This window comes from Anopheles merus, chromosome 3R, assembly GCF_017562075.2.
Source record: "Anopheles merus strain MAF chromosome 3R, AmerM5.1, whole genome shotgun sequence".
NCBI lineage: Eukaryota > Metazoa > Arthropoda > Insecta > Diptera > Culicidae > Anopheles > Anopheles merus.
The window spans coordinates 30,721,021-30,863,168 of NC_054084.1; the positions used below are offsets into that span (position 1 = coordinate 30,721,021).

A 142,148-nucleotide genomic window follows, 5' to 3' on the forward strand; every position below is an offset into this window, starting at 1 on the left:
TTTAGCATAATAAAATGTCAACAGAATGATAACATAAAGAACAAATGCTTCTCTACATGTTTTTTTTCTATTTTACCTCTACACGACACATTTTAATGAGCCTTATCTTTTAAAAGGGTGAGTTAAACAACAATTTATATACCTTTGGTTGTGTGTAATAGGTTATAGCCTCTCTTTTTTTTTGCTGAAATGCTTAAATAGAAGTATGCATATAAAACGTGTTCGGTGTGCAGATGTACTCCTTTCCATCCTATCAACATGGCTAGATGTGCGCTTGTTGCTTCGTATCAGACAATCAACCATTTGCTACCGGTTGCACTATCACTACATCATACGATTACAACTAGTACTATTTGAATGTGTGTTACAATGTAGGTAAACACTCGAACAGAACGCTCTGCAACGATGCCTCAACATCATCATGATCATCATCACCACGGTTGTTAGGGTTGTTCGATTTCCGTTCGGCTGATTGCGAGCTTTCAACGAACAGTTAGTTATGTGTGCTTGTTGTTGTTTGTTTGTTTGTTTGTTTTGTTTTTACTTTCCATTTCTCAAATTGACAAACAGGACATCTATATCACAGTTATCACTAAACGTAGTAAACGAAATCGCATCACGCCCGCCAGCATTCCCCTTTTGCTCTTATTACTGCGCTCAGCGTTTTAATCAGGGGTAGGTTGGAACAATGGAGATTTTTTTGTAATAAAATGCATTTTCCTACAACTACTGCAATGCAGATCGCTTTATGTTTGCTATAATTTAGGTTTCTACAAACACGTTTGATTTCGTTTTGTCTACCGATGGGAATATGCTAATTGTGAATAATGTTATATGTTTGCAAATAAAAATAAAAACACCTCCCAAACATGTTTCTACTAGTTCTCTGTATCGCTAGAGCATATGCGTATTTGTTCTGTGACTGTGAATATATGGTGAATTAAAATTCGAATTCATTCTACAGGTGTACCGGTGCGTTTAAAAATTGTGTTTTGAAGTTGATCGCCTGTTAAGTGGATCTGGATCACTACTCCATTGACCTTTAATCGATTGAATTCGATCAAAGAGTATGTAACATTACTAAGTTTCTTATCATGGGAGGTGCCTTGCTTGCTTGCCATCTACGCCTGGCTCCTTTCGACGATATCTTACACAGTTAATATTTAAATGCTTTCCCAATGCTACGCATTTGTATGGTGTGCTTTTTTTATTCTCTCTCTCTCTCTCTCTCTCTCTCTCTCTCTCTCTCTCTTACTCTCTCTCGTGCGCATTCTCCAGATGTTTGAGGAATATAAAACCGATAAAAAATATACGAAATTTATTGCTTTTGTACATGTATTCTGTACCATTTTTCTTGTCGTGTTTGTTGTTTAATCTCGCAATCTACTTAACTCTAGAAGATTAGTATCATGTGGTGTGTTGTAACATATCAATGCCAATCGATTTTTTATACATTGTTTAGCACTTAATTGTAAGTTCATTTGGGTGTGTTTTGTTTTTCGAAGTTTGGTTTGCTTCCATCGCAGCCGTTGCACAATTTATTGTGCCATTATGATCGTAAATATATGCCTATAATTACGCATCGCTCGACGTGAAAGGGATGGAATAAACATAAACAAAATGTACACAAAAATACAGTCAAAACAAGCACATGCAATGAAACAAATGTACGAATGTCAGCTGCAACTAAATGACCATTTTAATCTTCTCAGCCGTAGGTTTAATTCGTGACATTGCTCCAGCCTACACCAACAGCGGGAAACAATTAGAAGCCTCTACCCTGTTGGCACCAACCATGAACGCACTGTGTGCACATTAAGCCCCAAACTCATCCATTTAATCCCTAAACTCCAATTGTTGTTCGAAAGCACAAATCCAACCACCAGCGCAGGGAACCAGGCCAGGGATCGTGCACGCTCTCTGCGCTAATTCTAATCTAATCCAATATTTACGCCGGTCATTAGGAGGTTATGGTTATTGAAATGATTGTTGCTCCCGCCGGCAGCCGGAAACGTCGGGAGACGGAAATCTCCTAATGAAATCATTCCGGTTGTGGTCGGGTCCCCGAGCCACATGGCCGCCGAATGGTGGGTCAGTCAGGTAGTACTAGGGGTAATATTTTTCCGCTTGATTAAACTTCCATTAAAAGCTGCACAAGCGTAAGCAAACGAGCAACAAATGAACGTTCGGGCGCGCCGGGTCCGGTTCAACAGTGTGCTTTTGGGGCGGTGCAAAAAAGGGGACAGGCCAGAGCCGCGCTTTTTCGTTGCGGACTAAACAAATATTCGACCCATACAATTCAACATTTTCCGAAGCCCGATGGGAAAGAAAAATAAAGAGAAAAACAACCATTTCTATGAACCGTTTGATTAATGATTATGATTCAACGGTGTTTTGGGCAGAGGCTTTGAAAGCTAAACATAATGTATTTACGCGCGTTCTTCTACGATCGGCGTACCGTTCTGGGGCTAGCCTAAAAAACCTATCGCTTCAATCAATTTGATACACGGCGCGCGCGTTCGGTGGTAAATGGGTAAGCGCTCACATAATTAGCGATGAATAAAAGGGGATTTTGTTCTCATTCTCGGAACCCACACACACACACACACACACACACACACACACACACAGTTTCTCGCTTGCCTTCGATCGGAATCGATTATCGGTGCGGTTTTTCCCCGTGCAGTAATTATTACTGCCTTAATTCTGCCTCCACATGCGAGAACGGTGTGGGAAAAATAGGCGTGGGGTACCAAAAACTCAGGGCATGTGGACAACCCGCTAGATTGGCATAATTACGGCAATAGATGGAAGTGCTCGTAGTGTGATTGTTGTAGATTATCGGCTCAGTTTTATTGTAGCGCGATGTTGAATAATAAAGCATCATTTAATTATGCAAATAATATGCATGCTCAAGCACACAATGCTCATACATTACTGCCACAAACTGTGCAGAAGGGTGAGATGAGGAGTTGCAAACTATTCAGCGAACTGTCATAGGAAAAGTTTTAGTTTTGATGGTACAAAAAAGGGTATGAAACAATTTTCATCATGTTCATAATTTTTACACACCGTTCAGTGGGGATGTAAATGTTGTGCTAAAAGTTTACAGCATCCAATAAATCTCATGGGGGATGTTTTTTTTTGCTGATGTGCTGGTACAATGTCCATCCCATGTAATCTGGTTCGTGGAAAACTGTTCTCTATTTAGGAGAGCGAACTTCACCATAAATGAGTGGACGATAAAATTGGTTTAGTGTGAAGAGGAGAAGAAGAAGCAGAAGGCTGTCAGTATCGTCAGGAATTGCATGTTTCGTTGTGCAGGGTTTACCCGTCCTTTTTGCGATGTTAGCTACACTATTTGTCGTTCATTTTGAAAAGCATTTTGACAAATTTTCCACATTTATACTATCCCAAAGCATTACCATTTAATTTTATTTTCAATTTAATCTTCATCGGCAAGCTTTCTACAGAGCAGAACGTAAAAATATAGGCTACCAGTTTGGCTATGCATTAAATCCAAACCATCATTTTTTGGTATCAAAAACAATGCAATGAAGTAGTAAAAAAAATACAAAAATAATTGAATATGAGTTTGTGGATTTAAAAGATTGTTGGCACGATATCAATCTCGAGTAGATTAGCCAAACGAATGTGCTTCAAAACAATGAGCTGTCAAGCTGGAAGCTCGAATAATGTTCAAATGTAGCTCCAGATGGCGCTGTCGAGAGCGATAAGGACGAAAAGAGATAAGACAAAGAGAGACAACCTCTTATTAGCTGATCATAAATAGAACCAATAAGAGTAAAAGATCTTCTAAATTTACTAAGCGGGGTCAGGCAAGGTCTGATTAGCTGATGAAGAATAGGCGCTATCGAAGGCGGGCAGTAGCTTAAGTATAGTGAAAAAGAACAGATGAATTTTTAAACTGATGTCCGATTATGTATGAACGCAAACGACAGTTGTAGAAAAGTCTAGATAAAGCTACTCAAATTTGTTACCAGTCGTTACCAATTTTTCAATTTCCCAGCCACCTAAAACATATTGATTGTATAGTTATGCTGCGCACTGTACGGAAATATTCCTCTCCGGACGAATTCAGTTGGGACGAAAACGGAGACGGAATGAAATACAAACAAACAATTTGTGAGTAAACATTCGGCTACTCATGATTCATCAACTAAAGCAGTTTATGGCTAAAACAATCATGACTAATGGTGCATAATTGTTACCTACAAATGACTTGAAAAAAATGTAATGATAATAAATAAGATGCAGAAGATCTTAATCTTATCGGTAATAAAACTGAGGCTTTTTATTCATATTGCACAGATGAAGCAATAGTTTTGAGCAATATAAAAATGAAATGAAATAGTTTTGAGCAATACAAAAATCTTAAACGACAATTTAGGCAGCTCACTTCGCAAAATTGATGCAAGGAACCCTGTTTTTTTAATTTAATTTAATAAAAGCATTGAACTAATTATAAAATAACGTTAATTTTGTTTGCGCTCAGAGGTCAAAGCGAGGTCAAATATGCAAATAATATTAAAAAAATTTATTTAACAAGATCCAAAACTGCTCCAACGAGCATTCCATCATCACTATCATCAATCGCCCGTCTGAGCAAGAGAAAAATCTATACAAACCTAAAAAAAAAACACACACACACACATAGAGTTGAAACAAAAAAAGAGTTGAGAAACAAAAAAAAAAAATGGCATTATCGGGCAACTTACAAAAAATGAAGCCAAAAATAAAGTTCCCTTTCAGCACGTTAGTCTCACATGGCATTATTTCGCGCATTGCTCGCTCGCTGCCTGCTGACTACGGTAAAGTTTCCTTCGCAGTGAAAAAGTGTCTGTTTGTGTGTATGTTCGCTCCATTGGTGCTTTGGTGCCCCCAGTTGCGCTTCCGTTACAGTCCGATGCACCCTTTTTTTTATTGCCATGCAATGTATCGAGCAGTGCAGGATGCATCTGCACTTCGCCATCGCTGTCCATCGCATCTATTTTAGTCTCGCTGGCTTCTCTAGGCTGCAGCGTTTTTTGTGCAGCCTTTCACATCATCATTCTCTCACACATTCGTTCTATTTCTTTCTCACATACTAACATACACACACCCACACACTGGCTGTGGTTATCGTTAACCGAAAAACGGAGCCCGGAAGCGATATCCTACCGCGGGCGGCCGTTATCCATCCAGCTTCCTTCTCAGGCAAGCTTACTGACGAAACGCTTGCGAGTGAGCAACGATGCTCTACTTTCCCCGGCCATGCTGCGGGGCCGTACCAATACGAAATTTCAAGTTTTGCACGAACCCAGCCACGTCCGGGCAACGCTGTTCAACGCGCGCTCGATCCATCGATGACACTGTGATGCGGAGTGATCCATTCCGTTGATGTGAAATCCACGCCACGGGTACATTTCCTGCCATTTCTGCCTGGTTCAGGGTCGGTGGGTTTTCGATTCAGGAGGAGAGAGAAACGGCCCTTTTTATTGTTGTGCACTGCCGGAGGCGAGGGGGAGTTACGCGGTTGCGGTTACGCTCCCGGGAGGGCGATGATGCATTGTGCGGCTGGCTGATCGAACGGATCAGTCCACGACACACTCGGCCGCAGTGACGTCCGCATTCATAGGTAGTTGGGCCGAGAGACGCAGCACAGCAGGCCCATGTTTTTGTATAATGATCCACGCCGTCGTTTCGCCGGCCAGGGTCCGTTGATTTCGGTCGTCAGGGCAATGGTTCGCTCTGGAAAAAAAGCAAGTGGGTGAGGTGTTTGGGGAATGACGCAAGGGATGGCCATCGGTATCGAATAAAATGAGTCAATCGTGGCCCCGGCTACGAAGGCTTTCTGGGTACGCAGGAAAAGCACACAATGACAGTGTGTATGTGTGGTTGTTTAAAAGTGATGCACTGTTTGCGGTAGTGCATACTTTTAGGCGCCAACGAGAGTGCTCGTGCAGAAGGTGGCGAAATGACGCACCCTCTCAACAACGAGGATCAAAAACAATGAACATGCAGATGCTGTATTGGGGGGAAAGGGGTGGTTCCAAAGCTTCCCGCATGGTTTTGACATTTTCCCAAACGCTTGATGAATGTGTTCCAAATCAAGGCAAACAGAAACCACAAAAACCCAACGACCATTTCACATCTTTCAGTGTGACCATGTGATCGATCGCCCTCGACTGTACCTACCCAGGTAGTTTTCCTGCTGCGGCATAAACTCCTGCAGCTCCTGCAGTATTCGGGCGATCTCCTGCGAGTCCTTCGTAATGCTGCACAGCTCCTCCTGGTTGAAGTCGGGCGTAATTTGCTTGCAGAGCAGTATCTGGCTTATCACATTGCCCAGATTGGACGGGCCGGCCCGGTTCTCTGCGTGGGAGAAGATAAGCTTGGTTAGGCGCGACAGGGGCAACAGCATCACCGCACCATCGTTTCGAAGCGGGGGAAAGGATGTAGGCCAACGAACTTACCGTAATAGCCGGACATGTCCATCGGTATTACCTGCACCAGTCGGTGGCTTTTGATTAATTCTCTTAGAAATAGTTGAGCAAGGTAGAACAGCAGCACCAGGTGCGGGTTATCGGTCAGGATGCCCTCGGCGATGGCGCTATTGGGAGAGGCGGGGGGATGAGAAAAAAGGACGAAAAGAACACTGTCATGAAGCTTTGAAATGGTTATTGGGAGGGTATCGATTTTTATTCGCTTTTGTATGTGTAATAGTGATGGGACAGTGAAGTTTGGGTTGGAATCGGTTCCGACTAGTTCCGATTTTTTTTGTGGAATCGATAATCGTTCGTAGATCCGCAATCTGTTTCAGAATCGGTTTCGAAGTTGGCACCGGTATTGAAATCAATGCTGTAATCGGAATCAGCTCCGGAATCGAAATCGGCTCAGATATCTAAAACGGCTCAGGAACCGTTTTCAGAGTCGGCTCCGAAATCAAATTCAATTTCTGCATTTTCATGAGAATAGGCGTTTGACTCCTACGCAGCTACGATTGTATCGATAGCCGCCAAGAACCCAAATTTATTTGTAAACGATCCATTCTCATGAAATTTATGCGATTTATACAACTTCTCATTTCGAGTTTGGGGTTGATCGAAACTAACGGACCAATTCCGATTCCAGAGCCGATTCTGACTCCAGAATCGATTCTGGATGCGGATTCAACTCCGGAATTGGCTCCGGGAACGCAATCGATTCCAGAACTTGAATTGGCTCCGAAATTGATTCCGAAAACGGAATTAAAATTATCTCCGGAAGCTGAATCGGAGTCTGCTGACGAATCGACTCCGACATTGGAATGCAAAAATGGAATGAAACTGAAATTGATTCCGAACATGATATCGGAACCGGATAGTTCCAAGTCCGAGTTCCCACCACTAACTTATACGTCTGTGTAAAGGCTCCACTGTGATTCTATCACATTAAAGTGATCAATTATGTTGGCGGAAAAAAAGAGCTAGCGAGAGAGAGAAAAAACTATATCGATCAATTAATGAGCGCTGTCAGCATAGATGAAATTGAGGAAAACTCCCATCAACGAAGCAGTAAAATCGTAGTTTAAAACATTCTCATTTACAGCACACTGTTTTTTTTTTTGCTGTGCCGTGGGAGTGAGGATTGAACGCCAACCACCACGCTTGTTCTTCCTCCGCTACGCTACACTGACACAGTTTTCCGCTGGCAGTGCTCCAATTTTATCTCCACTGCAACGCGTAACCACCTAGCGACGTCCATTACTGTGGCCCTGTTTGTGGCTGCACTACATCACGTACATGATTATCATCGGCTGGGCTGTGGTAAAGCGCTCGAAACGCGCGGGTTAAAGATGAGACTGCACGGCCAACGTACGGCTCTGTCAAACCGTGGCGGTAGCAGCTGAATAGGGGAGGCGAACTTCCTTTAAGCATCCGGTTGGCATCGTAATTGGGTTACGGTCACATCAGCTTACAAAGCGTGCGATTAAAGGGCCAACCATTGCGAACAAACATGCGCCATTTACAGCAGGCACGGTGCATTGGATCGGTCGGTGGTGTCATAGGTCAGAAGCACCCCAAGGCACAGTGAGTTCATTATCGATTGGTCAAGTACATTCTAACGTAACGATCTTATGGTTAGAACAAGAGAGGAAGATCGTAACTTTTTGCAAGTAAATGAAACAAATAACAGGCCAACCAGTTTGAGCAGCTAATCGCATTGTACAACTTAGCCAATTAATTAATAAAATTAATATAGTCCTAGCTCTGCCCAAGACAGAGAGAGAGAGAGAGTGTGTGTACGAGAAGGTGGTCAAACACGATGATGATAATCATTTCAAGGGGCAGCTCGGTCACATCGTTTGCGTTAATGGTCCTGGGATTTGTCTGCTCGTTACGAACCGTGCGCTAACGTCCTTTTTTCCCCCGTTGCGTATGCTCGTGCGAAACGCAACCATGTTATGTTCTCACCAGAAAGCCCCCCAAATAAGAAGGAGCAACAACATCACCTTCAGCTATACTTTTGACATTTGTTTACTTGGCAACGTGTCTGTGTGTGTGTGTTCGGGCGTGTCTCGGGGTTGTGATAATGTCCAGTGTTTATTAGGCTGCTGGTGGTGGTGGTGGTGGTGCTGCTGCTGCTCTACGAAGCCCGGGCAAGGGCACGTAAAATCTTGGGAAGTCTCAGGAGTAAACCTTTTCCGAAACAAGGTTCTTTCACTTAGTGCATGTTCTTTAGCAAGGCAGACATGCTCTTTCCATTTCGAGAACGTCTTGAGTGGAATGAAGCAACGGGAGTAAAAGGCGGGGAAAGTGTTGTTTCTTGCAAAACGGGGTGAAAGTTTCTGTTTGTGTTAAGTCATGTTTGCTGATTACCGAGAAACATTTGCACACCCAACGGGCAACGGCTGGTATGGCGCGGAGCACTCATATTTTAAATTTGTTTTTGACAATCTAGCATTTAAACTCCTTATCTAATATAATTTATAAAAATTAAATATAAATATTTGTCAAATAAAATTTAAGTAAATAAAAAAACAATATTTGTAAAATGGCTTCAATATAAGTTAATTTCCATCTGAATCCAATCTAATTAAAATAAACTTTTATATTTGAAACATGTTATTCATTGTAAGCTTTGCAACGTGTGATTTGCCATCTCAATTATTAGCAGATCTGTTTAGTGTCTGAAAGGTTTGTTTGAACCGTAATGAATCACACATTTTCCCAGTATATAAATATAATGCGCTTAAAACCACATAATTAAGTGATTGCATTGATCAAAAAGAAACAAAAAACAAACTGATTGCTTAATGATAATAGATGCAATTAAACAACCACATTAATTGCACTGCACATTTGCAATTAGCGGGCAAAAAGCAATTTACTGCTTCATTAACTACCATCACCAACGTTCACGCATTTGATTCATTATTGTAAACAGATGATTATTTAGATGGTTTGCAAAACCATCCCATAACGTTGGCTGTTAGCGACACTTAACACAAACTAGTTAAAGCTGCTGCACCGACCGTTCAAATGCGCTTAATTTGCATACTGTAATTCATTTGTAAAATTCCACCCAATTGTGCTATACCGCTGCGTAGAAATGATCTTCCGTCCGCGTGCGGGTGGTACCACCCAGACAGTGCTTTAATTGAATACTCAATCTCGATAGCATCATGATTCCTCTTAGAGCAGGGAGAGGAGGAAAAAAACCGGCACTCTGAAAACGTTAATGAGCACAAGCGTGCCATTTTACCTGGTGCGACTGGGGCACGTTTTGCGCGTCAGCGACCATTCGTCTCCATGGGAGTAAGCGGCAGTAAAGTACCGTGCGTCTCCATCACGCAACGATATAGCACAGAGAGGAATTCCCTTTTGCTCACGCAGGGAGTAGCTGGCGGCAGCGGGAAACAAGCAAAAATCTTCAATCAAGAGCGCCGGCCGTATGCTGCCAGAGCCTATCAGCACCGTTCCGGTAATGATCGGACGCCACCGGGTGGTATGATAAAAGGGGCAAACAATATCATCGCTTGCCGGGTGATGCGGAACGCATCGTACGCTCGATAGCGGGTTCCAGCTCACCTATTTTCAACCTCCTCCAATGTTCAATCGATTTGTTTGCCGTAGCGAGCACATTGATTCTGTTGCCTTTTTTTTAATCTGCTCTTGCTTCAACTGCCAGGAATCGAAGAATCACAAACGCCAGAGATAGGAAAACAGTCTAACCAATCAATTTCCCATTCTCACCACGGTGCCCGCATGCTGCTAGGAGAAAGCAGTGTGCAGCCAGTCATGGGCGTAAATGAGATCGACTTTTCAGCATTCTTGAAAAAATAACATAAAGAAACTTTCCAAAATACGCTACCCCAAAAACGAACGAGCAGCATGTGATTTTTGGTTCCTCACCCTACCAGCTGTTTGAATTATACGCTTGGATGGCTTACGGTGCTGCCGATACGTATGTAAGCTGCCTTTTTTTCTTGGTTGGCAGAAGGGTTTTATTTTCAGCTCAAAATCACTCTCCACGGCAGACAGGAAGTGCATGGCAGCGACGCACGACCGATCACGTTTGATGAAGCATGTTTTGCTGGTGTTATTTTGAAAAAATTGATTAGAATTTCGCACCCGTCCCGCCTTGGCCCTGTGAGTGGGCGGAAACGCTTTGATTAGGTTAGCAAAAACACGCGTAACAGATCGAAGACAATCACGAAACCAATCCACCAGCTGGGTAAAGGGCAGAGCAGGCTCGTGGTAAAGCGAAGCAGTTTACATTCGCTCGTGCTGTGAATTTTTGAAACAAAATCATACTTATCTACCTTCCCCTTCGCCAAGTGTTTGCCGGTGGCTTGTTATCATTTCTCGCCTGCCTTTTTGTAGCGTTACTTTAAATCACCACCCATTCGCTGACGGGGCGAATTGATTTGATTACCTCCGTTACCTGGTGCCGACTTGTGGCTGTTTGTCAAAGTCGCACACAGGGCGGGCGCACATGGAACGGTAATTTATTGTCCTGCTTGCGAGTGTGCGAGCGTGCGTACGTCAGGTACGGTTTCGAAAAACAATTTACCGGTAAGCTTAAGAATTTACGAGGCATTAGCAGGATGCTTCCACGGCGTACAGGTATCGCACACAGATAAAACACACCGAAGACGTTCATAATTAATGTACTTCATTAAGCGTGGTACAGCGGGTGTGGCAGCGTTTTGGCAAGGCAGGGCGAGCACCGGGCGTGTATCATGTGTCGCCCGTATTGCATACTTTTAGGATGAGTGGCAAAAATGGCTGCTTGCCGTACCGTTATGAGGTAAGTTTTACTTTTTCTTTCGTACCTGAGTGCTGCGCGCACTTGCCAAAAGTACCCTCGTCATGTGCTATGGCTGCTTCGGAAACTAGGAGTAGATTTTACGAAAGCGTATCCTCCCCCTTGTCAAAAGGGGGGCTGTAAAATAGCTGATAAATTTCTAGACTATACATTCGCTCGTGCAAAAGTTTTGGGATGGAGCGGAAGGACCCGGTACGAAGGGATCGATCGTGATGGAGAATGGAAATTAATGTTTGTACCTTTCGGAGGATATTGGTGAAGTTTGTTTTCAAATCTTGGAGCGCAACTTACAACGCAATCATGCACAGATTGAGGTCCCCGTTTAGGAAGGATCTGCAGTGAAAAATCGTTCCACATGATGAAAATTACCCGCACTTTCTAATCAGTAAAGGAAAAACATTAATAATGATTAAACAAGTATGCTGCTAGCCATTTTAACCTTCTCGTATCAATATTACACTGCTTTTGTAAACTGAAAACTAAGCTGAAAGTTAATTAGTCGGCGGTAATTAAAGCTTGTTTGTCTCGTACGCGCAAACAAAGCCGACCGGCCTCGACCACACGACCGGCAGCACGTGTCACGTCAAAACCGGCAGCGATACACAATTATCGGGTTTGTCAAGACTAGCAGCAACCTGTCAGCAGCGACTGTCTCGTCATTAGTTTCGTCATCCGTTGCGGTTAGCGATGATGTGGCACGCGTGTGGTGGTTGATTACTTCGTGGCTTGTTCGCTTGTCAGCTCCAGCCACTGTTAACCGGGTGGCGGTGAATTACGATGAAATATGATAATGTTTGGTTGCTTTGGGGTGGTATTGTTAAGTTTAAATGGCAAACAATCCTTTACACAAGGATCGATAAATCGTTCATCAAAGACTGTTAGGAATGTTTGTAGTAAAAATGGTATATCTTTAGGCGTTTTTTGTTTTTACTTCGAATTGCATACTCTAAGGCTGTTGCGCTTTGCTCGGCATCAAAACAATAAAAAAACCTAATTAGAAGTTAAATGCTTAAATGGACGCCGTGAAGATAAAACTGCAAACAATATAGTTGATAAAATGTCTCAATAAAAATGATGAATGTTTGATAGCAAAGAGTAAACTAAATAAAAATACATCCAAATGTCCAACCATTTCCGCTTTAAAATAATGCAAACCCATAAACCCTTCGCGAACGGTTAGGGAACATTAGCACCTCACCTAGCCAAGGCATCCCTTTGTCGGATGATTTGTTGCAATCGGTGCAGCACGTAGAGCCGGCAGCTGAGCCCAGCTTTCTTGTTTCCGAGTGTCATCTGCAGTGAACGGTAGCGTCCCTTGTCGCCCATTCACTACTAGTGTCTCAATAAATCAAACTTTCCTAGCGTCCCTTTTTGCTGTTGTAGTTGTTGATATTGCTGGGAGCAATCGGCCGGAACAGGATTAAGAATACGCTTTTACAGTTGGGAGCACGAAGCAGCTGCATCGGTTCACTCGTGATCATTTTCATGCTTATGGTAGCATACAAAAAATAGATTGCACATTCCATGTAGCTCGGCTTGCGGACTGGTCGTCCGTGAAAAGTGTCCGTGCTAGTTTGCAGAGGAGGAAAACGTTGTTTTATCCATATTTTAATACAGCACACTTGCAGGGCACTGCCAAGTGGGGCTCTGTCCGTGAGAAAGCGTGTAAAATTTACTGCCCTGAGATCTTTGTGTATGATGGACTCAGTTTTAATACAAGACCTGGCTTGTATTCACTGTTTTGTGTAGACGAATATTGTAGTTGAAAAGTTTATCACAATCTACTGTCGCTATTGTGTACCGTTTGGACTGGGTGTGCGAATCAATTAAACTTCATAATGTCATAGTTAACGTTTGCACTACAGTCGTCGCAAAAGAAAATGCTTCAAATAGTGTCACTTTCCCGACACGATCTTAAGATTACGCTTCACTATCAAAGCCGTTTGATTCCGGCAAACCCCCAGTGGCTCTCGTGCTGATTTCCATCGCCCTTGCTGAGGGCCGAATGGTTGTGAAAGGAAGGCAGAAAGATTATCCGACGATTGTGCCGAAAGGCAAATCTGCTTTTGAATAGATTATCTTCTACCATGCCGAGGCAGTGGAACGTCCCGAACGTGCCGGAAGCTGGATTTTAAAAGCGATGGTATGATGTTAGTCACGTGAGGAATGTGACTATTCCTTTCAAAACTGATCTCATGAATGATTATTCACGCTCACAAAAGGAAACTGATTATAGCCTTAAGGCATTTTCGCTATTCTGTAGACTCTTACTGGTGTGTATGGATGTTAGAGGGTAAGCTGATAATGTAGGATTATGCTGCATTTTTAACAAAAACTAAAAATGCATGTCAAACTGTGGCAGTGCAATAATTTGTGCCATTTTTTCTAGAAAAAATAAGTTTCCTTAATTAACGTTTTAATCTTAGAATAATTGCAAAAGCGGTTGTGCAAAGGATTATGTGCTCCTTGTTTATTAAAATAACGACAGTGAGAACACTTTGTATTTCATTAAAAAAAACACTCTGAGCATACGAAAGCTGTTTCATACTTTCGCAAGAAGTGCCATCACTGCAGTCATGTCCAATTCCATTATCGTACCCACCCCGCTGTATGTTCTGAAAACGCACAGAATAGGACAATGCAGCGTATTCCATGGCTTCAGCACTGCCCAAAAGCTTAAGAGCAACGTGCAAAAACTCGTACCGACACAGTAGAGAGCACCGCCAAAGAAAAAAAAAACAAACACTCACACACTAAAAAGAAACCACCAACGCCGTACGTGACAGGATCGGGAAATGAAATAAATTGCATAAATTTTGAAACCCCGTTGTTTATTATTTTCTTTGCAAGCGCGGAACAGATTATGATGGTCCCGCTCGGTAGTAACCGGTGGGCCGGAGGAAACGGCAGACAGCCAGTCTGACAGAGTTCATTACTTTTGCGCTGCTTGCGAAAGTGTGTTGCTGCTGTTGCTGCTCCAGCAATCGTGAATCGTGTTTATTTTGCCTCTTTCTCTACTTTCTACCCGGTGGTTTATTCTTCTCATTCTGGGTGAGGATTTATTTAAAATCTGTCGGATAGCTTAGCGAATGAATTGCCCGCGAAGCCTTAGACGGTGGTTTAACGCCCCGGCTGACTGTCAATTGCATTGAAAGATTAACGCCACTTGCTGTCAAAGTTGATAAATTGCAACCAACAATGGGAACAGTGCTGCTCGCTCGACGTTTGTCGCCTAGAGATCGGCTCGAATAGAAAGGCTCGTTATGAGCTTGTCGGGGAAAGAGGTATGATTTTGTATTTCTTCAGCTTTCTCATAGATAATGAAAAAACTTTCATAATCGTCTTATTCTTATTCATGCTTCAAGGTTTATTTTAGAATTGTTTTTGTAGAGATTTGTTGCTCCTCGGTTTGAAGTTGAGTTAAATTGTCCGTCGATCAAGAAGTACCATACAAAATAGCTACCAAATTGCATACCCTCAGGCGGTTGGATTGAGCTCTACCAACGCTCTGGCTAAATGGCTAAAATACTGCATATATATTGCATATATTTAGGCGTCTTCACAGAACGTAAAAACGCTTCAAACGATGATTAAAAGTATACAGCAAAATATTACAATATGAAGTGACGGTATCGTCATACAGAAGTCTTGGTTTCCCATCTTACAGCCCCATAGCATGAAGTAGCTCGTTAGTGCGTTTTTTGTACAAAAAGCTCACTTTCTTTAACTGCAACGACTGGAAACAAGCAAAACAATACCGCTCTTCACCAAACAGGTCTATTGCTTTCGGGGTGTCTTACAAATGGTAGTCCGATTCTTAGACGGTGAGCCAACTTTACAAACACTTCACCGCCAACAGTAAGCTCCTTTCGGGCCGAAGTTCCTTAAGTACTGTTCCTTACAGCACAACCGGTCAGACTGCTCGGTGACACCCTCGGTTGGTCGCGTGCGCGCTCGCTCGCTGGGTAAATATTTAAACTGGCACAGGACAATTTCCAACCGGCCCATTCGAGAAAACAACTTCCGGCCGCTTTACACCCACCGGGAGAAAGGAGGCCTTGTTTGCATCTCGTTAGTTCGCTCGCTTGCTTGCGCTAACCGTGAACGCTTTCCAGGGCCGGCCAGCAAGATATGAAAATAAACTTTTTCACTTTTCCTTGCAAGATCCTTGCTTGTTCCTCCAAACGGAAAGCATGTGTTTGTGCAGGAGCTGGATGTGGAGTACATTAGCCTTGGTCCCGAAAGATGGTAGCAAAGCATCCACTCGCATCTAACAACTTCCTGCTCGCGGGGTCGAGTCGAGAGTGTAGTGGACTCGTACGACTGCTATCGTACGTATCGTATCGCAGATCATATCACCCGAAATGCCACACGAATGTTGGATAAAAGTGTTAACATACTCCCTTTCCCTGTTGCTTGTGACATGATGGAGTAAGTTTTTGCGATATGTTTGCGTAAAGTAGGGGATAAGTGATACAATTCCACCACAACTCCGGATGCAGTGACACACTTACGTTCGTATTTGGGGCAGTATCAGGGCGGCGGTATGCTTGCAGGCCTCGACGCAGGATCGGCGAAGTTTTCGGATCTTCTCCCGCAGCTCCGGACAGTCCCTCGATTGGCCGACGTGTATGAGCAGGTCGCGAAATAGTGCCACCTCACTGTTGATTTCCAGGATAAGCTGCAAGGAGAGAATGCGAAAAGGAAGGCACGGGGTTGTATTAAAGTTCGTGTTGAAAATGCAGATACTTTGAATTAAAGTTCCTCTAAAATATTCTGCCTGTACTCTATACACACAAGCAGGATTTATAGTTCGGTGACTAAAACGCTTCTTCTGGTTTGGTTACATTCTTAGTTTACACACCTTGAGCTAAGCATGTTACATGTGCGGTTGCAACAGTAGACACAAGCTCATTTTCATGCTGAGCGCATATGCAAGCAAGCGTCCCCTTAAATGCTTCCTTCACTGCACTGCAGTGCATTAAAATCTTATAGTATTTCACCTGGCACTGGAAACATGCATCCTACAGGATGCCTTTTGAATATTAATGCTGCTCGTAAATGCGTCTAAAGCGTGCCAGACATGCAGTGCCTTGCAGTTGTGGTTTTAAGGTCGCTTTGCGAGACGGTGAATACGAGATGCAGAATTTTACCAGACTGTCATGGTTTGGGTATTAATCGGGAAGAAAATAGCTCTAACAATGGCTCACAAGGTAAGCATCAACGATGAAAATGGATCGGTTTGAAAATGATAAATAACATGGCTGCACTGGGAAAGCTAAAATTGATGCTTGAGCACTTAACAAGACGTAAACGCTAAGCGGATTGCATACTTTTCGGGTAATATATCACAATTATGACAAAACGATAATTTGAATACATTTTACTAGTTCAATTTAACCACAGTTGTTGATTTGTGATACATTTTGCAATCATGTAAACCAGCCAAAGCTTTCCTGTAGACAGCTGCTACAGCCGAAACAATAACTCATGTGCTAGACATATCAACGGTATGGTTATTGTTACGGGAAAGTTCCATTTCCCATGTGTTTGCTGCACTATTTAGGCTGAACAATCGTATCATTCAAATGTACGACTCTACCAGTCGGTGTAACGCCCACTGCATCTGTACACCTGAACCATAAAAATCAACTCCTCCCCATGTTCATCTCCGTAGCAAAATGCATACGAAAAACGCAAAGCTCCGGGTGCGCATCCGTACAACTTTTAAGCGTGCCAACCCCAGTGGGCGCTTCGCTTCCCCGTAGGCCCTGAATAATATATTAATAATTTGCACCGGCAGCAGTGAGCGATACTAGCGGCAACTCAAACAACCAAACGTGACACCCCACACCTACCCACACCGTGAGAGCGTTTCCGGCCTAGAAACTCATTAAAATTCTATCGGCAGCGCTCGTGCCGTTTACATGCGCTGGTGAATTTAATTCCACGACGGCCATTGTGTCGTTCCGAGCCATTCTGGAAACGGTTGCATGGGATTGATAAGGGGATGGAGAAGACGGAATGGAATGAATTCGATACCGAGACCTACGCCCCGTCGATGGTCGCTTCTAGGGAAGATGGTTTCGCTACTATTTCGATCTGCGGCGGGTAAGTTTATTAATATTCATAACTTACAACCAGCGAGTAGATCACAAATGTAGTTGTACGCTGTATGAACCTCGTGATGCGTGACTCGCAATATGTCACGACAATCAAACAGGAGCGGCTCTATGTTGCTTGATTCCATTTTTGACCCAATGAGGTTCAATTTCGTGTACACACATAATGTCCGTGCGCACACGTCTAATCGTATCTTAATATCGCACGGTAAGCCAGCTCAGCCAGCTTATTTCCAATACACTACACGGCTTACATTTGGCGGTGTTTGGTGTTGATCCGTTCGGGTAGGGCAATAAACCTTCCGGTCAACCTGCCGGCCACAACCCGGGGCACGCTCTGCTAATCGATCGATATCGATTTTACGGCCGATGTACTGTCTGGATCTCCGCGGGGCGATAAATTGTGCGTCTAGCGAGCCGAGACCTAAATTAATTCACCCTCTCGTCGGTTCGTGAAATCACCCCTTGGATAAAGAGAGAGAGAGAGAGAGAGAGAGAGAGAGAGAGAGAGAGAGAGAGAGAGAGACGTAAAGGAGCGCCGTATTACCACGGGTCAAAGGATACTAAATTAAACAATTTACATAATAAACGCCACGAGCAGACAGACGCCGCCAAAATTCGAAACACGCAGTGGGTAGGTCATGGCAAACGCTGAACGTTGATAATTATTCAGCAGAAACTAATAGTCGTCTTCTCTGCCTGCTCTAAAGGAATAATTTACATACAAACTTGTGATGTATGTGATGGCAAAGTAAACTCTGCTGGAGTTTACGACAAGTTTTTTTTTTCACTCCAAAAAGGTTTCTTTTTGCGTTAGATTTCTCTACTAAAAGTTGAAATAACGAAATGTTTTCTACCTACTTTACAGCCTTTTAAAACCGCCGCAACCTGCACAGCCCGTGGTTTCCGGTTCGGACCATTTTAATTATTCTAATTGCTTAAACCAAAACCTCTAACCCACAGCGATCGTTTGCGCACTCACACGTACAGTATCCTTCTCCCCTCCTTGATCGCATTCCGCAATGCACCCGAATTGTGCAGACAGTGAAATTCATGCATGTAGTAAAACGGGTAGTAGTAGTATGCCACCGCCTGTTCCTTTATGTCATAATAGGGCACAGCATGGGCACAAATAATAGGTGGGTTAGTCTCAGCGCACCAGAAGGTTCCAAAGTTTAATTAAAATGCTTCTCACAGCTCCCGCATCGGTGTGTATGTGCATGTGTGTGTTTGGCCTTCCACCTGTTGTGGAGGGGAATATGTTTGAGGCTAGCAAAATTTTAAGGAATTAAAGTATAAAGAAGAAGCCGTTTATCTAATAAATGTTTTGAAGATTTGTGTAAAACCAAAAGCATATTTGTTTTTCATAGCAGGGCGAGAATTGTTAATATTTTATGCTGCATAAAGACCATATCAATAGTGAAATTAATGTTTATTCTTCTTAGTTGTTAACAAAACGATCTGTACTACGTTTCTTCATATGCATACTGCTCTTAAAACACACATATAGGAGGATTTGTCATCAAGCAAGCCTAATTTTAGGCGTTTTAAGTATCCAATGTTGTGACGCAAAACTTAAAGCGAGTTGCTATCACTTTTGCTCCACATCGATTGGCCTAGGCTTGTTTAAAAATATATCCCAAGTTCCACGAAGGTAAAGCTAAAAACCAAAGTGATTTGTCCTGTTTCCATCATGTTTCAACTGTGTCGATTAAGATAAGCCAGTAGGCGTTGCGGGATGGGCCGATGTGAAAAAGTAGTTCCAGGGACGATTTTGTAATAGAAAAAAACCTTTTTTTTAAACACTGCATGTCACAAAAAGGTTGATGAATGTGCTGTAAATTAGTTCGTAAGTGTGCGCATAAAAAAGGATTCTAGATTTTGTTTACCCACACCGAGCTTATCAACCCGAGCTCAACACACTAATGAAAATAGATGAAACCGCTAATGCTGAACGGTTGTGCGCCCGACAGTAGGCTATGCAAACTTGTGAATGGCACCCGAAACACTGCTGCGCCCGAATGTAGGCAGCTCTTCAGGATTGCCAAATGAGTGAACTTGATTTAGTTTTTGTTTTTTCTACATCCCAACATCAAAACCCAACAACATCATTAACATCTCGGAAAATGTTCACGTTCGTTGGCAACGAGTGTTTGTATACAATGTGTATGTGTTTGTGGGTGTGTGTATGAGTGTGGAAAGCTTTCAGAGCGTGATGGATGTTGATAGGGTGGTAGGACTAGGAGCAGTTTTAATTAGATTCCCATGTTGTTTGTTACCTTGCTTGAAAGGTTGCCGAATCAGAGGGCAAACATAGTTGCTCAACCCTTGATGCTCCCGTCAGGCATTTACAAATTGTAAGTAACTCTGGCCCAGTTGGGTAAACTCCAAGCTGTATTTGCAGCTCGTATGCAATTGTTTTCTTATCCTATTCATTAATACCAGCTGTATCATCACCGCTGGTAACAGTAAGAATGTATTGTAGACTTGTTTATGTACTTCTGAGGTTTATAACCGTGTGGGAAAATCTTGAACGTGCTTCCACTGCTCGGGAAAATACAGTACCCAACTTCAAACTCACCGTGTGCAGGTTGGAGATTTGGGTAACTTCCACCGGTGTCATATGGTGCATGGCCAACATGTCGTCGCGTGGGCACTACCAGTACGCGTGTCGCTAATACTCGCTTACCCTTACCCCCTACCCACTACTGTACGTACTGAACACGCGCCCAAACTACCAGCCCCCCGTGAGGCACGCGGACACGCAACACGATGCTTTTATTACGGCTACGATTTTCACTGGTGGCATCCGGCGCGACGGCAAGTAATGCTGGTCACGCAGTAAATCCAGACCCATTACGGACGCATGGGAGGAATGGTCGCTGTACCACGGTAGACACTGCAGTGATCGTCCCGAGCACCATTAACATCGATTTTTGCATCTTTCTCACATGCTTTCTTTTGCACAGGTTGACTGTACGTTATTCTTATTCACATTTTATCGCTACTGCTAGACAGCCTTTAAGTAGACACTCGCAGAGTAAGCACACATACACTTTGTGGATGATGCGAAGTGGTCACATTACGTTGTCACATTCTTTTATGATGATTGGCACAGTATTTCTTAGTTTCACTCAGAATATCTCTTACTAGACGGACCGGAGAGAGCCTGGGGCATATATGTATTGTAAATTTCGTATTTGTTAACAATAGTATGCATGGAAGTTAGTTTTTCATCGATTTGCATAAGAATGCGACTCAAATTATACAATTTAATATGAAATACGCATACGACTATGCAATTGACATTGCTTTGCACCATTTGTATGCGTTTACATTTGTTTTTAAACATTTTTCTTCCTGAAATCATGGTTCAATAGGGAATTTTGGATGAAACTAAGATGTCGTTTGTGGTGAATAAATCTCACCGACTCCTTCCTCACTACTCCGTGGACTGGGCGGAAAGCAATCTTGTATTGTGCAGAGCATTGATTGGATTCGCGGGATGGAAACACCCCAATCTAGTGCCTGTTACACTATCCTTGGAGCCATTATACAATGATGCACGGTGCGCAAAAGACACCATACCAACGCAGCGAAGCTCATCTCGTTTCGACGTCCGGTCTCGAGGAAACGCGTCCCAACTTCAGCGAGAGTTTGACGTAGCGCCTCGAGGAAACGTAGCACAACCCGAAACAATGCTCATCGCAAACGAACAACGCAGTGAAATGTTAACTTGTGTGACTTCTTGCCCCGCACGGTGACTCGCGTCGCCTGAACACAATCGAAAGTTACACAGTTGCCTTTAAGGGAGGAAAGAGCGTCAGTAGTACGAACAGCAACCAGCAACACGAAGTGATGCCAACCGGATCCGTGTATACGATCAGTTTCGCTGGCCAGTCGGTGGCCGGTGCCGAGAGGGATAACGAACGAGCTACGAAATTGGCTCGCTTTCAGCAACGAGCGAGGCCGAATGTTAGTGATTCCACTTCCTGGAACATGTTAACATGACGCTGAACGATGCTGCACCCCTCGCACCGTACGGGCTGCTAGAAGCTCGCTAACGGAGCAGATCGTTTCGCAGCAGTACATTGCTGGGAGCATGGTGGAGCTATTTTCGGGCGATGCAATGGTGGAATAATTGTAACGTGCTTTTAATAAAATGAGTCTGCATGCAGAGAGAAGTTGAGTGTGTACAATCTTTCGAATGAAACTATAACTTAATTCAATAAACCCTGAAAACCCCCTCGCCAGCTTCATACAACTCACTACCATAAAACCATTTCGGAGTCCAAATCGCCAATACAAACCATCTAAACCGCCCGAAAGTGATACTTCGGAAGGCTGGGAGGAAATGGCAGGGCCAATAGCATTTCCCTGTAGTGTGCAAAGGACACAGAACGCATGTCTTTCCGTCTGTCAGCGAGGCACTTGGCCAAAGTGGATCAATTAGAGTGCTGTTGTCGGTGCTGTTGGCCAATGGACACACAGACACACATACACAGTCAGCCAGTCAGACTCAACTGGTTGTTCGGTTGTGGACAACTGTCGCGCGCGCGGAAGCACTTCTGGCAGAACATGAGCAATTTTTCGGTTCCGCTGTCAGCGTCAGACAACCGAACCGACAAATGTGTGATTGCTCGTTTTCTGCCGTCCTCTATGGTTATTCTGATCGCTTGCCATGGGCTGCTGTTCTGTGTTGTTTGTGCTTGTGGGCGTACACACATGCGTGTTTGCTCCGGAAGTTGATCCAAGTCGAGTTGTCTGCTTTCGGTGGATGTTTTTTTTTTTCTGGGCAAATATGACGCTGACAGCAAAAGCCGGTTCTGTTTGTTGATCGTCTGATGCACTCAATACTGTAGTGGTGTAATAAAGGCTGGTCTAGCTAGCTTGTGGTTGTAATAAATTGTATAATACTCGTGTTGTTATCGTTTTCCATCCATTCAACTTTTTACCGCCTCATTATTCCCTCGAATGAACATACTTTGCTAAACAAGTTTAGCAGAAATATTTGGCGTGCAATGGAGTGAGGTTTGAAATTGTGTTTTTTTTTCTACAATCCTCATCCTTTTCTCCACGGTACGCAAAACTCAAGTCCAAAAGCGGTACATAAACAAGCGACTCTATACTCTTCGTGCTGGTGGACCACTTTTTCGGGCAGCTAATAAATCAAACACCGAAATGTAGCTTGCGCCAACGAACGTTCACCACTCCGCGCCCAGGCTAAACGCATCAAAACTGGGAGAGATGGAAAACAAAAGGGGAGAAATATTTTGCATCTGCTCTGGCAGAAGAACAGCAATAGCAACGAACGATCGAGATAACAATTTGCATGTTTATGAAGGGAAAATAACGCTCCCCAGCGTTGGTTGGCTTTTTTGCGTTTTCCTCGCAAAACAGGAACATGATTGCAGATGAAAACTTTTGAACTCAAACTTTTGGCCAAAGCGAGCAAATTATCGTCCATGTTTTCTTGGAGCCTCGAAAGTTAAAACACACGATAAGGTGGAGAGTGGCACGATGTTTGTTGCAGGAATATATAAATTGAATGTGTTGCTCTGTTTGGATTATAATCTTCCAGGAAATGGAGAGTTAAAGCAAAATGTAAAATCGGGCAAAACGGCAACACATAATAATCTATCGTAATATACCATGAGATGAAAGGATGTTTTTACATATCTATCAAACATTCAATTTATCGAATAGCAAAGCTTAAATTGTTAAAACTTTGCAAGCGAAGAGTGCAGTTTTATACTGTTAACACGCCTAAAAGTATGCAAAAGTTACAAATAAATTATTCTGATTCGCCTAAAGGTATGCAATTAGGCGTATAAATTTGACACAATTGACCCGAAAGGCATTTGTTTCTTTTAAATCGTTACCAGAGATTTATTGTTAATATATTCAAATAGTTTAATCTTCACATTTTTCTATTAGAATGTATATTTTCATTTCAAATCATTTCGATCAAGCGTCACTGTTTAGAAGCAACGCCACTGCCGCATGCTCGAAAGAACGCATTGTCCCCAGTCCGTTAATAAAAACAGGGAAGCGACAACACACAGCACAAATAAATCTTTCCAATACCAGCCATCAACCAACTACCTCTCTGTTGCTTCGCCCCTCCGTTATCATTTGTAATGGGTTGCATTTGACACCGGACTTGGCATACCCAAGTTCAGGCCCAACCAAGAAGGGGATGAGAACATCGGGAGCAGGAGTCGACATTTCACTTCCCTTAAACTGCTCTCAACAGCTGCATAAAACATCGGGCTGGCTGTCCCCCGACTACGCAGGAAGTACACGTACAGCGGGGTACCGCTAGGGCCGAAGGGAGTACAAATTCCAGCAAATCGCGCCATCGGTGTGAAGTCCGCCCAGGGGCTAACCAGCGCCGCTGAAGTGAAGTGAACATAAAAAGGACCGCACTAGAGTGTGGTGCCGGCTTGCTGCATTTGCTGCTTCACTGCGGTGGCGTAGTGCTGTCAATGTGTGTGTGAGTGTGTTTGTGTTAGAGTGTGTGTTCCACCATGAAGCATGGTTGTTTTGCGAGCGCTTTGTGAATCTTTCCTGGAGGTGATGAATCCTGCCAAATGGTGCTGAATTCCTTCATTACCGTGGAAAGCTTTTGTCCATTCATCGCACAATTCTGGAGCTGCGCTGGAGGAGGGCGTCTAAAGCGAGCGAGGTTTGTTTAGGAAAATATTTCAATATTGCTTTTTCAACGAGAAGTTCTGGGTGGATTCTATTGTTCACTTGATTTAGCAGCTTTCATACGGGAATCTAAGTTTGGGATACACGGATTAGGCGTGTTATGTTTTGCTATTTAGGGCATAATTAAATACAGAATGTCTTGCAATGATAAATGAAAATGAGCTGATTTGAACAACTTTCTATGTCTGTGGAATACAAAACATAATAAATAAAAACATTGTTTAACTGTTTGAAATATTCATCAACTTATAATATTCTTAAAAACATGACATACACAGAAAAACATTAATTATCATTGTGAATAATTCAAATAATAAAGTAACATACTTTATTACTTGATATTCAACTTTGAACCTTTAATTGCCAATTTCGAACGATACAGCTTTCAAACTAGACAGTGAAGCTGCTGGGGACAAGCCAAACAATCGAATCAAAATATTTGTCACTTTAATTGGTGTTGTGAAGCCGCATTGAAGAAAAACAACCATACATGCTACTTCACCAAGCAAAACGTATACAACATGCCTGACAAAAGCACGTATGAATGATTATTTTTAGAATCCGATTTAATGCCAAGGGATCTTGTTTTTTTTGTTGTTGCTCAGTTCGTTACCTCGGTCCGTTCCATTTCGTTTCGTTCATTAAAATATGAATCGTTCGAGCAGTGCAAATGTTTTCGACAGCAGCTGTACCAACTGGCAGCAGCAGAACCGCTTAACGTACCCCTAGAGGTATGCAATGTGCAGAAAAAAAGTATCTTCATGAAGCATGAGTCTCTAGTTAGTTCCAAGATAGAGAGAGAGGGAGAGAGAGAGATAGAGAGATAGAGAGAGAGAGAGAGAGAGAGAGAGAGAGAGAGAGAGAGAATCAAACAAACTGCATAGGTTAGGCTTACTTTCACCACTGGATTACAAGTGTTGTGGGTTTTTTAATTGTTATTCTCTACAATATTTTAAGCCGAAGGGAAGCCAGCTGTCATGAACAATTTAGAGAGGAGAAAGCTCGAAGCTGAATATAAAAAAAACAACTCAGCAAACCTGTCTTGCTGATATAGTTTTTAAAAAACAATTATTATAGTATGTTGCAACGTGGGTTTAGAATTTGAAGCAAATTTAGCGTTGAGTTATGCTTACAATAGATAATTTAATTAGAAAAAAAAGCTCCAACATTCGTCTCAGCATTGATGTTTTGTTTGAGTGATTTTTTTATATTTTCAGCATTTGGTATCGCCCTCGGCCAAAGATACACAAATGGTTGTTCATTCCATTTCCCTTCATCACGCGCACACGGGCATGGATATGAAAATTTTATTTTGCATCTATAAGCCCGCCCCCACAACCCCACGCTCCAGTTTCATACCATCCAGCCTCCTCCAAGCTCTCATTGTGTGTTCCCTTCGCGTGCCTTTCACATCCATTAGCTTGGCGGAAGTAAAAATATCCATCATTACGAGCGCATCATGTTTCCGGTTGTCGTGCCGGTAGCGAAGCGCATGGGACCGGAACCGTTGCCTTTCCCTATTTGGTGGCTAGGTCCCATTGTTTGTGTGTGTGAAGAAAGGAGAGAGCGAGAGAGATATAGAAAAAGAATGAGGAAGCACGAGCTTTTTCCTTTCCCCCTGTTGGGTTGGCGCTCGTTTGTCCGCCCGCTGCAAAAGGATGTCATCAAATTAATGTCAGCTCTGATAACGATATGACACTATTCCCACAAGCGCCGGCGGCATTCTCCAAGCCAGCACCGGAAAGCTAACGATAGAATAAAAATGTTATGTTATTCTTCGTGCCCTTGCGCGACTGACAGGCCCGCCAGACAGCTGGAAGAGACGGGACAGAGGGATAGCGTGTAAGAGCGGGTGAGGCCAGAAACCGTGAGTGATAAGACGATATTGAGGTAAGCTTGCTAAAGAGCGGCAAAAAGGGGCCGGCCCCATGCGCCGGAAGTAATAGGGCCGAACGGGTGTAGCAATCATACTTTTTTTTTCGTCACCTTTCTTTTCTCTCTCGAGAACAATGCAAATTCAACGCCAAACAGCTGACCGAAAACTAGATTGGCGCTTTAGCCAGACCATTTTCGCCCGGATGAGAATGATGCTAACGGTTGCGAACGGAAAATGGACGCAGAGAGGAAGGCAACAGGCAAAAGGTGAAAAGCGCCCGGAACACTCCGAACGTCCCCGGGTGTGACAGACAGTGACAAATGGGAAGCAATGAGTGGTCGCTGCCAGCACCATTGTCAGCGCCACTGTCCGACAAGGTTATGAGGTTATGAGGCTGTATGACGCCTCGTGCTGGTTTTTGTATTTTATTTTGCTCGCCATCAGCAGTGGTGACAGAAAGGTTGGTTAAGCATCAAACTGGTCGGTAAACAGTCCGGACCCGGCTTAGCTTGATGGCACCAGAAGGAGCACCCACAACAGCAGTGAGTAGATTTAAGACTCATTATTTTTGTTTTCCATTTTTTGCGGTAAATTTCCACGGAAAACCACCTACAGCATTTGGGTTCTGTGTGTATCTGCGGGTGGGTTGTGGGCTTGATTTAAAAACACTTGCTGGTGAATCTCGTTCCGAGCAGCTCTGGCGGGATAAAAGGAAAAGGTGGGCGAAAAATCAATCAACCATTAAATTCATTTTTCCAAGCTCTTCTCCACGTTTTTCTCTTCTGAACTTCCAAGGCTTTCGGTCACCTTTTGGGGTTGAACTTTTTGAGGGAACAAAAAAATGCATGCTTCAGAATGAATGGAGAAAGTTTCGTGTTTGATCACAAATCTGACACGGTGTTTTTTTTTGTGTTGAGCTCTTGAATTATTTTACATCCATTAAGTCATTAGATGGCTACGGTGGTCTGCCGGGGTTCAAGCTCTCCATCTGGAGACAAAATGGACTGAAATAGAAAAAAAATCACTAAAATCATTTTGTAGATTGGAAGCGTGTTAACAGGAGAAAGTTTTATTGAAATGGATTCAAATCACGTTGCTGGGCAGTGGATTTAACCAGTGGATAAAACAAATTGTGGACAGTTGCGAGATTGATCATTGTTGATAGTGTTTTGAAAGCTTTATTCAGACATTCAAAATGGAGAAAAAGAAATGAAATAACAAACAGGAAATAGAAAAAAAGGAAAAGCAATCACTATAGGTTTGCATATAAAAGCTGGAAAATGGCAAATAAGGTAACAGAGAATTCATAAGAATGGGTCAATTGGCAATGTTAAAAACGAGTGCACAAAAAGAGCAAAATATTACTCTTGCAACACCGTCGCTTCTCTCGGGGGAGTGTAAAAGTGAGTGGAGCGAGCAGGGCAAAAAGTCAATACGCTAGCGCACGACAATCAATGCCGGCTCGGGAACGAATCCTAATCAAATGTTTGCCTAAACTCTCAGCTGGCTCGTATCGGGTCAGCTTTGTTCCATTTTTTGCATGTATAAGTGTGTGCTGATTGCATCAAAAATGAAGGTTCACTTGTTGAACCATTGCTCGTAATATTGACTCAGGCATGAGCAGTCGAGTTCGTGTGTGTGTGTGTGTTGGGAGGGAGAACAGCATGTTTACATACGGGGAATTGCTAGTTACGTGAATCTGGTTACCAGCTCATTGGCAACGGATGATGTGTGCACGTACATGGGGCTAGCCACCCGAGGATAAAGTTCGAGTAACGAGCTTTGAGTGTCGATTGTCCCGCAGATCTGGGTGTGGAAAATGGATAGTTCACAGACACACACACACACCAACACCTCCGGGAATGCAAATTCAGTAACAAGATAAGGTTTAGACGAGTACAATGGTCGACACCACAACGGCATGAAAAGGTTAGTACAGTGAGTTGGTTTGCCTTCTCCCGGAGGAGTTTACGAGATGTTTTTGAACATTCCAAGCCGTGATTGTTAGAAGCTTGGCTTTGTAGAGTTTCCTGTCCACTGAGTCTATGGGGTGAAAGTTTGATCCAAGTCGTTTTCGGAGATCGTCTTGGAAACCTTAGGGAAACAGTTTGAAAGGAAACGGTTGTAAAGAGTTTGCGAACATTAGGTATGAAAGAGGCTTAATAATCTTTAAGGACGAAAACAAAAATTACTTTTAAAACTGCATAATTTTTGTTTATTTTTGTATATTGTACACTATTGTATATTTGAATGTTATTATACTTCTTGTCATGCTTTACATGTCCAGCACAAACACTAGTGTTGACCATATCCATCGAAAACCCAATAAAGCAAGAAGTTGTTTATTTGCATTGCATACATTCAGGCGTTCTCTACGTATGGCCAAAATTGAATACGCCTAAATGTATACATCTAGTACTTCAAAATTACTATGTTACCATTGCCGTACAAGTAGTTTCCCTTTTCTTTTCATTTTGTTCCATTCCATACACAACCAGTGAGACACCGTAACCTACAAATTTACATTCGGTTGAACACCGCGCAGACCTTGTCTCGATGGTAAGCATACATGGACACAGCTAGCCCAAAGACAGACAGATTCATGTTTATTCCGATGCACACCAGCGCACACCGTAATGAGAGACTCGATTCGACACTGCTACAATACACATACAAGCCAGAGATGACAATGACAAAACAAAGCTTAGTACCTTGCTGTCTTGCGTAGCAGCCCAGCAATACCACAGGTCGTACCAGTGGAATCACCTGTGCGATTAAACGTACCTCATGCATTACTATTCCCACTTCCTCATACTGCATGCGGGGCGAAGGAAATAATAGTAACCGACCTTAGCAAACCGAACTCGAACCAAATGCAAATGCATCGGTGAAGGCTGGAGCCATACCGTACCATCTATTATGGTGGATCCCTGCGATTTTCTTCCTTCGCGGTTTCAGCTCATAAGCTAAACAAAGGCTTAATTGTATGCGTCAAATCACCGTCACACGGAGCATTGTTGTCGAGCGGAGCGATGTACACACGAGTGACTGACTTGACGCAGCGCAAGAGAAACAATCTTCTCCAAATAGCACGACAGCGAGCGCCGAGAATGGAGGAACCAGCCAAGAAGGGGAAATAATTATCTTCATCCGCGTGTGAGGTGGAATGTTTCCTTCTTTCAAGGGACGCGTCAGCGCTGGGGCTCTTTACGGTAGCGAGTGAGCTTAAGAGCTGTTGCCTGCCGGTTTGTTTTTTTGTCGTTCTTCACCTTCTGCTCCGTTACCAGGGTATCCTATTTCAGAATGTAAGCTTGCCACGCGGTGGCTAATGTTGCGGAAAAAGAAACCACAAGATGCCGACACCTTGAGGAATTTCACCGGTTGCGACAGGTTGGAAAGCAACACACGCGTGCACAGCTAATGATGGCAATTATTGATTTTTTCGCTGCTTTTGTCCTTGAAAGCAGCAGATGGGTTTTTGTTGTAAAAAGTTACTTTATAGGTGGAATAGCTGACGGTTGAGCCAAGGGATGGATCAAAATTTAAAAATTATCTTTGATCGAATCCAAGCATATTGTACGGAAGCTGTGGCAAACGCAAGAAAGTGCCCTACAGGCATTGAAGCCTTGGCTTACAGCATCCTAAGCCATCTATTACTTCGATAAAAAATTGCAGGCATGGTTATTTCCGGTTGAAGTTTTACAACACTTTTAAAAAATGGCCGAATTGATTAAGCTCTCTCGCGCAAGCAACCAAACCTACCAACCAAACCAATGAAAAGAAACAATCTTTTAAAAATCGAAAGAAACTTTTCCATTTACAAAGAAGCTTCCCTGCTGCTACGCTCCTCCCCTGGTCAGCACACCAAAGAGCTTTGGGCGCTCGAAACTGCACGAAAGCATCCCTCATAATCTTCCCAGGCTAGGGGCTCGTACAACACTTCATTCACCAATGTCCGGCGCATTGGCGCACCGGTGAGAGGAAGCGGCCAAAGGTTTACAGAAACTCCTGTTCGGGGGATTCACTTTGAGCCTTTCGCAACCGGAGGATCCGGTGCGCAAAGGAAACACACCCTTGCAAAGCCCTGCCGGTATGGTGTAGCTGTTTTGTTTTGTTTCCCAACCCCTCCCCATGAACACTCTATCCCTCTGGCACTCTGGCTTCTCAATCATTGGCTAGTTAGTTTCTGTGTGTTTCACTGTTCGCATTCATGCTTGCTTCGGGTGAGGCGCGCGTGGAAGAAAAACCATGGAAAAGGATTGGCCAAACCCATCAAATCCCAAAACCGTACCGAAATGAAGTTAATTCACATCCCAACGCGCGCTTCGACCGGCTTTCGGGGGCAGGAGGCACCGAATGCTTAGAATTGTGTGTGTGTGTGTGTGTGTGTGTGTGTGTGTGTGTGTGTGTGTGTGTGTGTGTGTGTGTGTGTGTGTGTGTGTGTGTGTGTGTGTGTGTGTGTGTGTGTGTGTGTTCATTCTTTCCGGTCGGTCGAAGCTTTTCCGTAGAATTTCACGGCCGGGGGTTTATTGATCCAACGCAAAAATTCCGGCAAGCCGAGCTTATCCCTTCAAACGTACGAGCTGCAGACGATTTCCTTGGTGGACCTTTATTTCCTTTTGCTCGCATTGTTGTAAAACCGGTACAGTAAATGTGCTGCGTTCGAGGAATTTATTTGTGGAAAAGATGTGTGCGTTTTTTTTTCTTCTCTCCTTTGTTAAGTCAGCTAAGAAAGATGAACATAATGGCATATGTTTCATAAAACATGTGAGATTAGATGCCATTCTTTTGTTGGCGATTTCGTTCGACAAAAAGGTATCAATCACAATACGCTGTCAATGGTTAACTTTTTTCCTTAATTTTCAAAATAAAGTTGGGATTAAAAAAAGCCTCATCTCTTTAAAGAATGCCTTCCTTCCAGGCAAGTAACAATTTAATCCTCAGCTTTACAATTTACAATTTAAGAATACAGCTGTCCTTAAAGGCGTCTGAGTCTGGGTTGTGTTCGTCGACTCACTCTTTGTGCCTGTGCTTGGTGCTGTCACTCTTCGCCAAATGTTCAATCAATCGCGCATATCTCGCCGAGACCGATTCTCGTTACACGGTTACAATGAACCGTGGCTCTTCCCGTTCGTTTTCTTTTAAAGATTTTCCATACCCCAAATCCCATCTCCAGACGCCTGCCGCGCCCTTGCGTAGCGTTCCAAAATCAAATACAGCGGATATTCTAGATCCCGCGGCCCGTCAGAATCCTAAACCAACCCAGTAAACTGGGCTTTGCAGGCAGGTTCCACCGACGGGTCCCCTCGATGATGGATGGATGTGGCGTTGGCTCCATTGATCTGTGCGTGTGTGGGTGTGTGATTTTTTCGCACAAAATGCTCCACAAGGGATACACTTGGCAAGCAAGTCGATTGTAAAGCTCGAAACGAAATGGATTTGTTTGCCGGTGAACCGGTTTTTCTGGTTGGTTAAGCCTACGACGATGCTTCTTACTGGGAAAGATGGCATGTTTGAGATTGCGGGAATGGGTATGTTAATCAAATTGGTTCAAAGTTTTCACACAAGTCAATCAATGTGTAATAAATAGAGTAAAGTATGCTGATTTATAACGTTTCAGCGATAAAACGACAGGAAATTTAAGTACTTTTTATTGAAAGACGCTAAAATCGTGTTTTATTAAATGTTATTATTACAACATTTAAACTCAAAACTCTAATAATGTAGCAATTTGCAATCCAAATTGTTATGATTGAAGAGATGTCAGGCGTTAGTTGCAGTGTCGACGTAAGTTTTGCCTGAAAGTATGCAACCGTTTGCACAACGGACAACGCCTGACATTATGCAATATACATAGCTCAACTATCTGCGTGAATATTACTTTCTGCAAAATAAGACAGGGCAATCCCCTTTTTGCAACGTGCATTAAATGTTCTATGAATGAATGCACGTAAATGATTCTATGAATAAATAAGTAAACAGTTTTGATCACATATTCGATTTCAGTTTTAAAAACTTCACAGCATAAGCTCCACGTTTCAACTCCTATCAACGTTTCTATTTTTTCATCAATAACCCATCGATTCATAAAAATAAAGGAAAGCCACGCGATTAAACGCTTTGCGAAAGCCCATCTCGCGCGCGCACGGTTCTGCCTCCGTCGGTGCGGCTTTATTGCGATATCGGCAATTTCAATCTCTTTCCGATGAAGCGCTATCACTGGCTTCCGGAAATCCTCCCATTTCCATCAGTGCCAAATTCGTGCAGCACAGATAACCGGGATTTTCAGCGAAACTGTTGCGTTTGAGGCTAGGGCCCCCGGGCAGAAGCCAATTTTAACCTGGGCAGCACCTGGGACATGAGTTTTATCACCACTCGGTGCTGCTCGAGCGGTGCAGTAGCGAGGAAAAAAGGCTTCATTCTCCGGAACGAGATTAAACTGACTTGCTGGCGTGATGGAGACTACGGTGGCCGGGTTGGAGAAGCCGGCCAAACTGGGCATATTGTTTCAATATGCCTGTCGTTCTGTGTGGGTGCAGCCGGGGCCACCGATCAAAAGATCACCGGGAAGATATCAATATTTGATCCATCGTTAGGGCGCTTCACGTTCGCGGGGCGAAACACTCACTTAACACGTAAGTATGATTATTGCACGCGTTCGATTCGTGGCCCTTTTTCTCGTTCGGCAGGGCAATAAAAACAGGCAGCTGCTTCTTTTTAGCCCAGACGTACTCTCAAACATTTCAGCAGTAAAAGATAAGCCATATCGTCGTGAAAGGATCTTTACGCATTCGGCAGGTTTATGCCCATCGAAACATTAGCACGTAAGCACTTTCCGGCTTGCTTGGGGATGGGGCTGCTGGTACGCTCGCCATGTGTCTGCAGTTTTGGCCGCACAATGCCATCGTGACAAAAGCAATGTGGGGGCCTTCGGTAATTGAATTTTGTTCCCATAGCCCAACAATAATGGGACTTCATTAGATACCAGACCGTTGCTTTTCGGGGGGTTTTAATTTTTCAGTTCCAACTAGCCCGAGGAGCCTGAGCCCATACATACAAACGCGTACCGACCATGGGTTGGGTTTGTTTTGTCGCAAAAGAGGCATAGAGGCTTGCTTGTGACGTACCTTTCAACATAAAAAAGAACGCTGTTTGGGAGCGTGTTTGATAAATATTTAAGATTTGGGGATTTTGTTATCGCTCTTCTTTGGCGTACATGAACTATAGGCCACAGCCTCATGTCCACAGGTGATTTGTTTAAAAATGCAATACACTTTAAAATTTCAAAAAGGCCGCCTCAACAGCCCCCAAATGAAATGCCATGAACTTAAAAATATATATCCTGATGGTGACAGTTTAAGCTTCAAGCTCCGTACAAACACGTCCCCAGGAAAAAATGTCTGCGTTTAATTGGGTGTTTTTCGAACATCGAAATCCGCTTTGCCGAAGATGACAAAAAAAAAACATAATGGAACCTCTTCAAGAACAAAACAGCAAGTCAAACAAACGATTGAAGAGGGCTCGCTAACTATGCAAGGTCGAAGGATTATAACCCATGTCCGGACCAGACAGCAACCCACATTAAAGGTAAAAATAATGATAAAGCTCTTAAGGAAAGCATTCTCTTTGGGTACATTCTATGTCTGGATTGCAAAATTGAAGGCATTCTAAAAATATCAACCACCAGTAATGGGCGTTGATGTTATCATACTAATTAGAAAACGGCTTGTATGCAACTGGATTTTTTGCTGCAATAATTATAGGTACATATTGGAATGCTACCCGTTTATTCTCAGTGTTAGTAATGTATGCAATCTGCAAGACATCATCCTGTAGTTATGCAAAGGTCGGATCAATACCATCTTATTTAGGCCAATAATTTGTTACAGTGCGAACAATAATATGTCCTACGGCGTGCCATTTCGTCTGGAGTAATAACAAGATTATCGCAAAAACGACCCAGAAAAAAATAGTCACGCCGATGTTCCACAATCTATTTGCGACACAACAATGTAAAAAGTTTAATCTGACACTGTCTTGTTTCGAAAAGTCGAAAACATATTCTTTTTATATCGCTTCGTTGCTCGTGAAGAACGGTCGTCGCCATTCTTTCTTCCTTCTTTCTGCGACATAAAACTACAATTTTTAAGATGCGCCCTTTCACACACTTCACCAAGCTTCCGATCGCTCTCGACGATGGGTCATCGCATACTTTCGCCCGATCGATAGTTGCAGGTGTTTGGTGAAAGTTGCCCACTCTTGTCTGCAACTTTGGGTCACTCCAACGTGGCTGCTGGCGAATGGAGAAACTTTTTCGAAATGATAAATTGACACCGGACACCTTCGCTTCAGTCCGTAGCCGTATCGTGGCGTACGGCAGTGTGGTGGTCCCGGCGTTGAACAGTTCCAATATCCTTTCGTTCGTGTTTCACGTGTGTTTCAAATATCAATGGGACCCCTCAGCACCTCACCCTGCACCGGTAAGCAGGACTAACAGTTCGCTCATTGCTGTTGACAGCATTAGGGCAGCAAAGGTCACCGTTTCTTGCTGGCAGCTGCGTTTTATGACCCAGTTGATAGTGTGTCCGGCACAAAGGAGCAGCATTATTGGAAGCTGGGTTTTACTGTACGTTATTTACGGTATATTTTAAAGAAAATTTTAGATGGAACAAGCTTACAATCAACTGTAATATTTACTGGTTGAGCATTTCAAAGAACTTTTTGACCTATTTGATATAAATTTCTTATGATGGTAAATGCTGACACAAGATTATCTAACAAACTTCCATCCCACACTGATCTTTGCACGAAACCAATCTTGTTGCAAACAATTTTCACGTCAATTCATTTCACCGCTACAAGCCATAGAATCACAAAACATCATTTTAAAACTTATAATGCACACCGTTTGCACCACCTCTTCACTTCTATGCACTTTTATTGCACACAGCACAACACTGTAGCTTCATATCCAATTATAAAAAATCCCACAGAAATCGTCAGTTGCAACACGCGTTTCCACGACTAGAACCAAGTGGCACTTGACGCGAACCCGTGCTCAGCATCGCACGAGATGTAGAAATTAACTGGCAGTCCTGCAGCGGGCACGGCTTTGCAGTAGGCCGTACGGGGCCGCACAAGGAAACGACTTCCTCCTCGCGCTACCAAAGCAACAGCGAGTCGTGTCGAGCGTGAGCGGGAAACACTGATCCTGCCCCGAGCGGAACGGAACGGGCCAGATCGAAAAAGGACGAACACTTGAGGAATGAGCACGAGCACATTGAGGCCCGCTCAGCTGAAATCCACCATCATCAACATCATCATCAGGAGTCGTCATCGTTGCCCGCTGAGCGGGTAGTGATGGAGGCAATTCGAACCTCTCCGACTGCCGCGTTTATCAACGGGAGAGCGGGAGAACGTGTCGTAGCAATGAAGTGGGAGAGAAAATCATTATTTCCCCCCATAATCGACCAACAAAATAGCGCGCCATTTTATGAGCTTTCCGCATACGGTCAGGGTTGCTTCGTTTCGTCGACTGTGAGTGCCTTTTCCCCTCCGAGTGACTGTGGATGAGTTACCGACTTGCGAGAGCTTTAAGGAGAGGAAGCTTAAGTAAACAATAAGCGCAAGCTTTTACACATGCTAGGCACGCAGTATTGTTTTGGTTTTTCCTTTCGAGAGTTCATTCACCAGCCCCAGTCGGTCAAGTAGATTCACCCTACGTTTGACCATGATGATGGTATGGAGAATGCTTTAAGTCGTTAAGTTTTCGTTCTGTACACACAAACACAACGCCCCAAATCAAATAGTGGCCGGATATTAGTCCGTCTCGCCTGACCGAACCAGTCGGAATAGATTCGGCCATTGCCAGACAAAGTGATAATGGCTGTTTTATTGCACCGTGAACTATTACTGTGCCGCCCTTTTTTCCTTCCCTACCTACATACCCAAAACGGCAAAATTGCAGTGCACGCTGATTGCTGAGATAGTGTTGTTCGTATAATGGGAACTCGGCGGTACACATAAAAAGTAATGGAAAATTATGCACGATTGTTATCGCAAATACGCAACCAGCAAGGCTGTGCGAGGCGGCAGTAGCTCACGATAGTGGTTTTATTTACTTCGGCCGCCATTGTGCTGATGGATCAATATGCTTTAAGCGTGCAGATGCGGGATAAATCGAGTAGCGATTACGTTATTTACCAGATGGGAGTTAGGTTGTAATTTGGTTGGAGAACAAAACAGAAATTTGATCAGTTCTGATGAGATAAGTCCATAAAAAAGTATACCCAATGAGTTTTTAACTTAAAACGAAAAAGCCCATAAGCTTCGAAGTAAAAGCGCCTCAAAGTATGCAATAATGGAAACAAAGGGTGCATTTTAATGCTGCAATGGAACAGTTTAGCTCTTGAAATCTGATGACTGAATTTAAAGCACAAAAGCACAAAACAATATTTTTTTCTGAAAATTTACCATTCTAACATACAAATATCCATTTAAAACGTGTTTACAAACTCAATTACAATATGTTTCAAAATACATCGCCCTAATGTCTACTGCATGAAATCACCTAGAAAAAAAATCATCGTTGAAAATCCGAAACAAATAAAGATACCCAATATAACGATTGCAATAAAGATTATGGCGCTGATTTGTTCTCTGGCGGGTCTGTATACGAAATAATAGCAAACATTTTTCCACCAGCCACTGTACCCTTCTAGCAGCCCACAGAAACAACATCACGGGGTAAATAAAAGTCCAAGCTATTTTTCAACAGGAATCAATTTTCCTTCCGTTGCCCTCGCGCAGGCCAAAAAGGAAGATATCACCCACAGAACGGGCTGCCGTGCTGCGTTCGGAAATCGGAAACCAACCAGGCAACTAGGAAAGAATGGAAAATGTTGCGAAAATAATATTACATCGTTTTTGCTGGACCATCCGGACCATGGTGGCACAAAAGGGAGCTGTTCGGATCGCGCTCAGGTATCTTATCATTGATTCAAACCCAGCAAAAGGATTCGATTTGTCATTTGGTTTCTTGCGACAAGTTTGTCATTTTTATTTTCCCTCCCTGCTTGGGTTGGGCTCAACAAGAAGCAAGAAGGAAGCAATAATATCAACAAAAAACACAGGAAACGTCTTGAACGGCAAGGTATTCTTGAGGTCCGTTTGCTTGCTTGCTGCTTCTCTGCAGGTTCTTATTCGCGCCCGGCCAGAAAGGACAGATCGGACGTCTTCGTTATGGCGCTACTATTTATCATTCTTTCAGGTGCGATAGGTAGCGAAGCAGGTAGTTGTTCGTAGTCTATTTTTTTTTCTTGTCTACTTCTGCTCAGCTGCTCCGCAGCATTCGCATTATGTATCCTTTTCCGGTTCCCTTCATATTTCTTATGTCACATTGCACATGGTTTCATGGTTTCCAGAAGCAAACCATTTCCTTAGTAACGCATCATGATTCATGTTTTTTCTTGGTCGTTTAAAGTCAGCTATGATATATGTTAACCCCTTTTTACTGCTCGTATAGTCCCGTGCGCCTTTCAGCTGGGTCAGACGCTTTCGGTGGAGTGTCGTACCAGTTTTCAGGCGAACTGGATGGATTCAGGTAAATGTGAAAAAATGACTTCCGCTTTACAAAATGATCGTACGCATTATTCATCGTGTGTCATCCATTTGCCTGAGAATTTGCTTCGTTCGTTGGAAGTGGGCAAAGGGAACACTTCACTTCCTGTAGTAAAAGGGTCATACGTTTTGTAATATGAGTTCTGAAGAAACAAACCGTTCGCTAAATTACCCTTATTGTTTGGGTGTTCTAGTGAAAAAGAAGTGCAGCATGAAAAGTAGCGCCAAAAGTCGCCTTTCTACTTTTACCTGAACTTTACGTTGGGTTTTGCAATTTAGCCTGCAACAGCATGCAAACCCCTTTTTCAACCGCAAATGTGCTACAAAATAAAAACCCACAATTTATTAGTTTCGTTTACGATCAATTACGATCCTTTGTTTCACCGCCAACCCGTTGCTGATTTGAGAAGTTTTTGTTTTCTTTCCTTTAACACTCTGCGCTCCTTCTACGAGATTGTTCGATAACTGAGGGCAGAGTTCCGGTTTCAAAAAGTAACCACAGCCCAAGATTTTATTACCAATTCAGGGTAAGAAATGGGTAAAACCATCATAACAGTGGTAAAGTAAAAGTAGCTAAACCCCCGCCTAGAACAGTAGCAAAGCGTATCAGCACCAAATCACAGCACATAGCGCACCGAACTGATCGAACCGAAGTTGCAATGCAACACAACTATCCCGCATTTCCCGGGTATATTGTATTGTCATTTCCGTCCACAGGAAAATCAACGGTATGTTGCTTGGAAAGTTTTTCCGCTTCAATCGCCCTTCCTTTCCTGTGCAATGAACGTTTGCACGGGAAGCACATCGCTTCCCCGTTCCTCGCATTGGGCAGCAAACTTTTCCACCCATTCTGGGCTGAGAAGAAAGTAAAGGACATTTTCTACCGCGTGAAAAAGCTTTGGCAAAACCTGTGAACGATGTTTATGATCAAAGTTTTAGTCAACAGTATCGGCTCGGCCGTGACGGAGCAGGATTATCCGGATGCCGGGGAACGGGTTCGAGGCTTTCTGTGCCAGCGCCCGAGAATCAAGCTCGAGCTTGAGAGGAAGGAAATTATTTTTTGTCCCATTGCCGCCCGCTGTCTCCCTCCGCAAGGTCCAATTTTACGATCCGATCGACACCGGAACCGTTGTTGGAAAAGTTTATTGCTTTACCGAACCGTGGACCGGTTGGACCGGACCGGTTTTGTGGTATTGTTTTGTGGGGCTGTGGCAGAACGTGCGGCAGATTTTCTATTACACTGCGCGCTACCAGCCGTGTTGTTTTGCTTCGAGCTTAGAACACTAACTAGAACTGCAGCCGTAGCGCATGGGGGGGGGGGGGGGCGAGGGTTCAAAGTTTTCCGATCCGGTTGCTCCACCGGATGCCAGCCTGAAGACGTGAGATGGAAAATGTCAACAGCTTGCCGGCTGCTGCACTGAAGCGCTAGATACGACTTTGCGGCTGCTGCAGAATACCAAACAATGGTGTCGTCTTGCCCCGTGTTCCAATCAGCAGTGCAGTTGGTGTTCGTTCTAACAAACCCAGGAACCCTGGGTTTCTCATTTTCCATTTCGATGTAAATGGTAAGAGTAAGAGATGAAATGAAAATTGCCAATGTACAAACACACGGCACCGTTCTCATTTGTTTGTGTATCATAGTGACCGATTGCTATCAGCGAAGCTCGGTAATAGACAAACAGTGGTCCGAGTGATGTGCCCTGGCAGTGACCACTGCTTGCCCTGTGCCTTTTCTATCATGAATGAATGAGGTTCTTGTTGCACTGTCAATGATCATGCTCAATACTGCTGCAAGGGTAAAGTGTAATGTTGAAACCGTTTACTGTACTTTTGCTGATCTTAATTTTTGATTGCTCGTAGAAAGAGGCAGAATGTGCTCTAACCTTTGAAACCAATTCTGCACCCGAAGACCAACTATCATTTTCATCCGAGTGAAAGATGAGAATTCAAGCTGAAGTAAAATATCGTTTTTTTGTGTTTTCAATGCAATGAAATATTGTCTGTTTGCTTTGTACTTAGAAACGCCTAAAAGTATGCAAACAGTACGACGTTTATATCGTATTAAAGTACTTCCCTCTGCTTACTTCTTCGGTCCTATGACAATCCTCTCGAGAGGTAAGTATTCTTTCTCGCCAATAATAACACTCAATGAAGCCGAATAATCCCCTACTAATCCTCAGCTTACATGTTTATGAACATAAATGTTATCCACTGCACACCCCCAAGACGATAATCGCTTAATGCGCCTTTGCGTGGCAGCCTAACGTGTTCATGAGACACTTTTTATCGACCGCACGAGGGTGCTGGCCGCCTGAGAGCTCATTCTTTCTTCGAGTAAGTAGTTACAAAACAACAAATCCTACTCTTACGCCGTCCTATTAAGTACTTACAGATGTTTTCCGTTCCGTGCGCTGGATGCTAAAGGAAGTTTCATTGAGTGTTGAGTGGGGAAGGAATCTACCGGGGCATCGGGAGTCTGCGTCTCACGTTCCAATTTTCATTCGCAACCGTTTATGCCTAATCATTCATGGCATTGAATCTTCTTTTACGGCAGCTCATGACATTACAGCTTACGCACGTTCCTCGCAGAACACACGCTTCGCGTTATTTGGAATATTTTCTTGCACGTCACTTCTGCTAAGAGGACGGTTTCCGAAGCGAAGAAAAAAAAGGAATCGTTAAAACGAGATTGTATTTGCTGTCATCTTCCACACACTGCCAACCTTTCGAGTGAAAGCTCGAAATTGACTACGCATCCCAACGGGGAGGGAGCGGGACGGGTCTATCAATTGGATGATGATCGGAGGAGCAGGAGCTCTTCCCCGAAACTATGGAACTATATTTTATCGACATGACCGCCCCATCATGGACAGCGTGTGCGTGTGATACCTTTGTGTTGGCGTGTTGTCCGTGGCCGTGCATCGCGTTTCTGGACTGTCACGGTGCGAGAATGTTAATGGACAAGCAATTGAACCTTCGGCACGTGATGTCTACCGTCTATTGCCCTGCTCTTGTTCCGCTCTTGTTCGGTGTGTGTGTGCGATATTTCTTCCGAACTGTAAGGCTCATAAATGAGTGTCGGGGAAGTAGTGTCTATTGGTCTGTTGGTGTTGCCCAACGGCAGGTCATTTAAGATAAGTCAGGCTTTACACAATAAATATAAAAAAAGCGTGAGGTGTCATTTTTGGTGCCCTCTAAGCTAAAGTTCCCTGCAAATGGAGGTGCTTATTAACTTCTCAACATCTTCACACCTCATTAAAATGACAAAAGGATGTTGTATAATTGCAGATTGTTTTATTACGTTTTAAATAAAGTAGTTGTAGTGACTTAAAAACACAATTTTAAACGACATATCCAATTGATAACATGTTATACCAATAAGCGCCCCAAAGTATGCAAATCTCAAAGCAATGTGCTACTTTTAATACACTGATATACAGATTGCAGACTTCGAGGCAAATAGTAAATAACAAATCATTTTAATAAATCATAAGCCTACAATTCATAGTGCCAGTGCATTTCTTAGCAATAAAGTAGCAATAAAAATCACCTTACTACAACCAACGATACCCATCGTTCACCGAACCGTACGACAGACTGTGCGTTGGCCCAACTCCGTTCCACACAAAAACCTGACCTGGGTTCAAACGAGCTCCACCTCAAAAAGGCTTCACACACTGCCGCAATGCTTTTGCAACGGCTTTCAGCGCAAAAATGGGACGACAAATAAATTGACAAAAGCACCCTTGCTATCCGTAACCGGCAGCGGCCACATTGGGTAACGTAAATTTAATATGCCAAACAAAGTGCGATACAGAGAAACTCGACCAAAAACCCCACTCGACGCCATCTTAACAACCTTACAGGGAAAAGATAGGAAGAGAGAGTGTAATATGGTCTGATGATCGATAAGTTAAACAAGATTGGACTTGAATGGGAGTAGACGTGATTCCCTTTTTCTATTGGTGTAAGGTTGGAGAGACCAATTTTGTTGGGCCTTTTGTGAATGGGACGAAAGTGAATGGCGAATCAATGTGTCCAGCCGGTGTACCTACGTGGCTTGTTAATACTGGCTGAGCAGCCTTCACAAGTGCTTTCCGGGGGGACAGTTTCGGCACACGGGTCGAAAATCTGCTAGGTTCATCAAGAATGCGAGTTATGCTGAAGAATCTTGAACGGGGTATGCGAAAAACGTCCTCTTTAAGCGGCAGTGTTTGAAGATAGAGAGGGGAATGGAATTTTGTTGCAATTTAATTTAAACACATAAAATAGACTCGTCACCGCAAATCTTACTACGAAATCTTTTCACATGAACAATTCTTAAACAATAGCCAATTCATGGAACCATTGAATGCGCAACAAAACAAACAGTGTGCAATAAAAACACATCACACGGTTGAAAGTTATTTCAATTCGTGCCCAATTTGTAAGACCATCTCAGCCGGTTTCAATCCGACACATTGTTACAACTTTCAGCCATTTCAAGTTTTCCCGAAAGCCATGAATTATAGTCAAACCCATGTTACTTTTCTGCACCGTCTCTCGTGTCAGCTTTCCTTTGCCCAAAGGAGGGGCGGGGTGCAAAAGTTTCCTGCTTGGTGTAGGAGCCAAAAGCCAGTACGCGTACCGGGTGCCGCAACAATTCAAATAAATGCCCGCCTCTTTACCTCATTCAAGCACGAGTCGTAACGACGGAAAGAATTAGACGTTCCCTTCATTTTTTTTTCTTTCCGTGTATAAGATCCCTCAGCTAGATGGTGTAAAACTTTTAAACTTATAATAAAAAAAGAAAAACAAACAACCAAAAATCATCAACAATACAGCACCACAATGAGGGGGAACATCTGCGTTCACTCGTCACCACAAAACAAGTCAAAAATTGGGAAAAGAAAGCGACAAAAAATAATGTTAAGCAAAAAACTTTGTTACCATCTCTATCGAAATACGTCGGGCTGGCCCTGAGTTGGACTGTTGTTTACTTATGATGACGGCTTTTCATGTGCTACATCTCTCTGTGCTTTGTATGTATCACAGGACTTGGCCGACTGCAATGAGATTTTAATATTCTGCTGCTTTTGAAGACCGTCATCGTTCGGCCGGATGACAAAACTGTCTTTGGGGGCCATTCGACCAGCTGGCGGAGTGATAACGATGATGAAAGTGTCCATTTTCAATTTTCCCCAAATAATATCCAGCCAGTAGTAAGGAAACCCACCGCCCACCATTTCCTTTTGCTGGTAGAATGTTCCCGCGCACCCCGAGGCTGCAATCGTTTACCCTCAAATTACTGACATCGCAAAACTGAATGAATGAAAAATGGTCTTGCACAGTACGTTTTCACCAAGGCTTTTTGCGCAACCCAGCTCAAACATTGAATTTTAAGTCTCGCTTGATTATTCACCGGCCAGTGCTTGCAGTGTTTCGTTTGTATTCTTCCGTCACGCAAATGCTTTTCAATCAAGGGAATATTGAATAAATTATGAATTCTATATTTCACTGTTTGCTCGTGGGTAGTCGAGAGGCTAATTGCTTTTTTTTGCAAATAGCAATATTCCATTTATGTGACCGGATTGACGAATGTCATGTAGGACAATATACTATATAATTTTCAAAATGTCAAAAAATCGATTACTCAAGCAAACTTACAATTTTGTAAGCATGAGAAAATCAATAATAAATATATTTAATCATATTGCACTCTCGTGCGCCAAAAAGTATGCAAATCCAAGCACAATGCATGATTCAACGTATGCTATGTGAATTGCATACTTTTAGGCAGTCAAAATCTATAAAATCACGTTTAACGCATAAAACGTATCAATAAAGCTTCCGCAATCTCCTTCAAGAGTATGTTGCGTTATTTGACAGACAAAACTACGTTGAAGATGTACGATGCTTTTAATCATATTAAAATATCAAATTAATTGGAAACACTTTTCTTAATACACACCTAACAAAACCATAGCAAAAGCTTCCAAGCTCTCCCCCAATCAATCGGCCGATTGGTTTCAGTGCTCACAAACAAAAATGCGCATCTCTCCGGCCGTTCTGAAATGAAATTCCACTGCCAATCAGGGCCATGGGCAAAGTTTGCAGATAAATGAAATTAAATAAATCTTGCTCGGACTTGCAGTGGCTGTGTCCATACTGCGGTAAATGAGCGAAACCGCATACTATTAGGATCATCTACGATAGCTTTTCCTTTTTTCCCTCTCCCCACTGGTACACACTTGCAGACGGGGTTTGTTCAACAAATCCAAACGGGGTAGGGAAAGGGGACGACGGTTTCTGTGAATTGATTATGGATTCGAATGCTTCAATCATTGCAGTGCTTTCTCCCGGCCGCTCGCCATATTTCTGCTGGCAACGGACCGATATCTTATCAACCATCCAGAAAAGGGTAGCGGAATGAGAATATTCCCTTGCGTAGCGCAAATGGAACTCATTTTTCTCCGTTCACAGAAAAAGGGGAAAACTAGCAGTTTGAGCGTCCCGTAATCAATTTAACTGGTTTTTGAGGGTTGGTGGTCTGTTGCTGTTTTTTCGATACATTTAGCACCGCAGAAAATAAATCTTCTTGAAGGGAAGTCGAACGAAGCTGTAATCAAAAAACAAAGGTTACAGAACAGGCGCTCAATCTTAGTATTTGTAAGCAAAGATCATGGCGCATCGGTATTCCCTATCAAAGAGATTATAAGACGTTGCTACGCTTGCACCCTCTCCCTCAGTAATGTCGCTTTATCATTGTGCTCATAAATATTCAAACGAGTTGATTGAAATACTAAACTCAATTGGTGTTGGGAGCATCTCGGGTGTGCCTTTTTTCCAGCTAAACCAGTTTCTAGATTATAACATTATCATGCATCGTGATTGAAATTTACAATAAATCACGAAAGATTATAAACATAAACATTCGCGCGCCATCCTGCGCCGGTGGTTGGTGATTTGATTTCTGACGCTGCTGCGCGCGTGTAGCTGAAATTAGAAACCCATTAATCATCTCACGCGTCACCCGGCATCGCGCATCCCAACGGCTGCCATTAGCATCGGCGTCATCTTTATCGGCATCCTTATCGACACCATTACCATCTTGGCCGCTTTAAGGCGCACCCGCTCGGAGGAACGTACCTTTTGCTTTGTCCTACGCTTTCATCGCTTTTCTTAGCAAATGCTAATCAGATCTACCTTTTTGCTGCTTCCTCCCGCAGACGATCAAAGCGCAGCGCAGCGCTCGTCTCAATTGGGTGGTACAGATAGCAGAAAGTAAGCACCACTACCACCACTGCAAAATCATGAATGATAGATCTAACACAAACGACCACCACCGTTAACGAATTGGCGAGTGATCAAATCATCAAACCGAACGCAATTTGAAGAAATGGTACGAGACCTTTTTCGGTACCTTTTTTTTGTTGTTTTTTCCTTCCTTCAATGGGACCGCTTTTCGTCACTGGAAAGTGTCTTGACCGACGCATCATCCATCAAACCCCACCCCGGGCTTCGAGGGAGTGGGGGGGGCGGGGGGAGGAGAGTGTTGACGGCGGGACAGTTATCTTTTGCAGAGATTTATGAAAATGTTTGACACTCCGGTACCAAAATCTTTTCGGTGCCATCAATGAGATGGAAGGAATGGCACAGCAAGAAAAAAAGTAAACGAAACTTATCTGCAGGCAAAAAGTTGAGCTTGGAGTGTGTCCTTTGGATGGCTTTTTTTAAACATCTTTCGAGGGTTTCTTTTTCACTAGAATGCTCATTATTTTTGTGGTTTATGTTTCCATTTATTCGTATACTGTGGGAATAATTTTTCAGTTGCTAGGTGAAGCAAATTAAACTAACCTTTTTTTTTGGCATTTTGCTTCCCTTCAAAGTCATTTCGGAACTTAATATCTGAATTGGGAATTAATTGACTAGAAGTAAGGATGCACTTGTTTCGTTTCATTTCATGCCTACCTTGAACGGATCACGGTCGTGCTGCGTTTGGTTGATGTACATGGAAGTCCGCCGGCCGACTATTGACCGACAGCCGATGGAGCTGCTTCGGCGTCCAAACCGATCCGCCGTTACTTGCAGCATTTTGGAAGCTTTATTGAACCTTTGATGTATTGATGTTGCACAAGGAACACTGCACTGTTATACTCTTTTCACCACAAAACAAAAATTAAAATATTAATATTTTTTTAATTACTACTTCTTCCTCACACTGATTCCTCACTTTACGGTATCAACATTCACTTGCATTCAATTTATTCACAAACCGTAAAAAACAGCATATTTGAAACACTCCCTTGACACCAGGTAATCCAACGCTAAGCTCACACGATGCTTTGTTTTCCTACCGGTTCTGAAAAGAAACCAAAGCGGCACCGAGGTCAGACATAGACAACAGCAACAGTAAATGTATTGTAATCGATTGAGATCTATTCCTTCGGCACAGTGTCGCAGCGTATGCTCCAATCCCGTTTCTCCATCCTAACGGCATACGCCGAAGGACATGCGTCAACGAAACTGGAAACAAATCACCGAACAAGCCACCGAAAAAGTCGCGTCGGTGGAAAATGGAAACGACACATTTTCCAATTCCATTCTGCCTCCCTAGCAACCCGAAGCGGAGTTGAGTGGGAGTTGATGAATTTCCATTGAATAATGTTTAATCGAATGGTTGATTTTGAGGTTTCTGTACACTGATCCTCGCCAAGTAACGTCGGTAACGAACGACGAATCCGATTACTTCGGACCGCAACAGCAGCGAACGATGAGTTTGTTGTGGGCCCGTTTCCCCCTCCCAGGCAGCACATTTGCACCATTTGTAAGCAGTTATTCATGGTGCGGGAGCGTGTACTGGCTGCGTGTTTTCCTATTGTTTTCCGCTTTCCTTTTCCGCGCCCGTACTCCCTACCCTAACGCTGCCCCCGAACAGGCTCCTTATTTTCCTCTCCGTTACACACGGTGGGAAGAATGTTCGAGAGAAATCATCGCGACCATTGTACAAGTGGCGGAAAACCATCAATTCGGATATCCGGATAAAGCGACCGGTTTTTGCCAAAAGGTAAAACCGCAAAACATCGACGGGCAGATTTGGTTGGCTTGGCGTAACACAAAAGCGGCAGCAGCAGCAGCAGCAGCTGTAACACAACACAAAACAAAAATGAGCTTTCTGCACCCGCAGACAAGAGTTTGGTATTATTTTGGTCCTCCCCTGACATTTCTCCACCCCCCCCCCTCGCATCGCAACAATCGAGATTGATGGCATGCCTTGTCATAGGTGAAACGACCGAAAATCCTGCCACCGAGCCGAGGTGGGCCTTCTCGGGCGGTAACGAGATTTTGCCAAATCGGAATTGATGGGTTGGATGTGTGTGTGTGTGTGTGTGTGTGTGTGTGTGTGTGTGTGTGTGTGTGTGTGTGTGTGTGTGTGTGTGAGAGAGTGTGTTTGTTTCTAACGAAAAGTGTATGATGTCTCACCCCGGTAAACCGGCTTAAGGTTCGGCAGCAACGCAAAAGAGCTGCCGACAACGTATTTTCATTAATGCTAATGTGACGAAGCAACAAGACGAATACGGCGCGGGTGTTTTTTCGGTGGCGGATCGATCGGAAAGGGGTTATTCGATTCGGTAAACCATAAAAGTGGAAGATAAGAGGTACATACCCTTTTCTTTGTTTGTGGTGATTTTCCAAGCGAGAGAGAGTGAGAGAGACCATGGGGCTATAATTTTAGAGTGCGTGTTAATACATTTTACAGAAAAGCTTAGTTTGGCCATGGCGTGGGCCATCGTTTTGATGGGGAAATTTAACCTCGGAAAAAGCGCAAGCGACCGAAAGGTAATGAGATGATCGAGCGGTAAAAGCTGATGTTGGAGAAGATTAAACCGGAATGCGATAAATTACTCGTAATAGGAAAATATTGCAATGCCATTAGAGGGAATTTAGGTGCTTTGCAAGGAAACACCAGTTATTTTATCTTTCTGTCGAATTGTGTTTGGAAGCTGTACTAAGACTGCCATTTTTTTCTTGAGAAATTAATCACTGAGTAATCATCATATTATCATGCTTTTACAGGGGTCTCGAGCATTATATAGACATGTTCAGCGAGTTGTAGTTTTGTACAGGCATATCATAGATGCTTTCAGCGTGATATAGCATTGTTGGGAAGAAGGTGTTGACATATTAGGCTATACTGTAGAGCTGGCACTTTCGTACCCGTTGGACTGCAGCTTGACTAACTTATATTGTAGAATGATTATTTGCTACTTTTAGCACCGATAAACCGACGTGAGACTTGCGTTATAAAAGTGTCCTACACGAAAGTACTGTCATTTGCTAGCGAGGCGACACTTCTGTCAAAGTAAGCTCTGTTCACGGCATCTTAGATGTAAACAACTTACAAAATACAAATTGCAAAGGAAGTGTGAGGCAAGATTTTGTGAGAATTATTGGACAAAACACCTATAAAAATCATTTTATAAGTTTCCAAATCAAAACAAAAGATGTGAGAAGTGAATAAAACAATGCGCATTAGAATTAGGGAAGAAAAACAAAAAGGAAGTTCAGCAGTTTCTCGTCTGTGTCAGTGTAGTAAGCGATTCATTATAGAGATGGCGCTAGTGTTTAACGTATTTTCAATTGAAATAAGAAGACAACTTTTAAAACTCATTTTGTTCGAAGTGTCATGTTGGTTTGTCGGTGCTTTTAGGACATTTAAATTTAAACAACAATGTTATATCTCGCTGAAAGAGTCTATTATATGTCTGAAAAAAAAACTACAACTCGCTGAACATATCTATATAATCCTCGAAACCCCTGCATTTAAGCACAACTTTTCGCAAAGTTTATAATTCTATATTGAGCGTACTAAAATTACTTACTTATTAATATCTAATTTGTTATCTTTTTTTAATCCTGTTTAAAACATAACAGAAAATAATTTTTCGACTAATTGGTGTGTAATGAGTTCGTTCTGTTTTTAATAAAAATTATGTTATTAAATAAGTGCATACATTTAGGCGCATTGCATCTACCAATAGCCCAAATCGATACAGAACCTTTGTCGCAATATGACCTTCACAATATAGATCAGTGTTAATTCATCAACAATGATGCATAGGTACTAACCAGTCTACACACTTACATCGAAACTAAAAATTGCACTTACCAAACGTACAACTGATAGGTAAGCTGTGAAGAAATAGTCCAAAAAGCCAAAAAACGAGCTTGGTGTGATTTTTATCTCCCTTTCCCTATTGCTCATTTCCAGGAAAGCACTCACGCTGCACCTATTTGGCTTGTAAGGCATATGGATGGATGGATAGATCGCTTGGAAAACATACACTCCCACGTGCATTGCGCGCTTACTGTCAGCTGCACGGGAAGGACACTTTATTTCCACCAGGCATCGTACGCTCCCAAATTCTTAGAACCACTAAAAAACCCCGGTTGTTTCAAACTGTGCTTGTCTCACCAAACTTTCGTTTTTTTCTGTTTGAGTTGTAGTTTACTTCCCCCCCCCCCCCCCCCCCCCACATAGGTAACGCCTTTGAATGAACCCACTAGAGTATACAGGGTTTTTTGTGTGTCTCTTGCTATCCCATACCCTCGAAACTGTCCTCGATGGGTTTTGATGGTTTTTTAAGAAAAAAAAAACGCAACCCGTTCCCAGCACGAGTTTCGTAAGCTACGAAATCTAGAAATAGCGAGAAGCAGAAAAAAAATACTCACACACAACCGGGAAGACACTTATCACCATCACAAGCTAAGCCATCACTGAGACACGCTCGTAGACGGAAGTGTGAAAAATGTGTGTTTCCTTTCCATTTCGGTGCAACCATAGCCTGTTCCCTGGCCCCCCAGCTTCACCACAGTGAGGGCGTATTTTACTCATCGCTCAGGGGAAAAGCTCGTTCACCAACACACGCTACGCCAAGACAAGACACGTCGCACTGTCTTATGCAAAGAAATCCCCAACCATTCCATTCCCAGCCACACAGCTGCTTGATCGCGCTGCGGTAAGGCGTGAAATATTTTATGCAACCAGCAAAGCTTGTACGCGTGGATGGCGATATCCCCGTATGCGATACCAGGGCGCAGGCGGTAGTATGAAAACGTTCGCAGAAACGATTGTTTGCACGAGAGACCGTACCGCCGAACCGAACCGACGATGTTTGCATAGCGAATGAAGTGTTAAATTATAAACCCATTACGAGGAGAAGTGCTTCACCGTGTGCGCGGATGTAAATTGCGGTAAAACGGCATTGCTTCCATTGCGCTATCAATCGGATCTGGTGTGCTGGTTGGGTTGAGTGGGAGAGAGCATTTAGATCTTAAGCCACAAAAAAGCACCTCTCCACTTCAATTGGTAAGGAGGAGAGAGGCTCAAAAACCATTCAAAATATTACAAATTAAGAGATAAAAGAATATGCGAATCCATTTTCTAGGAATCGTAAGCTTTTGATTGCAAGGGCCACCATTCATACAATCACCGGCACGAAGTACAATAGAACTGGCTGGTCTTAGGTACGGTCTTACTGCCCTCTTTCTCTCTCTCTATCTCTGTAAATTGCAGCCCGTTGTAGCGCCCAAAACATCGTCCCCATCGCATGCTGTGAATTCGGTGGAAAAGTGCCAACCACGCACATTATTATTACTGCCACCCTTCCCGCAAACGATATCGGTCCGGCCATCGTCTTAGCGCGAGACACCGTGAATGGTTTGCATAAAATTATCTACCCTTTTGTTCCCGCGCTCCTTCAAAGCTCTCCTTCTCTCTCGCTCTCTTGAAGCTCTCGTTAGCTTCAGAACGTTTATGTTTGCCCACCCTCCGCTCTACGATGCCGTTTGCGTTTAGAAAATTAAGTTCTAAGAACGATGGTACACGAAAAAAAAAACAAGACTTACCCCCCAAGCCACCAAACCTTACCAAGACGTTGCTGAGTCGACGGTTCTGCTCGGCCAGTGCGTGAAGATGCAGGCAACAAACCAATGCCCAATAAATATCCGATTCATTCCACTGGCCGCTAAGACTTGCTGGATGCTGGAATGCCGGTGCAAGAGGTGTGGGGTTTTGTAAAAGTATTCAAATTTCAACTTTTCAACCAGAGCTTTCGATGTTGACACTCCCGCACACAAACACCCACACAGGCAGGCGCTGTATTCTTCACTTTATTCTGACCCAATGTCAATCGCAAACGAGTGGAAAATTGAGATGCCAGCTGGCCTCATTTACATTCAAATGGATTTGGCCTCTTTTTCGTTTTCCATTCATGTTGGCTTTTTTTTTGTTGTTGCATCCTGCCTTGTACTGTCGTTCCCTGTTTTATGTTATGCTCGGTCATGTTTCGCCCAAAGCAAATCATAGCGCACAGTTCTTCGCACTTCCATAATTCTACGGTTTTGTATTTGATTTTTGAGTAGATTTTTGGGAAAATGTTAAGCCTTCACAATTCAAAACGCGCCGCTTGGATTGTCACACAAACCGTGTGCGGTGGAATAAGAGACACAGACAAGTGTTAAAAGGTTCGTGGTTTGGTGCGCGTTCAGCTGTAGCGAGTGCTTCGCTGCACACACACACACACAGTTTCGATTTCGGTCTTTTTAAGGCGACAAAAAAAATGGGGGAAAAAGGGTGAGACAAAAATCGATTAAATGTTACGCTTTTGTGTTGCCGCTGGGGTCAAACCAATTTCACTTTAGAGCTCCCGGTGACCCCGAGATCAGATTGGTGATTGATTTAAATTATCCATTCCTTTTATCACTTTCATCGCTCAACCATTAGGCGATACTTTTCGAGATGGTTTGCTGGTGCGGGTGGAGGAAGCAATGGTATCGGATTTTTAATTACGGCACAGCATTACTCCACATGTTCGAAAATGAAATATTTAATCACACGAAACATCGGGAGGGGCAAACACATTTATAAAACATACGAGCATTCAGCTATCGACTGAGAGAGGGAATTAAATGCTTGTAAATGACAACACTACAACAGTATCGGTGACAATTCTGACCAACATACTACAGCTCTATAGCAGTAGAAATGAGGATAAATATGCAACAAATTAAAACCTTTTCTGAAACCGCTTCAAAACCGTATCACTCACCAGCGTGTCCGTGCTAATTAACGGACATTATTCTGTTTTATGCTACAACGCGCGTGCACCCAACCACGTGCTCATACGCATGGAAAATGAGGGTCGCCAAAAAAAAAGAACAAGGAAGCCCATCACAATGATTGAATCAATTGAATGTCATCGAACAAAACGTGCGTTGCCGCATTTTTTGCTCGAATTTAAAATTCAATATATTTTGCTGGCATGTCGTGTGTGTCGGCAGCGCTGCAACGGATTGCAATTTATGCATCGATCGCGCGCCAAACCACCCCGCTACCCGGTGTACTACAACATAAATGGGGGAGAAAACAAAACCTGATCTTCTTTCCACCGACTGGCTGCCGACACGATTGACAGGTTTCGGTTTTGGAGCTGGATGTAGATACGTGCTGCCCGGGATAGACAGTTCATTTAGCATGTATGTGGATGTGGCAACCACAAAACCGGTCACGAATCGTCGTACTTCCACCATTTCGAACGGTTGCTACCAACCGGTTCGTGCTTCGTGGTTTTTATCGTTGGAATAACAAAACGGTTTTATCGCATCGCTCGGAACACATTGCGAAACAAAACGAGGGGATGAAGGGGGATGCATAAATGATTGGCATATTTTCGACTGATTTGACCACAATCCCCCTTTTGTGACCCTGCCGTGGTTGCAGCGCCAGAAAACAGAAAACAATGCTCATGCGACCGGTACCGGATTAAAGTGAAATAGCCCTCGTGGGTGTGCTGCTCTACACATAAACACACAGACACGCACCCTGTGGAGTAGAGAGTGCAGCAAATGTTTGCCCGGAAAGTCGATGACAGACCCATAATCCTTTCATCTTCTGGTGTTTTTTTTTTTTTTTGTTCAATCCTATTATTTCTTCTCTACCGTCGGTACCGTAGCTTCCAAGCAATATGGTCGGAGAAAGGAAGCATCTTCTCCTAGCGCCATGGGAAAGGTAATCCTGGCAGCTGTGAGATTAATTTGTAGCAATTTGTATTTTCAGATGAATTGTGGCAGTTTTTCTTCACTCGAGAGGATGCAAAACGTTTACTAAGGGATGTTTTTTTTGCAGCAAAGGTTTACGGCCACAGTACGGTGCGATACAGTTTATGACGTTTTTGTTGGACCCTGGTGAGAAATTCGCTTCCCACTCCCGCTGGGAGACAAGACAAATGGTGCGTTGAAATTTGATTTTTGTTGTTAATATTACGGCACGATCAACGAGAGCATCGTATTGTGCTGAACAAAATTCACGCCAGAAGACGTGTTTTGTATCTGCACGTGTAAGTTGATTCATGTTTATATTTAAAACGCCTGAAACTATGCTATGATTGACAGAATCTTCCATAAACGCCCAAAAGTAGGCAAATTACATGTTTTTATCTATTCAAAGCATCAACAGCAAGCAAATTGCCTACATTTAGGCGCTTCACATGCAACCCACATCACAAAGGGCCAAGACGTTAATATGTAGCTTATTTTTATTACATCACCGCAATCTACACACGCTAGCTTCCATATTAAAGTCATATTTTTCAGTCTCTAAATCAGCTTCAGCTGTTCTACCCCCCTGGGCGACCGCAACCCCTGCATGCAAGAAGCTACATTCGTTTGCTTTTGCTATTAAAATAAATACACAAACCATCTGTCTCCTTTTCTCAGTCCTTAGTGGCCGCAATCGTTTCACCCAAAGGGAGAGAAGAACAAACTCCAAGCTAAAAAAAAAGAAGCACAACCATCCGCAAGTAAAATATTGCAAATGGTCGTGATTGCCGGAAAGATGGTACCACTTCCGGCACGCGAAAACAATACCACAGGAAAAGGGAACGAGGCACAAAGCTACGGGCGTACAGCGAACGTACGCCACCGCACAAAGCATTGCCAGCGCATTACCATGTTACAAACGTTCTCACGCATAATGCTTTGCCCGCCGTAGCAGTAGTAGTGGCACTGCGTGTGCCGATAGCATACCGTACAGGCACAGGAAGACGCATCGTAACAATCTCGAATGGTGTTATTCAAATGGTTAAGCAAAATAATAACAAAAAAAATGCTCGCAGGAGTAAAAAGTGATATTGACGCTGGCTAGAAAAAAGAATCGTATCATCATGGTTTTGATGTTGTTTCATATTAATAAATTCTCACGATACAATAAATCGCACTGGTTTTGTAGAGGATAGAGTGTAAAAATAATCTACGTACCAATGACATTTCAAGAGCATATTTGTTTGAATGACGAGTTTACATAATATTAAGCAAAATATATTTAAATATGCACAACACGATGGAGACGCCTGGTGACTTTCGTAATGGTGACATTGGGATAATAATTTACAGGCCACAAAAAGTAGTGAAAAGGCTTATGAAAAGAGCACCAAGATTAAGATCAACTTTCGCCCAAGCTTTCTCGTAAAATCAATTGCAACGTCACAACCGCGTCATGACTTTACACAATTTCATTTCACTTAACGCCATGTCGTGTGACTTCTTGGAGTGGAAATTCTTTAAAAAAAAGCGTTTCAACTGAACCAAAACTCAAGAACAAAAAACCGCAGAACGAGCACTCTGGCATGAATAATCGTTCGTTTAAACTGGCTGTAGCACTTTCATGCCGCGTTTTGTTGAATGCCAGCTATTTCACTACGGCTTGGTACTGTTTCTCATGTACATCGGACGGTTACCACGCCACGCAGATCGACACCTTGCAGCACGAGAAGTAAAGCAAAGTGAGTCGAAATGGCAAACGAAACGCGGAGTGGAGCAATCGAAGCAGCGATATATATTTCCTTTTTTTTCAACTCGCCTCAAGGCAAAGGAGCACAGTGGAAGGTGATTTTATTTGCATGGCTTCTGTCATATTTTGCTGCTACTTTTTGCCTCCGGTCGTACGAGGTTAGCCGTAGCGGATTTCACGTATATCGTGTTTGGTGTGTGTAGCTAAAAAGAAGCAGGCGGTTTGGGCATTGTTTCACGCGCTTCGACATTTCATGAATCCGGTGGGACCCAACCGGCCAAAAGTAACATGTGGAAAACTTTTTTCGTTTGTATTTTTGTTTCCCCCTTTTTTGTTTGATGCAGCAAACTTCTCTAGTATGGGTGTGTGCGGAACGAATCGTTTAATCCACCAGTGGTCGTCGTCGTCGTCGTCGTCGTCAGCATTCAGCGGGAATGTTGTCGATTTCAAACGGCAAAACAAGCGGTACGGGTATTGGCCGGACGGATACGTTTATGGGAAGAATAAAACGGAGCAGTCAGTCGAAATGATGAATATATTTGCGGTGGAAAGATTTATCGTCCAGAGAAGGTCCGTTACTTCAAGCGCGGTAAAGGTTGCCCTCTTTTATTTATGTTACTGTTTTCCAATGTACTGCTTCGCACATTACGGTTGGTGTGATTTTTGTACGATCGTTTTTGCATTTAAACGTGTAATGTTTTATTCACTTGCATGCGTTTGCACTTTAGCTGAGACTCTTCAAAGTGCAAATAAATCACGGAAGCTTATGAATTATCACACCAAAACATAATTTAAATCCTTACGAGTGGAAAAACACGAGTTACAAAACAATTAATCAAGCACGCTTTAAAAGCGCTCACCCTTACTGACCCGCTCGATGTAAGGTCGCTCGTTAATCACCACCGTTTCGTGGCGTGTGAGCAGCCTGTGGCGAAAATTCGTCAGAAAATTTAACTTAAACGTTGCTCCATCACGGCAAGCAATTAATCTTCCATTCTTTAGCTGACCTTTATTTAGTGATATCACAATTGGACGGATTGGCACGAAAAACAGAAGCAAAACGACATATAGTTAAAACAGTACCAGTTGTTAAAGCTAGACACGTGCGGACTGTCTCGAACTAAGCGCTTACCAAATTATGTCTCGGGGCAGTTTTATGGCGCTCTAACAAAAACCTTTCGCCCTCCATTACCCGGGGGGTGTAAGCGGCCACGGATAAGCCCGTCGTGAGAAAATATCTTCTTTGTGAAGACGAATTCGTGCCCAGCCAGGCTGCTCGTGGATCGCTATTATGCGCTGCACAGCAGTCAGTTGCTGCGCTATACAATGTGGTGGCGTTTCTTTTGTTTAGCCCCAGCAAGTGTCACTTTACACACCCATACACGAATCCACGGGGTGTCTGGAACGAGTGTGTTAGTATGTGTGTGTCGATGAAGGAACGGAAAAGAAAGAGGAAAATGAAAACTCGATGAAAGGCAACGATAACAACGGGATGGAATAAAAACTGCCAATCGTTCTAGAACAGCAAGAGACTAAATTGGATCTCGGAGCTCAAGCGCCTAGAGGTATGCAATCATTTCACCATTTTACTTTTTTAAAGCTTTGCTTATTTGTTTGTGTTATGAAACAAAGTAAAACCTTTGTGCTGATAAAATTAAGTCTTTTTTCATTGATTCAATCTAATACACAGTATTTTCAATAGTTTACCTCCTTTAAAACTTCATCCTTACGTACTTATTTGTGATTATATTTCCTCTCTAATTCACCAATGGTTCATACTCTCGTTGCCCTAATGTTCATCCTCATCAGTGACATGAACCGTTCTGAAGCGGGAACAATTTATTAGAATTAATGTGCTACTGGTTTCTCGCTGATAAGAACCGACAAAACCAACGGACATATTTATTGCAAAACACAATCGCAAGCGTCACCCGTTCTTCTCTCCCATCCCACCGCCCGAATGGTATTCCTGCAACTTTTCAAGTTTTGTTGTTAACCAGGCACGGCAGACAGCTTAACATTGCCCGCAACACAACTAGTTAAGGCAGCAGTTGAAGCGCTTCGCTTTCGCTATTAAACTGCAAACACAGCCACACCACAAGCTGGCTGCAACATTTCACTACAACCTGACACCTATCGTTTGCGATTAATATCCATCGTTGCCATCGTTCGTCGCCGTCGTTTCAGGTTTCGGGGGCTGTTTTGAAGCCATTGTGGGGGAGGTAACAAAAGACAAAGCGATTCTCTTGTTCTATTCTGTCTTTTTGCCCCAACAGACGGACGGACGAAAGGGCACCAGCTCTGGCAAATACATGATAACAAATCGTTTTGGACAACAGTCATAATAAAATAACTTGCCGAGGAAAAGAAAATCCTCACGCATCGCTCCCAAATAAACAAAAGTAGGAAGGGAAGAAAGAAGCGTTTCTGTTCGATGAGTTTATGGAAACTGGAAGAAGAATAAAACAACATCCCTGATAACAGCTAAACACGTGATTTTATGAGAAGAAAAAGGAGAGGACAAAAAACACACACTCACTCTCGCTGTGTTGTTTTATGTTTGCAGTGAACGAATCGAACCGGCTCAACCGAACGGGGATAAATAAACCTTCCCCAAAAATACCCCCGCTTTCAACGTAAAAGCTCGTTGACCATCCGCCCGCTTTATTCACTCCAACTTCCGATAAGTCTGCGGCGGTCCGATTTTCCTCACCCCTCGATCTCTATAAATTCCTTAACACCTATCCGCCAGTCGCCTGCCGCACGCCGATTCTACCCCCTGCATGATGCGTAATAAAACAAGGCGTCCTATTCCATAGGGGAAATCCCAACGACGCTTCGTTCGATCCCTTCGGACTGTTATCAAAACGCAGCGATGGGAGCAGGTTTCTTTGTGCGGTGTTCGGTTTTTCGACACGTACTGCCACGGCCATGTCATAAATTGTTGTTTCTTTCGGTGATTTTCAGCTGTTCGCCGACACAAACAAAGCAAACGAACGTATCAAGCGGTAAAAAGAAACCATTCCTCGTACGTATCGGAAGTGGGAGGGGGTTGGTGGGTCTTAAGATGACTTTCGATTTGATAAGGCAAACAAAAAAAAACAACAAGTTTCGGAGAAAAAATCGCGTCCTCAAGAAGTTCGGTGGGCGATGAGCAGATCCATGAGCGCTACGAAGAAACACTTGTCATGGGAAAATAAATTGGCCAACTACATGCCTCCAGAGGGTGTAGGGAGCCGTATGAATCGTTTAAGGGCTGGTATCGTTGCGGCAATTGTTGTGGTTGGTGTATTTAAGCCATTGAGTGTGTGTTCTTGTGAAACAAAATTATGTTTGCTGCGGTACTGGACGGTGTATATCAATCGTTTTATGGGGATAAATAGCAAGTGAATCAATGGAATCCATTTTATGTATCAATATGATTCTGATTTCAATGGATTATTTGGGTCTAAAATGATCCGAATACTCAAATTCATTTTACAAAATACAGTCGTTTCGAAAACCATGCAATTTAGACATGTTGTTATGCAAATTGCATACTTTAGGGCTTATTGGTTTTTACATCAAGCTGAGTATGCAATCCGCGTTACTAAGTACAGCTTTTACATAGTTTTTATTTGCTATCTTGTTCTATAAGTTATGCTATCTACGAATAAAAAAATGAATCAATATATTACTTATACAGTATTGGCAACTATCGGTAAAAATCGAACTGTTCGTAGAGATTATGCTTAATTATTTTTATTAATTTCAAACGGAGTGTTCAGCATATCATGCTTCATCGAAAATTACGACACCCCTTGAAAAACAAACAGTCAATAAAACACTCAAACCGTTGGGCAGTGTGGGCCAAAGTAAATTGTAAATGATTTATCGCTAAAGGTGTCGAAGGTTGGGGCCGAAAAACAAGCAAAACGAAAACACCCAATTCCCGTCCAATTGGTCACGGCGCCAGCTGCATACCGTGAAACGTGTTTGCTTTATTAAAAATAAATGGACGGGAGCCCTTTTTTCGATCAATCATATTTTCTCCCTTCTCAAGCAGGGGTTGAAAAACGTCTCAAAAGCAGCAACGGCAACGGCATTTGGCATTTTATTTTACACTCTGTAGCAGTTCATGCGCTGCAAACTGATTTACATTCCGTCCTTCCAGCTAAAGAGTGAAATACCACTCAATTCTGTAGAAGCCCGTCGTGGCGAATATTGCTAAAGAAAGATTTTCCAAAAACTATCGCACTGACTAAAATAACGTTTAACCCTTCAGCTAACACCTTTCCATTTTCAAACATTCTCTTTTTCGCAGTGCTCAATATGCTGCCGGATATTCTCGTTCTCCCCCTGAAGCACCCTTCCTTAACCTTAATCGCTTCACTTGCCGTGCAGATGGTTCGCATATTTTCCTGGCGCCAAGTAATCCGATTAGCATAGCACGGCATGCCAAACTCGACGCGAGCACTACGCCCCCTCGATTGCCGTGTTGCGTCGATTGCTTCGACAATGCTCAACCCCTTTTCGGCCCCGAAAGGCTGACTAATGACGCTGCCGCCAATGACGCCTCATTATGATGATGATGATGAGAATGATGAATGAAAGTGTTAATTTGGTACGTGACTGCTTGGGTTAGGCGGTAGCACCATCTCACTCCATCCTTTGCGTCGTGTCTCGATCGCCTACGACCAGGTGGAATGGGCTATTTTCTTGTATCGTCGAAATTCAGAATGGGGCTTCATTGCGAGCCGGGTGAAAGTTTTCGTTTCGAAACCGTTGCATCATTATCTGAAGCTGGGTGCGTGTGTATTGTGCAAGCTGTACCACACGAACCTCCAGACCGACCTATTTAGCCCCATGTCAAGAGTTCCTTTCAGGTGAATCTGGTGGATTGGCCGCGGTGGAAGGATGAAAGTTTCGTTCGAATTTTCTTCGACAACTTCGCAGAGTGAAACAACTTGTTAGGTTTGATTTGAGTTTTATTACGGGCTTCCGTCAAGTTTGAGCCGGTCGTTGGACGTTGCATACCCAGCACGAACCCACCCGACCGACCCACAGCGCAGACACCGCAATGCGCGATTGTTTGGCCAACTTTGGCCGACCTGGGATGTTCGCTCGCTGGCGCCCAATGGAGGACCGTCGAACAAAAGGGCTTCGAACAAAAATGGAGCAACCGGATACCGGGTTTTGTGAGCTTTCGGGACGAAGCCGCAGCTCAAATGCTAATTTCATTTCTTACCAGCCTTTGGCCACCCGACAAAACCGAGAGCCATGGCGCTGGTGCATTCCGGGCAAAAATTATATTCCCCGCTGCCATGGGTACGGTCGCCACTGGTCACAATTTATGCTCTACTGCGGGTGGTCCTCCCTTGGACTCGCTTTTTTCCCGCAGCATGCCCTCTAGCGCCAAGACAATTTACGACCTCACCAGCCATAAATACCTTTCGGCTAACCCCGCTTTCGTACCGCGGGTGGGGCTGAGCTTACACCGTTTTTGCGTTAAACAGAACAACATTGAACCCCTTTTTCGGGGTTTCTCGCTTCCTCGCCCTTTCGCTCTGCTTGTTACATTCGCTATGTTAACATTTGCTTGCTGCCCCATGTCCGCTGCCCAGTGGATACTCTGCTTTTTGTTTTCGTGCTCACTGCTCAACGTTACTTCGCGTGCTGTGGTGGTGCGCGAAAGAAAAGCTTCCATCCGTTCTAGACTCACAACAATGAAAAACGAAGCGAAAAAAAATGTAACAGGAAAAACAAAATTGAAACGATGTACAGCATAACGTGCAACATGTTTGATAGTTTGGTGGGACACATTATTATTACAACTAGCGCGTTGATATCTCGCTGACAGGCCCGCGAGCCAGCCAGCTTAGCCGTGGATGACGATTGAAAAAGTGAGTGACGGTTTCTGTTCTCCCTTTCACCATTCCAGCTCTTTACAGCACTGCCATGTTTTGGCTTTTTTGGTATTTTGTTTTTTGTTGTTATTTTCCTTGCCGCTGTAATTCATGTTGCTATATGCTATGTGCAGCTAAAGGTGGATGCATTCTTTCACTTCCATGTGTCGCGTTTTGTTGTTGTTTTTTAATCTCTTCTTTGTATGGAGTTAAACGTAAACGCTATGCTACTGTTCGATTGAGTAGTTGATTGTGTTTGCAACTGGGGATGGTTGTGAGTTTGACATTGGAGCTAATTAAAAGTTGACTGGTAATACTGGTGCTGTTCGTACGTTATATCGCTTGGTCTACCAGTGGACCGCTACAGGTCGGACAGCGTAAATGGTTTGCATGTTGTAGGATACAATAGATGAAGATAAACAGAGTGACTGGTTGAATGGCAACAATGCGCATACAATGTTGATAACCGTTGCTCGATTTTTCTTTGTGACCCATTGCAGTGTGCATTTCATTCAAAGTCAAGCGTAATTGCTAATAGAGTAGCTTCTTACAGGGTTTTCGAGGATTATATAGACATGTTCAGCGAGTTGCAGTTTTGTTCAGGCATATAATAGACTCTTTCAGCGAGATATAGAATTGTTCGGAAGTAGACGTTGACATGTTCGGTTATACTGTAGAGCTCTCACTTTCGCACCCCTTGAACTCTAGCTTGAATCATTCTCATCAGGATGTAAACAAACGGTTTTCGAAAAAATATGCTTTTTTCAACTAATTCATGTGTTAAACGGCTTGGGCAATGATTATTAGTTACTTTTAGGACTTTTAAGAGCAAAAATTTGAACCCTGCGGTACAATGTGTAAACAAAACAAATGACAGCACTACAGAATCGCTGAACATGTCAACGCCTAATTCCGAACAGTTCCATATCTCGCTGAAAGAGTCTATTATATGCCTGAACGAATCTACAACTCGCTGAACATGTCTATATAATCCTCGAAAACCCTGTAACATAAGGCAGACTCAATGACAATTTATAATTTCAAACATTTATAATTATAAAATTAAAAAAATAATTAAAGAAAGGCTTCAACGGCTGAGATTATCTGTAATAAAACTAATCAGGCTTCAAGAAAACAATTGAATAGCATTTGTTATATTTTTGCATAGTTTTAGGCGTTTTAACATTTCTAAATCTTTAATGTAGCATATCAATTGCGCCTAAAGTTATGCAAAATTGATTTTCCCAGCACAAACCATTCCATATTTCAATTAAATTGAACGTGCATCTCGTAATCATTACCCCATCGCGATGTTCAGCAGACAAAATCCATATTCAGCTCCTGAAAACCATTGCCTTACGCTCTCGTGCAATGATAACAACACAAAAGTGAAACAATGACAACAAATTTAATTAACTTACATCACTTTTCATTGTTTCACAGTTGCGCTCTAATGTGAATCACCCACCTACAAAGACAATGTTCCACCGCTTCTACCAACCGAAGTGCAATGCTTGAAATTGTTTGGAAATACTTTGCATTGTTTCGATCTCGGTCAAGCTTAATGTCTACCAAATCGTTCGTCTAACCATGCGAAGAACCCCCATAAAAAAAAACAAACAAACTTTAATAAACTGCCAAACTTTATCCTTCTCGTGGAATGAGTCCCGCACAGACGATGCATGGATCAAGCTTCCCCGATTAATCCAGCACGACAAAAGTTCTCGCACTCGCACTGAAATGGATCCGTTCGCCCCTTTCCCAACACGGCAGCCACATTCCAGTGCATCCTATTCTCGACGGGACATTAAATCTGCCATTTGTTAATGCGCCACTTTCGCTCGTTGCTTATCGTTCGATTCTTCGTCGGTGCGTTTCGGAGCAGCAGAAGCAGCAGCAGCTCGACGCTATTTGTGCGCCAAACGTTCTAATGCCCGCCGGGTGATAACAAGTTCAACGGTCTCGGGATGTGGAATCAACCACCGACGGGACGAATCATGGGAAGGTTCAACCTTTTTATTGCTGCCTTTTTTTTGTTTGCGCTATCGCTCTGATGGATAGTGGAAACGAAAGAAGCATCCTTGGGCAAACACTGTCCATTACTGTTGAACCACATTTTCCACAGTACCATCAACGCTCTTATTATTATTATCATCCAGTTCGCCATTGACGTGGACAGATGATATCGTTCGCTTGGAAAAGTACAGCGAATGGTACCATGCAATGATGCATTCCGTTTACCCTTGATAGTGGCTGCACACTCGCACCCATTCCGAGAAAACAATGCTTTGGCATAATTTATGCACAGCCTGTAGAACAAAAAAAAATTCATCCGATCTCGAATCGGCCATAGTGCCAACATTCATTTAGTGGGTGATTTATGCTCGGTTTGTATTTAATCGTACTCCAACCGAACGGACGAAAGCCGATGATCGTGTGTGTGTGATGGCCCGGATGTGGCAAACCCGGGCACGTTTGCTCATCGCAGCGCCAAAAGGTTATGGGTGAGTTCAAGCGTACTTGACTCGACGAGCAGCAGCAGCAAAGCGCTTAAAGCATATTCCGGAAGAATGCAATCATGCACCCCGCCAGCAATTGCCATTGTCTCAACGCTGCACTGTCCGAATGTGAGCTTACCTCAAACAACGTAACACTTGCTTCGGGGCGGTGAGGTGATAATGTTGTCGGTTCCTAAACCCTCGAGGGGCTTTAGATCAGATGGTCAACCCGGACACTGTTAGTAATCAACCACCCGTTCTAGCTCGGTTGAGTCTTTGCTTCCGATGCCAGAACGGGGTGCAACCGTTACCGCTGGCCCTTTGGCAAGTGGCACTGGGTTGGAAAATCGAGATCCCGGTACTGGTAGCCTCCAAACTCCCTTTCAATCCACACACACATACACACACAGACACACAAACACATACAGAGACACCGGATGTAGTAATGGCTAAACGACAGCGACACATGTGTTTGTGTGCTAAGTGATATTTAAATTGTACGGTTATCGTTTGCGGATGGGATAGCTCTGTTAGTGCTACCGCTTTTCTCTTGCTTCTCGGCTTCTCCCAGCCTAGTCCGTACCGTTGCACCTATTCACCAAACATACACTTTATCATGTTAGTCACGCAATACCACCGTGAAGTCGTACAACTGTAGTGTGGTAGCAAGCAGGGTGGGCAGGCAAAACGCGCTACAGTGTCCTTCCGGTCATTCTTTCCGCCCGATGGGAGAGTGGATCATAATTGCCCTGGGAGCCTTGGCGGCAATCACTTTGATGGTGATGATGATGACTGCGCTGCGGTGATGAGCATGCGTTAGTCCTCGCACAGTACAGTGGGATTTCCCGCTTTCCCACAGCAATGTTGGAGCTTTTGTCCACATTTTTGCCCCAATGAAACTTACTCTGTTGCGATCGAGCCGAGAAGGATCCTTCGAATTAAGATAATTAGTGCACAAATTTGCGGTGAAATGTAGCATTAGGAAGCATCAAACATAATCTCTTGTAATGGAACCGTTTAGACACACAAAAAAGACTGGTTCAAACGGTGTATAAAGCGGATACAAACAAATTCGCCTAAAGCTATGCAATACGCAATGCAATTTTATCTTTATTAGCACATTGTCTAGCGCCTTTGAACTACTGTAGGTTTTTTTGATGATCATCATTTTCTGAAGAGAAATTTTCCCAATAACCACTGGCCAACAGTGGCTTTAATAGGACCCTTTAATTGTACTCACACCCGAAACATAAGCTTCAAATAGATGCGCCTCATTTTTATTCTTCCCGTAACATTAATCCGTTGCTGCATATACATAGACACACAAAGCTGTGCAAACAACAGCATGCAAATCACTCGACACGATCCGTCAAGACAGCTGTCAGTGCAATGAAACCTAAGCGCTTTCAAGCGCCTGCAAGCTGTCAGGCTCAGCTGTTTTCCGCCCTCTGCTTTCCGGATGCTGAAAATTCATTTCATCAGCCGTTTTGAGAAGGGTAACTAGTGCGCTGGGTTCAAGGGCGCAACAGAGGCGGCACGAAGGGGTGAGCGAAGACGTTGCTATTATTTTGCGTTATCTTTCTTATTTTGAGCACACGAAGTGCCGGGCTTTCGGCGTTTCCATGATGATTTCAAAATATCTTTGTGTTCCCTTTGTTTGGCTGACCCGCTGTAGCGTTTGGTCAACAGAGAATGGATTGTTATTCTTGTATTTTTTATAATGCATCCCAAGATTCTATGACGGTTTTGTATAGCAAACAGCGTCTGTAGTTCAAAATTCCACCATCCACTGACGCCTTGTGTAATGTAAGCTATAATGTATCCCAGCGAGCTACAAACACGTTTTGACTCGAGACGTTTGAGCAGACCTTGAGCGATACAAACCATCGTTGCTACAACATGATGTGTCATTCGGTCCATGAAGATGGGTGGAAGAGCTTTACTGCCACGTTGGCACCGGAACAACATGACGAACAATAATATATTTCGCACGTCACTGACGCGTGCGGTAAGAAACATTAGATTTGCAGGAATGGATTATGCAAGGCACTTTCCGCCATTGCGTGAACTGGGCAAATTCATGTAGAGCACCGGAACAGCAGGACTGTAAAAGGTGAAAGACAAGCAGGGCAAGCAGGTTGTGTGTTTGATGAGGTGATAAGCTCGGAAGCTATTTAATGGCTGGTTAAAGTGAGCGCATCAATACGGATGCGTTGAGCGAAGCAATTAGGGTGAAAAATGTTCAATTTAATGGTTCTGTAGTTATTTGCACTAAACTGCTATACAAACGACCGAATGGTGCAAAGGTTGCTTAGAGTCGTCGCTCAACTCGCCTGTCAGTATGCAACCCGCATTACAAAAAGAATGCAATAGTTACACTTCTGCTTCAAAATCTCTTTATTAAACTATTTTTCTCTTTTAGAAGGTCATTTTGCAGAAACTGATAAAAATGATATTTTTCGTCTTAAAAGTGTAAGTAGTTCTCCTGTCTTCTTCTTCAAAAGGAATGCAATAGTTACACTTCTGCTTCAAAATCTCTTTATCAAACTATTTTTCTCTTTTAGAAGGTCATTTTGCAGAAACTGATAAAAATGATATTTATCATCTTAAAAGTGTAAGTAGTTCTCCTGTCTTCTTCTTCAAAAGGAATGATTCAAAGTGCCACCAACTCATAATGCAGTTTATTCATGCTCGAGGACATAGAAAATTTCTCTCCATGTATTAATCCTTCCAACACTCTCAGCTCCCGGTCCAGAAACTAGCAAGAATAAGTTTTTCCTTTTTTTTTGTTTCCAACTCAAAAGTTTTCTCCCTTTTAATTTGCACTCTTGCACAGCTCATACGTGCCAACCATCGTGCCATCGATTGCCATTGTCCACCCACACATAGCCAGACACAAACACACTTCTATTACTCCGTCAACATCCGGCGACCGAAAGCAACGTTTGAATTCTGAGTTTTATTGCGGCTTGAAATGTAGAGCAAAGTTTCGCCACTGGGTTCAGCAGCGTTTGGAAGGTGGACCGGTGGAAGAAAAACTGAAACTGTAAAGGATTACTTGTGGAAAATCCAATCGAGACTTACCCATCGAACCGTTATGTTGCTGCTGACATTTCGCCTTGAGTCACGTTTGTGATCTGACGGAGCGTTTCCTTCCACTTGCGCTCTATCTCTCCCTCTCTTTGTCTTCGCCCTGCTCAGCCAGTCACTAAAAAGAGCACTCGGATCTAATGATTTACCACTTCGATACTCGATCAACGGATAAGCTTGGGTGGGTACAACACACACGCGGTACACACGAGCGGGCCCGCCCGCTCCGGCCCCGGCACAAACGGAACCGTCAGTTTGATTAATTGACACCGCCTCTTAATTACTGCCAACCGTCGAGTGGAGCACTGGGTCAGGGGACGAGTGAACGACTGCGTTTGGTGGCACTGGAATGTAGAGGATGCTATTGCTATTGCCTGCAACTAATTGGCTGCTGCTCTTTAAAAGATTGACCATGGAAAGGTGAGTGACGTTGCTTCAAGCAGCATGGCGGGGTGGCCACGCTGGCTACCCTGCAGGACGATCGTTCGCACTGCTACACGTGTGTTGTATTGGAAGTGAATTGACTTTATAAGATTACGCTGATGTTTGATTTACTCGCATTCTGATACACAATTTTTGAAACTATCTCGTGTTTGAAGTTACTCAGTTTTTGTCATTTGAAAAAAATTGAAGTATCAATATTGTCAAAAAACATTCGTGATCCAATCAGCACGGGATGAATTTTCACAAAACTTAAACTCGTTTTCTACTTGTTATTTTTTTACCCCACACTAACCAAGCTAGAACCATGAATCATTCGATGCTTAAACTGTCCGACACACGATCAATCACGATGCAGCTATGGGACCGTTTGCGCTAAACCTTTCCCTTCACCACGTGTTACATCGAAATCAAGACATCGCAGGGGGAAGATGAACCAAAAAAAAGGATGCTAGAAACTGTATGTTATCCACCGTTTGTGCGCTCATTCGATCAATCATCTACATTGCACAGTCGATGCACTAATGCCGTGTTTTTATCCTTATTTTTTAACACACAGTTCACTATTGTTTGTTTAGAGGTACCTCTTTCTTCACTGTACTTTTCCTTCTAGAAGATTTTTTTTGTTTGTGTGTTAATGCCAAAAGTGCGCGCACTGAACTGTCCAACGAGAAGCACCCCAATCACTTGTACGTGAGAGTCTCTTCATCATCGAAGCAGTCGTATCGAACTAACGTACCGTTGCTCAGAACGCAAACAACAAATACTAGATGGCGCGAAAATGTTCGCTCTTCGGGTTTTATCAGACGGCGTTCGTGCCACGTTCGGTTGCAGGGGCTGTCAACCGCAGGGCAGCGAAAGGATACGAACGTAAACAGACTATATGAAGGAAGCAGTACTAAGGCGAAATTGAATTGAAGCTTTGGTTGTATATTTTGGTTGTAAATGCAAATACATATATGGGGTAAATAAATAAATTCCATATAACTAAGGTTTTAATGATACAGGGCTTGTGAGTACTCAAAGTCATAACATAAATAAGTGATGATTTTATATGATCGAGTAAGTTACAACTGAAACACCTTCATCCATCATACATCATCTACTACGCCTAAAGGTATGCAATTTTCGAGATAAATTTAGTTTAGCCAGAAGAATATACCATTAAGATTAACTTAAATATTTATATGCTTGGTAAGATACCTAATTTCACTTACTTTACATGTCTAACATCCTGGAAGTGATATAAAGCAATTAAATCACCAATATCTAGAGCATCTCAACAGCTTAACAAACCGAGCACCTGCTTCGGATCTACTCGAATTGTCATTCGCAATAACTGCTCGATTATTTCCAACCACTTTTTCCAACCGGTTAGTAAGAGCCTTTCCAACGTAGGATGTGATTTTGATACGTTCACGGGCAGTCCCACGATGGATATGGCAGCCAGCTCGCCTGTCTGCATGCCTAACAAAGCAACAAAGCAATGCAAACACGTCACATAAAGTGAGAACAGCATCGGATGGGCCAATTTCGGTCGACTGCGTTGCTCGTGTGATAAAAAGAGCACGTTTCGTAGATGTTACACTAGACTCGCTCTACAGAGTTCTAACACCAGCATTTGATTGTTTGCGCTTCATCGTTCTCATTTCGCGTACGATACGTACAATCATGGAAAGTGGGGTGCGAGGAGTACGTTAGTGTATGCTGTTCGTGTTAGTGGGGCAGCTCTACGCGTGCTGCACGAAATGCGAATGCGTGGTCACAGCTTATCCTTCATCCCGCGCCTGCTGACCGTCGGGCGTCACGAATTGTTGACCTCTGAAAGCACATGCTCTTTCAACATTTTCACAGCTGACTGATTTCATCCCGATGGTGTGCCCAGGCTCGAGATTCAATAACCATTTTTTTTGTTCTCAGCGCGTCAGCAGAATTACGGACAGGACAGGACGGTGGTTTAAGCGCACAGTCAAACAGCAGAGGCAAGAAACGAAACGGAATCGCTTTTAAATCCTGCTATCTGACGGAGACTAATGGTCTCGCCGAGAGGCTGGAGTAATGATGCCATGAAATGCTTCAATGGCGATAACAGAGACTATACATGGATAGCGTAAATGTGAAGAAGAAGGGTAAAAAACAGTAATTTATGTCGGGTATCCGAGTGAAACAATATTCAAAACATGTGGATAAAGCATAAATTAACAACTAATTAAAACGCACTCATGTTTCAATGTATAGCACAAGACTGGTCATCGGTATAAAACGCTCATGTTTAACATTTATTATTAATGTTTACTTTTAGTTTAAGCGGATTTGTGATTTGATTGTTTCGGAAAAGGAACAAAATGATAAAATAAATTTTTACATTTAACAGCCTAAAGGTATGCAATCAGCAGAACTATTTTCTCATTTTAAGAATCTGTAGTGCTTGAAAAGCCTGTTTTAACTTTAATTCACTTAACCTTGTTTAACACACGATGTTATTTTACAATATATACGTTTCGTGAACTGAAAGCTTTATTTTGAATTCTAACAGGTTGCAAAAACGCACAAAATCCATGTGACCTACTTCTTTACGAGTGCCGGGAAAGCCTACGCACACAAAAACACACTCCAGCACTAAACTCAATTAAACCAGTATAAATTCAATTTGAATGTCAGATAGCTGCTGATGTTGGGTGGTTTTTATTTGCAAAGCATGTGTTGCATCTCATTCCACTGTCCGAATGATTGACAGGAAAATGGAGTGCTTCAAAAAATGCAAAAGTATAAATAACTTTGGGCTTGTTTTTGCATTGCATTGGATATGCATTAGTTTACACTTCCCTGCTACTACGCTCTGGCACTCAGGCTTAGCGACGATTGTTATAAGCCAGCTTCATAATCTGACCTGATTTTCGGTAGGCCAGCTCCAGGTAACGTGTCCTGATTGCTCAATGCCCTGGATCGTAAATCCTGTAAACAAAGCCTCGCTTTCCAAAGTTTAGCATCAAGTTCGTGGATAATGTTGGTCACGCAGAAGGAACTTGCTCTTGTTGGGTGCGTGCTTACATCGAAAGTCTTCGCTTACTGCTTTCCACTCCAGTCCGAGAGCTGATTCGTGCCAAAATCAACCAATGTCGTTCGATATGCAAATATCAGAAATTTCTCTATTTTGAGTACATGGAGACTTACAGCAGAGTGTTTGGATGGTAGAGATGCAAACGATAGGAACGATAGTTTGATTTTCGTCTACATTGCTTTATTTAAACCGAATTGCACTGGCTTAACGAGTTACGGGTGGAATGAAGCTCCTTTAGGATGATGTGATGATCGATAGACGTGATTGAATCGTTTGCTTTGTTTAAAATGAAAACTTGTGCTTTTTCAATGTTAACAATTGTTTTTGTTCGTTCGAGTTTCTTTTACTAAAGCTTTTGATTATGGTAAGTATATATAACAAAAACAGGATTATTGTTTTGCTTTGAATATCTTTAGCCGCCTCTATGCTACCAAAAAGCGAAAACCGCTTTTTAAATTCTCCTAAAAGTATGCAATGTACCATACAATATTTCATTATTACAATTTATTCTCAAATATTGACCGGATTGTTAACCATAAACATGCAACAGCAAACGAATCAAGCATGAATGCACCAACACAAGAACTCCATTTTTGTGCAGCTCAAATTTCAACATGCATAACACATCGCACCAATCCGCCAGTCGTTTGCCCTTGTAGAAGAGGGTCAGCAGCTTCCAGCAGCCAAACGAAAGCAACCCCGCCAGGTGCTCCTGTTAGCATTGCAGTTGCTGCACACACTTACATAGCAGCACTTGAGGCACGTAACACCGATTCACCGGTCCCAATGTCAACCCGACGTAGGACAATATGTCAATGTGCTGCCGGAAGTGCAGTGTTTTTTTGGTACTCTGAGTCTCGCACACGCCCTTTGTGACGTCTCTCGCCAGACACCATGGCGACAGCGAGTTCATTCATTTTTTTTTTGCTCTTCTTCCTCTTCTGTTCCGCAACTTTAGCATCAACCACATTCGTCACGATGGAACTCTCAACAGCTGCAAAAATCGGTTGAGAGCCGGTCGTTAGAAGCCAACAATTGTAGTGCCATCCTTCCGCCGGATATTGGTACTCCCCCATCGGTGCCGTGCGGAATGCCGTCACGGGACAAACTCTTCACGAAACGATTGCATTTTCGTTCCACGCCACCAATCTGGGACCGAGCAATTAGAGGAAGAATGCAACGTGCGAAAACTTTTCACTTCCCTCGGGGCAAGGGCGAGCGACAGCGTTTTGGCGGGGAAGGAAGCATGACCCCGGGGTGTGCGGGAGGGGGAAGGGAACTATCGGATACCGTCTGTCGGATGCTCGTGCCGAAGTGTTGTGGCTACGGAGAATGGCAGTGCCAGACGCAATCGTCACCATAATGATACCGCAGTAACCGCGTCTGTGTGGTTATACGCTGTGCCATTTAAGACGGTGGACGGAATTTGTGGCAGGCACCATGGTGAAGATGGAAGATAGTTTTTACTTGTTGTGTCAGAGGAAAACTTTTGCCTGTACTTAACGCTGCACAGGGTTATCAGGCAACTAACAATCGTCCTGCGAAGAACAATTATGTTTTAAACAAGCGTTTCTTTAGTTTTGCGAATTGCATACATTGAGGCGTTCTTGAAATAGGTTGCATACTTTTTGGCGCATTTCGATCGCTTTGAAAAGGCCTGCAACCTTCATTTTTTTTCTCATTGTATTGTATTTGATATGTTGATATGAACCCTTTTTAACGCAACAAAATTAATTTCTTGCTGACGTCGTTGTAGAAGATTATTCACGATTTAATAAACTCCCCTGCGGGACATCAAACTCCTTTTTTTGTCCGTACCATACTAAGAAAATGGCTACTAATTAACCACTAATTTGTGCTCCTATTTTCAAACCTTAATGACACATAAAACATCGCTCTGCCTGCCGTGAAGCGCCCACAAAGGCAAGATACGATTATTGGCAGTAAATTTTGATTCCCACAGGGTACAAAAAAAATGCTCCCCACTATTTACGACATCCTGCAAGCCACGCTTATCAAAGAGCAGGCCGGCAACACACGTCGTCAGCGGAAATCGGTACTTAATTAAATTATCCTCCCACGAAACTCAACATACTTCCCTACACCCAAAGCCCCAATCACTTACAAACTCCCATTTTTCCACCGTGCGCACCCACAACCGCGTTCGTTTGTTTTCGAACATTTTAATCGCTGCCCGGCGTCCCGACGGAAAGCGAGCATCCCTTTTGCACCGTGTTTCTTTCGATAGAGAGATCGTAAATTAATCAAATAAACTAGCGAAACCGGTTCGGTTTCGTTCTGCACCGCACTGTTTAGTCTGGTGACAGACCACGAGACCACCGCTAATGTTATTAACTCGCAGCGGAGGAACAAAAAGCACCCTTCACAGCCGGCACACTCAAAGGCGTCAGCAACTTTGCTTGCATTACGTTTTTACACGGCGCGCAAGAAAAGAAGTAGCGTAGTGGACTCCTTCTTGGCTGGGAAAGAAACGACTGTTGGAGCAGCATCTCGCATCTTGCCCGCTAACAGGGCGGAAGTATCGCGACCATCTTGTTCTAATTGGATTAAACAAGTTTTTCTTTTTGTGCCGTGCAGCAGCAGCAGCAGCACGTCGATGGTGAAGGTTCGGTCGCGTGCGTTGAACGGTCTGTTTGGTGGGCAGCATCCGGAGGGAAAAAGAAACCACAAAACTATTTTTTTTTCACGTGCAAAACTATGCAAGTTACGTTCAAATTTTCCACAGCATTGACGTTGCTGAAGGTGGTAAAGTAAGACAAGAAATGAAGCTTTTTCAAAAAGCTTTTTTTCAGCAGAGATTTCTTGTTTTTTTTGTTTTGTTTTGGGAGAAAGGTTAATTTCATGCTCTTGATGCTTCGTTTTTGCCCCGTGTGGCGTCAGAAAGGCACTCTAGCCAATCTTAATAAACCCCTCTTCAGATGCACCGAATGTACAAAAATGGTTCAAAACAAACGATAAAGTTTTATACAGGGTTGTTTGATTTTTTTTCTTCCCACAATTACCTTTTTAGTAAAAGCAACAGCTTTATTTCACGGGTTGCACCTTCGTTTTATTTGCTCAAACTATTAGGATACAAAAAAAAATAAATCTCATAGCAACGAAGTTTCAACCAATGAGATGAAGAAACTGTACAACAAATCCCCCTTGACCGCTACCACATTGACCAATCTTCCGGGGGGGTAGAAAACTTTTCAATTGTGCAGTTTAAAAGATAGTTTTTGATATTAGCATTGTGTAGAAACACATTTTGTAAAATTTATTCAACGACAAACAGCGTGTTAAAAGCTCCAATCATGTTTAGTATATTAAATATTATAATATTTAATTATTTCCTTAAACTTTTTGAACGGCCAGTGCAATGCACTCTGTACTCACAACTTACCAAGCAACAATATCGTGTGTTGCATACCTTAAGGCGTTTTATATACTTGATATAGAACGAAACGCAAACTAGACTTAAAATATCGAAATTTGCATGCTAAAACAGTGGGAAAATAACATTCCAATTGTTTGTTTTATTGTGGGACTAAACATTTGTTTCATGCCTTGATGTCAGACGGTGGTATACTAAAATAATTTGTACCATGGTTTGAAACGCCTAAAGTTAGACAAATCGTGTTTCGTAACAACATGATCCTGAGGATTTAGTTGCTATATTTAATACAATTTCATATCATTTGTTGGCCTACATAATTAGAAAAACATGCACAACTACAGCTTATAGATTAAAATGCAAAAGGCTATCATTTTGTAAAAAAAACCCTTCATTCGTGAGCTTTTATCAGAAAATGTTATAGCTATACTCGGCAGGAGCACTCAATCCTGCAGAGTGGATAACTTCTAATAACGTAATCCTCTCCGGACATCGTCCAGATGAACTGTAAAGGTACAGTATTTCGCCTCAAATCCTAAAGAAACTGCATCCTACGTGTACGATGCACTCTTCCCCCAGGAGTACATTCTGTGTACGTTCAATTTCTTGATCGTGTTATTTCCGCTCCGCAACGTTCCCCGTATCATACATCATCACGTCCATTTCTCCATCGGTTTACAAGGTTCGAAAAGCACCAAACAAAACTACTGCTCGGAATGATGATAAATCCATCCGGACAATATGGAGATGAGAGTGCAGTTTTTCCCCCGTCCCCGTTAGCTCGTCCGGCGCTTACGTTGCAACATTCCACATCAAAGATTCAGTGGGAGATTTTTGCTCCAAGAATGGCAACATCGAAAGGATGTAACTGAGGTTCGTTCTGTGTCGTTCGTGCTTACCGGTCGGGTGGGAGGATTTTCGTATGAGAAATGAGCGAAAACCACACACGCCAGGAACAATGGCAGTAGCAAAAAAGAAGAAAAAGTCGTACCAATTGCTAAAACACAATCCATTCGAATTCGAACGCCTCTCCCCTCGGACCGTTCGCTACATCGGTACCTAAACTCTAAACCACAAAAATGTTTGTAAGCTGGATACTTGTAAAAAATGAAAAAAGAGCCCGTTCCAATCATTCCGTCCGATGTCCGTTTCAGTCTCTTCTTCTCTCTATCATTCTCTTGCAGACGCACAGCATATGGTTCGATGACAACTTGCCTTGGTCGATACCACTCCATTACAGTGATCACGGAAGCGATAAAACCATCGCTTGGCTTGGTAGCTTACTATTTCCCGCTGCTAGCACGCACAACCGAGAGCCGATCTGCGTACGCGTACGACAAACCCGGCGGGATGTCGATGATGACGAATGTCGGCGCAAAAGTGTTGACGGCGTGTAGAACGCAAACGCACCCCATTTGGCGACGCGATGAAGCACGAACGTAACCATGGGAGCATCCATCGACGGTACAGGGCTGCTCGGCACGCATCATCAAAGCACGCATCGCCAAGCACGTGGCACCGGTAAAGCGCCTAAAAGTATGCAATCCAATGACATTCACAGCAAAAAATTATCAAACACCGTACAAATTACCAACTGAAATCGATTTTTAATAATTTCCATTCCGCTCCGGTAAGCCCCCCAAGATACGTCACTATCAGGCCCAGTACGACGTCATTTCCGACTCCCGCCGGGTAACGAATGACGTTGGCAGAAAGTTGTCAAAGACGCCACTCCAAACTTTACGCCACTAACAGGCTGCACCCAAGGATTGCGGCACCGAAGGATCTCTTGAGCGTAAAGTTTTCAGTTACGCATCCTTTGGACAACAAAAAGCGATTCCAGAATCAGTCCCCAGATTCCATGCATAATTGTCCCTCGCTGATGTAACTGACCTTGAAAAGCTGTCGCTATACTCTGTACCATTCAGGCTGCTTTAAATAATCGACCGCTCCTCGCCACCTAGCGGGAAGCGGGATAGGTCATTAAGTTAAATGGTTGCCGCTTTGGCTTTTGTGTTGTGCCACCGCTTCCGGGCCGCGATCTGTACGGAAAGTTACTTCGACACTTGCTTCACACCGTATCTAATCGCGACTGCTTCAAAGGCGCTGACTGCTGACCTGCTGACTGAGTTCCCGGGTAGCCGAACCGACCTCACTGGCACACGCTTCCGGTGCTGCATCCAATTCAATGCTGTCGTCCTTTCGCTTACCACCCATCCTCCCGACGGGGCCTGATAGGCTCATTTGCATCTCATTGCGTTTTTTTCTCCTTTCTTTCGCGTCATTAACGGTGCCTAAATACTTCGGCTGCGCTTCGTATTCTCTCTCGTTCTCTCTCTCTCGCTCTCTGTTCTCCCTTGATGGTGGGTGAAATAATGGTCCTTTGGGACACGTGTTAATAATTCCGATGTTGCAAGAAGCGATGGGGACGATCACAATTGCAAATTGTGCGCTGGGTCCAGGATGGATCGGTTGGTATAGGAGGGATGTCAATTAGTGTTGAACGTGGCTTTTTGGTGTGGAATGACGGCACGATGTAACGCGCTTTCTCGGGCATAACTAGGCGCTCGATCTATTTTCAATGTAGCACTGCGCGCTGGTTTTAATTGGAACGCCAAGATGATGTTCGATAATGTTCTGTTTCTGCCGTTTCTGTGAAGGCCCCCTCACGCTGGAGGATAATTTATTTACTGACCTAAATTTAAATCCCAATTTTCCGTGCCGAGGAAGTAATTTTACCACCTGGAGATGGTTTTGCTCCTTATATGAAGCATCTGCAGTCTGCCCTCTTTAATTTGAGGACAATTTCCTGCCAAAGCGCTGCAAAGACTGGGATTGAAGATGCTTACGTTCCAATCGGATAAGGGAAATGAATTTATTATGATTTTGAAGATGGACGTTGGACACAGGAGCAGTTCGGGAAATGGCACCCACCACTAGCAAAAAGGAGCAATCCCAAGTTGAGCTGACAAATTTATTCATTAAGTTCGTTGCAAGCCTCGTGTGACAATTTCCTGCACGTTTGAGTTTTACGAATGTCTTGACTGGAGTTGTGCAGATCGTAGAAAATGGTTCCATTACATATTCATGTCCGTTTTGGTGATTACGGAGAAACTCTACTCCGAGCACTTCTCCTTTGGGATTTCAGATTCCGCCCTCAAAGCTATCTCCACTTTGGTTAATCGTTTTAGAGTAGTATCCCCTGTACGGTGGTTATTAGCTTAACACACGCACACACAGATACACACACGATCGCTTGAGCAGAGCATATGTTTACCAACTCTTTGGAACGGTATGATGGTGTTGAACTGCTACTTCAGGGAATCTTCGATGACCTACTTGCGGGGATCCGATTGTTGATACTGCTGACCGCAGAGAGCGAGAGGGTTGGTTAGCAATTGGCTCTCTCCAAGGTGAGGTGCTAAAGTTTAAGGTTAAAGATGGAACTGGATGGTACAACAGAGCTTCAACCCGGTTTACATCGGTCCGGGCTTCATTTGCATCTTGAGTGTACCAATTAGTGAGGCAGGTTGAATGAAGCTGTGGTAAGGAAAACGGACTGCTACCTTACTATTAAAGATAGCAAATTAAGATGCCATGGATCGTGAACTGCTTCGGAATGTGTTTCAGCACTACTAGACGACTAATACAATGATAAGAAACATGCAGATTGTAAATAGGTGCAAAATAAGCTCTTAGCGGTATTGTTTGCCGTGCGTGTTGCATACCTTTAGGCGGGTTTTTTATCCGTTCGCGAGCGTTGGCATTTTTCATGCTATTTTCTGCACAGAAAACCCATAAAGTTTCGCCTAAACTGCTCCGTACAATCCCCATTCGTATGTAAATGAAACAATTTTACTACCTTTTCTTTCTCCCCTTTTCACATCATCCATGTCACGCATCCGTTTACCTTTTTTTCCGTTTGCTCTTGCCAGTAATATGTTCATTCCATTCAGCTTGTACGGTGTCTCGGAGCAAATCTCTTTATTGCGTGTACTTAATGTTCAACCATTTCTCCGATACGGTCAGCCATAAAATGGCTCCTGACAGACGCACTTTCCTTACCCTTGAGCTACGCAATCACTCCGGCAATCGATTGTGGAAGGTCTACCAGCGCTAACTATGAATTATGGCACACAACTCAACAGTTTGTCGGTTTTGAGCTCGTGAGAAAATTGGCACAGCTTGTAATGGACTAAAAAGGGAATGTACAGCCTCGGATGAGAGGCATGATTAGTATACGGTTTTTCCCTTTGTCGGTTGAAATAGTAAATTAATTACTGAAGCCAATAATTCCAAGTTCTTACCTGTCTAATTAGTCAAAGATTCCATTTGTTTGAACATTTTAAACTTCAAACCTTCAAAATAATGTTTCCAATCGGGAGGAGCGAATAATTTAATAATGAATAGTAATTGCAGCATTTCAATCCCCCTCTTTTTCCAACCATCCCGCCTTTACGGATCATTAATTAATTCCGCTCGAGAACAATCGTCCGTGGATTATAATTCATCGAACGGAAAAACTTGCTCCTTGCGCTGGGCTGGTAGTCTCAGGAGAGATACATTTTCTCCCAAGAGCTCAACTTTCCGTTTTGGTTGCAGTCGGTCACAGACCGGTTTATTGCTTTCCGACTTTACATCTTGGCCAAACTTAACGCGCCCGGGCGCAAAACGAACCGTCAGCTGGTGGTGGAAGCATCCCGAAAAGCTTTCTTTAAAAAAAAAATGGCACCACACTGCTCCCTTTTAGCAGCGTTTAATACGTTTCCACTAGACATTGTTGCATGAATTGTGGACCGAACGAAGGGAACGATTGGGTTGTGCGAGCTTCAATAACAGAAGCGACGACGATTTTATGTGCTGTCTTCCTAATGTCTTTTTAATTTCTTCAAACCAAACCCAGTAGATGAGGAGCATTCCCATGTTGGACCATTCTATCATTTGAGTGTGAGGGAGTTGCTCTTGAACTTGTACGTGCGATAATCCAACACGTGGCAATAGATGTATAATCGGATCAAAACGATACTAACTATCTATTGCAATTTGTACCACACAGCGTTTTCTCTCGTCTGTTTTGTCCATTTATTTAAGCTAATTGTACCGTACAATATAAATGTGTTAAAATCTCAACCATTTAACTTCAACTTGAATTGTAATGTTTCTTTTGCATCTTTGTTTTGTGTCCTTACCAGTGTAACGGAATTAGAAAGGACGTTTCTTTTCCTATTCTCGTCTTACAATATACTCTTCGTGTTTTTTTTTCATTCGAATGGTATGTATAAAACACTACCTCTGTCTTTCAAATGGGTTGAGAAATTCAACAAAACACACACAAACAAACGCACACACACACACACTCAATCCATCAACATTTGCTCAATGCATGCAGCATCGGACGATTCGGCACCACCGTCCGCCCTGCTTGGGCCGGTGTTGTTCAGCGTCGAGCCACCGAGAAACTCGCGCAACTCGCTATCGATATCGACCGGTGGTGGTCCATGTGCGGCCGGTGCAGCGGAAACCATTGGATTCGGTTGAATAATCGATTGCTGCTGACCCGGGCCGGGAAGGGTCGCAGTAGATTGCGTTTGCCGCGCTAGATGATGCGGATGGGGATGGTGCTGATGGTGGTGGTGGGAAATCGGTTCCGGCTCCAGGTCCATATCCATCGGTGTGGTGTCAATGTCTGTTAAAAAGGAAAGAAAGGGTAATTGTTTGTTAGTGCTATTTTCGTGTAGACTTTTCACTTTATGTGCACTAACCTATAGCAGTCGGTGCTGGTGGTGCTTGATGTGTGTTTGGGTTCGAAATACTGCTACCGGTCGGAAGGGAGGTGCTCCCGGTACCGTTTGGTGGCTGCTGCTGTACTGGATGCTGCAGTGCTGGTGCAGGTACTGACGGTTGTGTGCCATGCGTTGGCGGTGGCGGTTGAAAGACCTCCAATCCAGCTACAATTAACAGAAAAATAAGATAAATATTGTAAGGAAATTCTCATGAATCGCTTCCGCCGTTCGATCACTCTACTAACCCGTGCTGATTCCCATCGCTTTCCTCAGCGCTTGCGGATGGGCGATTGCGGCCGGCGGTAGTTGCTTCGCTATCTGCGTCAGATTGCTCGTTATTTGCCCCGCCAACTCCAGCTCACCCTCGGACGGATGCTGAATGTGGGACAGATGGGCGGGCAGCGGTGCCGACAGCCGGTCCGTCTGCAGCTGGTGCAGCTTCTGCAGCAGATCGGAGTTGGTGCTGAGCGATTGCTGCAGCTGCGGGCCAATTTCCGCACCCTTCAGCTGGCACTCGAGCTCGTCCAGAAACTGCACGTCCACCCCCAAGCTGGACAGCGAACGTAAGCTGTCGAAGTCGATCCGCACGTTCGCGTACCGCTTCACCTCCTCGGCCACCTCGACCGGGTCGAGGAACGTTTGCCGTACGGCGTTACTCTCCTCCCGCTGCATGTGCGACTCGTACAGCTTCCCGTACGTCTGCCGATGCTCCCCGTTCGTCAGCACGTCCAGCAGATTGTGCGCCATGCCGGCCGCGAACGGGCTGTCCATGGCGAAGCGCAGTATGCTCTCCGCATAGTCCGCGCCCGTCTCGCACCCGTACGTGTTCAGCACCATCTCCGTTTCCTCCTTGCTCAGGTTGGCGAAGCGCGAATCAAACACCGGCGCAAACGAGCTGAACGCACCGTAGCTGAGCGGTTTCACGATCTTGGCGCTGTTGCGCCGATCCTCCCGGAAGCCCTGCAGCTGCCCGGTGCCGTACTGCAGCTTGCCGGTGTGCGCACCGAGCGTCACCGTTCGCTCCGGGCCGCCCTCGCCACCCTCCGACTTCGCGTCGAGCAGTATCTTCATCGAGGTCGTGCCGTCCTTGTGCTGGCGCAGGAAGCCCAGCTTGTGGGCGGACTTGCGCTTCAGCAGCTTCGTCCGCGCGTTCAGTGCGGCGCTCTGCACCTGGGCCAGCACCTCGTCCGCCGTCAGGTCGTCCACGAACGCTTCGAACTTGGTGTGCGGATTGTTCTCCAGCCGGATCTGTTTGCGCTTCTCCTCCTCCTCGATCTGTGCGTTGATGCCCTCGTCGACGGCGGCCGCCATCGCTTCGTCGGCCGAGTCGGCCGTATGGTGCGCGTGGTGGAAGTCACTGTCCGGGCCGTCGGCCGACCCGGCCGGCAGCTCGAACCCGAGCTCCTTCGCCGTCAGCTCGCGCATGTACGTCATGAGCGGGCGCAGCGAGCGCATCAGGTTGTCCGACTGCAGCAGCCGGGCGCCCACGTGCAGCAGCTTCTTCGCCGCCTTGTGGTACACCGTCTCCGAGTGGTTGTACTTGATCGCGTTCTCGCACATCAGCTTGAAGTCGTCGCTGAACTCCGTCACCGAGCCGTACTCGTTGTCCTCGATCTTCTGCCGGATGGTGGAGAAGTCCATCGGCTTCAGTATGATGGACGAGTAGCCGGGCGCAATGTCGTCGGTCACGGGCCACGCGAAGAACTGGTGCGGATCGCGCTTCTCGAGCGCCTTCAGCAGATGGTCGAGCAGCTTGTTCAGCGGTGTGCGGCTCTGCTTCTGCTTCAGCACGCAGGTCCGCGGCTCCCGCCCGCTGCAGTCCGAGTTGGGCGTTTTCGGTGCCTGGCTCGAGCTGGTGTCGTGAAAGTCGATCTTGCTGCCGGGTCGCGACGACGACTGCATCGAGCCGGGGCTCTGCAGCGGTTCGTCCGTCGTGACCGAGCTCGGTGCGGTCGTCAGCTCGTCCTTCGGCACCAGCCCACCGGCCAGGGGGCCGCATGCCTCTTGCTCGGTAGACGCTGCCGCATGCGCTTCCTGTTCGTTGTCCGGTTCCAGCTTCGGAGTTAGCAACGATTCCGGCAGCAGCGGCTTCGTGACGGGCTGGGCGGCTAGCGATGTACTGGCGGCCGCAGCCACGGCTGCTACGGCTGCGGAGCTGGCGGCTGGATAGTGCACGCTTGCCACCGGATCGACCGTCGCCTGGGAGCTTTCGTCCCCGTAGCTGTTGAACTCTTCCTCCTCCTCCTCATCCTCCTCGCCAAGGCTCGTATCGTCGGTACCGCGGTGCCGGTGCCGCTTCTCCTTATGATGATGTTTGTGCTTCTTTTCGCGATCCTTTTTCTTTTTCTTCTTTTTCGATTTCTTGTGCCGCTCGGGGTAGTCGCCACCGCTGGTGCTGGTGAAGAGGGTGCTTCCGCCGTCGGACTGGATGCCGTACGCCGGCGAATCGTTCCCATGCTCCGGTGTCGAGCTGTTGCCACTGACCTTCAGAATAAGCTTCAAGCTCGGTGGCCGGTCAAGGCTGAACGATTTCTCTGGAAAAGGAACAGAAGAAACGTTGTAAATTTATGAACCAAACACCGCTGCCACTGCCATCTCATCAAAGCGTCGGGAAACGGCGACCGGCAGGCACGCGTCTCGCTCTTCACTTTCGACAGAAAACAATTCTTACCCTTGCCTAGTTCACGCTCCTTGCGTTCTGATTTATGCTTCTTGTGTTTTTTCGAGCCCATTGCGAACGAACTAGCGGCGAAAACCCGGAATATCACGGAAATCTTTCCCCCGCGCAAGCCAAAAACAAGCGCTACAAATGGCAGATGCAAACGTAAACAAAGCGTCACTAACAAATGACAATGGTCGCCGTACGGTCACGATGGAGGGCATCTGTCAGGCCAAAAACCGGTTGTCGTGAGCTCGCCAACACTCCAAATCGGTGCGATTTTCCCTCGCTGGCGACGCTTTTTGTAAGAAGTTATGATGGTTTTTGACGTTTCGAGTGGGGGTTTTTAAGGGTTCAAGATGGCCTCCAAAAAGCTCGCACTGGTGTAAGATTGTGTTGGTGGGCGAAATTAAATGGTCAAAACAATGAATACAATCCACCCCCCCCCCCCGCCTTATTGATCCTACGGGGTCCTGAAATTTAAGTGTGTGCCATATTAGCATCTGCGCTTGCTCGTACATCTTCCGCAATCGCCTCACCCGGCGCTCTAGCACCAATCGAACACGATATCGAACATGAAAAATGTATGGGATTTGACATATTTGTCTTATTTGTTTGTTTGTGTCTGACAGTGCACCTCCATATGATTATATGGGTTTGTTCGTGTTGGATGTCGTATTCGATTGCTGCTAGAGCGCCGCCTCACTCTACATTTCACCCAGTAAACCTTTTTGTTTTTTGTCTTAAAAGATACAAATAAAAGATGAAATGTGCTCAAAATTTTTTGTGTTTGGCATTTATCTGGCTCGTAAACAAACTGGATAATTCGATTGTTTCGAATGAAGCAGGAATGTCTCGCAAGACAAATAGCTCTGTTTGCAAAATTGAGCTACTTTTTGTCGCGCGAGACGTCGTCCCTCGCAACGTTGTAGCTCTATGTCTATTTTACTTTACTTTTACTTATTTTTTTATAGAGACTTTGAGGTCTAGCTCATTCGCCTATTTCTATGTCTATTTGAATGGTGGCGGGACCGAGTTCCAACCAAGGTGGTTTTAAAAATATCAGGTGGTGGAATCTAAAGCATTTTGACAATACGTCACTTGACGTAAGGTTCCCAGGACTCAAACTTTGTCTACGTTTATTTGATTTGATAATATAATTTATCTACCACATTTTTTCGTTGAAATATACTTTTAAAGTATATTTTGGACTTTGCGAGTTCTTATTTAACATTAAAACATAGATTCAAGTGTTTTATTTCGTGGTGGTTCACGAATTTACTGTATAATTCATTGTGTTTTCGGCATGTTATACGATAAAAACTACGACACCCTTTGTATTTCCTATTTTACCATTTATTCCGCATTATCTACGAGATACATGGACAATTTTAAGTGAGATTAGAACTCTCACTAACATGATTTTAAATTTAGTGACGAAACAAACCATCAAATCTGTTGTTATTATTCCTCATTGTTTCGATAAAATCAATAGACGTACAAGAAAGCACGTAGTAACAAAGAAATCTGTTCTATTTGCTATGCTTTGTGAGGGGGAAACCAATGGTTAACGGTTTTAAAATGACGTAAAGTCCCTCAACTATGGCGACCCAAAAAAAGGCCTTTTTCCACCACCTGGTATTTTTAATCCACCTTGCCTCGACTGCGTGCGAACAATTGGCTCATCACAATACATGCAATTGGAAGTGGCGGACGTGAAAAATCTCATCTAGCGACACAACCCCCAAGAGATTGGAAAATCAACTAAGTGCTGAAATTGTAAGTAAAAATACCGACGATACAAATGGTTAATGATGATTGTTGTCGATTTCTTCTACCGGCATCTGTTTCTGGTGAAGTGTGCATCTTATTAAAATTGTGCAATACGCAAGCGCGTGTGGGTGTGTGGGAGTACGTCAAAATGCCGGGGCATATAAGTGAGGTTCTGGCTGCACATGATTGCGCAAAGAACATAACAATAGTTTTGAAGCTATAATTTCTCGTAAGCTAGAACGCAAATTCTCAATGTAAAATATCTTAAACCGATTTTGTGATTTATGATTAGTTCGAGTGATACCGGCATGTTTGTTCGTTCATCGCGTGACGGTATGAAACGCTCATAAAACGTTGATGCTGTTTTCCCATGCATGCCGAAAAGATCATAAATATCTTCTCTTCTTTAGTTATTTTCATTAGTGTTTATGTAGGAACTCATTTTTGGTGCATAATTGGTGAAATAAAGCTATGTGTAATTAACGTGTTTTTTTTCTCTTTGTAATTTAGGGCAAAGTTGCATCATCATTAACCTTATCAGAAGAGGATCTGTTCCGAATCTGAAGATCAAGCAATAAAGACAAACAGTTCAAACAGCATTTCCTTCCGGTAAGTGAACTTAAGCTATTTATGTAAGTGTGTGTGTGTGTGTTTTTTTTTTAATCAGTCACAAGCTTTATTATTATCTTTGTTGTACAAATTAAATCCCCTGTCCTTGCCCACTCCCCCCCCCTCCCCTCAGAGCCCCGCGAGATGTCTATGAGGGAGGGCTTTTACTGCTCCTCGGAGCCTCTCTTTGCCGTGCGCAAGGCACCTAACACATATTGATTTCTCCCCTTCTTTTTAACATTTTTCCCTCCCTGCCGCTCAGAATGCGGAGATCACCCATTCGACCATACTTTGGTCCTCCCCAGAGCCTGCACAGACCTCCTACATCATCTAACGTGATGCCACGTCCGCCTCGGTCGCTGCAGTCTCTTGCGCATCGTACATGTACGTATGCAAGCATCCCTTTCAAGCACTGCTGTCACTGCTTCCTCCGCTACTGCTGATGCTGTTATCGATGTTGTGCCTGGGACTAACAGTACCAAATCATCGGCATAGCCAATGATTTCTGCCCCTGGCGATAACCCGACTTCGAAACCCCCCGTCATAAATAGTATTCAACAGTGTAGGGCCCAGTATGGACCCGTGTGGGACTCCTGCACTGATGTGTCGTTCGAAAGGGCCTTCGTTAGTGTCAAACAGCAGCTTGCGTCCTTCGAAATAGTGTGTGTATGTGTGTGAATCACTAAGAAATGTATTTAATTCATTGTTTTAACATTTTATATATTCAATGAACTATAGCAAAAGAGCCCAAAATGTCACGTTCAATTTCACTCGAGCTGCTGTAAACCGGGCTTAAGAAGGATATTTATTCCATTGCGCGTTTCCTGATCGTATGAAATATATTTAAAATGTTTTTTTTTCCTCCGATTAGTGCGGCCCAAATCGTGGTACCATCATTCACCTCGGCCAAGAAGAATCGGTGAAAACAATTATGGGGTGCCGCTCTTCGGACAAAACATCCCCAATGCAGGCGTCGGATGCACCGACAACTCCTCCCCCAGGACCAGCAGCTGTTCCGGTAATGCCGAACGCCCCGGGTGACGCTTCCAGAGGGCCGACGTCAGCCATGCAGACTCCTACAGGTACAGCTGCCACAACCCCGCTTGTGTCAGCATTGCAGCAGGCGGCTCAAAAAGATGCTGCTATAGAGCAACAGGCCTCAAGCGAGTCATCACAAGAACAGACTCCTCAACGATCTGCTCAGAGTGCACCAGGAATGCAGCAGGCGGCTCGAGCAGATGATGCTCCGGTAAACAACTTTTCCTTTTCACCTTCCATAACTATAGACAATTTTTCGATATCGTTGATAATCGTCCCTCCTCTACGGGGATTACGCCGCGCAGGACAATGGTGTTCATCAATGAAAAGTGCGTTTTTAAGAGCATTTAAATGACGATAATGACGGTCGTAAATAATAAGGACACGGTGCAATTTCCGACACAACCATGAGCTAAAAACCTTTGGATCAGGAAATTAATTTTTTTTTCGAATTATTTCAAAATTACCCAGTTAAAAAGTTTATAGTGTAAGGGCAATAAAGTGGCAACAAAGGGAGACTCCATTCTAGATTCTAGAACAGGAGCTAGAAATTCTAGAAAAGGAGCTCTCCCTGTATCGTTGTCCACATTTCGCTAGGGGTAAAAGGCAGGCAATATTGACGAGAGTGTAATGATAGGAGAATTAACATTGACATACTTGAACGTATATAAAAGGCTCGTGATAAGATCATCTTAAAGGTCAAAAGGCTAGTGATAGGATAACTAATAGTAAGATACTTTAATGTTTACACTAGGCTAATGATTGGAGAGTCTAAATTATCAAAAAGGGTAGTCATAAGAGAGTTAGGAATAACTAAGTTTAAGAAATCTGTTCTAGAACTAGTCATGAACACCAGTGACCAGCGGCTTTTAGCCACTTTCTTTCAGCTTCGTCGCGCGTGGGATCTCAACTGATTGCTATTTCTACGTATATAACCAACACAATTCTTTGACAAAATATCTTTCCTAACCATTTCGTAGGAAGGCATATTTGTAAACACCTTTATTTCATAATGCTATGCACATTGCTTTTCGTTTCTCTTTTCTTACTTTCTTTCTTTCTTTCATTCGTGTTTAGGTACTTTTTTTCTTTGACTTAATATCAGTATTGCTTCTCTATTATTTAGCAAAGCAGAGCCTCTTGTACGGCGGTTCGCTGAAGATCAATTTCTCGAATGGAATATGTACCCGACATCACCATGACCATGGATGAGCAGATTGTGAAACATCGTCTGGAGAATAGATGGCAGCATAAATGGCTTTTATTATTTAACTAATAAAGACTGGCTAAATCCTCTGTCGCTAGCGTCCCTAGGCTGGCATCGGATGGATCGAGCTTTTGGTATACAAAGTTGATGAATTGGCTGCCATCAGCACGACACCGTATGCGCTACAGAGGAAAGGTGAAAACATACTTTCCATGAAAACAAAGGTAAGTGAATGCAAAATCGTTGAAGAACAAAACAAGTAATGCAAATTAAATATTTATCTCTTCCTCTTTTTTTTGTTCCGTGTTGCAGAAAGTTGTCTCCGGCTGGTCCTAGTTTCTACAAGATGACTGCGAGAACCAGGTTATGCCAGGTGTAATGCAATGTGGTGAAATTGGCCAACATTGCCCGATAAAGTAAGTGTGTTGAGACAAAGCTAAACCCACCCAGCAAGGCTAAGACGAAGATGAACTTACATGATGTTTGCATTCTTCCAGATCTGGCTGCATTCTTCTTCATCGACCACCCCGCAACGTCGGCAATACTACTTTGGAACTGTAACGTTAGTACCAGCTACCAAACATACCCTGTAATTCAACAAGAAGAGCTTACGCAGGATTTGCTATCCAAGCTAATCGAAGTCTCATCTAAGCTGGAGTCCCAGCCGAAACCAAGAAGACTGTTACTACTATTTATGTGATATTCGCTATAAGACCGAACACGACTACTCAAAATACTGAAAATATATAAAAAAACCCATCATATTAGTGTGTGAATTTGTGTTGACTACTCATTTATTTTCATGAAAGGAAGATCAAAATCAAATCTAGTTTTGTTTTCCGTCAATTTGCACCCAGGCAACCTCAATACTTTCGTAAAAAGCTTTTGCCTTCTATCATACATTATTTTACAGTGTTTTTTCTGTCCTCTTTCTCTCTATGCAAGAATACAAAAATAGAAGAAAATTACTAAAGCATTCAGTTACACGTACTGTATTTATGCGCAATAAGCTTAAACAATAAACAATACGATACATGAAGCAATACGGTCGAAGTACTTCCTACTGAGTGAAAAAGAAACAAAATAAAATTAAAAAATATTTTCACATCAGCATGAGCTTAACCAAAATTTTGATGAAATAGATATCTCAAACAATGTCGAAAATGTTCCGTCCCCACATCTTAACTCAAATGGTGACCTTGATCACACACTTCATTATTTGAAAGTAAAATCGTCAAAAGCAAAATTATTTCCAGCAGCAAAACAAGTTATTAAAGATATTATTTATCATCTTCATCCAACATATATAACATGAGTGTGAATATTTATTTGTGTACATAGTTCAAGCATCCGTAGTGTCTCGTTTTTTTTTCTTTCCCTCAAAACGAATATTAATTCCATGAACATCACGATTTCTAAAATGGAATGAAACAATCAAATTGTGCTGATATGGAATAGCATTGTTTCTACTCTTTTTGTAAAACATTTATTATATCGCCACGCGTTACCGTTCAAATAGAGAGACAGCGACGTCGCGCGCGACAAAAAGTAGCTCAATTTTGCAAACAGAGCTACTCGTCTCGCGCGACATGTTTGCTTCATCCGAAATAATCAAATTATCTAGTTTGTTTACAAGCTAGATTAATGCCAAACGCAAAAAAATACATTTGAACACATTTCAACCTATTTTTGTGTGTTTTCAAATATAAAAAAAAAGTTGGTTAACTGAGTCAACTGAGCTACTTTTATTCTCAAGGAGTGAAATTTTGAGCTATTTTTCGTCGCGCGCGACGTTGTTGCTCTATGTCTATTTGAGCGGCTAAATTGAGCTTTTTCACTCCTGCGCATGTGTTCTAACGGAAATTTCCCCTCAACTTTAAATAATAACCCACCTTTGACACGATTTGCCCAGCCAGGCGGCTTCTACTGTGTCGGCACGTCATATTTTGACACTGCCGCACACCTCGCTGCAATCACCTTGTGACATTGTCGCACGTCGAAAGACAAGAACAAAAAAGACCTCCCCCCTTTCATTGGTTGCAAAGTGGAAGCGCGTGGTTGCAGCGAAATTTTTCGAGATTTTCTGCACCCTGCCCCGAAGCGAGCGAAAGCTGGAGCGTCCAGGAAGTGGTCGAAACGGCGGCCCGCGTGTCCCTTAGGCGCAGTGTTACGTTCTCTAGGTTTTTTGGCCGATTAGTTTTCCTCGGTTTTATTCCTTTTTTGCGTTGGTGCCCTCCTCCCGTCCGCGAAAAACGTACCACGTCGGCGGGTCTTGCTTGATCGGTCTCGCACGTTCGGCCAATGTGTATGTGTGTGTGCCGCGTTTCGTAGTGGGGCTGGCTGGTGTGTTGGAGAACACCCGACCGTAAGGAAGAAAGACACCGAACGTGTGTGCGCCTGTTCTCCGGTATCCTGTCCCGAAACCGTCGCGGGTTTTCTACGGTGTTTCCGTTTGCTTCCGTTTCCGAGTTTCGGTTCCGCCGTAGAGAGTGTGCTCTTCTCCCTCTCTCTCTCTTACTCACATACCCTGCTCGACTGTTCGTCTGTCGCGTTTCGAGAGCGCTCAGGTTACGTTGCACACGCACCACCGTTTCGCGCGCGCCAGTGTATGTGTGCGGAGCCATAAGTGCGTACGTGCGCGCGCGTGTGTGTGTGTGGGTAAAGTGAAATTCCGGTGCAAGACAAGCACCTTCACATCCCGCATCCCATCGCCGCCGCCCAAGAAAGGCAACGCAAAGTGCACTTTCATCACAGGGAAACTTGCTCTCCCTCGCCTCCCTCCGCCCCCCCGTCCGGCGCGGCTTAACTCGGCTAAAGCACTGTGTTACGTGTGAGACTCGACCGTGCGTGCGTGTACACGAGTGGAAGTGAGTGGCAGTGAATATAGAAGTGAGTGAGCGGTTGGCAAAAATGGCACAGGAAAGCGATAGCAACGAGGTGGCGAAGAAGCTGAGCACGCTGAACGTGAACGCGATGGAGTTCGTGCCGGGCAAATTCTCACCCGCACCGACAGCAGTGCAGACGGCGGCGGCGGCGACTGCCGCCCCATCCGGCACATCGCCGGCGGGCTCGCCGACGGCCCCGGCCGCGGCCACCGCACTGCCGGCGACCGCATCGTCCGCCACGTCGAGCGCCGGAAGCAGCAGCGGCGGAGGCGGCGGAGGTGGCGGCGGTGGCGGTGGTGGCGGTGCCACCACTCCGACGTCCACCGCTGCCACACCGACGCCGCCATCTTCGTCGGCCCCGACACCGATGGAAAGGGACGCCGATCCGGTGCAGATGCCAGAAAACAATGGTAATGACCAGCAATGCCGCCGATACGTTTGACCGTAACCCGGCTGTGCTCCTCCGGTTTGTTAGAATGTGTCTCTAGGCCAGACAAGGAGGAGTTGAAAAAATGTTCCAAACCAAAAGGAGAAACGATCAAAGGAACCATCGATGGGGCGGTGAAACACTCGCGAGACGTTCCGCTCCCAACCGCACGAAGCGAGGGGAGCGCAAAGAGCGACCTACACTCGTGCCTTCTCGCTCGCTCACCGGTGATGTGTCAAACGAGCTTCCGTCACACATACACAATTTGTCCAAGTTGCACACCGACGAATCGGGAAACACCGCCTGTACCGGCTATGTCCGTCCTATGCAGGGTGGCGTGTCCATCTGCATCCCCCTTTTCACCACCCCCTACGTTAAAGGGAGGGTGGAACCTTTTATGAATGGGCACACGATGCTGCCCCGTTCAGTGGGCGGTGGCGCTTAAATACTTCTAAGGTTCCAATGTTGCAGGCGCCAGTTTGTTGTTTTCTGCAGTCATCCATGTGATGACCCACCTTTGACGGACACGGACCGTTTCGTGCTCTCCGGCAGACGAATAAGCTCTCTTTCTCTCCGTGTGCAGGTTTTGAGCCTACTAAGGAACGATGAATCATCGCGCACAGAAAGCATGCTTGATGCAGCATTGGAAAATATGTCAAACCATGTCTTAAGGGCAATTGTGCCGAAATAAGGCGTGAAGCAGGCTCTCTGTAGTAGCATAAGAATCAGGGATAGGGATTGATAGTAGAGAAGAATGGGACAACATTGTCCCTAAACTGTAGTACAGATCAGCAAAACCCCTCAAAACCGCAATTCTCAACACTCGAACCATTAGCGTGACGAAATTTCATTAAAAGGGCTTGCCCGTTGCCCGGGAACCTTCGAATGGTGCGGTACTACATTGTCCACCCTGACCCGATGATGTCATCAGTAGCTTAAATACCATGCTTTGTCCTGTATACACTACCTGCTGCTGCTGCTGCCTTGACTTTCGCAAATTGAGACGAATTGAGCGAAAGGACAAAAGTTAACCCATCGTGACGTTTGCCACTGCAAGGAGCAATCGGCTTAACTCTTTACTGTTCTTGCTGCTCTATACAATGGTAATCCTTTGTGCATGTCGTATCTTCATCTGCAGCAGTGTGTGTGAGTGTCTGTGTGGCCCACTTCTCGTCCGCTTTCCACATTAATCATTCAACTGAACACCGTGGGAAGTCGCAAGGGCTGCGTCTTCGGGACGGAGTTCCTCGTTTGCGGGAGTGCTTTCGCTCGGCCACACTCTCCCACTGCCGCCAACACCCCCACCAACGTGTGCAAAGTTTTGGTAGCAAGGTGTGTGTGTGTGTGGCAGTGTGTTTTTGTGGTGTTTTACCTACTGATTGAATAAAAATCGATGCCATATGCCACACACCGACACCACCGCGTGTCCTGTTCCTATCAAATCACTCACACCCACGTGGCAACCCCATTAGTGCCCACTGTCCTGCTTCGTGACCTCAATTCCGGACGGTGACCGTAGTTTTGAAACCGGCGCTGCATTTATGTGAAGGATGTCCTTTCGGTTTTGGAAGGGAAGAATTTTTTTTTTTTTTGCGGTTAAAGTTCTTCCCCCCTGTGCCCGAAAAAGGGAAAGATGCTTTAAATGCGTTTTTAAAATAGGGAAAAATACGTCCTATGTGCGTGTTTGCGTTGGTGGTCCTGCAAGACAGAGAATGAATCAATTTCAAGCTGTCCGAACTGCTCCACTGCAGACTGGCGACCCAATTAGGACGCGCCAGACAGCATGATATTAATTGTTTGTTGGTAGCTGTGTGCGTGCGTGTGGGTGTGTGTTTGTTACTTGCCAAACCAACCTACCGGGTACGGCGGGCACGAAGCAGATGAATCCCAGCGGGTGGTTTGACGCACTTCAGTCGCAATGTTTACTATCCCGCGCAGGGTGCTTGCCTGCTCTCTTTATTTCACCCATTTGTAGGTGTTATTTTTCCCCTTTTTTCTATTAATATGCTTTTCTGTGCCTTTTCTCCATCTAGAAAGTGAACCACTGGATAGCTGGGACGCGGAGGAGGACTCGATCCTGACGCCGGAAGATGAGGAAATGGAATTGGACGATGTTGAGGCGGACGGCGAGACGGCACCGAAGGTGTCGAAAAAGAAGCCCCCGAAGGTGGAGGAAAGCCGAAGCAAAAAGGAACACGTGAACGTGGTGTTCATCGGTCATGTCGGTAGGTGTAACGGGTGGCGTCGGGGAAGGAAGCCAAATCGTTGTTTTTCGCCAGTAGAGCTTTTATTTAACGACTTGTTCTTTCGTGTGTCTTTCAGATGCGGGTAAATCTACCATCGGCGGACAGATCATGTCACTCACCGGCATGGTGGACAAACGAACGCTTGAAAAGTACGAACGGGAGGCGCGCGAAAAGTCGCGAGAAAGCTGGTACTTATCGTGGGCGCTCGACACGAATCAGGAAGGTACGATTGGTGTTGTTGTTTGACTTGGCGCATCGCAAACACTGCAATGATGCTTAAAATGTGTGTTTCCTTGTACTCCTTCCCACCCGCAGAACGTGACAAGGGAAAGACGGTGGAAGTTGGTCGTGCCTATTTTGAGACTGAGAAGAAACATTTCACCATCCTCGATGCACCCGGGCACAAGAGCTTCGTGCCGAACATGATTGGCGGTGCGGCCCAGGCCGACCTGGCCGTGCTGGTCATCTCGGCGCGCAAGGGCGAGTTCGAGACCGGGTTCGATCGGGGCGGGCAGACGCGGGAGCACGCGATGCTGGCGAAGACGGCCGGCGTCAAGCATCTGGTCGTGCTGGTGAACAAGATGGACGACCCGACGGTCAACTGGGACCTTGAGCGCTACAACGAATGCAAAGACAAAATCTTACCATACCTCAAGAAACTAGGGTAAGGTTGTGTGAGAGGCGGGTGGAAAATTGTTCCCATTTTTACGATTTTTGTTTCTTCCGTTCTCTTCCATTGGCAGATTTAATCCACTGAAGGATCTTACGTTCATGCCGGTTTCGGGCATTACCGGGCAGGGACTGCGGGAGCCAATCGATGCGTCCACGTGCCCGTGGTACCAGGGGCCGGCCTTTATTCCGTTCATTGACGAGCTGCCGTCGCTCAACCGCAAAACGGACGGCCCGTTCATCATGCCAATCGTCGACAAGTACAAGGACATGGGTACGGTGCTGATGGGCAAGGTGGAATCGGGCGTGGCAAAGAAGGGCACGAACTTGCTAGTGATGCCTAATAGAGTGAGTATGCAGCCGGGGAGGCGTTGCTGGTGCGGAAGGCGCACAATTTTAAATGCTTCTTATGCATTTTCTATCCTTTTTTCCTACAGACGCAAGTGTGCGTCGATCAGCTGTGGTCGGACGACGAGGAGGTAACGTCGGTGGGGCCAGGCGAAAATGTGAAAATCAAAGTAAAGGTAGGTGTTGGCGGTGCTCGCACGTTGCCATCCTGAGCTTAATTTACTTAAATCGAATTATTTTGCTTTCTCTCTCTCTCTCTCGCTTTCTTTCCTCCCATAGGGCATAGAAGAGGAGGACGTCTCGCCCGGATTTGTCCTGTGCGACGCTTCCAATCCGATCAAGACGGGCAAGATTTTCGACGCACAGGTGGTCATCCTAGAACACAAGTCAATCATTTGTGCAGGATACTCGGCCGTGATGCATATACACTGTGCCGCTGAGGAAATTACTGTTAAGGTTAGTTCGTGCGCTTGCTGTGTGTCCTAAATGTGTGACCATACTCACGTGTGTGTGTGTTCCCTTTTTTCTCTCCAGGCTCTTATTTGTTTAGTTGATAAGAAGACGGGGGAAAAATCCAAGACAAGGCCGCGCTTCGTAAAGCAGGATCAGGTCGCCATTATGAGGATTGAATGCTCCGGATTGATATGCTTAGAGCAGTTTAAACTATTCCCCCAGATGGGTCGCTTCACGCTTCGAGATGAAAGTAAGTGTGGAATAAGGGTCCGAGAGCATTTTAGACCCGTTTTTCTCATTTTTTTTTCTTGTTCTCTTTCTCCATCTTCGCAGATAAAACTATCGCTATCGGAAAGGTGCTGAAGGTTGTGGAGTAAAATGTGACCAAGCCCCCACTTCTAATGCAACCTGACGATTCACGAACATCTCGTTTAATTGGGCAGCGAAGAAGAAGAAGAAGAAGAAAAGAGAAGAAGCAAAGAAACAGTGTCCTTTAATCATCCAAACATACCGCGACCGTACACACAAATACACCACGCATACACTCACGACACACATACACACGCGCGCGTACACACACATACATACACACCCACACACTGTTACAGCCATTGCAGTCACACGCCAACTACAACGCGCCACCACTTTCCGCTCGTTGTTGCGCTACGCACCGTTCAAACGCATATTGAAGCAAACCCGTTTAACCTACGACCGTGCTTAACCAAATTGCCGTTTCGCGGACAATCTTGTTCGAGGTTCTTATTGTTAATCTGTCGCTTTCTCATCCCCCTTTTCTCCTGTTGGTGGTATGCGTGTGTATGTATGTTCGGCTCCTACTTCTTCTTACGCATTCTCAAAATCTCTCTTACCACTCGTTGTTGCCACGAACCCCGCCGCTTTGGGTCGGAGATGGGTGGAATTGAACTCCCCAAAACTAGACTGTACCAATACGATTCTGCCATTACTAGGAAGAGGAAGCGAGCAAAAGAGAGTAGAAGAGGAGGAGTGTGCGTAGAAGAGACCGCAAGCTTCAACTAAACCCCGTATTATAGCTATATTTGCGCAAAGTAAAGTAAAAACAAACAAAAACACGCATACACACTTACAGACAAAAATCGAACCAATCGCAATCGAATATACACACAAGGAAAGAGAAACAAAACAGTAGAGCAAAACAAAACAAAGTGAACAAGCCAGCGAATTAGCCTCTGTCCAACAGCATTAGCAGACGACGCGTACCACAGCTCCCCTTTTAGGAGGGAACCGCAAATCCATGTGTACAGGCATTTTTTACACCCAACATCCCCCCCCCCCTCGTCAGCTTCCTTCCAAATAGGGCAACTCCAACGGACTGATGAACACACGCTATATTGGTGGATATACAAATGCTGGACAGGAGAAAAAAAAAACAGGATAGTGTGGCACCCAGCCAGCCAGCTTGATATGCAATTCGCAGCCGCAATCACGCAAAAGCAAGTGTCCTGCAGGCTCGAATGAACATACCAGAAACCTAATAACGTAATGCGCAGCAATCGCTTCTAAAGGCGAGCAACAAAACTCTCAGTAGCAAGTAAATGATGAGAAAACAAAGCAAAAACAACAACACCACAATGCAAATCGAAACCTTCATTCAATGCCAGTTGCCGGGCTGTGTACTGAGGTAAACCTAATAAGGCTACAACACTAAAAACCAACCAATACAAAATCAGACGGCAAACATACATATGGTGCCCAGCGTGTGCGCGCGCCACGTGGACTGAACAGAGCCGACACGCGTGTAGCGTAACGAATGTGTATGAGTGTGTGCGTGTGTGTGGGGGGCGCATGTAGGAAGAACGAGACGGGACGAGAGGTCCCTTCTCGTACGTGGTTGCCTGGCAGGAAGAGGAGTCGGGAGGAGAGTATCACCACGCAGCAGCTAATACGCATCAGGAACAATAATATTAAACTTGATAATGTAACACTGTAACCGGGACAAGAGGAGTGCACTGTATATGTGTGTGCGCGCGCGCGTGTGTGTAGAATGTGCGTGCAGTTATGGATAAATATGTCCAGCCACATATAGAGTACTGCTGAACCGGAACAGACAGACAGAGAGAACGAGCTAGAACGATGGAAGGGTACGATATTTCGAAGCAATCCGGAACCGGAATCGGTTTGAAGAATAAACGGCAGCAAGAAACAGTTAAGCAGCCGCAAAAAAAAGAAAACAAATATGTGCAGAGTGATACAAGGAAAAGGACATTTATTAATGTAAACGGGATGGGGAAAAATGGAGAAAAAGAAAAACAAAGCGCGCGGTATACCCAATAAGAGCATCTCACTTCTAAACACCCCGCGCCGCCAGCAGAAGAGAACTTTTAAAGTCGCCGCCTGTTAATTGAAGTTTTTGATTGTTTGTTTTTTCTTCCTTTTTTCTATTGAATAATTTTCCCCATCGTGTCCCCAACGCAAAAGAAACACACGCGAAGCAAAGCAACGCAAAGCAAATCAAGAGCAAAAGAAAGAAAGAGAGAGATAGAGAGAGATAGAGTGGGGAAGATTATAGGTGAAGCTGCAGTAGTAGTAGCAGTAGCAGCGAGATTTACATTGTAAGCAATTGGCTAGTGGACAGGAAGAGCTATATAGCCAAAAAAAAAAAAGAAGAAGGGAAACAGAGAAACCGCAAAAGTACAGAAAAGAACGCACTAACACACCTGCAAAACACACATACACGGATAGCGCTCGGAAGAAGGGCGACGATGATATATACACTACCGTATGGAATATTGTTACTTTACGATTGTTTTTTGAAGCTCGATCGATCATTATTGTATTAATCGAAAGCAAGGTTTCTTCTATTCGTTTGTTTTTTTTTTTAACTCGGAATGATGCATTTCTTTTATTTGTTGCTCATTTCATTTGCGTTGGTTCAACCCTAACGGCTAAGCTAAGTGATTAACGGTTTTGCATTCAACGCGAAGACAGTGTGTGTTGTTAGTAGGATATTCGAATGATGCCGACGAATGAATTGATTTTGAATTGTTTTTTTTTTTTTGGAATAAGCCCTTTCTTTTCCTCCAATTACTAAACGGTTCCACTTTCACGTGCATTGCTTTGGAAGATGTTTTCGCATTGTTTGGTGCATTTAAAATTGCGACTCTATAAAAAGGAAATGAGAAAAGGGAACAGTTACAAACAAAAAAAGAGAATAATTGAGGGGGATATAAAAAAAGAAAAAGAGACACTCGCCAACGTCAAACCCAAGCTAAGCTGTTCCACATCATCATCATCATCATCCCCTCCCGCTACTAGACAGGAACACGTAGCTACTCTTCATCTAATCAAAACAGACGATAAACAAACACACCTCTTTCAATGATAATACTACTAGTGCATAACACTTGTTACTGGATATTATTTTGGTTTTGAAACATTTCGTTTGCAATTTTTGGAATTGTATTAATTAACCAGTTTTCGTTCTGTTTTTTATTGTCGATCCGTAAAATTTCTCATTCATTTTCAATAATTTGACGCAAAAGAAAAAAAGAAAGCATTGCGAAAGTGAAGTAAAACAAAGAAAAAAAATCGAACATGAAAGCAAACAATGCAGGAAGATAATAAAGAAGTCTCTTTTTGAAAATGGAATCAAACATCAACCGGTAGTGAATCGTGTGTTGCATATAGAAAAGAAAAGAAATGTTTAACGAAACAATGTCGTGGATCCTTGTGAAGCAGTCAGCAATGTATGGCAGCTAATCTTAGCGCGGAGGAAACCTATACACACCACAAGGTAAATAATACTTTTTTTTTACTAAACCGTATCTGTCAACTATATCTTCTTTCGCTCAAGAATTAGCAAACACGCGAGAGCCAACATCGATCTCTCTTGTAGGTTACACAGAACACTGGTTAAGGACACACAGGTCCCAATCACAAAGAACGAAAGAGACCCCCTGGTTTCGTGGGGTTAGCGTCCGTTATGAAGTTAGCCATTCAATTATGTTCGTCATGCACTGGACCGACCCACCCACCTTCTCATGTGCGCCCTGCGATTGAGGGAGCCCGATAATTTGCCCCCACGGTCCGGCGCGATCAATCGATAATGACTACAGCACCGCAACCATCACCGGGCAAGCAAATTGTTCTACCGCTCGACGATCTGCAGCGAAGCAAGGGGCGACCGAGGAGGGTATGCTTATGCTGTCCTGAGCCGAACAAGTTTTATTCGTTTCTCTCCGTTAATAATTACACGTTTTTTAATAATTGTGGCCCTGGACATTAGATTCCTGCGATAAATGGTCGCTGAATTTGGTTGGTAGGATGGAAGACCGTCGTTGGTGTGTTGGACGTATCACACCTTTAGAAGCTGTCGTAGGCAAAGAACTCACAGCACAGTGATATGTTTAATAGCTTAAAGCGAATGGTGATGGAGCGTTTAAAGGAAGAATCGTTTTTTTTTGTGTTACTCCCTTACCATTCTTGCGATCTTTGCAGTTGCTTATGTGTTTGCCTATCATCTCCTCTGCATGAAGGTGTACACTCTCCTTCTACTCTCAAGCTGTGTACATACGGTTGGGTCCGCAAAAAGTCGCATGAACATCTCGCACTGTTCTCTTTTTTTTGTTATTGCTCCATGTTGCAACATGTTCTCCCGCAAATGGAAGAACTGGAATGGCAGCAGTAAACAAAACAACATCAGCACCCCGATGGCGGCATTCAACGGCGCGAAGGGTTAAACGCCTCTTCCCGTCGCCGTCGTCGTCGGAGCTGTGTTGTGATGGGGTATCTCATCCGGGGGAACACGCCGCGGGGAGGAGATATTAGCGGGCAAGTCCGGCGGATGTGAGCACTCGCCGCGCGCACACGTAATAATCAACCCCGAGAGGCGCAACAAACCGCTCGCGCGAGTGCGTTCAGTTAGCGTTGACGCGTCGAGCCAGAACGTTGGCGTGCCAAGAACAAAACAGGGGGGGAGCAAGTACTCCAAGGTTCGTGCTCGGGAGACACTGCAGTAACATTGGTGTAGAGCATTTGTGTGGAGCGTTCGGGACTTCTGTCTGTGTGTTTGTGTGGGGAGTTCTTTGTTGCATTCCAGGGTGGTTCGCTTTGTTCCGATAGCGTATGCTTCGTCTCGCGTCGACATAGATCGTGACTTTATGCTGCTGGAAGAGCTTCCTGGGTGGCGGTGGTGAGAAAGCAAAGAATCGGCGTGGCTTACATCAGTCATCAACGGACGGTGCATCGGGTGAGACACATAAGCGCGCGCGGAAAAGGACACGGGCTTTTCGAGGCACGATCAGATTACCCAGCAGCAATTCTTGCGTATAAGGCAGCGGACATTTGAGAGGTATGGTGATATTTACCCAAGAAGCCGTATCATGTTCCACTACCGTTTGTGAGCAAATGTAATCGTAGGTCATTACGACGCAGGAACTAACTGTGGCAAGAAGTGTAGGCAAAAACATTACTGATAAGGATTATCACTAGAAGAGTGACCTCCAGTGTGCACGAGTGCTTTGAGCCTTGTACTGATTTCGTATGTGCGTCTTGCTGAACGGCCTCCCCCCTAGAGGGTGTCCAGGTGGATTAGTTCTGTGCACAATCGATCAAGTGCCCCGAAGTTGTTTACTACCTTGGCTAACCGCAACAATTATCGGTAGACAAATGGCCGATAATGGAACCCAAGTCAGCATGCGACAGTGACGTGGTTGTGGGATTGGAATTTGAAGTAATTGTAAAAAGGAGGAGAAACTTGGAAAACATTCCGATTTGTGGAGAGGTACTGGAGATGGTACTGTGTGTGTGTGTGTGTGTGTGTGTGTGTGTGTGTGTGTGTGTGTGTGTGTGTGTGTGTGTGTGTGTGTGTGTGTGTGTGTGTGTGTGTGTGTGTGTATGAGATAACATCAATTACGACACTTTTCTCGCAGCTTCCCTTGATGGGCTGCTGCCACTAATAGAGTTGCCTTTTGCGAACAGTTCGCCGTCTGGTGACGTCCGTGCAGTCCTTGAGATTGAATATTTATAGTTCCACATAGAATTGCTTGCAATGTTTTCCAGTTCCTTCCCCCCCCCCCTTCCCAATACAGTACATCTGTACTGTTCGGTTGAACTTGGAACGTGAAGCATGGTGGTAGCGCCGGCACCCGGAGCCTGGTAGGCTACCTTCAGGTGACATCGATCGTGAAAGTGAAGGTTCCAACCGGTGGCGCTCCAATGTAACAGTTTTGTAAATGTGGAATTGTTCGAGAAGTAATTCGCCTATCGGAGTTCCTCGGAGGCTCGATTGTTGCTGCTCGATGCGCTGTGGAGGATGATCTTCCACTTCCTTGATCGGTTTTGTTTGCGTGCCGTATGAAAAGGGTCGTCTTGTGAAAAGGGCCAGCAATAAAATGATGTGTTAATTGGTAGCCCTTTTTTTATGGTGGAGTGAATGAACTTCTTTGCAATACACCGAGTTGGTTGAATGCTAGATTTCTTGGCAAATATCACATATCTGTGATCGTATAGCATGTCCCTCTTCAAAACAAGCTACTTCAAGCAACAGTCTCACAGTGACGAGTATCATACTTTTTCTTCAATTTAATATTCTCGATGCGTACCTTTCGGTAGACACATGTTTAGCGCATGCAAAGTTGTGCTGTTTTGTTTTGTGCGTGGTTTACACTTAAGATTTGCGCAAAAAACAACAACATTTAGCTCAAGAGCAAATGGGGCAACAAAAACCAGCTTATAGCAAGCCGTGTGAAAACCTGGATAACAACGACTTGGCGTATCACACACTATTTGCGCAAGTCACCACGCTTGAAGAGGAGCGCGTGTGAGTGAACGACAGCGGAAAGGAGTGGAAAAAGAGGGCAAACAAAATTCCTACAAATGATTGAAGCATCCTTCAAACTTCCTGGAATGAGTTGTGGAGATTTTTATTTTAATGATGCATAACACAAGTACCATTATTCATATATCAATTTTACGATGTTTACTAATTTTACGGCGTACTTATAGTGTGATTAGTTTTTGCTCTACCCCTTGTCGCAAGGTTCTCCACTTAGTGTGGTGGAGTACGTCCATTTAAATCTCGTCACTGTGTGGAATAAAGCGCCGTTAGTGGTTAAACAAACGTGCCAAACGTGCGACCACTTCAGAGGCTTCACAGTCGGCCGGCTGCAAGTTTGATGAGGGAGGTGACCCAATTTAGTGGAGCTTCATCGTGCTCTGCAGCGTGGCACACTCAAAATGTCAATAACTAACAGCTGCTTTACCGTTGGAGGTTCAAAAACATTGTCCTATACCGCACCTTTCAATCAAAAGCTTGGTTTATTGGCACGTTTATCGACAGCCCCGAGTGGTGAAGATTGCAAGCCTGGATAAGGGCGGCAGGCCGCCCGTTAGGAGCATTTAAGTAATCGATTCTCAGTGTAGAAGGCACGCGTCTCACGTCGTTTGAAAAAATGAGCTCGACTTAATGGGCGGTTAGTCGGACATTAGCAAGAACAGCACAGCTCGTTTCATTCTATATCCCTTCTAATGGATTCATTCAACTCAGAAAAACTACTGCTAGGGTTCTTAGGGTGGAGTGAGGTCTCTGGTGTACGGTGGAGATCGCCAAACCGATCAGTTTCTCCCCCGAGCCGCACTTCAAGCGGGCTGATTGGGCCAAAGCTATTAACCTCTGCATAAAACAGGGGGTTGGGTTATATTTTCCTCCACATTGTCTGAAGCAAGCAATAGAAGCAATTGTTGATGTATACGGTGGGTCATTTGGTGCTAGAATACAAAACAATGCAGCACTTCTCCCGTTTAAGATTGACAACTTTGAAGCATCGCTCGAGGTCTCGAGACAACTTCGCAAGCTGAAATTGGCGACGCAACGTGATCGTAGCGTTAAGTGTGGCCCACGATGGGAACGAATGGGGATGACTGTTCGTTACTCCCACGCGACTAACTCCATTAGTCGTTGTTCTACAGGCACGCACAAGGGAGCAATTGTGACACTGGTTCCGGGGGGAGTAAAGTTCAACCAGTTCAGCTCAAGGTTCTTTTTGAGTGTTTATTTTTTGTGAGCGATCGCGTGCTCAATATTCTGTCATCTGGCGGACAGAACAGTTCATTTCGCTTGTTGTTTGTACCACCTGTACCACCGTAGGTTATCTTATCCACTGTTTAATCAACAAAAAGGGAAGTAATTGTAGTTGGTGCGGTGAATGGTATCTGTCCCATTGTTTGACGCGGCCGGACCCCATTCCCCGATTCGATGGGAACGGAGACCTCACAGTCGTCGAAGTTTAAGGTCAGTGGTAACGCTCGTCCCCAACTCGTGCTGTTTCCTTTGTTAAAGTACCTCTTCAAGATGACTCACATACATTGGCGTGTGTTCAACATGCAGTTCAACGTTCTGTGTGTTTAGCTGGTCGTTTTGCTCCATTTCGATCTGTTTTGTAAATGATCCAGAATATACTACAGCGACGATCGACGATCGTACGTGCCTGTTGTGTGGTGTACGTTACAGAGTCATTCCTGATCTCACGTTCCACTTCCTTTCTTTGTTTTGACTCTCTGAGTGGGGGTTTGTAGCTCACATTGGACCACAAAAAAAAAAAAACAGGAAACTGTAATCACTTACACTCTGAAGGACTTGTTGGAGGACTGCTGCGGTGGCGTTCCATTCTCCCATTTTATTTTGCATTCTTTCCCTTCAAGCAAAAGCTACCGAGAGAGTCAGTCAATGACTCAGCCCTAGAAGGTCGGTGGAGAATCCGTTGTAAAGCGCGCACATTGCCATACCTTTCATACACCAAAGCGACCTTGGAATTGAAGCCCGCACGCCGCCGTACACCGGTCGGGATGGGTTTGTAAAGGTGAACGCCTCCAACACTGCTGCTGCCCCGATACATGACACCTGGATCACGAGCAAAAAGGGCTACCTTTTTGGCCGGTAAGCTCTCGTGCAAAACCCGTTTTGAAAGCGAGCGGTGCTACGAAGCTTCGTTATCGCTCTTGAGAAGAGAGCTAGTGTGTGTGTGGGAATGTAGGAAATTGGCTGAAACGAGTCCAGGTGTGCCGGGAGAATTGGTTCATCTGGTGTAAGCCAGTTCAGGATTGGATATTCGCCTTCGTACACACGCTTGAGTTCGCCGAGAGTTCGCAGTGGACTCACGGAACTAGAGTCATCTAGAAGTTTTGTGAACGCGTGCTATATTTTTGGTGGATTTTGTGCGGAAAAGTGTGAAAAAAGGAAGCATGAATGTCGCTACCCTAAAGCCAGCTCCCATTGGGAGTTGGAAGGCAGGCTCCTGTGCGAAGAATTCCGATGTCGTAAGGTTCCACGTGTTACATATTATGCGCAAACCACAATTACAGCTAGAATATCTCGTGCTCCCTTACTTCTCTCTTCCAGTTAGATAATATGGAACGGGAAACGGGAGGTCTATCAACAATCTCCTCCCCAACAGCGTGTAATGGTTGATCGAATTATCGATAGTGGTGCGTGCCTGGTTAGCAGCATGTAATGAACCCCCGCTGGCACCATTTGAGCGTGAGGGAAGCTAATTTCCTCCGACCCTGTTGAACCTGGCCAGGACAAGTTACACGGACACGCGACCATCGCGCTGCGATAATCAAGTTCGTGGTGACGTTGGTCGCACGATCTGCTAGATCTACGAAATTGACGCTTTCCGGATTGATTAGGAATAATGATGCATCGCCCAAATGCTCAAAGGGTTGTTGCTGTGTTGCAGTTTAGTGAATTCCACGTCCCTCTTACGCGGCATCACGCGAAAGTGCATGCAACAAATTCAATTCAAATCGTGCGTCATTTTGCGCTTATTAGCTGTTAACGTAGAAGAACACTTCACAGAGAACTCTTGCTGGACGGGAATTAGAAAGATTATAAGCTTCTGTTCTAGCCTTGAACAAGCAGAGTAGTAGTTTGTTATTCGTTATCAGCTGTGTGAGCCCTTTCCGTTACGCATGCATCGCCTGCATCTGCCGTTATTTAATGCAGGCATACACTCACACAGTTGCAATTTTACCGTTTGCATCTCACTGCATTGCAAGTTGGCCCAGATTGGGAGCAGGTTTTCATAGTTGTTGTAGGTGCCACACGATCGAGTGCGCACAGCGGAGAAAGATCGTGTGTCTTTAGGGGTGATAATTGCAGTGGTTGTTGTTGTTGGTGACTGATCGTATGGCTTGGCAATAATAATGGGCGGGAGACCCCTGTCTCGGCGAGTGGGTGGGTGACATCGATTGGCTGAGCCGAGGGTAATGAGATGCTCTGCATGCAAACGGCATACGGCACACACGTGAGCTGGACCAGGCCTGTAAGGTCAGTAGCCGACCATGTGGGGTCTGTTCGTTAAATCATTTTCGTATTCTATTGGATTATCGAGCCTCCCAAAAATTAGGTCAAACCGGTGTCTCTGTAGGAGGGGGGGGGGACTTTATGAGCCATCCAACCCGTGCAGAGTTACTGCAGTTCAACATCCTTAGCGCCACGGGGGGAAGCTGCGTGAAGCTAAAAATACTCCACTGATTGATAGCATGTCGCCAAACAGGACCACCTTGATCAAACTGATGGTTGTGCCGTACACTGCTGTACAAGTTCAAGCACCATGCCATGTTTTTGTTGCGGTGTTTGTGGGGAGTTGCATCCACATCGGAACACAGCTAGCAGTTGAAAGCCATGCGAGATGCATTGAGACGCCCTGTAAACCAGTTTCACGATCGAGAGCACGCTCTAGCACGCTCTGGTCAGAGGTCGATCGAGGGGGCCGGTAGGGGATTAGTCACAAATCATAGTCTCATTAGGGTAATCATTACGAGGAGGAAGGGAATGGTGGTTGGGATGCCGGCTGACCGGATCGAGTGGAACAAATTTACGGTTTTATTGCGCGATAAATACTGTGATATGCGGGTCATCGACGGGTGTCATCTTCGTACGCAGAAGTCATCAGCATCCAACGACTCCCTAAGTGGGTGTGGAATTTTTGGTCGATAAGAGAGGTTGCGTTTTGTTTCGATTTACATCGTTTACAGCATTTCAGCTGTTTAGACATAACGCTGTTTGATAACGTTTAACGCTTGGGCATTCTTAAGTAAGCCTTCGCAACTTTGATTGTTCCAGTGGCATTGAGCATAGCACGTAGTTGATCGAAACGTGGTCGAAAATCACGTACAGCTGCACGTAAACAATTGAAAGCACGTTTTGCGTGAGCTGAATACTCAGGTTGTCTGTCAATTGGTAGGTAAATTAAGTGTATTTCATAAGCTAAATGTAGCGTACAACTAAAGTCAAAATTTTGCAAGATGTTTCACAAACATTTAAGTGTATGAAACTTCCCTAGAAAACTGGCATTCTTCAATTTTGGATTGGAGTTCAAAGTGCTAGAATCAAAAGAGCAGAAATATTATACATTTGAATCAATTTTCTCAAAACGGTGCTGGGTCTAATAGAACAAGAACTCTCCTTCAAAAAGGCAGTTAAGAATATGCAACCTAATGCGTTTAAACAATTGTGGATATTGAGTGCCTCAACTCCTTCCCAACAACTCCATCGGCGTCCAAGTATGGCATCCACCCCGACACTGAACATCATCGGTTCCGCCATTGGAACAGGTCATTGGATTAGTGTGGTGCTGGTGATGATTTGCATGAACAAAACAAGCACGGCGGAATATTGTTGTTGACAACAAAACTAGGCAGTAGTACCCTATCATAATACCAACGCCATTTCTGTCCACTTCCCCACTTCAATTTGTTTGTTATTGAACCCGCAGTGTAATCTGAAGCCGCGGTGTGCGTAGTAGCGTACAGTAGACGGCGAACGTCCATCTCATCATCGATGCTGCGTAAAATCTAGCCCCCAAAAACAACAACAAAAATCCCCCCCCCCCCCCCCGGCGAAAGACTTCGGAAAGTTTTGAATGGAAATATTTCGAGATTTGATTGATAACTTCGCGCGCCTAACGTGCCCTTGCAATCGCAGCGGTGTAACTTCACAGTGCTGCATACGGTCGCCCTCGGACGCGGTGTAACTTCCAGTCGACCATTACCGGAAAGTCACCGTACCCGGGGGTACACCTTTTCCGGCGACACTGCCGATTATTATATTTGTAGATGTCCGCAGACCTTCGCCGACTGCCTAAGAGACTACCTCAATGCGTGAGGTGAGCTTCTCCATAGAGCATGTCGAGCCCTTACAGAGGGAGGGGGAAGGTTCATCGATATATGCGATCGGTTCAGTGAACGGACAGTGGGTGTGCTACCGGTTGCAACCGCTGGGTGGGTTCTTGATGGAAAAAGCCCTACCAACGTGCATAGACGACGTCAGGCGTGCATGCGTGTGTGTATGCGTGCGACCAATTTGTCATTGACCGCGAAAGCCGAATGGTCAACGTGTTGTTGCTGGCAAACGCACACCGGGCAAACGGGTAATATACGGGTGAGGGAAAGAAAATGGGTGCGATCGATCTGGCGTTGTTCGGAAGTCGGATGGGGCCGAACCCTCGGATCAGTCGCTTGCCGTCGGACGGTGTGAACGCAACGCGGTGCATTTCTTGGACGCTTCGAGCGCAGCAACATAGGCACACGGGAGACAGCATAAACTGCATCAACATGGTAGTGGCAAACGTTATTCAAATTACTTGGTGCTTGGGATCGGTTCAAGTGTAGATGGATTGCAGAAAAAATAATCTTGTCTGTGGTGCACGAAGCAAGAAATATGATGAAGGTTAACCGCGACGGAGAAATCAAGCGCGAATTAATATCGGTTTTAATGCCTATTAATTAGTGTACCTGCAATGGCTTTCTGTTTCGTGTGTCGTTTCGGTTCAGCAGATAGTTAAACGGCTTTATTGTGAAAAAACCCTACTCTTGATCTTTGTAAAATCGATACTAAAATGTGCTATTTTTGTTTGTGTTTAATTGTAGGTGAAAAAGCAAATCCTAATACCGCCCCGAAAGTACAGAGCGTGTCGTTTGTGGCAGGGTCCCCAGATTGTGCGCAGAATGCCGGAACCGGAGGGAGTGATCCATCAGCTGTACATGGAGCGGCAGCTCCCACCCAAGGTGGCCGAAGTCGCTCGTACGCAGGGCGAAGATCCGGACCGAACGAGCCTAATGATCGAGGAGCTGCGTGATATGATTTATGGTACGAATGTGTGGAAAAGTACCGACTCAGCTCGTGCCAGTGACACTGACGATTGCTTTTCAATTACCTTTGTAGAAAAGGGCGAATGCATTCCGCACCGCATCGACGACGACTATCTGATAAAGTTTCTGCGCGCTCGGTTCTGGAATGTTCATCATGCGTACAACCTGATGGTGCGCTACTACGCGTTCCGGGAAAGCAATCCCGAGTTCTACGAGAACGTCAATCCGATGGCGCTGCGTTCGTTGGGTGATGACGACATTATCTCGATCTCGCCCTACCGCGATCAGGAGGGTCGGCGGGTGATTTGCTTCAAGTTTGGCAAGTGGCGCCCGTCCAAGATACCGATTGTGGATCTGTTCCGGGCGACGATGCTGCTGCTGGAGGTCGGTTCGCTCGAACCACAGTCGCAGGTGCTGGGCGGAATTGGGATTATGGATCTGGAGGGACTTACGCTGAACCATGCGTGGAATCTGACGCCCGCCGTTGCCCAGAAGATGCTGGCCCTGCTGGCCACTAGTATGCCGCTGCGGACGAGCCAGATACACATCGTCAACCAGGGCTGGGTGTTTGATACGGCGTTTCAAATCTTTAAACCCCTGCTGACGGACAAGATGCGGCAGCGGCTGTTCTTCCACGGTACGGATCGGGCCTCGCTGCACAAGTACATTGATCCGGAGGCGCTGCCCGAGCGGTACGGTGGAACGAAGCCGGAGTATCCGTACACGTACTGGCTGGAGCATTTGAGCCGGGACGAAAAGGTGGTGGATGAGCTGCAGCAGCTCGGGTACGTGTCGGAACCACTGCTGGAGGATTGAACGGAGTGTGTGTGTGTGTGTGTGGGCACATTCGAAGGAGACTGTTTGGGAGGGTTTTTGTGTAGCGATGAAAAGCGCCAACCGTACAGGGTCTTAGATTTATAAGCTGAGGATAGCCGTTGCACGATAAAAGGCGGGAAGTAGATAGTGTGATACATATATTTTCAAAAAGAAAACAAAAAAAATAATTAGTTCAATATTCGCCATACTTTTTAGATGTAGGACATATACATGACATTGAATCAATAAATAAAAAAAGAAGAACTTTGTTAGTTTCTAAAAATGTACCCGTAAATAATGTTCAACCGTTATTCACGACCCAATTGCAACTAAAAATTCAAATTGAAACATTTCAAACGTGTTTGAAACGTTTCATGATATTCGATGAAACATTTCATGCGGTGTTCGTGGAAACATTTCACAGCTTGAAACATTTTACAGTGCTGCACATAAATGTAGGAACATTCCATCGAACGAATTTTTCGGACGAAGTGTTTTGAATGCATAATTAAGTTTCAATAAATAATACTCGAAACAATTTAATAATGAAATAACACACTTCAAATGTATTTGACTCCTTTCCTTCACTTTCTTACGATTTTCAAAACACTTGTTTCTCCAACTCGCGAATTAATCTCAACGTGCTCCTATTAAAATGTGCTGATTTGTTGAGTCACGAGCCACAGTCGAAACAAAAGCCACACCGCCACTGTCCCCCTGCTGTCTGCCAATGTTCGTTGAACTCATCAACGGTAGAAATTGAAGCTAAAAAGTGCCATCTCGGTCAAAAACAGCAACAATCCAGTGACCGAAAAACACAGCGTTCCCAGAAGTTAGAAGCTTCAAATTGAGTAACAAAGTGCAATGAAAAGCATTTCCTTTCCAAGCGCCCTACACTTGCCGAAAACACCAAAATCGATCAACCCAAGAGAAGAAAAAAAAAACCCGATCACAAAAGTGTGCTGCTGCTGGTGCAAGCGTCAGCAAGCGATCGGGTTGCGAGCGGGTGAGCGCGCGCGCGCGCGCGCGATCGCTTCCCGCGTTGTGGAATAAAACCTTCCGGACGCGTGGCGGCAGCTCACATTCGAAACGCGTCCGTCCACGAGTGCGGTAAAGTGCCGACGGTATCAAAGTGTTGTTTTTTGTTCGGTGCGTGTGTGTGTGTGTGTTTGCTTACAACAAAACTCCTAGAGACCGGTAAGTGTGCGTGTGTGTTTGTGTATGTGTGTGCTTTGATTTTAGGGTTTGCATCGAATTCGATTTTCTCGAAAGGGTTCATCGCTATCGGTTGCATTGAAGTCTCTCGGCTCGCCTTTGCCTGCTGCAGCGGTGGCTTATCGGATTCGAATACTGTTTTGTGTGTGTGTGTGTTGGCCTTGGAAATATTCAGTGGTTTCAGTGTTTACCGTTTACAGGCGGGTCGGACTGGAAAGTCGATGGATGTGTGTCAATCGAAAGTTGCTAAACTTCCAGCAAAAGCAACAAACAAACGAAATCCACCGTAAAAGGGATATCCCGTAAAAAGTGATCCTGTGTGCTGCTGGTTGAAGTGCATATTTGGTGCCGGTTTCAAACACAAAAGTGCCGTTGCTGTTTTTGGGCGGAGGCTTGTTGGTGGTAATCCATTGTAAAGGGAGTCCCAAGTGAAGCGGTCGGGCACATCCGTTAATGAGTAGAAAATTATGCAACGAGGATAGACTTTTACAAAGCGTTTAGGTCACGACTGTGCTGGAGTGTGCACGGTTATGTAGCGGTGGGGTAAAGCGAGTGCTTGTGTTAATGTATGCTGTAAACCTTGTGACCTTTATTCGCTAATGAATAGTTCCGTATTTCAAAGCAGTGGTGAAGACATAAAGACATGCGTTTGTGTATGTATGTATGCACGTATATATGTTTCACAAGAAGATGATTTGCAAAACCGGACTCAAATAACAACCGATCATGTCTCGTGGATTTAAAGATCGTGTTTCATTTGTAGAGGTGTATGAGAACGCTGAAACATGTCGCTTGAAACTGTGTCGCACTTGAAGGTTGAAACCTCGTCAGAAGCATAGATCGACACGAGTGTAACACAAACGCATTCCTTTATTTTGCCCAATTAAATTACCCTTCAAGTGGTGTCTTCTTTTTATGGTCCTTTTTTCTCAACCATCACAAACTCCCTCCAAACTAGCAGCTCTGTATGCTTAGTAAAAAAAGCCACGAATTAATGCTTTCCAAGCAGGACATGGACGTGAACGTGGCTCACTACTCACCATTCGACCACAGTCGGCGACAATTTTATGTGCAAAGTGCCTAGAGATTGTAAATCAAATTATGTGCACCCAGTGCCGGGCGAACCCATTCCCAACCCAACCCGCTTCTGCCTGCTGACCTTGCAGTAAGCCCGCTCCATTGCTATGCAGTGTTAGTACAACTTTCGCTGTCGTTTCAATTTTCTACCCATTTGGGAGATTTGCGCATTCGGCGAGTGGAGCGCTCCACTCCACCAAGGGGGTGGAGCGGGAATAAATATTACTAATTCACGAAAGCTCTCCCATAAGCTTGCTCTCCGTGTGACGCTTTGTTGGTAGGGCAAGGTTGTACCAGACAGCTAGACAGCTCGTGCGTAAAGCATACCAAAAATCAGATTGTATTGTGTCGGGGCAAATGTCGTTTGTCTACGCTAAATATGAACAAAAAATTAGAAGACTGGCATACCATAAATGCAGCCTAGTCGCAACGTATTATTAAGTGGCTTTTAGACTATTTTATTGCACCGTTGGTTCGATTCGTGTAGAAAAGGTGCAGCAGCAGCACAAGATGCCAATGAAAGAAAAGAACTTAGTGTTGTTCCCCCCACCCGGTGAGGGTGTAAATTGAATGTTTTGCAATTCGTTTTCACACAAGCGCGGCAGCACATTGAACTTTACAACACCGTTCAACTGTTGTACCGAACAGAACAGAATGAACAGGCGTTTATTTAGAGACACTTTCGGGGTGTGATGTTTTATTAGCACTGCAACGTGAAAAGTATAACCCCTTATAAATCGTGCTACAATGTGTACGATTATTCGGTCGGCTTGATTGTGCATACAGACATGTAAATGGAAGTGAGAGATGTTGTAAAGAACAAAGTTTATGGGAAAGACAGTGGTAAAGGGTTGTATTGATAGAAACGCATCCTAATAGCAAGTCAAATGTGTTGAGTGAATAGTATAATTAGTTGAAATACAGGAGGTTTTCCATGATTATCATAGTTGTGGGAGATTTTCTTAACTCTTTGTTACCTGAAAATAAGCTTTATGCGATGGGAATTGGACTGTACAGCACCCTTTTTGGACAAATATAATAAGAATTACCAATCAGCCAGTTCAAAAAGGGTGCTATAGAGTCAAACCTCCATAATTTAAGGTTGACTTTAAGAGTCAGGAGTCAAGAAAGTGTCCCACAACTTTGAGAAGCCCTGAAAACCCCTGTACAAAGACGCATTAGATTCGTTTCTCATTCTGTGGGTTCGTCGCTTAGTTCAAGTTTTTAGAACAAAATTAAACGTTTGCCTATAAAAGAAGTCGCTTTGATTGATTATTTTGAGATCTTCCTATATTAATGTAACAATATACCACTTGAATGACCTAAATATGAGATTTTTTTCATTCCTAAAGCTATGCTTGAACACAGAAAGCGAAAGGAGTTTTTTGGCCTTTGCTTTCCCGTTGTATAATGCCTCGCCAGTCGTTAATGAATGCTTGTTTTCTTCTTAGCATTTCAATTTTAACATTGATCTAATTTCAACCGTTCCACCGAACTAAAGCTCCCTTTCCCCTCCCAAAAAAAAAACCTCATCAATCTCCGGCAGCATTACCAAAAAAAAAGCGAACAACAACCTTCTTCCCATTGTCGAGAGCGGGGTTTCTTTCGGGGGGTTTATTTTACGTCAATTCGTCGCAGCGTCGATCACCCAGCACACCAAACAGTACGGGCCAGCCAGAACAACAAACAAACCTGCTACGCACCTTGTTAACCGAGCACCACGCTTCCGTTCCGGGCGCTCCAAACGCTTGTTTTTGTAATTAACCTTCACATCAACCGGCTTATCACCTTCGGCTAGTTATATATATATTAATGCGGTACCAGTTCAATCGCCGTCCCAAGAATGATCGTTTTGTTGTCCATTCTGGCACGCAAGCGCCACGTGTGTTGAATTTTGTAAGATTAGCGTACCCCGTACCATGACGCTATCAGTATCGAAAACATCGTAATGCGATCGTGTTTGGAATGTTGAATCATTACAATAACAACAACAAAAATAACCCTCCTACTTCCGCTTCGATTTGTTTACAGAGCTCACCAGTGTGCTCGCCGTCATGCCGGAAATAAAGGCGGTAGCGAAAAGTGCGCCAAACGCACGCAAGGACCAGACGGAAGATGTCACCAGGGCCGGTGACGCCCCAGTGACCCTTTTCGCCGATCAGCCCGAACGCGTGAGGAAGATCAACGAACTGCGCAAGCTGATACAAAGTAAGTGGCTGCTGGTAGGTAGACGCTTCGGCTGGTGCGGTGACATTGAAGGTTGAGGCGATCGTGCGTGTGTGTGTGTGTGTGTGTTAGAAAAGAAGGGCAAGACACGAAAAAGCTCTTGAGGAGTTTTGAGGGAGAGACCGTTCGGCCGTTCGATGCGTGCGTGGTTTTATTCATTAGTGGCCAGCAAGATCGCGATCAAACACCTCTGCAGATGGGCGACCCATCAAGGGGTCGAAGCGCGCAGAGAGTGGAATCAGACACTGAAACCGCCATCCATCTACAAACACACACACACACCCAAACTAACGCATCAGCATATTTATCAACGCCGCTGCATATTTAAAGTCGAACAGAAATGGAGCTGCCAGCTGAAAGGCGGAACGATCGCGGCATGAGAAACTTTGGGCCGAGGGCATGCGGAGATTGATCATTGGACTGGTCGATTGAAAATTTTCCATTCTTTTACACTCTTTGAGTGACTTTTAAGTAGGTTTGCGTAAGTTTCAGAGTAATCTTAAGAAGCATTTGTTTGTAAAAAGATGTAGAGTTTCCAAGGATTTTGGAGTGTTTTGCAGACATATTTGAATTTGTCACTCGATTTGTTGACAATTTTTAAAACACTTTTGAATGTCACAATCAGTGTTTGAAAAAAAAACTATAAATCAAATTTTGAGTAATACAATAAATCTTTAAAGGATTCAAATATGTTTATTCAATTGTATTTTTATCGTAAAAAAAAGATAGCATAGTAAAAAAAATAATTCAATTAATTGATAAACTGTTATAAAACAATGGCAACCCCTGTAAATGGTGTTGCAAGCAGCATCGCAGCAAAGATCATCAAACAATACAATTGCACGGAAGCACGGACACGCTCGTCACAATTATGCTGCACTGAATGCACTTTTGATTGCACCTGCAATAGAGAAAAAGCTTGCAGCGACTACCCTTTTGTTTCGCCGGTTGGCAAGACACGAAAGCGAAAGTGCACGCTGCAATTAAGCTGCATCGAATGCATTTCTCTGCCAGTGAAAGCTGTATGTACGTTTTTATTGCCATTTTTTTGTGTGGCTGTGTGTCTAAGATTGTTTGGAGCCAGACATTGTCAACGGACCAAACACCTAATGATGTAAGATCGCTGAAAATGAATGGGTTCGAATGTGAGGAAGTTAATTCACACACCAATCTTTTTTTTTTTTATTGCAATAAACAACAGGCTTTCGCAAAACGAGCTGCCTATTACCATCGTCCCATTAAATGATGGCCACCGGACGCCATTCAATCGCCCAGTTAGCACCAACATTGATCATCTGCCAATCGGTTGCAAACTATTAGTTAATAAGTCAATCGTAAGCACGAGCACGGCATGTGAGGCCTCTCTCAATAAGGCCCCAATGTGCCGTTCCGTCCCGTTTTGGCTGCAATACCGATTAAACTGCAGACGAAGAAAAGCAAGAAAAAAACCCCACTCCCACTGCGACCTTCTTGCGTGCCATGGAAGCATGGCAGGTATGCTTCGTTTGCTGCCGTTCGTTCGCTCGTCCGCGGTCACTGTCATGGACGCACTCAGTCGATCGTTCACGAGTGGTGGTTTATTTATGTGCGCGGGAGAGCGTCGTTCACAAGTGGATATACAAATGGGGGTACCAGGGCCCACTTGACATCAACGAGGAACTGTAGCTTGAGCTTTGATTAGTCAGATAGGGTGTAAATGAGCGAGAATGCATCCGAGCACATACACTTAGCTTCAGCTAATGATTTCGCTATCGTGAATTTGTAATGCGATGACATTGAAAAACGGGTTTGGTTGGTTGCTTTTACTTTCCACCGGTTTAAGCGCTAGATAGAACTTATTTCCATAAATTCCTTCCATGCTGTTCTATGCTTTGTGTTTTGCAGCGTTTCATTTTCTCTTTTTAAAAGATGTTTGTCTAGAACTTACATAACTTACATACTTACATAACAAATGTGTATTTTAGAATTTTATTACATTCAATTATAACAGTGAATAAACATTATAATAAACATAATAATCCATATGAAATGGACGAAACACGTGTAAAATGTTTTCAGTTCCATAAGCTTCGAGACAAAATGCTCTAAAAAGTAATAAATTATAAAAAAAATTCCAATTTTTTTATTACTTTTGTCAGGTAAAATATTACTTTAAAATTTACTTAAATGAGTATAAATGACAACAGTGATGAAAGCTTAACTGTCTAGCCCTACAAAATAAACTAATATAAGAATAATCAACCTGAAGCAAGGGCTGTTCGATTATTATTTATTTTATTCACATAATTACGATACCATAAAGCTCACAACCGAGAAAATATTAAGTATTGTTTATCAATACATTGGATTTTTCATTTAGTTTAACGTATAATTTGAAAAAAAAAATGCAATGCCTCCTTCGATTACACTACTAGAAACCGTCAAAAGGTGTTCAAACGAAAGAGAAACTCTCGATACAAATGGCTTCAAATATCTCTCGTGTACGGTGCGCTTAAGCTGCTCCATCGATCACCACACGCTGATCAACGAACCGCACGTACAGCAGAAAACGAACGCACCACAAAACACGCAACTAAGCTTCTTTATCCAACCGGTTTTATCTGCTCTAAAACTGCTCTAGCATCCGCTTATCAGACTCGTTTTAACGTGTTTCTTTTTGCTCTCGTTCGTTCATTTCTTTCCTTCCTAGACTACGATGACTGCGAGCGTAGAAGCGACGAACTGTTTCTCTGCCGATTTCTGTACTGCTGCGACTGGGACGTACAGGAAGCGTTTGGGCGCATCGTGAAACTGATCAAGCTGAAGGTGCGTTACAGTTACAGTTGCTCGGATGTGCCTTATGACTCACTAACGCTCCTCTCTTTCTGTTTAAAAAAAACCCCAGGAAGCGAACCCGGAATGGTTCTTCCACAAACCGATCGCCACCTACAGCGAGCTGCTGAATCGGAACGTAAAGTTCGCGCTGGACCGGCGCGATCGGCGAGGCCGGCGCGTCTTTATCACCCGCCTCGGGGCGATCGACTTCTCCAGCATGGCCGTGACCGATCTGGCCAATCTGGACGACATCTGGTTCGAGCTGATGCTGAACGAGCTCGAGACGCTCGATAGCGGCGTCACGTGCCTGATCGATATGAGCGGCTACTCGCTGAAAAGCTTTCGGTTTCTAACGCCACAAAACATACGCATCGGGTCGGCCAAGACGGATCTGTTGCCGCTCAAGAACATCGAATTTCACGTGGTCAACTCTTCGGTGTTTATGAATGCAGCGATCGCCATCCTGTACCCGATGCTGAGCAAGAAGATTAAGGACCAGGTACGCTTTCACTACTCCAACTGGGCGTCACTGCACGAGTACATACCGGCGGACATACTGCCGGCAGAGTATGGAGGCACCGCGGGGAAAACGTTCGACTTTAAAACCATCCACGGCCAGGTGCTGGATCGTGCGAACGATTTCGATCGATTGCTGACGTACGGTGTACGGGATGGGTCCGCTCCTGCCGCGACTGCTGCTACGGCACCGATTGTCCCCAAGGGCAAGGGAGGTAAAGCGAAGGGAAAGCACAGAGAGGCGGAAAAGAAAAAGTCACTGGCGGGGTGCACCGTCGAGGAGTAAAATCTAAGTGATATACCGTAGCAATTAGTGATAAGATTGTTAGATGTAGAGCCTTTATTCTTTTACAAAAAAAAACAAACAGATAGCAAATAAAGTGCCCATGGGAAAATTGGAAGTGATTTTAATGGAAGCCATGTCTGCGCTTATCAAAAGACACGCTCCGGTAATGAGTGTGCGGATGAGAAATTCCCCTTCATAAAGGCTGTTTTGCACGGTCAAGATAGAGAGCTGATAAAAATGACTTCGTCATATCGAACAAAGATACCATACCTAGACCACGACTTCTCAAGTAGTGCGATGACATGTTGAAGTGGTGCTTTAAAGTAAATAAAGCTTATTATAAAAGCGAAATGGCTTGCACACTTAGCTAGGATTTTGCGAACGTCCAAACGATGAAACTGCTTCTGATTGGAGTGCTGGCGCTTTGCCTTGGGCAGGTAAGTCCCATGCGAACTACGAATATCAAGATTTGCATCTACATAGAAGTACCTTCCCATCCACTCTTAAGCTCCAAGCTGGCCCGGTAGCAGTTCCAGCGAAAAAAGTCCCTTCCGCGGACACACGCGCCCTATTCTTCGCCGAGTTCACCCATCTGCTCGACGGCATTGCAAAGGAGGCACTCGCAAGCCTTTCCTCGCTGGAGCAGAACGCCGGCAAACAGATCGCCTCGGTCGAAGAGGCCATCCAGGATCTGGAGCAGCTGTACAACGAGAAGGTGCTGAAGGAAATCGAGCGTTACGATGGTGCACTGAACGAGCTTAGCTCCAGCGTGTCGCCGTGCTTCGAGTCGGTCCCGCAGAACATTAGGGACATTGTGCAAGGTGCCCGTGGTGAGGCGGGACAGTGTGGCAAGCAAACGTTGGACCGTGTGCGTAAGATACAGGAAAACATTGAGCAACACATTAAAGATGGTGCGGAAAAGGTGAAGCAAATTGTGGCGATCGGGCAGAAGTGTCTGCAGGACAACTCCTGGATCGGGGATCAGATTAACTGTGCGCTGCAGAATGTGAGTATTTTTGAGTGTGGGATGTGTTTATGGAGAAGAGATTCTAATAGAACTTCTATAACCAATAGGCCCCCGTCGCGGTAAGCATTGTGGAGGACATCGTGAAGGATGCGGCCGAACTCATCGGCCACACGTCCCGCGAAGTGTCCGCACTGGCGAAAGACACCGAGCAGTGTCTGGCGGTGGCGGTACAGGGTGCGGTGGGCGAGTTTAACGACATGTTGGCCCAGGTCGTCGGCTGCTTGGATGCGAGTCAGAGCGGCAACTGAGGCCTTTGCACGTTGCAGCAGTACCGTATAAGCGTTCCTTCTCTAAGTACGATTAAGCCCGAGCCAAAGTTGATCAGTGAAACATTTGTCGTAGTGTGCCATGCAATACATACATATACAGTACAATTTACAAGAGCGAAAAGGAAGAAGACATATGTCAAGGGCGCCTGCTTCTCTCTCGTATTGGTGACAGCTGCTGCTGCGGCAACAATCGGGAACCGGGATTTTGGGGTGAGGGATGGGGAAAACATCTGTTTTCCACGCCGCGAGCTAATTTTCTTTTCGTGAGAGGAGAATTGAGAATCTCTTTGAAATGAAAAGAGAACGAGAGAGAGAGAGGGAGAGCTTGTGTGTATGGATCGAAAGGTCGCGCCCTGTTTTGTTGAATGCGCTCTCGACCAAACGCTCCGGAGTTTCGGCGCGCGCGTCAGTTCGTATTGAGAAACCGCACGGGATAGTATCGCGTGGAAAAGCGTGAAGCAACACCCCTCGGAAAACTGTCCGTGCAGGTGTGTGTGTGTGTGTGGTTGTGAAGGAAAGGAAAAAGCGGTGTAATAGGCAAATCCTTACACATTGCTCATAAGTGTAGTGGAATGTGTTCGTAGAATTCGAGGTTTTTATGCTGCAAATTGTCAAGCTTCGGCCACCCGTTTGTGTCATCCCGGTTTGTGGAAATGCTGTATTCACTTACGAGCATCTAAACAGCCAGTGGTTCTAAAGAAAAGAACGTGTGTTTGCTCGTCCTCCACTCAGCACGCTCTATTTCGTGCGTTATAATAGGCAAAAAAGTGGAAAGAAATCTCTTCCCGGGTCCGTTTTTCCTTCAGTGTAGTGTCATTACAACACATTCAGCACTGCGAACGTGTACGGAGCCCGTGTAAAAGTGCATTCAAAATTTCGCAACCAGCACGAAGCAAACGTTCCCGAACGCTGTTCGCTGCGGCCCCTGTGTCTGTGTGTAATTGGATGTGATATTTTAATTAATTCGCCATTCTTCAGGCCACGGTTCTACACATCCCCGCGGCAGCTTGCTGGTAAGTGAAGGGTACGGTCATGTACGGGGATGAGTAAGGTGTCAACAACAGTGAGGTTGCTTTTTTATACGAGAATCGACAGGGAAGGATAGAAGAAACAGAAAAAAATCGAGCAAGACAAGCGCCATTACATGCGAGATGTGTCGGATTTTCACGCCGGTTGGGGCATGCTTTCTCTTGATTCCTTTTAAATTTGTTTTTAAGAAGACTACACTATTTTGCTTATAACGATGTAACATTACATTTTATGCAGTAATATTCCCACAAACTCTACTTCGATTGCTCAATTTCGTATGCATTGCGTATCGGCAGAGCAGCGGCGACAAAACACATTAACGTCTCTCACACAATCACCCTGTGTGCCGCCCCGTCCGCCTAGCGTGTTGTATCGATACTCCATGGAGTATGCGCTTTGAGATCACGCTCTCGTCCTACACGCGGAACCCCTAATCTCCCCCCAAACACACACATACACACATTCTCCTTGCTTCTCACACATCACAGGGATACGCGTGCAAGGAGACCGCGTACAGCAACATCCCGGTCCGCGTAGAGTGGGAATGTGATGACGCAAACCGAACGCAAGCACAGCACTGTGTATCCAAACGACCGTGGCTACTCAACACGGTGGTAGTGTCCTTAACATGAACCGAGCACTTTTTGGCGCCACATTGTCTTCGGCGTGACATGCAGTTGGCCTTTTGTAAGGGTTTGCTGCCTGCTATTAGGGCACACACGGAAACGATTGAAAATTGGGTAATTTAGTGAAACGTTCGCGTGACCAGCTGCAATTACCAAAAAGGGAACCTGGGGGGAAGGGAGCTTTCCCGGTGCAACAGGAACACCGGGGATACGGTTTCGACGGACCGCGTGACCAGGATCTGGAGAAGACGATGATTTGCATTGCAAAACAGCCATCAAGACTGCGTGCAATGTTGTTGATGTGTTGAAATAGGAACCGGGTCCTTCTCGTCCGTTCGATACGGAAGAGCGTTTTGGGATGCCCGTTCTCGATAGCAGCTGATTGACTGGTTTGTTGATGACCGGGTTGATACAATCATTTGGAATGTTTCGGTGCATTTGTTCCGCTTCGAAGAGAGGATCACTGTGGTGTATGTGTGTGTACACGATTATCAATTAGTGGTTGGCTGGGCGGTTGGATGAGATTGAGCAAATGGACGCCTATAGGAAGTACATTATTGATCAATAACGTTTGAGAGGTTTAAGCACTTTTTGAATTTAAAAATCTCGTTCAATGAAACAGAACTTAACTTATTTGGAGTGAAGTTCAATTCTTTACCTTATAGAGAGAGTGCAGCGCCTAAATGTATGCAAAATGTGTTTTATGCATGCTTCCTTAGATTAATTTCTTTAATATTCTTTTTCGATTTTATTGAAAGTATAAATTGAAAAAAAATGACTCAAACGAAATAAATTCATAGTTAAAGTCTTGACAGTGTAATGCTTATATCTAGATAATTAATAACATAAAATAATTATACTATTCATTGTGTCACGAAACAAACAAATTATACAAGGTAATTAACTTATAAAAAAACGATAAGCTACTTACTATTTTTTCATCTAAAATCCCGTTAAGAATAGCAAAAATATTTAACATTTTTTTTTAAATAGTTTTAAGTGTAGTCATCTCATAAACATCCACGGAAAAGCTAAAAACAAATCGTCAAAAAAGGAAAAAAAAAACAAAACTATTCTGCTTTACTATTATATGTTCTATTTATTAACTGAATTTGAAATCGATCGAAATTGTAATCGTTACCATTATTTACTATTAAGATATCGCTTCTTCTTTTAATAATGTTAAAACTTTGTTTATTTCAAACTATTTAAAAAAAATCATTTTGATAATATACTGAGGCACTCCCATTGATCTGTGGAAGTAAATGCAACATCCAATTTCAACTCCTTATTGTTAACGAACGGCAGCGCACTCCGATGTCCATTAAAACACTACTCAACCTTACACTTATCAAGACATAACCACGTCAAGACTCAATAAACAATACCGCACGATGAGCTACACTAATTGTGTGCCTTGACGATGACACCTACCTATCGATTCCGAGAAAAATGAGTGTACACGCACACTCGGCACGAACAGCATTGCGCTATGATGGTCTAATTTTAACAAGCATTTGTCACGCTTTTCGGGCGAACGTTCAAGAAGCGAATGAAGCGAAAAGAAAATAATATTTAAACATCATACATCGTACTAATCGGTATGCCAACAGATTAAAATCTCGTTTGGCGTCCCTTTCGAACGCTTCGGCCGTATGCTTTTCATACCGAGTCGGATGCTGTTAGCGCCATCATAAAGTGTGAAGCTTATGATGGTAGCTTCCCTACCTGAAGCAGCAAGACATATGCGCATTTATATGAGCAGGGACACTTGTTTCAACACACTGCAAGATGCACTTGAAAAGCATTGTCTAGTGGATTCCCTTTCCTTTCTAGCCGATTCGTTTCGCTATGGTTCGTTTGGCAATCTCTGAAGGAAGGCATGAGGCTTGTGGTGAGAAGCAGAAACAACGTGCAGCGTGTTCAGGTGGCGAAAGAATCGGGCGTAGTTGTTTCTGCTAAAAATAAGCTGCTCTATCGTCTTTGGGCCGATTCTCAAAGGTGCTCTTGATACGGCGGAAAGGTTGGTCCGTACGGTCCACCAAGCAGCCTAGCCGTTGTTTGCCTCAGGTTCGGCGGCATCTTTTGCTCTCCTTCTCATACCTCAAGCTCCATCTCAAACCTCCCTTAGCAGCTGAGTTCGTTCACACGCGGTTCTTTCAAGTGTGTGCAAAAAGCGGTCGTTTGGCAGAATTTTTTTTTCTTTGCATTGGTCGGCCCCGTCAATGGTCGGCCGTGAATTTATGAATCACTTAAACGGCGTCGTACATCATGCTGTTGTATGAATTCAATTCAAACGAAAGAGAGAGACAGAGAGAGAGCAATGAGCGGATGAAAACGGGCGATACAAATGATGGGTACGAAATCGGCACGAGCAGCTTTTTCTTTCGAATCACCTCCAAAAAACGACCCAATCCATCTTCGGTAGGCGAGTGAAGAAGTGTATCGATTGCACATTAGCTACGGGATAGATGGGCAATCTAGGAAAATAAACATACGCTTTGTATGTTTATCCATTTCTTAGCCGTGTTAAAAGGGAGGAAGAGCAAGAGAAGGGTTCTTTGTAAGGTAGAGTGCATTTTTTGGTCGTCAGAAAACGATCAAACCGGTGTGAGTAAAAGTAAAAATACCCACTTGAAAGGGAAAAGTACACCTGCAGTGAGCACGGTTTTGTTCCGTTCGGCATCATTTGGTTGAGCTGCTGGAAGCCAATCAAGGGAAAGATCGTTTCATATTATGTTTTGCACTAAGTAAAGAAATTACGCCCTTAAAAGTATTTGAAAATCAATCACAAAACCAACATACAACGAATAAAGTCCGATATTATGAAAGGATTTTGACTATAAACGTTTTTATTCTAATTTTAGAGATAAATTATATTTTGAATCTGGAAAAGAATTTGTTGTTTTGTCTCTAAGTTGGAATCGACAGTATATTACAACAAAATGATAAACTCATTAAATATTACAAACAATTTTAAATAATGACAGTTTAATAATGAAAAAACATAATAATAAAAATAATAAATAAATAAAAATAATAATAATAATAATAAAAATAATAATAATAATAATAATAATAATAATAATAATAATAATAATAATAATAAAAAGATCAATAAAAATAATAATAATAATAATAATAATAATAATAATAATAATAATAATAATAATAATAATAATAATAATCATAATAATAATAATACCAACAATAAAAATAATTATAATAATTATAATAATAATTTGTTATAATTTTATAGCTATAATTTCATTAAAAGTTAATTAAAATTAAAGTCCCATTCATTTAGGACTCATTTCTCCCTTCTTTTTCCATTCCTCATCTTTTTATAGTAATTAACCAGTTCACTTTCCGGAGCTATTCCCTTGCCCTTCAAACGACAATATAATTGCATTGGAATTGCATCAAATGCTCCACCGACAGTAGCATTCCTCAGCGAAAGAAGGAAAAGTTCACCGAAGCAACTCTGCTCACCGCTTTTCCTCATGCAGTTCGAGTAGCAAAAAAAAAGCTGCAACGGAGAAAAAACTGCTCAGCAAAAGAAGATATAATACTGAAAACAACAGCAACGCGAAGAGAAAATGTCCAGCAACGACAGCACACCGTTGAACAGCCCGCGGAAAATCTTCGGCAAAACCGCGACGCTCGACAATAATGCAATGCTCGAGTACGAGATGAACAAAAAGCTAGGTCAGCTTGCCAACAATCCAACCATGCTGTAGCTGCACATTTCAGTGCTTGTGAGCTTGTGGGTTTTATAACGCTTTTTCTATCTCCTTTTCCATTTCAATCTATCGCTGTGTCAATTGCCCCGTTTCGGGATGCTGGGGTACGTTCCCCTTGTTTCTGCATTCCCCAAAACAGATGTCAAGTTTCGCGAGAAGGCAGACAAGGAGCTGGGCGAAACGGGGGGCGAGCTGACGTACACCAAGATCCGGCAGCTGCGGCAGCAGCTCAACATCTACAACGAGAACCATCAGCGTGCGCTTGGCTGCCGGCGGGACGATTCGTTTCTGTTGCGATTTTTACGCGCCAAAAAGTTTGACGTCGAGAAAGCGTTCAAAATGGTAAGTGGCTTTGAGCGGCGGGGTGGAGAGTGGAGCTGGTAGGTCTAGGATTTACATCTCAATTCGTTGGGCTTTCTGCTTTCTTTCCCAAAGATGCAAAAGTACTACAAGATGAAGGAGGAGTATCCGGAGATTTTCAAAGTGTCCCCACCGTCCGAGATGAAGTTTATGCTCGAGATGCAAATACAGACGATGCTGCCGAAGAAGGACGAGCACGGCCGGCAGATCTACCTGTTTCGAGTCGGTGCGTCCACTGCCCGGATGGTTGATGTGAATGTAAATGTGTGCCACTTACTTTGTCCTTTTTTTTCTCCAGAAAAATGTGATCCGTACAAAATTCCGGTAGATTATGTGTTTCGTAGCAATGTGCTCGCGCTGGAGGACGCTGTCCGCAGTCCGGAAACCCAAATCGGGGGCTTAGTGGTGCTGCTGGACATGGCCGGACTGGGATTTGCTCACGCTAGGTAAGCTCACTAGAATGGAGGTTTGTACCTCTCGGTTGGCAATTTCAAGTGCCATCTTTTCACTCTCTTTCCACAACACACATCCACATCCAGGTATCTTTCACCGCATCTGGCGAAGAAAACGGTCGAGGTGGTGCAGGAAGCGTTTCCGCTGCGCTTCAAAGCATTCCACGTGCTGCACGAACCGTTCTACTTCGATGCAATACTGGCCGTGCTGAAACCATTCCTGAAGGATAAGATCCGACGGCGGGTAGGTATCCCTTTTATCCGCTGAGCGCTTAAAAGCTCTCCAAAACAAAAAAAAAGCTGACCACTTCTGTTCTCCTGTCCCGCAGATACACCTGCACGGCAGTTCGCTGAGCTCGCTGCACAAGTACGTCTCGAAGGATCTGCTGCCGGCCGAGTACGGGGGCAACCTGGGCCCGTTCGACAACACCGAATGGCGCCAGACGATACTGGACAACGAGCAGTACTTTATCGATCTGGAGACGTACAACCATCTGTCGGAGAGCTGCTACCAGCTCGGCGGCGATGGTGATGCGGAAAGCATCGACAGCCTACAGTTTGGCGACACGGAAACGGAGGACAGCGAGTTCGATGAGGACGATCGGCGGGTGCTGAGCCCGAAGCGGAACGCACGCTCGATACAGAACATTGAGGAAATTTTCCTGAAGAACGGGTACGACGGGATGGCCCCCGGGGTGACCGGGCCGGATTTGGAGAAGGAGGTGGAAGAGCTAAAGTAAAGGGAGGGAGGAAGGTATCATACTTTAAAGTACAAGGTGGCTTAGTGCGAAGCGAGCTTGCAAAAACAAAGCGGGGGGTTAGGTTTTGGCTTGTCGAGCACCGTATCGCAAGTATTAAGTACGCGCAATCTGAAGGCGGCACTGATAAGCATCGTGTAGTCAATTTAATTTTTAGGTTTTATTAAATTAAGGGTTTAATTGTAATTTATCATTAGCCTTTTCTGATTAAAGTAATGAACTGGCTATTGGTTGACGAACTGGCTAGGAAAATGCAAGCCGATTTTATTACACTCTATTAAGGGGTTTATGCGGACTTTAGACTGTTTGCTTTCCACGTGATGGAGAATTACGAATGAGCGAGAGAGAGAGAGAGAAAGAGAGATAAGAAAAAACATGAAATCGACTGACCGTGAGTGATTTGTCTAACGATAATCTTAGTCAATTTAGAACGGGTCACATGAATATTATATATTTTTTCCAGTGACATAGACAAGTGAAGCAAGAAGAGAAGAGAGAAGAAAAGTTGGTCCGTCTTTTGTCAGTTCAAAGCATAGCACTTTTTAGTTCAATTAAATCAATGGCAATTCGAAATGCAAATTGGAAAGCTACATTGAGAGAGAAAGGAGTGTGTGAGTGTATTTTTTGCTAGGTTTTTATTTATTTGTGACGTACGTCAACGATAGTCAATTTAGTCTAAGTGCCACCACTGCTAAAACTTATTCCAACATAGCGCGTGAGGCAAGAGGGAAATGACGCACAAACAAACAAACATACAAATAAAAAACTCGTACACCAAACGTAGCGATACGTCTGAAACCCCGTTCCCCGTTGTTACGATACCCAAATGTTACAAAAATTAACAATCAGAAATACAGTTAGACAGAAAAGAAAAGAGCAAATAATTGCTACCATATTTAGCTAGCGCCCTGTTTGCTATTCACATTTAGCGTCAATAGAGAAGTATTTAAAAAATGGCGAGAATAGAATCAAATCAAATAAAAAAAAACAAACCAATTCTGCGTTGTCACTAGCGATTGTTGATTGAAGTTTAGCCACGTAATTGAATGAAGCAAACACAAATAGCAAATAAAATCTATTTTCGCTCAAACATCATAAACGAAAACTTTTATTTGATTTATTTACTATGCAACCGAACTCGTGCGACAACCCAATAGAAGTGTTCGTTCTTTCCTGCCAACACTCAACAGAGCTCATCCGTGGTTTCCCACTTTTGAGTGCCATTTGTGTGGGGAAATCTATCTAAGTAGGTGCTCATTTTCATCAATCTTTAATGGGTTAGCGACGCTAGGGAGAAAGTGTTCACAAATTTCTCAGCAAACGAACTCTCTTGGGCAGAACGGGGAGAGCCGTTGCTATAAATCAAACACACACAGGGAGAGCTATTCGCTGACTGAATGTGCGGAGTAGTGAAAGTTGTTTGTATACAATGATGTGCCCAAGTGTACCTATCCACCCACGTAACGAGATGGATCTTATGTGTTTTTTTTTTCTTTTCATAGCTGCCAATACAGTTCAATTTGTTAAGAATGCAGAATGAGAGAAAATTTTAAGAAAAATTGCATAACTTTAGGCGAAGTGTACGGTAAGGAAGGTTTTGAGAATAAATACGCCGTATAGTATGCAATTTACTGAACATAATTTTGTTTGTATCGTTTTGTTGACGATTTATATGTTTTTTTTTACAAAATACTTTGGATGAAAATAACAAATAAAATAAAAATAAAAATAACAACAAAATAGTTTAAATAATATTTTTCAAAAAACGCTTCACTCATGGGAGTTTTCTCCTCCCATAGCTAACAAAGATAACAAACTAAATGTCATTTATCAAACAACACTGCTCCACATTCTAGGAACAAATCCTCCGAACACCGTCCGAGACCATGTGTCTGCGTCTTCTCTCGCTTGCTCTCTCAAAACTCACCACCAAAAAACCGAGCTCCGCTCGCTCACCAGCTCTAACTAGTCACTCACACCGGCCCTTAGTACACAGGCACGCGAAAAAGCGGAAAACGCGCTCTCACAAAAAGGAAAAACACCTTAACCACTCTCTCTCTTTCTCTTGGCCAGGGCTAACTCTCTTACCCACAAGGTCCGCTCGCATCCAGGTGTGGTGAAACGGTCGCATGCTTCAGTCTGTGAGTGAAGTTTGCCATCCTTGGACGTGTCCGTGTCCGGTGCTGTGTGACCAGCTCGCAACACACACATACAAACACCGAGCCTCCCACCCCATACTGTGTGTCTGTGCGCGTGTATGTGTGCGTTTCTAGGCTAGCGGTGGTGCTCCTGGTCTGCATGTGGACGGAAGGGTAAATGTCTGCGTCCTCCATTTTGTGCCACCGTCGCCACCGTTTGCACCGCCCGCCGAGTGTGTCAAGGAGTGTGTATGTGTGTAGCGTTTGGTGTCGCTGTTGGTGCCCTTTGGTGCTTTTGCTTTGATTTCTCCAGTGCTGGTGCTTCCCAAAACGGCGGCCCGCCCGCTCTCCACAGCACAAGGGCCGTAAAAAAAACCCGCGTGCCGATCTAGCCCAGCCAATCAGTTAACCCCCAGCGGGGCAGAAGGCCCCGTTAGTTAGGGCACGAAACGAATAAAACGAAACGAGGAGCAAAACCGGGCGACACCAGACCAGACGCAAAACCGTTTCACAACGAGTGGCAACGCGGGCGTGCGTTATCAGGGCCCCGGGAGTTTATGCTGTCGCCACCACCCTCCCAAAACCCACCCTCCTAGGTTGTGTGTGGGTGTCTGGGAGGCGTAGTGTGTACGTGTGTGTGTGTGTGTCTGTGTGTTTGTGTTTGCTCAAGTGTTGGTGCTGTTTGGATGGTGGAGGATATCCCTTTCGTGCCGTGGAGCCTACGCCGGAGCACGGCGACCCATTCTCGCACGCCGGATGGGGATGGTAACCAATGTATTCCACCCAGCTTACGCTGACGGACTAGGGAGCTATACCAAGCGGGCCAGAACGGAGAAGAGGCTCGAGCAGCTCGTTCGTTGCTGCGGTTGTAATTTACATGTCTCGATTTACATCACGACGCCAAAGAGAATGCTCGCGAAAGCGACGCCAAAAAGAAAGCAAACCACGGAATTACGTTACATAATCGGATTCTTATCAATACGCGCTCTGTAGCCCACACGGGCAAGCGAACCGCGAGGACTCGCGCGCACTTTCGTTTCGTTTCGATTGGCAAAGGAGTTTTCGGCACAAAGCCCTAGAATCACTCACTTTCCGTTCGGTTTCGAACGGTTTTGGCTAGAACCAGTGCGGCTCAGTACCTCTGGAGGGGAGGAGGCTACTTGTGTGACCTCCCAACTTGTGTGTACGTGTGTGTATGAGTTTACCTTCTCCGGGTTACGGGGGAGCAAACAAGCAAACAAACCGTACCGCACAAGTGTTCTGCCCGTAGGTGCTGTTGCTTGGTGTTTGGTTGGAGGAGTTCTAAGCAGAGGCTCGTCGGCACTCTGTGGTATACAACCTTTTAATGTCCTTTTCACCCTATGGCACCTATGGACCCACGGCAAAGAGGTAATGATGTAAAGTGATCCCTACGAGGTACGCTGCGTTGTACCTCGGAAGTAATGAAACTCGATGGTGCCTGTGCTGCTACCAAGGTCCTGTACACAAATCGATGATAATGGTGATAATATCGATCCAATCATGGTTGATGCCGCACTGGATAAAGGTAGTTGAACGGTTCAAAGAACTGCGAGTAACGCACTGCTTCCCATTGGATCCTGTTCCTAGGCGGCACAGCAGGAGCATGATGCCAATAAAAGCGTCCAAGATGAAAAGGAGGCCTTGAAAAACGCTCCCGAAAAAGCTGCTCAAAACATGCTCCACTTCGATCCCTATTTGCAGGCTTAAAGAAGCCCTTGCACAACTTTCACTTGACTCGTGCTTTCAGAGTAAAGTCTATTCTTCACGCTTCAGGGCAGCTGGGGACACTGGCTCCTTTTATTTTCGGCCGACACTTGACAACCGGCAGGCACGATTAACGGGCAAATTATAGCTTGCCGGTGGGCCCGGTCAGCGGACGATCGGGCCATTTCATCAAAGAAACAGGAGACCGATTACGTGACGGGCGCTGCGGGTTCGTGCTGGTTCCATGAAAAACGCATTAAAATGCCTTGAGCGGCAAACGAATGGTCATATTCATCGCACAGTACGATGGGGAGGGAGGCAGAGACGCGTGTCCCAGACGCCAGTGGGTGGACATTTTCGGGTGCTATCGTAATAGGTTTACAATGTTATTAAGTGCCAGTAAAATGGAAATACAGTTGGTTGCTTTACGGAGAGGAGTTTTGGGGCGAAGACAAAGAGAGAGAGAGAGCATGGATGAGTCTTGGGGTGTAATATTCGTCTATAGGAGACTTCTAAAGGAGGCTGAAAATAGTATGCTCGGTGTCACTTGTTATAGATGGATTGATCTACTCAAAATTGATTGAAATTTGAATCATTGCTTGAGACGATATTCTGCACGAGCAATCAACTTCAATAGTTTAGTTTGTGGTGTAGGTTTAGTTACCTTCACGCAGATTGAAAGTTGTACATGGTCCTTTGAAATGGAATGCTTTGTTATTCAATACACTAATCAAACCCTATGCCGAAATCTCATATCAAACAGCTCGAAAAGCTTTCGTGAGCCAAGTGTACATCGGCAGCTGTCTACCAAACTCCAATTTCATGTCACCAATACGGGTTACTAAAAATACCATTTCGTGTGCAAATGACCCAAAAAGCAACCACGAAGAGAGGGTTTTTTTTCAATTTCTCCTCTCTCTCTCTTTTGCATCGCCTGCGTTCGCCATAAATAATCCAGCGTTTATTTAATCTATTCAACCACTTGGCGTGGACGTTGTTAACCCGATGCAAATACACTATTTTTGGAGGCCTTTTTATCACTCTAACCGCTTACCCTCTCCCTTACAAATCCTTGGAGCCTTTGAATGGTACATCCCAGCACGTTTCTGCAATATCGCATGAAATAACCACCGCACAACTCTGTAGTATCGATCTGTAGTCCTCCCAACAACAAAAACTCCCTCACATTTCATACAGGAAGGAACAACAACAACGGAAGCAAGCCAAAAAAAATGCTCACAGGCTGCAAGGACAGATCCGAATAGCATCCACACACACACACACACACACACACACACACACACACACACACACACTCCGTCCTCCTATATGGGGGAAGGACGGAAAGTCAATGTATGTCAATATGTATCCATCGCACATTCGTTCGATTACGATTTCGTGCACTTTTGTGGCCCCGTAGGGAGAAGATTGCAAGGCAGGCAGGCAACGAAACCAACGATACAACAGACAAATGGCTTCCCTTTTTGCAGTGGAGTTTTTGTCCGAGATCAACCAAATCAAGCGTGTCTGTGCGTGTGTGTGTGTGTGTGATGCGCGAATTTGAGTGTGTGTGTGTATAAAGAAAATTATTTAACTTGCTAAAATATTAATCTCCAGCGACAGTAGCGCCAGTCTGTTACACATTCTGCTCTCTGCCATATGGTGAAGCGCAATACGAAGGAGAGTGGAGCGATTGTGTGGGTTTGATTTATGGGAAACATCACCTCTAATTGAGACGTTAAGAAGGTTGAGGGTGTTTGCAATTTTCCTTTTACCTTTCCATTTACTTCCCCCACTTACTGACGGTGTGGAACTTTCAATGGAACGATGTAACTCATTGATGTGTTTGTGTTGTTTTAATTAAATTAAACAATAATGAGTGTCTTAATTAATTAAAAAAGTTCGATTATAAATAAAAATCACATCAAAAAGACATCATGCAAACATCCATAAAGGCCACCTAATTAACTGCACAATTCAAAGCCTTTTCATACTAATGGTGTTGGAAGACGATATTCTGTTTAAATAAACTAAATTAAACCTCTTCCAAAACGCTCCTCCTCTTTCATCAAACAACCCCAAAACAGTGCAAACAAAACTTCCTTAAATTCACACAAGCACAAGGCGAAGAAAGTTTGATTTCAATCAATACCAAACACACCCCATACATTAGTGACCAGAGCGTCCGTGCCCGTGAAGCATCCAAGTAAGCCCTAATGGCGCACCCGAATACACATATCCCTGCTCGAGCATGGGACATCCCTTTTGAGGAGAAAAAAAAGGGAGCATAAGCAATCGAAACCATTCGCCTTATTTATCTTCGAAAACAACTCCAGCCGAATCCAACAAAGGGTCCCTGCAACGAAGGAAGAAGGTCCCTGCAACGGATCGGACCGGGACACAGTGAATCGAACCATGGCATGGCTCTTGTCTTGATTGCCATCTTGTTAGCAATAAATTCACCGTCCGTGATTCGTCCGACCCCATTAGAGGAAGTGAAGCGAGCAAAACTTTTTCCTCCGGACAAACAAACTGATAAGAAGTTTATGGTCTGTCGGTGTGTGTGTGTGTGTGTCTAAGTTGCTGAAAGCCAGTAGTTTAGCATATAATTTTGCTATCCATGCTGTCCTCGGCCTCGCCCAGATTGAGACACCATTCACCAGTGGGGAATGGGAGAGTGCAAAACGAAGTTACGCCCGCTAATGTCGCTCCGACTTCCGGTACGGCACTTTCATTACTCGTGAAGTAAATCGGGACCCAGATTGCAGCAGCAGCAGCAGCAGCAGCAGTTGTACGTGCAAATAAAATTTAATTTTCCACCTTTCCTTCGCTGCACAACGGCGGCATAAAAGTTCTGCTCAGCTCTGCAAATACGAAAGTACGGCAGTATGCAAATGTAAATCTGAAACGGCAGAGGAAGTTCTTCGCTCTGGTGCTTAAGATGAGGGGAGAGCTTTTAAGCTACCTAGAAGGGAGATAGAGGAGTGGTAACAGGCTCGTCAGTTTAATGAAAAAAAAAGAACTCTAAACAACGCTACAGCTAAGGTAAGGTTCACTTTACTGTGGTGCACGTTTCAAAGTGTAATTTTCGCAGCTTTGGCTTGCGATATTGTGCCAGTAACGTTTTCATTCCCAAGTGTCCCATCAGAGCTACAACAAAAAAAAAAGGGCTGCAAAAATCATCAGAACCTGATGTTTTTCCCGCTCGGTAAACAGATCCAGATCCTCCGAACACCAGCCATTCATTCATTTTCGTAGCAAACATTTACTAACCCCCGAGAGCTGAGCTGATTCCTACCTAACAGCCGTTTCGTCCGTTTCGTTGTGAGTTCTGATGCACACCAGACCCAGATTCTGCTGCACGAACAGAAACAGAAACCCCGCTTGGAAATGGGACACTACCTCGCATTTATTCAACCCACCCCGCCCCATGCCCATGGAGCATCTTAATTGCTTTCCACCGAAGCCAGGCAAGCATCAACGTGCTGCTGTGCCGAGATGTGAATGGTGATGCATGTGGGGTTTTTGGGGGGAATGAAAGAAGAGCAAAATAGTTCGCAGATCTGGGGCATGCCAGTAAAGGAGGAAGATGGTTTTTCTATCTCCTACTCCAGCTCCTACGTTTCATTACTGCGGAAATGGAGCGCAATAAGATTGCCATCATATCCACTTACACTTGACCCAATGGATGGCCTCTGCTGTCGCTGTTGCTGTTGCTACTTGGCTTCACTTCAAGATTCCAATGTTTAGATGTTGAATCTAGCTCCCAAATCATGCGCTTCAAGCAAAAATACGGTACGGAAACATCACTCACCTTTGATGACAAGGTTTAACATCTTTTCCTCATTTCCTGCCACTGAATTATTCATCCGATGGTCTTTTTTTGTTCGGTGCCAAAAATGTGTCACTTTACCTCGGGTGTGTGTCATCTTAATCCGGCTCATAATTGAACCTCATCGTGTGTCAAAATTTCAGCCTGTTATTTTTTAAACATCCTCTCAATCTTCAAATCGAAACGCCGGAAGCTTGACCGTCATTAGCGCATGATTGAGCGACCTTCCCTGTGTGTGTGTGTTTGGGTTCAAGAGCCATCAGTACAGCGCTGGAATGCTGTGGCTGGGGTTGCGGTCAGGAATGGGAACTATGCCTTCCATGCTAACACTTTAATGTGGAAAAAGAATGAAAGAAAAACCTTCTCACCGTAGCTAATCCTTCCGTGAATATTGTACAGAGTGCGGGAGTAAGTGTAGAAGCACGCTGGGATGCGATTTAGCACTTCCCTCAGCGATAGAGGGAAGCTAAGGAAAGCTAGGCTGTCAGCAACGTAGGTCAAGTATTTTTAGTCGAAAAAAAACCCTTCGTGCCAGACACACATTTTCGACCACAACCAACCGCGGGCCGGGAATGTGGGTCTGCGAATTCTGAACCGAACCGAACACTGTTGACAGTGCTGACCTTTCAATGGTTATTATTTTTTTGCCTCCCAGGCCTCGAGAATGTGTACCTCTCTCACACACACACACGCAAGCACATAAACTGCCACAACAATTGAGTTTCCATGTAATCGACCATTTTTCTTCCACCACCGTCCGCTTCGTTTTCCTCCCAACCGCCCTCGTATTTGGTCGCTCAAAAAAGAAAAGGTATGGAAAACGGCTTTCCATCTATTGATTTACGCCAAGCCTGCCTGCCCTACCAAGGAAGCCCAAGGAAGCGGTGGCAAGAAGTGGTTTATGAACGGCTGTACCAAAGCACACGAAATACATTAAGCTAATTGAATGGTTGAATGCGCCAACGCTGTTCTGTGGCTCCGCCGTGGCAGCTGTGTACGGTGTTGTATGTTGACTGTAAACTTTGCAGACACTTTTCAACTCACCACCAACTGCCAACCGAAAAAATAGAGATCTCGGGGGAAAATTGGGGCATGGAGCGTGGAGGCCGAAACCAGAATCATAAATTTTATGTCGACCTCGGCAGCGGCGCATAATTGAAAGGTAACAGCAACAGTACGGATACCCCTCGGGGCATTCAGGCGTCAGGGAAGGGGAATAGGGCGGGGGGGGAGGTGGAGGGATTGAAAGGGAGCATCATTTGGCACTAGGCACGAGCACAGTCGAGCCGAGACGAGTGGTAAGAAGGGATGGAAATAATTAACAATACACCGCAGCTCAATAGATTATTTTCGCGCGTGGCGTGTGTAAACAAGGAATTCCCCCGTTTTTATCGCAAGGGAGCAAGGGAGAGGTAATGATTAGATCTAGAGCAGTATGTATGTGTATGTGTGTGTGTGCGTTGTTTATAAATAGATAGTGTATGACGACCGCCTACTACCCGTAAATTAACCACAAACCGTTGAATAATCGTTGCAAAGGGCGCGTGGAATTGTTCCAAACTGCAACCAGTTTGTTATCTGTTAACACACACAGACACACATGTAAATTCGCACACAGTGACGCACATTTGTATCCATCAAAAAGGGGGGGGTTGGCAACGGGTGGTGTACGTACAGGCACGAGCTGAGCAATAATATTATTTGCTACACGTGCCAGGCCGCGATGGAGCCGCCTGGTGGTTCAGCCGCGATGGAGACGCATGGTGCCCGGTTAGAGTTGCGGCACGCTTCCTCTAATCCTGCCATAACCGTGCACCGTGCTCCTTTCCGGTACGATGAGCGCTGAGTGAATGCATTCCGTGAATGCAAACTGCGTTTCGCTGCCCGGTTGTATAGCGCACTCGGGTATACGGATGGGAACCGTAAAATGTAATGTTACATTATTTGTAATGCCGTGTTTTCGGGGTTTTAGATCCACTCCCGCGGGGTCGGGACGGGATAATGCATCCGTAAGCGCTCGGAGATCGTGTGGCGTTTTGTTGCTGTTTTTAAAGTTGTAGAATAATAGAGGGGAGTGGGATAAAAAATAAAATGTACAGCTAAGAGCGAACAGTAACACGGTTCACGGAATTGGCTGGAGCTCAAGGGCGTGTGTGTGTGTAGGGGCGGAGGGGAGGATTGCTCTTGCACAAGAACAGCAAAGCGAGCGTGGAAATTTCGCATCAAAACCAACATGCTTTGAACTTGCAGCATCAGCCATCGCTGGGAAGGGAAACTTTCCAGGGGATGTTTTTCTCTGGTTGGTTGCCTTTATAAAACTGCAGTATAAAGTTGCTTGCGGCTTTGGTAGCAACAAAAAATGCTGCAGCTTCACAGGGCAAATGTGGAAAGGAACGGCTGGTGTGTGTGTGTGTGTGTGTGTGTGTGTGTGTGTGTGTGTGTTGTGTGTGTGTTTGTGTGTGTGTGTGTGTGTGTGTGTATAACAACGTTTACAAACCCCGTTGCACTAAGAGTTGTTAATGTTATTCTGCAAAATTTTTGCACCACAATGTCTAAAGACAGCTACGTTTCCCCCATCCGCCAGAGCGCTTTCGGCATCCCAATTAAGCAAACTAACCACTCGGCGCCGTTTCGATGATGGAGTGTAGCAAAAGTGGGCTGGCACAAACTTATTCTAATTAGCATACATGCTGGGAGTAAATTAAAATGCTCCCCAAAAGCTTTTTTTAAACTTCATCACAACCACATTTGTTGTTACCATAGAGTTAAAAATAAAATTACACTCTTCTGTATATTTTATCAAATTTAAATTGCACACCTATGCTAAGGTGAAACAAACAGCCCATCTTGAATCGCCATTTCCAATCTAAAGTGCTTCAATGTGAGCGCAAAAAAGATGGACGCAACCCATAATAAACATCAAACACCGTTATCAATTTCAATAGCAGTCAGGTGCAGATGTGAAACCGTACCTTTGCTCGGGTGATGGTAATAAAAAAACACCCACGTCGAAATAAAACCTTCTCCCTGCGGGTTGTTGAGGCTTGATAGGTGGCGTACCAAAAGCGCTCTCAGGTATCGGGAGAAACCAATCCACCATCACTCACCTCTTAAACTTCGCCCGGAAGCTCTAGAGAAATGATTTGTGTCGGAGATTTCTCCCTCTATTTTCGCATTGGTCCGCTCGCTCTCAATTCATGCCCATTCTACCCAATCTAACAGCTTCAGATGCGCAAAGCTGACACGTATTAGGAGGGTATATGATTGATTGGGCACGCGTAACGCGCGATTGCGTGCCGCGCTGTGCGAAGTATTGCAGCAAAAAGTTTCTCCTTCCCTTTTTCAAACGGCAATAAATCTGCAAACGTGTCTTCCTTGCCGTTGTCACGGGCGGGCGAAAGTCGGCGTAATCGGGTGAACAAATCGATAAGAAAATATGCAACCAGTTCATTAACGATCTCCACTGGCACGTTGTTGACGTTCAGTTTTTTTTGCTTTTTCTCTGTACTAATCGCTGTTTTTCATTCCTCTTTTTCATTCTCTCAGCATGCTCGCAACAGCTCAAAACGACTGGCAGTGGCTGGTGTACGGGGGAACAGCATAAAAACTAAAAACATTTCAACTAACAGCAGACCATCGGACCAGCGAGCAACCACGCGAGCGTCACAGCAAAGGCTCGGGCACGGGATGGGATGGATTCTGCCACAGTGACAAACATGTGATCCCGTTTATCAAACACCGAAGAGCGGAACATCGCAAGCTCATCGTCATCCGGGCCAACACAGGGACAGGAGAACTCGCCGTGTCGCCGTCGACCTGGTCGATGATGATGTAGCAGTGGCGATGGCATCGCAGCAACGATAGAAGCAAACACACAACACTAACGCGCTCCGACCGCCCCGGAACATTCGTTAGCATTATCATCAACATCATCGCCAGCCGTGCTCTGTGTTTGTGTGTGTGTGTGTGTGTGTGTTTATGTATCCGTGTCCGTGTGTGTGAGAGAGTGTGTGTTGGATCCACAAGTCGACAGTCGATCATTTCACCTTCTTGCAAGTGAATACGGTGGTAGAAAGAGAGAGAAAGAGCATAAAATCATTCTGTGCTGTGCATCTTGCGCTCGATACTTGCAAGCGAATCAAAGCAACCCACGTGTGGCAAAGTGAGTGCGTGTGTGTCTGAGTGATTCGTGTTGGTAAGCTGTCTGTGCGACGGTTGAAAGGGCATTGTTTTAAAGTGAAATCGAAACAAAAAAGAAACGAAATAGACGCACCCTCCGTGCGCCGTGCGAGTGGATCAGTGAAAAGTGTAAGTGTGTAAAAAAGGGTACGCAAAATTTCAACCAACAACCAACACACGATGGACGGCACGATTGCGACGACGGTCGGTATCAATCAGCCCGGCACCGGTGGCGTGCTGCTGCCCGATGCCGTCCTCGACAAGCTGTACCAGAGCTACGCGCTGAAGCAGAAGCGGGTCGCGTTCGCCTGCTATCTGATCGCCTCGATCCTGTTCGACGTGTGGGCCATCGCGGTACCGCAAGGGCAGAGCGTCGAGAGCATAGGTAAGGGAGGGGGGGGGGGAGGAGGACACGGGATTGCAATGTAATTGCAACAATGGCAGGGCAGCGGCAGTGAGACACAAAAAGGCCGACAGAATTGGTATGAAGACGAGGCCACCTCGGCCGTTCAAATGAAGCTTCAGCGAGAAATGAACGAAATGAACTGCGGCCGTGTGCCGCAGCACTGCATTTCTAATGCTGGTGTATAAATTGTGGGGGTGAAAACCCTTGGTTTGCAGTTAGGGGGGGGGGGGGGTAGCAAGGAAAGTTTTCTTATCACTCGAAACTTTTCCAATTATTACGCAGCCATTATTTGATCCGGCGGCTCTTGCTTGTCGCGCTCAAGATGGTTTGGAAGATTTTTGAGCGAAAGTTGGACCGCGGAGGGGGATGAAGATTAAAACAAGTAAGGAAGAGAAGGGGAGGGGAAGTTTTTTGTTACGACTACCGTGTTCGTTTGTTCGTCAGTTCTGTTGACCTTTCGCGGCTGTGGAGGGTTGTTGGAAGGGGTTTTGACCTATTAAATTGTGCTTAAAGATGTTAACTGCACAATGGCTGTGGATTGTAAACTTTTCAGCAAACCGTTGGTGGCAGCTTTATCATCGTTTTAGTTCGCCTTCGTGTTCATTTTTGTTTTGCATTTTCTATTTTAGAATTGGTCTGGTCCTTTCGTTGTTTTACTTTTGTCATTTCTCTTTGCTTATATTGAATTAATAGACGTCATATTATATATTATCTGATTTCAACCGCAGAAAGAGAGCTTTTTAATGGTTTCAAGCTAATAAAGCTTAAGCATTACAGCACTCTACCTCTGTTCTTTGACAAATTTTGATTATAATGGTAATGCAATTGAGTTTTTTTTAACAAATGTAACATTGTAACATGTAAAAATATAGAGAAAAAACTTCATCGTACAACTTTTTTACGTGGTTTTTTTATAACAACGATGTTTCTCATAATAAAATTGGCAGTTTTCTCTCACCTAATTGGTATAATATTAGCTATAAATTAATTAAAATAACTTCATGACAAAAAAAAATACTTACTTACTTACTAGTCCGACGTTACAACCGCTTTGCGGTCTTGGCCTCAGGAGTGTCCGAAGCCGCTCACGGTCTCGCGCTTTCGTCTGCCGGTCCGTTATCCCGACTTAATGGCGGACGCATCCACGGCATCTTACCACCTCAGTTTGGGCCTACCACGCCTCCCCTGTCCTTGTGGACGGCCTAAAAAGACTTTACGGGCTGGGGCGTCCGTTTCCATGCGTACCACATGACCAGCCCACCGGAGCCAGGCGAGCTTGATACGCTGAACGACAGTGAGCTCGGAGTACATCTCGTATAGCTCGTCATTATAGCGGCTCCTCCTTTGTCCTTCCACACATACGGGGCCAAGTATCCTTCTGAGTATCTTCCTGCCCATGTTTCAGAGGCGTTTGTGAGTACCGGTACTATATAGGTACTATACAGTCCCAGCTTCGCCCGTCGCGACAGGTGGATCCGTCGCGACAAAACAAATACTTTTATGAATAAAATAAAATTTATTGCTTTCGTTTATTTTGTATAGTAAATAATAAATGCAATACGGCCGTCCCTACTGAACAATAAATAAATAAATAAATATAATAAACAATACACAAACACAAACAGCAATTGTTTAGGCCGGGTGATATTGTGCGTAAACGCTAGTGTAAATTCGATTTTAACTAGCGCATTTGGCGGCGACTGACCGAAGCAAGTTGACAAACATTTTGAAGCCGCTTGAGAAAACATGTATTTTTTATAGATTAAATTGGACTGGAAAAGCTTTGTGATTGATAGATAGATATATTGTGCAATTATTTCAGCCATTTTCGCATGAAAAACGAGGAAAAAACTTTTTAAAGGCCGGGCTACATTGATCGTACTCGCAAGTGTAATTTTTATATTCACTAGCGCATCTGGCGGCGACCAGCGCAAGCTAGATGTGGGTATAATTTAAGTGCCAAAATTATTCATGCTTGGTGTCTCATCAAGTTTCGACCAAGCTACCTGTTTGCCGTAGGAAATGTTGATAAACGTCCATAAATTGCAACAAAGTAGGTCGTTAATTGTTGTTGTTGGACAAATCGTCATTCATACAAAGCGCTGGGCAACATTTTTCCCCATCTTCCAATCTCTATCCATCATTGGGTAAAATTATAGCCTCCTCGACCCAAAACGTTTTTTGACAGATAAATTATGCCAGCATCTAGCTTCAACCCGCCGCCGCTAGATGGCGTACGCGTTCACAAAAATTACACTTGCGAGTACGATCAATGTAGCCCGGCCTTAAGGCCGGGCTACATTGATCGTACTCCGTAGTGTAAAGGCCGGGCTACATTGATCGTACTCCGTAGTGTAATTTTTGTGAACGCGTACGCCATCTAGCGGCGGCGGGTTAAAGCTAGATGCTGGCATAATTTATCTGTCAAAAAACGTTTTGGGTCGAGGAGCCTATAATTTTACCCAAGGATGAATAGAGAATGGAAGATGGGGAAAAATGTTGCCCAGCGCTTTGTATGAATGACGATTTGTCCAATAACAACAATTAACGACCTACTTTGTTGCAATTTATGGACGTTTATCAACATTTCCTACGGCAAACAGGTAGCCTGGTCGAAACTTGATGAGACACCAAGTATGAATAATTTTGGCACTTAAATTATACCCACATCTAGCTTGCGCTGGTCGCCGCCAGATGCGCTAGTGAATATAAAAATTACACTTGCGAGTACGATCAATGTAGCCCGGCCTTAATTTTTGTGAACGCGTACGCCATCTAGCGGCGGCGGGTTGAAGCTAGATGCTGGCATAATTTATCTGTCAAAAAACGTTTTGGGTCGAGGAGGCTATAATTTTAAGGCCGGGCTACATTGATCGTACTCGCAAGAGTAATTTTGATTTTCGCTAGCGCATCTGGCGGCGGCTGACCGAAGCATTTTGCCAAACAATTTGGAGCCGCTCCAGAAAATACGTTAATTTTCCATGTTTTTTTACTTAAATCGGAGGAGAAAAGTTTTGTAAAACGTAGATACATATGTTTTGCACGCATTGCATCCATTTTCGCAATGAAAAACGATGAAAAAACTACTTAATTTTGAGATCCGGCATGATCATTCTCTCGAGGTTAAAAAAAGCTTCTACCAGCCGCCGCCAGATGCGCTAGTGAAAATCAAAATTACATTACGGAGTACGATCAATGTAGCCCGGCCTTTAAAATGCATCTTTTTGGCACAACAACCGCTGTCGCTCAAGGCCTACCCGTAGCACTAAGTGGGTGAAACGGTCCATTCGGGGCTTGAATCTATGACGGGCATGTTGTTAAGCAGCAGAAGTTGACGGTACAGGGGACAAGACCGGCCATGCATATTTTATAATAATATAAAGCCAGAGCAGTTTTAATGTTTATTTTATAAAGGCCGGGCTACATTGATCGTACTCCATAGCTTAATTTCGATTTTCACTAGCGCATCTGGCGGCGGCTGACTGAAGTATTTTGCCAAACAATTTGTAGCCGCTTCAGAAAATATGTTATTTTTCCATGTTTTTTACTTGAACTGGTCTGGAAAAGCTATGCAATTGATAGATAAATATGTTGTGCAAGTATTTCAGCCATTTTCGCATCCAAAAACGATGAAAAAACAACTTAAATTTGAGATCCGGCATGACCATTCCCCCGACGACCAAAAAATGCTTCGGTCAGCCGCCGCCAGATGCGCTAGTGAAAATAAAAATTACACTTGCGAGTACGATCAATGTAGCCCGGCCTTAAAGGCCGGGCTACATTGATCGTACTCCGTAATGTAATTTTGATTTTCACTAGCGCATCTGGCGGCGGCTGGTAGAAGCTTTTTTTAACCTCGAGAGAATGATCATGCCGGATCTCAAAATTAAGTAGTTTTTTCATCGTTTTTCATTGCGAAAATGGATGCAATGCGTGCAAAACATATGTATCTACGTTTTACAAAACTTTTCTCCTCCGATTTAAGTAAAAAACATGGAAAATTAACGTATTTTCTGGAGCGGCTCCAAATTGTTTGGCAAAATGCTTCGGTCAGCCGCCGCCAGATGCGCTAGCGAAAATCAAAATTACTCTTGCGAGTACGATCAATGTAGCCCGGCCTTAATAATACATAACTTGTATGAATTTATTCATTTGTTACTTTTTATTCAGTATTAAGGCCGGGCTACATTGACCGTACTCCGTAATGTAATTTTGATTTTCACTAGCGCATCTGGCGGTGGCTGACCGAAGCATTTTGCCAAACAATTTGGAGCCTCTTCAGAAAATATGTTATTTTTCCATGTTTTTTGCTTAAATCGGACAAGAAAAGTTTTGTAAAAGGTAGATGCACATGTCTTGCACGCATTGCATCCATTTTCATGACAAAAAACGATGGAAAAACTAATTATTTTTTAGATCCAGCACGACCATTCCCTCGATGACCAAAAAAGCTTCCACCAGCCGCCGCCAGATGCGCTAGTGAAATTCGAAATTACACCAGAGAGTACGATCAATGTAGCCCGGCCTTTATGTTCAGAATTTATAAAAATATATAATTTTAAAGGCCGGGCTACATTGATCGTACTCGCAAGTGTAATTTTTATATTCACTAGCGCATCTGGCGGCGACCAGCGCAAGCTAGATGTGGCTATAATTTAAGTGCCAAAATTATTCATACTTGGTGTCTCATCAAGTTTCAACCAGGCTACCTGTTTGCCGTAGGAAATGTTGATAAACGTCCATAAATTGCTACAAAGTAGGTCGTTAATTGTTATTGTTGGACAAATCGTCATTCATACAAAGCGCTGGGCAACATTTTTCCCCATCTTCCAATCTCTATCCATCATTGGGTAAAATTATAGCCTCCTCGACCCAAAACGTTTTTTGACAGATAAATTATGTCAGCATCTAGCTTCAACCCGCCGCCGCTAGATGGCGTACGCGTTCACAAAAATTACACTACGGAGTACGATCAATGTAGCCCGGCCTTAAAGGCCGGGCTACATTGATCGTACTCCATAGCTTAATTTCGATTTTCACTAGCGCATCTGGCGGCGGCTATCCGAAGCATTTTGCCAAACAATTTCGAGCCGCTCCAGAAAATACGTTATTTTTCCATGTTTTTTACTGTACCTGGACTGGAAAAGCTTTGTAATTGATAGATAAATATGTTGTGCAAGTATTTCAGTCGTTTTCGCATCAAAAAACGGTGAAAAAACAACTTAAATTTGAGATCCGGCACGACCATTCCCTCGACGACCAAAAAAAGCTTTCTCTAGCCGCCGCCAGATGCGCTAGTGAAAATCGAAATTACACATGCGAGTACGATCAATGTAGCCCGGCCTTAAGGCTTTTTACTATTTAGCAAAGAAGATAAAACATTGTTGATTGGATTGAATAACTGAGATCTTTGAATTATATCGCTTTGGAGTACATTACTATTGTAGTTCAATCACCATTGTTACCTAAATCATTCTCTTAGCTACCTTAAAAATGATTAATTCTACTTAAACTACTATTTATGAACAATTTAACTAGTCCTAACAATTGATCAATATTGCATTAATTACTAGAGAAGATTCTAGCTTCTTTCATTCAGCTTCCCTCATCTAATCCTCCATAGTTTTAATACTATTAAGATATTAATTTATCAATAATCTCCCAATCGAACCTGACCTGCGTTGCACAAGAACGAAATTGCATTTCTGTTGCCTCCACATTTCATGCGCCCCGCCCACCGAACAGGGGGGTGAGGGGGTGGGGAAAAGCGCTTAAAGAAACTTTAACCTGCAACAAATCACACCAGCCGAACGTAACAGCTTCGTAATCTAATCGCAAACCCACTCTAATGCTCTCATGCTTTTCTTATCTTTTCTCTTCCAGTCGTTACCAGCGTGTTCCTCACCATCAACATCGTCCTGGCCATCGTGCTGCGCTTCTGCGGGCGGGGCCGTTTCCGCGGCGTCATATGGGAAATTGCACCGCACCTCGCGTGGCTGCTCGCCATTAAGCAGCTCTTCCTGCAGCTCTTTCTTAAAGGCTCGGTAACGCCCAGGTAAGTGAACACAGAGCACAAGGGGAGGAACGGAGCTGTATAGAGGGGGAAGTTGTTTGTTGGTTGTTCCTCGTCCGGGTAGCGGGTTTTCTTTGCCGGTGTACACGGAATTGACTGTTTACGTTGGCGCGCTGTTGTTTGATCGGAGTCGCTGCCGGAGTGAAACGAAACGAAACAGGAAATGCAGTCGACCGAACCAATCAATTCGATTCCGATGGCAAAAGGGCTAAACGGGTCCTCGTTAGTGTAAGGTACGGTGCTGCTGGCAGTGATGATTTCTCCATTCTTCACTCCAATGCTAACGACACACACACACACACACACACACATACAGGTCACAGTCCGTCTGCAGCCGTTCGTAATGATCCGCATTCGTACATGTGGCTACAAATAGAGAAAGAAAGGAAAGGCACGGAGCGTTGGAGGGAAATTCTTGGCAATTGTCATTGTTGGTGTAGCTGTTGTCAATCACACTATGTTCCATAGTAATGTTTTGTGGCGTGAAGCAGAACCGTCCCCAACTTTGCCAA

At 44.4% G+C, this 142,148-nt stretch overlaps 8 protein-coding genes and 1 long non-coding RNA gene across 25 annotated transcripts in view; 7 read left to right on the forward strand and 2 right to left on the reverse strand.

Moving 5' to 3' along the window:
* Nucleotides 1-593: 593 nt before the first annotated feature.
* Nucleotides 594-67,127, reverse strand: LOC121596209. 7 transcript variants are annotated; one of them, XM_041920955.1, is made up of 7 exons: nt 35,017-35,244; nt 34,752-34,880; nt 20,017-20,604; nt 15,828-15,994; nt 6,477-6,613; nt 6,199-6,375; nt 594-5,751 (listed from the first exon to the last, which is right to left on the reverse strand). In XM_041920955.1, the coding sequence occupies exons 3-7, from the start codon at nt 20,074-20,076 to the stop codon at nt 5,633-5,635; spliced, it is 660 nt and encodes a 219-aa protein (XP_041776889.1). In that variant the 5' UTR covers nt 20,077-20,604; nt 34,752-34,880; nt 35,017-35,244; the 3' UTR covers nt 594-5,632. The 7 variants fall into 7 exon arrangements, with proteins under 7 accessions (XP_041776889.1, XP_041776884.1, XP_041776888.1 ...); XM_041920950.1 differs by lacking the exons at nt 20,017-20,604; nt 34,752-34,880; nt 35,017-35,244 and adding exons at nt 45,595-45,985; nt 65,940-67,127; XM_041920954.1 differs by lacking the exon at nt 34,752-34,880 and having other exon boundaries at nt 34,943-35,244.
* A 10,772-nt stretch (nt 67,128-77,899) lies between these two features.
* Nucleotides 77,900-81,479, reverse strand: LOC121597028 (bromodomain-containing protein 7). Its single transcript, XM_041922487.1, has 4 exons — nt 81,296-81,479; nt 78,870-81,158; nt 78,604-78,789; nt 77,900-78,527 (listed from the first exon to the last, which is right to left on the reverse strand). Exons 1-4 carry the CDS (start codon nt 81,354-81,356, stop codon nt 78,199-78,201), a joined length of 2,865 nt encoding a protein of 954 aa, XP_041778421.1. The 5' UTR covers nt 81,357-81,479; the 3' UTR covers nt 77,900-78,198.
* Nucleotides 81,480-82,885: 1,406 nt separating this feature from the next.
* On the forward strand, nt 82,886-86,894 carry LOC121597617. Of its 2 annotated transcripts, none has more exons than XR_006005437.1 (6): nt 82,886-83,062; nt 83,567-83,665; nt 84,537-84,914; nt 85,781-86,134; nt 86,223-86,326; nt 86,408-86,894. It is a non-coding gene; the product is annotated as an uncharacterized LOC121597617 (long non-coding RNA). The 2 variants fall into 2 exon arrangements; XR_006005436.1 differs by having other exon boundaries at nt 82,889-83,062; nt 85,830-86,134; nt 86,408-86,875.
* A 1,010-nt stretch (nt 86,895-87,904) lies between these two features.
* LOC121598031 (eukaryotic peptide chain release factor GTP-binding subunit ERF3A) lies at nt 87,905-96,565 on the forward strand. Its single transcript, XM_041924490.1, has 9 exons — nt 87,905-89,205; nt 91,256-91,447; nt 91,545-91,691; nt 91,784-92,132; nt 92,212-92,485; nt 92,575-92,661; nt 92,765-92,941; nt 93,020-93,188; nt 93,272-96,565. Exons 1-9 carry the CDS (start codon nt 88,821-88,823, stop codon nt 93,313-93,315), a joined length of 1,824 nt encoding a protein of 607 aa, XP_041780424.1. The 5' UTR covers nt 87,905-88,820; the 3' UTR covers nt 93,316-96,565.
* An 85-nt stretch (nt 96,566-96,650) lies between these two features.
* LOC121598032 (alpha-tocopherol transfer protein-like) lies at nt 96,651-107,172 on the forward strand. 10 transcript variants are annotated; one of them, XM_041924494.1, is made up of 3 exons: nt 96,651-96,710; nt 105,848-106,067; nt 106,143-107,172. In XM_041924494.1, the coding sequence occupies exons 1-3, from the start codon at nt 96,666-96,668 to the stop codon at nt 106,883-106,885; spliced, it is 1,008 nt and encodes a 335-aa protein (XP_041780428.1). In that variant the 5' UTR covers nt 96,651-96,665; the 3' UTR covers nt 106,886-107,172. The 10 variants fall into 10 exon arrangements, with proteins under 10 accessions (XP_041780428.1, XP_041780437.1, XP_041780432.1 ...); XM_041924503.1 differs by lacking the exon at nt 96,651-96,710 and adding an exon at nt 97,800-97,908; XM_041924498.1 differs by lacking the exon at nt 96,651-96,710 and adding an exon at nt 97,818-98,267.
* Nucleotides 107,173-107,934: 762 nt separating this feature from the next.
* LOC121597513 (alpha-tocopherol transfer protein-like) lies at nt 107,935-115,149 on the forward strand. Its single transcript, XM_041923326.1, has 4 exons — nt 107,935-108,082; nt 111,209-111,385; nt 114,093-114,208; nt 114,288-115,149. Exons 2-4 carry the CDS (start codon nt 111,232-111,234, stop codon nt 115,017-115,019), a joined length of 1,002 nt encoding a protein of 333 aa, XP_041779260.1. The 5' UTR covers nt 107,935-108,082; nt 111,209-111,231; the 3' UTR covers nt 115,020-115,149.
* Nucleotides 115,150-115,348: 199 nt separating this feature from the next.
* LOC121597514 lies at nt 115,349-116,440 on the forward strand. The gene is made up of 3 exons (XM_041923327.1): nt 115,349-115,456; nt 115,528-116,025; nt 116,094-116,440. The coding sequence occupies exons 1-3, from the start codon at nt 115,412-115,414 to the stop codon at nt 116,292-116,294; spliced, it is 744 nt and encodes a 247-aa protein (XP_041779261.1). The 5' UTR covers nt 115,349-115,411; the 3' UTR covers nt 116,295-116,440.
* A 289-nt stretch (nt 116,441-116,729) lies between these two features.
* Nucleotides 116,730-123,647, forward strand: LOC121597381 (alpha-tocopherol transfer protein-like). Its single transcript, XM_041923105.1, has 7 exons — nt 116,730-117,328; nt 121,321-121,678; nt 121,853-122,055; nt 122,149-122,299; nt 122,372-122,519; nt 122,613-122,769; nt 122,855-123,647. The coding sequence occupies exons 2-7, from the start codon at nt 121,570-121,572 to the stop codon at nt 123,263-123,265; spliced, it is 1,179 nt and encodes a 392-aa protein (XP_041779039.1). The 5' UTR covers nt 116,730-117,328; nt 121,321-121,569; the 3' UTR covers nt 123,266-123,647.
* A 1,781-nt stretch (nt 123,648-125,428) lies between these two features.
* The window catches only part of LOC121595580 (adenylate cyclase type 3), a 47,604-nt gene continuing 30,884 nt past the window's right edge, over nt 125,429-142,148 (forward strand). Inside the window, exons 1-3 of the mRNA XM_041919648.1 lie at nt 125,429-125,595; nt 134,525-135,542; nt 141,447-141,618. Coding sequence (XP_041775582.1) covers nt 135,338-135,542; nt 141,447-141,618 — 377 coding nt within the window. The 5' untranslated portion in view covers nt 125,429-125,595; nt 134,525-135,337. The remainder of the gene's footprint in view (nt 125,596-134,524; nt 135,543-141,446; nt 141,619-142,148) is intronic.

Excerpts from the sequence above, each read along its gene's own strand:
- LOC121597513 (XM_041923326.1), top strand. The coding sequence starts at position 111,232 with ATGCCGGAAATAAAGGCGGTAGCGAAAAGTGCGCCAAACGCACGCAAG. Across the intron at positions 111,386-114,092 it reads ACTGCGCAAGCTGATACAAA|ACTACGATGACTGCGAGCGT; the intron begins GTAAGTGGCTGC and ends TTTCCTTCCTAG. Across the intron at positions 114,209-114,287 it reads TGAAACTGATCAAGCTGAAG|GAAGCGAACCCGGAATGGTT; the intron begins GTGCGTTACAGT and ends AAAAAACCCCAG.
- LOC121598032 (XM_041924491.1), top strand. The coding sequence starts at position 105,374 with ATGGGTGCGATCGATCTGGCGTTGTTCGGAAGTCGGATGGGGCCGAAC. Across the intron at positions 105,536-105,847 it reads GCATAAACTGCATCAACATG|GTGAAAAAGCAAATCCTAAT; the intron begins GTAGTGGCAAAC and ends GTTTAATTGTAG. Across the intron at positions 106,068-106,142 it reads GCTGCGTGATATGATTTATG|AAAAGGGCGAATGCATTCCG; the intron begins GTACGAATGTGT and ends TTACCTTTGTAG.
- LOC121597381 (XM_041923105.1), top strand. The coding sequence starts at position 121,570 with ATGTCCAGCAACGACAGCACACCGTTGAACAGCCCGCGGAAAATCTTC. Across the intron at positions 122,300-122,371 it reads GATCTACCTGTTTCGAGTCG|AAAAATGTGATCCGTACAAA; the intron begins GTGCGTCCACTG and ends TTTTTTCTCCAG. Across the intron at positions 122,520-122,612 it reads CTGGGATTTGCTCACGCTAG|GTATCTTTCACCGCATCTGG; the intron begins GTAAGCTCACTA and ends ATCCACATCCAG.
- LOC121596209 (XM_041920950.1), bottom strand. The coding sequence starts at position 45,717 with ATGCTGCAAGTAACGGCGGATCGGTTTGGACGCCGAAGCAGCTCCATC. Across the intron at positions 6,614-15,827 it reads ATACTGCCCCAAATACGAAC|CGCCATCGCCGAGGGCATCC; the intron begins GTAAGTGTGTCA and ends CTCTCCCAATAG. Across the intron at positions 5,752-6,198 it reads GCAGCAGGAAAACTACCTGG|AGCGAACCATTGCCCTGACG; the intron begins GTAGGTACAGTC and ends CTTTTTTTCCAG.
- LOC121598031 (XM_041924490.1), top strand. The coding sequence starts at position 88,821 with ATGGCACAGGAAAGCGATAGCAACGAGGTGGCGAAGAAGCTGAGCACG. Across the intron at positions 89,206-91,255 it reads GCAGATGCCAGAAAACAATG|AAAGTGAACCACTGGATAGC; the intron begins GTAATGACCAGC and ends TTCTCCATCTAG. Across the intron at positions 91,692-91,783 it reads GCTCGACACGAATCAGGAAG|AACGTGACAAGGGAAAGACG; the intron begins GTACGATTGGTG and ends TCCCACCCGCAG.
- LOC121597028 (XM_041922487.1), bottom strand. The coding sequence starts at position 81,356 with ATGGGCTCGAAAAAACACAAGAAGCATAAATCAGAACGCAAGGAGCGT. Across the intron at positions 81,159-81,295 it reads GGAGCGTGAACTAGGCAAGG|AGAAATCGTTCAGCCTTGAC; the intron begins GTAAGAATTGTT and ends TTCCTTTTCCAG. Across the intron at positions 78,790-78,869 it reads AGCGATGGGAATCAGCACGG|CTGGATTGGAGGTCTTTCAA; the intron begins GTTAGTAGAGTG and ends TGTTAATTGTAG.
- LOC121597514 (XM_041923327.1), top strand. The coding sequence starts at position 115,412 with ATGAAACTGCTTCTGATTGGAGTGCTGGCGCTTTGCCTTGGGCAG. Across the intron at positions 115,457-115,527 it reads TGGCGCTTTGCCTTGGGCAG|CTCCAAGCTGGCCCGGTAGC; the intron begins GTAAGTCCCATG and ends TCCACTCTTAAG. Across the intron at positions 116,026-116,093 it reads TTAACTGTGCGCTGCAGAAT|GCCCCCGTCGCGGTAAGCAT; the intron begins GTGAGTATTTTT and ends TATAACCAATAG.